General features: G+C 34.5%; 9 protein-coding genes and 1 pseudogene across 13 annotated transcripts; 3 read left to right on the top strand and 7 right to left on the bottom strand.

Annotated features, from left to right (window-relative positions):
- Positions 1–1,905: 1,905 nt before the first annotated feature.
- On the bottom strand, positions 1,906–5,367 carry LOC140841615 (floral homeotic protein APETALA 2-like). Of its 5 annotated transcripts, none has more exons than XM_073209164.1 (10): positions 4,580–5,367; positions 4,303–4,328; positions 4,129–4,159; positions 3,915–4,002; positions 3,380–3,525; positions 3,242–3,286; positions 2,978–3,069; positions 2,743–2,864; positions 2,430–2,513; positions 1,906–2,342 (listed from the first exon to the last, which is right to left on the bottom strand). In XM_073209164.1, exons 1-10 carry the CDS (start codon positions 5,092–5,094, stop codon positions 2,184–2,186), a joined length of 1,308 nt encoding a protein of 435 aa, XP_073065265.1. In that variant the 5' UTR covers positions 5,095–5,367; the 3' UTR covers positions 1,906–2,183. The 5 variants fall into 5 exon arrangements, with proteins under 5 accessions (XP_073065265.1, XP_073065264.1, XP_073065261.1 ...); XM_073209163.1 differs by having other exon boundaries at positions 2,430–2,507; positions 2,743–2,891; XM_073209160.1 differs by having other exon boundaries at positions 2,743–2,891.
- Positions 5,368–21,418: 16,051 nt separating this feature from the next.
- LOC140840887 (ethylene-responsive transcription factor ERF011-like) lies at positions 21,419–22,150 on the bottom strand. Its single transcript, XM_073208041.1, has 2 exons — positions 21,677–22,150; positions 21,419–21,454 (listed from the first exon to the last, which is right to left on the bottom strand). The coding sequence occupies exons 1-2, from the start codon at positions 22,148–22,150 to the stop codon at positions 21,419–21,421; spliced, it is 510 nt and encodes a 169-aa protein (XP_073064142.1).
- A 3,377-nt stretch (positions 22,151–25,527) lies between these two features.
- LOC140841616 (SUMO-conjugating enzyme SCE1) lies at positions 25,528–28,749 on the bottom strand. The gene is made up of 5 exons (XM_073209167.1): positions 28,508–28,749; positions 28,306–28,389; positions 26,513–26,665; positions 26,287–26,400; positions 25,528–25,784 (listed from the first exon to the last, which is right to left on the bottom strand). Exons 1-5 carry the CDS (start codon positions 28,574–28,576, stop codon positions 25,722–25,724), a joined length of 483 nt encoding a protein of 160 aa, XP_073065268.1. The 5' UTR covers positions 28,577–28,749; the 3' UTR covers positions 25,528–25,721.
- Positions 28,750–35,455: 6,706 nt separating this feature from the next.
- Positions 35,456–39,473, top strand: LOC140841617 (probable beta-1,4-xylosyltransferase IRX14H). The gene is made up of 3 exons (XM_073209168.1): positions 35,456–36,507; positions 36,654–37,211; positions 39,017–39,473. Exons 1-3 carry the CDS (start codon positions 35,810–35,812, stop codon positions 39,255–39,257), a joined length of 1,497 nt encoding a protein of 498 aa, XP_073065269.1. The 5' UTR covers positions 35,456–35,809; the 3' UTR covers positions 39,258–39,473.
- A 5,609-nt stretch (positions 39,474–45,082) lies between these two features.
- LOC140840540 (cysteine proteinase mucunain) lies at positions 45,083–46,928 on the top strand. The gene is made up of 4 exons (XM_073207720.1): positions 45,083–45,588; positions 45,893–46,128; positions 46,225–46,362; positions 46,501–46,928. Exons 1-4 carry the CDS (start codon positions 45,111–45,113, stop codon positions 46,753–46,755), a joined length of 1,107 nt encoding a protein of 368 aa, XP_073063821.1. The 5' UTR covers positions 45,083–45,110; the 3' UTR covers positions 46,756–46,928.
- Positions 46,929–52,026: 5,098 nt separating this feature from the next.
- On the bottom strand, positions 52,027–57,296 carry LOC140841618 (small RNA degrading nuclease 1-like). Its single transcript, XM_073209169.1, is given in 14 exon segments — positions 52,027–52,642; positions 52,716–52,811; positions 53,770–53,898; positions 53,974–54,099; positions 54,429–54,478; positions 54,481–54,528; positions 54,681–54,750; positions 54,835–54,951; positions 55,047–55,187; positions 55,532–55,600; positions 55,810–55,899; positions 56,004–56,186; positions 56,406–56,443; positions 57,179–57,296. Coding segments are annotated over 13 exon segments (1,476 nt in total). The 5' UTR covers positions 56,439–56,443; positions 57,179–57,296; the 3' UTR covers positions 52,027–52,318.
- A 2,055-nt stretch (positions 57,297–59,351) lies between these two features.
- Positions 59,352–70,023, bottom strand: LOC140841619 (small RNA degrading nuclease 1-like; annotated as a pseudogene).
- A 13,068-nt stretch (positions 70,024–83,091) lies between these two features.
- On the bottom strand, positions 83,092–85,158 carry LOC140840888 (uncharacterized). Its single transcript, XM_073208042.1, has one exon. It carries the CDS (start codon positions 85,156–85,158, stop codon positions 83,092–83,094), a length of 2,067 nt encoding a protein of 688 aa, XP_073064143.1.
- A 15,409-nt stretch (positions 85,159–100,567) lies between these two features.
- On the top strand, positions 100,568–101,943 carry LOC140841620 (transcription factor MYB44-like). Its single transcript, XM_073209171.1, has one exon. It carries the CDS (start codon positions 100,622–100,624, stop codon positions 101,651–101,653), a length of 1,032 nt encoding a protein of 343 aa, XP_073065272.1. The 5' UTR covers positions 100,568–100,621; the 3' UTR covers positions 101,654–101,943.
- An 8,855-nt stretch (positions 101,944–110,798) lies between these two features.
- LOC140841621 (aspartic proteinase oryzasin-1-like) lies at positions 110,799–113,074 on the bottom strand. Its single transcript, XM_073209172.1, has 9 exons — positions 112,768–113,074; positions 112,619–112,679; positions 112,435–112,529; positions 112,228–112,340; positions 111,987–112,155; positions 111,638–111,677; positions 111,491–111,555; positions 111,286–111,399; positions 110,799–111,081 (listed from the first exon to the last, which is right to left on the bottom strand). The coding sequence occupies exons 1-9, from the start codon at positions 113,068–113,070 to the stop codon at positions 111,070–111,072; spliced, it is 972 nt and encodes a 323-aa protein (XP_073065273.1). The 5' UTR covers positions 113,071–113,074; the 3' UTR covers positions 110,799–111,069.
- Positions 113,075–114,513: the final 1,439 nt, after the last annotated feature.

Here is a 114,513-nt window from a genome sequence, read left to right on the forward strand (position 1 = left end):
AGCCTTTTTCCGTCGGGTATTGCAGAGTTTTAGCGTCATGTTTTTAGACAACTAATACACCCCCTTCATTCCCCATGAGCATTTGAAACGAGAAGTTTACAAATGACTCAATTATGGGTAGAACGGATGACCCAACTATGGACAGTCCAGCACGTAACGGTGGAACCTGAGCTCTAATACCATGTTAAGATTGGATCTTGGACCTAACTCAACCCCAAAAGTTAATTCAAGGAGAGGATTGTCCAAGATCATATATACAACTCCCAGGTATTTTATACAACCGATGTGAAACAAGTAACATTAATGAACAAAAACCAATCAAATTGGCACAATTGGAAAGGATACTAAAGTTTTTGACCTGATTATTTTAATTTTAAGTGATGATTATAACATCAATAAAGTAAAACTAAAAGGCTTAGGTTCTTTAAAACGTGAATGAATAAATAAGAAAGCGATGTATTTCTAACGCTACCATTTTGGCCCAAATCCCTACCAAAAGGCAGCATTGAGTCGTGGTCGTACTAAATTTTAAAATTGTAATTTTCACAAACAAAAGAACACACATTTTTCCAAATTTGAAAGAGAATTAAAGGCACCATATACTTTTTAACCGTAGAAGAAATTCCAATCTGGGAAACCCACAATGACCCCTTCTTTTAAAGTTCATCAAAAAAATTTGTCCATTGTTTGATTCCTTTTTTATAAATATGGACCACTGGTCCACTAGATAGGGGTTGGATTAGGGTAACCATCTTTATTATGTGAAAATTTTAATTAATTAGTTATTATTGATGTAAAATAATTGTCTATGTTGGGTAGAGGGATCGAACCATGATGTTTGAGTTGCTATGTAATTTAAAATATTTGACTTGCATCACTATCATCAGCTATAACTTTTGGTAAAACGAAAAGCTCTTGGTCCTACAATTGATATCAGAGTCAAGGTCGTAAGTTCGATTCTCATGGATTGCAAAGAGTGTAATTATTGAGAGGGAGATTGTTGATATGCAATAATTGTCTCTCTTGTGTTGATTGATTGAAAAATTACGTTTGGGTTGCTATACAGTTTAAAAGATTTGAGTTGTAACATTACCATCGGCTATAACTTTTGGTAAAACGATTAACGTTCGGTCCTACAGTTATTTTAAAGATGTCTAAATTTGATTTTTTTTGTCAACGAGATGAGACTGGATTACATGTTGCACATTTAAATAATATTTTTCTACTAGCGGTCAAAGCATATGCGTTGCATATATAAAAATTAATTGCTAAATCTGATACATGGAGATTTGAGGCGGGTTTTTTTTTTTTTTTTTTGGGAAATGGAAATAATGTGTGATAGTTTACTTTTGCATGGAAATTATATTAAGAAATACTTTTCTCTTCATTGAAGTGTGATATATATAATTTTTATAAGTTTAATATTTATGAAAATGTAATTAATCTAAGATGATACTACATAATGCAACTCGGAGGCCATATATTTTAATTAAGGAAGAAAATATAGAGAAATCATTAAATAAAGTGGTGTACGATAGCAAGTAGGAATTTACATTTGAATATAGGTGGAGTCCTTGAAACTTTAGAAAAGTTAGGTCAAGTCCTCTCGCCATAATAGCCAACTCTGTCACATTTGCTTTTGCTCAAAAAAAATTGCATGTTTCGAAAGTCATACAAGATGGTGACGACTCCTGGACAAAAACCACACAAATTTAATTTTATCCCCTTTAATTAATTATAATTAATTTAGTTAATTACTAAATCGATTTCGGACTCGACGACCAAACTATAACCCACCATAGATTTTAAACCCCATAATCAATTTTTTTTGGACAAATTATGATATTGAAAGTCCATGAGATTGAATATTAGCATATTGAAAAAAAAAATTTATATACTCCAAACTGATTATTATTAAGCCCTGCATTAGTTACATGTACAAGTTACAAAATGCTTCCACCGAGTTAAATGTTCGAGGTGGATCTAGAAATTTAGTTGGCCTCATGACGTCCAAATAAATTTCGAATCGAAATTATTTTTTCAAGAAAATTACGTACACGAGTAAATTTTAGGATTTTTTTTTACTTCGGAAAGGGTTCCGGACCCGCCGGAAATCAAGAAAAATTTCGTCGTAGAAAACAAGAAAAATCGACTAATTAGGTCTCGTGAGAGGATGGATTCCACTATTCTGCATGCAGCCGGTTTTGTGCCTGTGGGAATCCTGATGATGCTGCAGCATTGGCAAATAATATTTGTGTTTGGCTATGATTTATTTGCTCTTGCCGATCAGTTCTTGGCCCTCCTCCAATATTTCTTCCGCTCACAAAAGGCAATTTATGCATCTGTCATATTATTTTAAGTTGAAAATTTAATTAGGTAATATGGGCTATGATTAATATTTTCATAAAATTGTGATTTGGAAGCTTTACATAATTTTGTGAGCTGATTAATGGCCATGGTTGATCAATTTGTTCCACTGAAATCATCGTCGGGGGATCGGAATTAAACTGTTTCTTTAAAGAATGTTTTTACTATGAAACATTATGGGATTTCGAAAAAAATTTAGTTGGAGATTACTAGCAAATACAGTTGAGTTCAATCTGGAGATAGTATTACTCTTAGGGTGGATCCAATGATCACCGTTGCCTTTTTTAAAAAAAGAATTATGTCAGATCAAAAGTGGACACGGTAGGTATGTACTGTAGCATCTCATGAACCAAAAGTACAAAGAGTTGGACAAACCTGGGACCATAATTCTTGGTGTCTCCAAGAAACCTCAGATTTCGTGGAAGAAGCACTGGAATCTCGACAGTTTTGCTTTGGAGCTGCGGATGAATTTCCCAAGGTCAAGTCCAAATTGTGGTCTGGTGCATCGTTGGAAGTACTCATGACTTTATACATTGTAAAAAATTTATATTAGAATTTTATATATTATGAATGGAATTAATTAAATGATATATTTTCATTTAATATTTACCTGCAACTTGAATTTCACCATCATAACTAGCTGGATCAAAATTAGTGACAGCGTCCTTTCCATTACTCCTGATTGCAGCTCTATCATAAGCCCTAAGATGCATATATCACAAGAAACAAACTCAGATTCCGGGCTCAAAAAATTTGATCTGAAAGAGTAAAATTGTACGTTTGCTTTCGCCGTAAACTGTAGAGATTTTTTTTGGTTTAGGATGTGCCATTTTCAAGAAAATTAATTCTGATCATTCAAGCAAATCAGACCCACCTAGCAGCTTCAGTTTCAGTGTCGAAGAGACCCAAATAAACGTACCTATCCCGATGAAATAAAGCCTGAATCAATGATTGAATAAATTAAAGCAGCTGCACTGATATGAGAAAATATAAAAATCCATGGGGGGTTTACTTTTTTCCCAAAAACTCGCCCATTCTAGCTTCCCATCTGCCACATTTATGCAAATTAACACCTCTATACTTGGAACTCCCTCTTGGATAACCACTACTCTGTCTCCTCAGTACGTGCACGAATTCTTCCTTTGTCAAATTCTTCATCTGCATTATGCACCAGACACTTGCATCATATATGTATATATTCGACAGCCCATGTTTAAGATAACATTGGTCATAGGATCCACGGAAGAAATGGTCGAGAATACAACTATTTCAGGTAAGGAAAAATGCTGTGCAAGATAACATGAAAACGGAATATTTTATGTTACTCCTTAATTTAAGATCACAAATTTATAATTAATCGACCGATTTTTCAAGTAGATTTGTAAGGATTTTGGATGGATGGATGGATAAATAAATATAATTTTGCCTAAGAATTAATAAATTTGATCATAAAGTACAACAAATTTTGACATGAAAACACAAAATATGAGGCATATTTACAATCAGCAACTTCTTGTCTCCCTTTCTCTGTCACAAAATAGACTTGCCTGTTTCGAGTCATCTGCATAATCATTTAAACTAAAGTTTATGTCTGCTTCCACTCCTCGGAACTTAATGGCTGCCCTATCATATGCACTGCAATATCACATTACTCATTATATATACCGAAAATCTTTGGACAATTTCATTTGATTTCGCCAAAAAAAATTAAATTAATATGTTCTAGCGAGAGAAAGCAGAAGGATCGGAGTTGTGCCATACCGCGCTGCCGTGTGAGCTGTATCGAAACCTCCTATACAGGTAAAAAAAACTCAAGTTTTCAGAATCATTGTTAACCGAGAATTCTCACGAGAATAACCCTCGGTTTGTTTGGGATCGAGAAAAAATATTATCAAGAAAATTTATTTATAGATAAATATACAGAACAAAACTTACCCAAGTAAACTTGCTTTCCACAGTCCCTATTAAGAGGATAAATAAATAATAAAAGAAACATAAATAATAAAAGAAACATACATCAAAACTTTTGATTAATGAAAAATTAATTTTATGAGACAGATATTATAAGCGACTCAAATAATTCATGAAAAACTATCGATTTTAATGTTGAAAACATAAATTTTTATTTTAAATATAAATATCTAATATATAATAATAGACATATAATATTACATTGATATACATTATGTCATGAATTTTCAGAAAAATATACCATATATGGGACTCCCAACGGCCAGTTCTCCGGTAAAACGTGACACCACGATATTGAGAACTCCGGGACCTGGGTCCACGGCGGCTTTTCTTGAAAGGCTGTTCCACCTCCTCCGTAGCTTTCCCGGAGGATTTTACTTCTCCGACAGACTCAGGTTGCCGGAAGCTAACTCCAACCCAGTGAGCCCTCGGAAAATCAGGTGGCGCCTCAGTACTCCTCTCCATTTTAGACTCATCCGTCGGGAAAAACTGCCGGGTCGCCGGAAGTTCACTTTCCGGCGAGAAAGGACCCGTTTCATCATCTACGTTATTAGCCACAGAAAACCCAAAGATTTTTCTGCTGCTTCTTTTGCTTGCATTCCTTTCTGCTGCATCTTCTTCATCCAAAACCTCCTCCATAACCACCGCCGAAGAAGTTGAATCCGAGACGGATCCGACCCGTTTGCCTTTCTCATCAGAACATCCCTCCGATTCATCTTCCCTACTTTCATCCGCTGAATCGTTGAGATCCCACATTTCACCCCTCGAAAATTGTTAAAATTACAACGAAAAATTAAAGTCTTGATCTAATTTCTCCACTCGAAGAGACTTCAAGAAAGAGAAATGACAGTATCGTACATATTACCCTTTGCTGATACAGCCTATATATATTGCATGATATACACTTTGCTTCTTTTAAACTGTAAGTTGAATCTTGGAACAACATTAAAAACCTATTATCATAGGGTTGCCCAAAAAAGGTACTTGTAGTAAAAGAGAAAAAAAATTGTCGAAATTCCCATTTCAACGGTTCCATTGTTAGGATTTTTCTTTTTCTGTCAATATATATATATATATATATATATATATATATATATATGTTATTTCACAGGACATCTCTTATTTGAGTACGTATTTTGTGAGACGGTCTCTCGAATATTTATCTATGAGACGAGTCAACTTACCGATATTCACAATAAAAATTAATATTCTTAGCATAAAAAGTAATATTTTTTCATGGATAACCTAAATAAGAGATATGTCTCACAAAATACGACCTGTGAGAACGTCTCACATAAATTTTTGTTATTTTATTATATAGAAAAGATTTCTTAGAAGTAATTCATAAACAATATGATTGATATATATCAAATAATTTGTAAATATATAAAAATAGTAGAGTAATTGTCTAAACCTAGAGGGGTGCCTTTTTTAATGGTCAATCAAGTCTTAAATACTTGAGGCATTGTTTTCTGAAACCTTTTTCCATTTATACATGCCTGCAGCGGTGTTCCATTTAACCATTCTTCTTCCCTTTAAAGTCTAGCCATGTGGTTTAAAATGTAATTCATGGATTTTGACCCATTTATTAATTATCACTTGCTATGCTTCAATAGTAGTGTGATTGACAACATATATCACCACAAACTAGAAATTGTATTAATTAACAAGAAAATAAAACAAAGTATTGCGTACAAAACCCATTGATTAATTGAGAATAAAATCAATCTTACCGATATTCACAGTAAAAAATAATACTGTTAGCATAAAAAATAATATTTTTTCATGAATGACGATCCAAATAAAAGATTCGTCTCACAAAATACAAGTTTTTACCATAAGATTTATGGATCTTTCAAAGTAAAAGAAATAATCGTATTATTCCAACAATTCAACCTAAGATGCGGGGCAGTTCTAGCTAGTAGTTAGTGTAGACCCAACCCATATATATTAAAATTATAATTTATTCCAATGAATCATATTATTATATATTTGAGCTTTATATTAATCCATTACGTAGTGTAGTGGGTAAACATTCGTACTTTTAAATATAAATGAAAGCTACAATTATGTATTTTGTGATAAATATAAATGAGAGTATTTAAGTGATAACATAACTACATATCATCAAGTTATTTTTTTTAAAAAAATTTATGATATAGATTGATTGCTATTTAAATCGATAACTGTTAAAATATAATTTAATATTTTTTTAACTTAAAAAAAAAACATAACTGTTAAAATATAATTTAATATATATTTTATTAATCTTCTATCAGACTGTCTCACATGTCAATTTTGTGAGATTAATCTCTTGCACGATCCAATCCGTGCAAAATTAATATTTTTTATGTCAAAATTATTTGTTTTCAATCTAAATATGGATCAGATCAACACATTTAAAAAAACACATAAAACCTACTTTTGTTGTATTTTCTTCAACAAAAACTAAAGATATCAAGAAGTCTTTGAACCGCCGCAAAAGATTTCCTAAACATAAGATATGTCGTATCAAATAATTTGAATTTTTGTGAACTCCATAGACCGATCACTTAATTGAGTTATTTGGTCTTATTCGAACACATGTGAACCCATGAAATATTCAAAATTACACGCTCAAACTTTTCGATCAACCTAAAATTCAAATTAATACGTACATCTTTCTAAAATAAGCCTAGCCTACAGTACTGCTGCTCTTCTGCTACAGTACTTCTGTGTGCTCTGCTTCTGCTCCGTTCACTGATAAAGTTCAGGTACTGATTTTGTTCGCTAGCATAGTGCTTTGTGCTGCAGCTCTGCTGGTTTGTCCGTTGTATCCTGGGAAACAGACGTCCGATGAATCCTCGGAACACATACAGGAGGGGGCGTGAATCTGTTTTAAGGAAACTGTACAAGCTACAGACCTCAGTTTGATTTACTTAAATATTGTATTATTGTTTTGATTAATTACACTGATTTGCTGGTTTTTACACATAGCTATCTGTTCTACTTTTCCATATATTTCGAAGAACAGTATTATGGGATACCTATAAATATACATAAAGTAATTACATATAAATAACAATACACGTTATTAGTTTTTTGTATTTGTACTATCGTTTTTTGGTGTAAATATTAATATATAATATATTTTGGAGTTAAATCGATGAATATATAAATTAATGAGAATTTATATTGATATTGATAATGATAAGTTACGGGATGTTTTCATTATAAACAGTATAAACTAGTTTATAATTAGTTATAATCATGACTTGGTGAAGTAGATGGCAGTTATAATCATGATTTTGGGAGTAGGTCTTTTACGAGACGATCTCACGAATTTTTATCTATGAGACGGGTCAATCATATCGATATTCACAATAAAAAGTAATATTCTTACCATGAAAATTAATAATTTTTCATGGATAACCCAAATAAGATATATATCCCACAAAATACGACCCGTGAAACCATCACACACAAGTTTTTGCCTGATTTTGGATAGTAAAAAAATACTGCTTTTGTTTTAAAAAAATACGGTTTTGATGTTTGGATAAAAAAAATATTTTGTTTTTATTTTTAAATAGATTTAGAAGCAAAAGTTTAAAAATCATAAATTCTGAGTAGGGGTGGACGTCGGTCGGTTCGGTCCGATTTTTCTCTATAATGGTTTGGTTTCTCGATTTTCGGTTTTGAATATATTAGGTCCAAAACCAAACCATTTTATTACGGTTCGGTCCAGTTTTTTTGTCATACGGTTCGGTTTATATGGTCGATTATATACGCTTTTATAATATTTTGTTAAGAAATAAAAATATACATCACTTGATGATTGATGTATGCGACACATATAAAAGAACAACATGACTAAGGCCCATTTATTATCCCATTATACAAATGGATGCAACACATATATCTTTCACACAAGGAACAACATGACTAAGACCCATTTATTAACCCATTATACAAAAAGCTCAATGGCTAAATATAATATGGTCGGTTCGGTTATTTCGGTTTTTTTGGTATCAAAACAGTAAACCGAAACAAAAAACCGAATTTTTTTAATTTGAAAGCCGTAATCGACCGAAAAACCGATAAAACCGAACTATTTAAATCGATTTTTTCGATCTGATCGGTTATTTCAGTTTTAATCAAATTATACCTGTAGTGACCCGTTCCAGAATCACCTACTAATCAAAAACTAAGCATGCAATTAACCTAATAAACAATAATCAGAGATAACAGCGGAAAAAGTCAACAACTATACCGATAAACTAAACCAACCAGCTACTCAACGTCCTCCTCCTGCTCCTCCTGAGCTGTCCAACCTGAGGCCTGCCCCGTGGGAATGGGGTGTCCAAGAATAAACAAAACCGAGGACGTGAGCGATAAGAACGCCCAGTACAAAAGTATGAGTATACAGACCTATATGAAATGCACATGCTATGATCATGATACCGGGGTAGTCAAGAAACAGGAATCACAAAAGGATCTCAACAATGCTCAGTCTAGAGGCGCCAAGTGGATAGTGCCGCGCGGTCCAACCTCTGGGTCACTGCATCCACTACAAGACAGACGTGGACCTAAAATGTCCCGGACCACCGAAGCCCTCCCGACCCGTCGGCCACTGTGTACTCTCGGTGTCCATGCGTCCACAAGACAGGGCTGAGCGGCCCCAAGATATAGCTTATCTCGAAAGAGATACAGCTCAACAGTAAAGGCTATCTCGAAGAAGATACGGCTCAACATGAAATGCAACGTGCAGTAATAACCGTGACATAATAGCATGCATCATATGACATATAACAATGCACCACATACTCATGCAACACATATATGAATGTATACTCAACCAGGATATCTCGGATAGTACTTTCGTACCTCTATCACAGCAATCCTAATCCACTGGAACCACCAGACAACAGGTCTAATCCAAGCCTATTCATCAAGTGAAAACCATCACTAAACTTATCTACCAGACTTAACTAGATAATCCTGAGATAAATACTGATAAAAATTCCAAACCTTCGTCCGTCGCTAGCCCGCTGATGCCGCTAGCTCCCAACTAGAGCACAGCTCTGCTACAAGACCAGCAGCTCCCCGCTAGTGCCCAAATCTCGGAACAAGACTAGAACCTGTCAGAAACGACTGAAATGCTATGGAATTCTCTGAATTGGCGAGTCAAAATGAGGAAATCCGACCACTATTTATAGGCCATGTTCGGATCCTCCGAACCCCACTTCGGAACGTCCGAACGCTACGTGTCCATTGGCTCTTGACAGCTCATGATCGGATCCTCCGATCATACACTTCGGACCGTCCGAACTTGCACGTGTCCAGCTGCTCTTGACACCTCATGATCGGATCCACCGAACCCACTTCGGACCTTCCGAACTCCCACGTGTCGATCAACACTTGACACCTAATGATCGGATCTACCGAACTCACTTCGGACCTTACGAACTCTTCGGTGCTTCCGAACCATCTTCGGTCCGTCCGATCATGACTCGGTCAAAATTACACCTTAAACCTTCTTAATCACCATTACTCCGTTAATTACCCAATTTGGAATTCGGGCTACTACATTCTCCCCCCCTTAAAACGATTTCGTCCTCGAAATCTAGGCAAGAGAATGAACAAAACGAAATAACAACATCGTTACCCTCAAAATCTAAAGGACAACCCATCACTAGACGCTTCGCTAACACCGAATGACCCATCGGAGTAGAAACAGAAAGAATGACGTCTACGATCGTCCTGGTCACCCCATCGACCTACACTCCCCTGACTACTCCCGTCATCAAAATGGTCAGCCATTGCTACAACAATAGAATAGGGAAACTAGTAAACGGAAATCCCAAAACAAAATCTATATCCCAAAATCATACGCATGCTCTGATACCATAAATGTAGTGACCCGTTCCAGAATCACCTACTAATCAAAAACTAAGCATGCAATTAACCTAATAAACAATAATCAGAGATAACAGCGGAAAAAGTCAACAACTATACCGATAAACTAAACCAACCAGCTACTCAACGTCCTCCTCCTGCTCCTCCTGAGCTGTCCAACCTGAGGCCTGCCCCGTGGGAATGGGGTGTCCAAGAATAAACAAAACCGAGGACGTGAGCGATAAGAACGCCCAGTACAAAAGTATGAGTATACAGACCTATATGAAATGCACATGCTATGATCATGATACCGGGGTAGTCAAGAAACAGGAATCACAAAAGGATCTCAACAATGCTCAGTCTAGAGGCGCCAAGTGGATAGTGCCGCGCGGTCCAACCTCTGGGTCACTGCATCCACTACAAGACAGACGTGGACCTAAAATGTCCCGGACCACCGAAGCCCTCCCGACCCGTCGGCCACTGTGTACTCTCGATGTCCATGCGTCCACAAGACAGGGCTGAGCGGCCCCAAGATATAGCTTATCTCGAAAGAGATACAGCTCAACAGTAAAGGCTATCTCGAAGAAGATACGGCTCAACATGAAATGCAACGTGCAGTAATAACCGTGACATAATAGCATGCATCATATGACATATAACAATGCACCACATACTCATGCAACACATATATGAATGTATACTCAACCAGGATATCTCGGATAGTACTTTCGTACCTCTATCACAGCAATCCTAATCCACTGGAACCACCAGACAACAGGTCTAATCCAAGCCTATTCATCAAGTGAAAACCATCACTAAACTTATCTACCAGACTTAACTAGATAATCCTGAGATAAATACTGATAAAAATTCCAAACCTTCGTCCGTCGCTAGCCCGCTGATGCCGCTAGCTCCCAACTAGAGCACAGCTCTGCTACAAGACCAGCAGCTCCCCGCTAGTGCCCAAATCTCGGAACAAGACTAGAACCTGTCAGAAACGACTGAAATGCTATGGAATTCTCTGAATTGGCGAGTCAAAATGAGGAAATCCGACCACTATTTATAGGCCATGTTCGGATCCTCCGAACCCCACTTCGGAACGTCCGAACGCTACGTGTCCATTGGCTCTTGACAGCTCATGATCGGATCCTCCGATCATACACTTCGGACCGTCCGAACTTGCACGTGTCCAGCTGCTCTTGACACCTCATGATCGGATCCACCGAACCCACTTCGGACCTTCCGAACTCCCACGTGTCGATCAACACTTGACACCTAATGATCGGATCTACCGAACTCACTTCGGACCTTACGAACTCTTCGGTGCTTCCGAACCATCTTCGGTCCGTCCGATCATGACTCGGTCAAAATTACACCTTAAACCTTCTTAATCACCATTACTCCGTTAATTACCCAATTTGGAATTCGAGCTACTACAATACCCATCCCTAATTCTGAGTGGTAGAAAAACACTTATTTAAGTTCTTTCTAAAATAATTTTCGTCACCAAACATTATATTTCCATTGACTTATTAAACCAAACGCGCTTTTAGTACATTTCCTTGTAATTTTTTATTTTAAAAAAAAAAGACAACATACACATACATAACCCATGTATAAAATCAAAAATATTTGTCTTATTTTATAATAGTTTTATTTCCTATTTTTAAACATACAATTTTTGTAAAAAAATCATTAGTGTGCAATTATATTATAAACTATCGTGAGTTAGATTATTATTATAAGGGTGAAATTTGACACATATTTTAAACATTAAGTAAAATATAAATAATACAATATGAAGTCTAAATATCAACTCTAGCATTTTTATAGATTACCATTAAGTAAAACAATTATTATAGTACAAGGAATATTTTGAATACTTAAAAATTAACGGATCATGGCATGCAGTAAAATTAGCTAGTTAACCGTAATTAATTATAATCAGTGTTTTCAAAATCAGATCGACTGGTTTGACCGATTTAAAGAGAACCGATAATAGGTCTCGAAACACCCTAAAAATTGTTTTAGCTCTTAAAATCGATCGAACTGGATAAGAACCAGAAAACCTGTTTTCTGAATTTATTTTATTTTTTTAAAAAAATTAATTTTTAAAAATCTTTGATTTAACATATAAATGATTATTTAGAATTTGAACTTCGTTAAAAATATTGTTTTAGTATTAACATAATTTATTGTTTTTGGTTTAAAAATATATAACTATGATTGCTATTTTGAATATATGTATGGCACAAACTTGTGTGAGACGGTCTCATGAGTCATATTTATGAGACGGATCTCTTATTTGAGTCATCCATGAATAAGTATTACTTTTTATGCTAAGAGTATTACTTTTTATTGTGAATATGAGTAGGGTTGACCCGTCTCACGGATTAAGATCAGTGAGACGGTCTCACATGAGACCTACTCTATATGTATATAGGTATTTAGGTTCTAATCTTTAGCAAATAATTTTTTTCGTATATTTATATACATCTTATAAGTATGCTTAGATTTTAAACTTTGATAACTATATCTTTTTTTATTATTTATATACATATTTTAAACATTTATAATTTTAAATATATTGTATTATTATTTTATATAACCGGTTAAATCGTTTTTCAAACTTTCCAGTTTGATCATCGGTCCGATTACGAAAACATTGATCACAATAAAATAATATATAATAACATATACTGATTAGACGTCTGAGTAACTATTTTTTTCATGAAAAGATTTATAAAAATTTATGTAAATTCCGAATCTATTTAACTATCTATTTTTTTTACGGCCGCGGAACCTAAAAAATTATAGTTAAATAGATTCGGAATAGAATTTAATATTTAAAAAAAAATACGTTAAACGACATGATGAATAATAATTTTTTTTAAAAAATACATGAGGAATAATTTTGCCAGTCATTCTAGCCATTCGGAGGAAGAGCAGTGGAGGGCATTCCAGGAATAAAAGTGGAAAACTATTGGTGTGTGTAGTCTGAAGATGGATTGAAAAGGAAATGGGAATAATGACAAAAAATGGATAAATTTACAGAAATGTCCAATCCAAGAGTGCCGTGGGCCACAGTCCGGAGATTTTTTTAAAGGTCAAAATTTGTGCGAGACGGTCTGACGGGTCGTATTTGTGAGACAGATCTATTATTTGAATCACCCATAAAAAAGTATTACTTTTTATGCTAAGAATATTACTTTTTATTGTGAATATGGATAGGGTTGACCCGTCTCACAGATTATGATCCGTGAGACGGTCTCACATGAGACTCACTCTTTTTCAAAAATCATAACGGTGCAATGGCTTATGTTTGTCTTTTTAATCGACGCAGTTTTAAAATTGAAAAAATAAAGAATTATATATTCTCTGCGGAAAAAAATTCAAAAATGTTTCTTTATCATTATTAGCATATAAACTATATAGTTTTCCAAACTAATATTGATATTTTTCCAAAAAATAAGTATCTCGTAATACCATCTTATGGATTTTTATTCGTGGACGGATCTACATGTTCATATTTACGATAAAAAGTAATATTTTTTTATGAGTGGTTTAAATAGAATATTTGTATAATAAAATTGACCCACGAATTAAATGATAAATGATATATATTTTTTTATAAAAACAATATAAAGAAATAAAGCATAGAAAGTAAGTCTATTAAGGCCCACGAGCTGTCGAGAAGACAAGGCAGGCTCCGATTTGATATCCGTAATATCCCTTTATTACCTTAGTCCAAATTTTCAGCCCAATAAATTTAACTTTATTTTCAATACTTTGATCGGTATGGTAAAACGGGCTATCAGGGTGGGCCGATTCTCATGAACCGTAACAAGCCATTAACCCGGTTCAGTCACTTTCCTGACTAGGAAAATTATGGATCTCTGACAGGATAGCGGAACAATCCAATTTCATCTGTATTGAGGACATCTAGGAAATTACGCTAAAATTTTAACTCGATATATTCTAACATATGTAGGATATAGCTATAAAATAAAGCAAAATACTAACCAAAATATAATGTAAATTCAATACCAAAAAGATTACGACCTATTTATAGGTATAAAAAATTATTAGATATGGTAAGTATGATATTACAAGTAAAAGATCTGTCAAATTTTGATCACGATTTTCCCGATCACCCAAGTATTTGATCATCTCGACATTTATAATATTATAACACTCGTCTTTTGACGTCCTTCGATAGATTTGTCTGGTTAAAACATTACCAAGAAAAACCTAATGGGAAAAAAACTTAGTTAAGGAAATGCTTCTTAATCGTTGTATTAAAAATCTAGTACCATGTGAGAAAAATCATGGACGAGAAAAAAAGTATAATTTGATTTACTTCCCATGTTGCAAATATCACTTGACCTCTCTAACTCGACGCATTCCGATCTTGTATACCAATGTCTCAAAACTTGACGTGGGCAATGATTTTGTGAACATATTAATGGCCGGATTATCACTCCGAGGAATTTTTTGAATTTCAATGTCACCTATCTTTTACAAATAATTTGGGAAAAATACTTACGGAATATGTGCGACCTCTCTCGAATAGCTTCATGGATTGCAATTATTTCCGAGTGGTTTGATGAGCGATAGCAGAATAGGAAATGCATTCGAATACAGCGCACAACAGTACAAATATCACGTTTCGATTGCTCTACCAAGAACAACCATGAACAAATTTAATGGATGAGCTTTATCAATCGTTTCAATATCTTTTTTTGTATAAGTTGATTGATGAATAAATATTCTATATGCAATATGCTCATTTTTAAGCCAAAACAAAAATTTGTTTTTGCTTAAATCTTGTCTCAAAATCCATTAAGACATCAATCGCCTTTCTGAGTTTTTCAAATTTTCAAATAATACTTAAACCATCAAACATATACAACAATGATGACAAATTTTGATTCATTTCTTTGAATAAAAACACGTTGGACATGTTCGATCATGTTTAGCTTTCTTGCAACAAATAGTCGCTTATACCGTATGCGCTGAGATTGTTTTAATATATATAAGATTCTTTTTTGAATCAAATGTTTTCGGTATCTTAAATCCTTCGGGAATTTTCATGTATATATCATTATAAAGTTTTGTGTACTAGTATGCAGTAACATCTACAAAAAATTATTTCAAATCTTTCTTGTATATCTATACAAATAAGATATCGAAACGTAATTGCATTCATTATGGGAGAGTATGTATATTCATAATCAAGATCAGATCTTTGAGAAAAATATTGTGCTAAACCAATCGAGCTTTATATCTAATCCTTTAATTTTTTCTCATTTTATTTTTGTACAAATACCAATTTGTAAACAACGAGAATCATTCTTTTTGGTGTTTGGAGCACGTCCCAAAATCTCATGTATTTCCGGTGTGTTTAACTCTTCTTTCATTGCACTTTTTCAACTTGGTCAATCATATCTATTGTGACATTCATCAACAGATTTGGGATCTAGATAATCATTTCATTAAAAACATCAAATGTCACATTATATGATAGATAATCATTTCATTAAAAACATCAAATGTCACATTATATGATAACTTATTTTCGACAATAATTATGTTTTATTTAAAATTTTCTCTGTTTTGGCATAAATTTATTGAAATATCTTCATTGTGAGGTACTTGAACCTCTCTAGGAGTTTGATCATCAATTTTTTCAGAGTTATCCATCAATGAATCAGAAATCTTGATATGAGCAATTGTATTATTTGCTCTTTTTTACTGTGCATTTTTGTCCCTGGACCCAATTAGTTTACCGTGCTTGAGTCGAGTAGTTGACTCGAAATTTGACGGTTCTATGAGAACATCAACATGTGCTAGAGTATTAGCATATGGTTTATATGACTTAGTTACTTTTTTCACATGATCAAATGCATAGGTAATTTATTTGCAATATTTTGCAAATTGACTATTCTTTGAACTTCAAGTTCACATTCATTTGTTCGATAATCAAATTGATGAAGTGATGCATTCCAAGTCAATTACCTTAAAGATTTTAAATTTCTCGTTCTAATGTTGGAAATTTAGTTTTTATCAAATTTCAATCGACAAATCTTGTTGTAAAAACATATCTGCAGCTGATTCTGATAACCAAATCTAACATGTATTCTCAACCTTCTTTGAGTGCCCATTTTACAACGTTGTGATAGACAAATTGGGCCATGAACTGCACATCCAAAATTATTATATGGGAAATACTAGGCTCTTTGCCAAAAGCTAACAGTAAAGGAGAGAATTTTTTGTATCAAGTTAGTCTAACACTTATTTATAAGTGTTGTTGCATGTAAATTATCATGTCCCCGAACAAATATGGAGAGTTTTGCTCTCATAATTAATGGTCTATCTATTAATTTAATATGTTTAATCAATGATTCGGCTAAATCATTTTTTGTATGAACATGAACAACATAACGTTCAACATTTGTCTCAGATGACATGTAATAATAATTAAAAATTTGGGATGTAAATTAATCAGTATTATCAAAACAAATCAATTTAATATGATACTCTGGAAATTGTGATCTTAATTTAATAATTTGAGTAAAAAATATTGCAAACACCAAGTTGTGATTGAGTAACAAAAATACATGTGACCATCTCGTAGATCCATCTCGTTGATAAATAAAATTAGTCTCTGCACGATTTTTATTTTTCTAAAAATGATGTTTGGTAAAGATCAACAAGATGTTTGGTGTACGACAAGTATGATACTAATGTTGGAAATTTAGTTTTATCAAAATTTCAATCGACAAATCGTGTTGTAACAACATATCTGCAGCTTCTAAATATTTGATAATCGAAGGATAACCAAATCCAACATATATTCTCAATCTTCTTTGAATGCGGCCATTTTACAACGTTGTGGAAGAAAAACTGGGACATAGACTGCACATCCAAAATTATTATATGGAAAATATTAGGCTCTTTGCCAAAATTCAATTGTGAACTAATGTGAAATAAAACATAATTATATTCATTTACAGACTTAAAATATTGTAATCGCAAGTACATCAAGTTGTTACGAGCTTTTGGGAGAATTATCGTCTTTTGATGGCTATCTATTTCTTTCAAGTTTTTCCAAAGATTGACTAGATCTTTTACCACCAAATGTTCATTTTTCAAACCATCATGAAAGTAGTGACGAAAGAATATCATACTCTTTGCACGAGCTTATAGTGATTCATTATTTTTATCTTTGATGATATTTCCAATGACCAAAACATCTATATTCATTTCACATGCAATAAACATATAATTTAAAACAAAATAATCACGTGAGTTGCATCATATTCGTGTGATGACCATGCTTCGATTTGAAAAGTTTCTAAGAAATATATTTTATGATACATACTACACGTTGATCATAATGTGCATATAATTAATTAATAAAAAGTGGATATGTATTGAATAAAAAACACGATCCGTAATGGTTGGCGCGGCGGCGTGAATCACAATGAATATGCATCGTAAGGCGGCTATGTGATTGATTTTTTCAAAGTAAAATAAAATAAAGTAAATTCTTTGATGATAATATCTTATAAAATAAAATACTAAAAATATGATGTAAAGATAATATCAAAAACATTACAACAAAAACTTGTGAAAGAATCTGTTATATGTAATAATTGTTTCTGATAGAGCGATCAAATCATGGTGCTTGAGCTGCTGTACGATTTAAAAAGATTTGAATTGCACAATTACCACCAGCTATAGCTTTTGGTAAAGCAGTAAGTGCTCGGTCCTACAATTTGTATCAGAGCCAAGGTCACGGGTCCGATTTCCATTGATTGCAATGAGTACAATTATTGGGAGGGAGATTGTTAGATGCAATAATTGTCACTGCTTGTTAGAGTGATCTAACCGTGGTACTTGAGCTGCTGTGCGGTTTAAAAAGATTTGAGTTAACACCATTACCACCAGCTATAGCTTTTGGTAAAGCGACAAGCGCTCGGTCTACACGGTCTTACGAGTGCGTATTTTGTGAGACGGATATCTTATTTGGGTCATTCATGAAAAATTATTACTTTTTATGCTTAAATGTATTACTTTTTATTGTGAATATCGATATGGTTGACTCGTCTCACAGATAAAGATTAGTGAAACCGTCTCACAAGAGACATACTCAAGATTATACGTGCGATCTATTTATAGGTACAATAATTTTTTAGATATAAATATGATATTACAAGTAAAATATGTATCAGATCTTGATCACGATTTTTTTTCATCACACAAATATTTGATTATTTTGACATCCACAATATCAAAAAATATCTTATATTCTTTACTTACCAAAAAATACACGTAACGTAATTTCTTTCTTTTGTCTAACCTTAACTTCGGTCTATTTATAATGTTATAACATTTTAGTGGATCAATTCAATTTTAATTCGTTCATAAATAAATTATCGAGTTTTTTTCTCTCTTTTCATCAATCAATAAATCATTTATTAATTCATACCTTTTTAACTAAAAAATAAATTTTTGATTAATTAATATATTTTAATAAATAAAATAACATCACTTTTAACTTATATAATTTAAATGTTTTAAGGCTATAGACCTGTAGTGCATCTAAAATTGAGAGTGTTTTTAAATTTTATAAATGATACAAAAAAATATCTCGTTTGAAGTTTTACATTATTAATCTATAGATAATTTATCATATCCAATCACATATTTAGTTGGTCATATTATTTTTTTTCTTAATAATTATTTATGTTACATCAGTCAAATCAAAGAATTTAAATTATAATGTTACCCTTAACAAATAATAATTTGAATATTTTTATTAATTATTAAAAAAATATTTTCTTATATCAAATTTAATTAACAATCAAACCAAATGTTATTTAACTATTATTTTATGAATATGTCTCTTGTGAGATGATATCACGAATGTTTATATATAAGACGGGTCAATCACATCGATATTCATAATAAAAAGTAATATGTTATACTCAAATAAGAGATATGTCTCACAAAATACGACTCGTGAGACCGTCTTACACAAATTTTTGCATTATTATATTATATTATATTATTGATCTCCACATTATAATCTCTATCTTTTAACTTCAAACTTAGCTAAAAATATCAAAGCATCACTTTCAGACAGGCGTGAGTTGGATACCGATTTATCTGATAGAAAATCAAGCTGCCAAAACCAAGTCTGAAATCTCTCTTCTTTTTTTTTTTTTAAACAAATAACAAGTCGGAAATAGTCGGTACGCCATGATGGGTGCGGATATTACTCGAGTAGCTCGATTTGATATAAAAAATAGGATGAGGTAACTTTTAAATTTAATTTGTTATATTTTGAAATTTATAATATACGTACGATTAAAGTAATCTTATATTTATATTTATTTAAAATATCCATAGAATAAATCACAAAGGGAATAGTGTAAACAAAGGGTAAGTGATTTGACATGAATTGGGGCCTTCTTTCTATTTTTTTTCGCCACTTCTGCCGTCACGGGGCCGCAACGGTCCTTTTTTTTTGTCTTTCAAAAAATATATTTTTTATTTTAATTATTTATAAAAAAATATTACTTTTTTTTTATATCAAAAATAGTATTTATTATCGTAAATATGAACATGATTGATCTGTTATATATTACGCGACAAAACATAAGGGTTAATTAAGACGTCGGGAACATAGGGTGAGCTAGCTGCTCATATAGTAATACGATTTTGTGGGTGTTGAAGGAAGGATGCAAATATTTCACATATGTATGAATTAAATTATGACAAAGAAGAAATACTTCATTATTAGTAGAAGTAACTTGGCCACACGTGACACCAACTCGAGCAATTGCTGACCCAGTCCCTAAGACCATCTCCAATCCACTGCACTATATTCTGCACTATATTCTGCACTACAATAGTGTAACACTAAATTCATCTTCAACCTATATACACTACATTTTACACTAAAAAAGAATATTCTCAGAATATTCTTATAATATTAATTTTAATTCAATAATAACTATTTATAATTTCATTACACAATTATACATAATAATTCCACTACACTAAATATCATCTAATAAATTTTATTGTTTGTATCGTAATTTTGTTGTTTGTTTGTTGTTGTTTTTAAAATTATTTCGTATTATGTTGTAAAATGTATCATTTTAATGTACTAGTAATATAATTTGGTTGTTTATTAATTTAATTTAATATCTATTTAATTTTTTAAAAAAATTTTAAAAAAATTTAAATTAATATTTAAGTTTCAAGAAAAAATTATTTTAAAAATTTAAAAAATAAAAATATTAATTATATAATTAATATATAATAAAATATTAAATATTTATAATTATTAAAAAACAAATAAAAAAATTTTTAAAAAAAAGAGATGTGGTGCATCACTCACATGTAGAGTGGTATATGGGGGAACTCCAATCCAGCACCATTTTTGGTGCTGGATTGGAGTGAAAAACCTTGCTCCACAATGGAGTAACTCCATTGTGGAGCAAGGATTGGAGTTGCTCTGACTCCACCACCCCAACTTGGCTCCAACATTTACCGCCTCCGTTCCATCATTAAATCCTCACACACAAATTTAAAATCATATATTAAGTTTTTTTAGTACTCAAACATATATAACAAATATGATTGGTATTTTTAGATGAAAATCGAGATAAAATATTAAAAATATAGTATTAATATATGATATTTGAGTACCAACTATTTCAAATTTGATAGTAATATATGATTTTTGACGAACTCAAACATATGAAACAGACGTGTATATTAATAAAGTTGTTCTAAATTTATATTCAAAATCTTATCTTTTATATACGATATAAAATATTCGATATTCAAATCTCATATACAAATACCAGATTTTCAATGTTTTGAACTGATTTTTATCCGAAAAGACAAACGCGTCATTAATAACAATATTTGTTATGTGTTGGGAGTACTCAAAAATCAAAAATTAGTATGAGATTTGAAACAATTAACAGTCAAATATTATATATTAATAATATATTTTTAATATTTCATACTGAATTTTGTCCAATGAAAAGACATGGATTCAAAGAGTTTAAACACAACACAAGAACTGGAAACAAATTTTTGTTTGGTTTTGGATATTTTTGAGCGAGACAAGTTTTCATCAGAAATAAATATTATATTTATGACGATAAATTTTTATAAAATCCTATTGATACAAAAACATATCCAACTCAGCTTTGCTCTTATCCAAAAAACAAGATAAATTTAACAGCAAGCGGCTGCAAACTATGTTGCGCATGTGAGTTGTGACATTGTGTACCAAGGACAAAATTTTATATTATTGGATCGAGAGGATAATTAATTAATTAATTAATTAAAAATAAAATATCAGTAGATGAAAATTTGAGATTTTACAAATGAAATTATATTATATTATATTATTATTTAATAAATGTGGTTTCACTTCGAAAGGCCATCCACCACCGTCAATGGTGGGGTCTTCCAGCTCCGGCCTCTTGTTCAGATCGATCTGTTCTTGAAACCAACACGGTTTCAGCGATTGATCTGCACGCTTCTCCTCATTGGCGGCGCTATCGGTCAATGTGTTGGTCCGGAGTGCGTCGAATCTGGCTCCCACCTCCGCCGCTTTCTTCCGTATGGAGTCGGCAGAGAGGTCTTTAAGCGCGCAGCAGATTATCTCATCCGGGAAATTGAATTTCGCCGTCGGGCCCCGGAGGTAGTACACGGCGGTGTCGTAGGCCCGCGCTGCCGCCTCGGCGGTGTTGTAAGAACCGAGCCAGATTCTTGATCGCTTGTTGGGCTCACGAATCTCCGCCACCCACTTGCCCCACTTCCGCCTCCTTACGCCCTTGTATGGCTTCTCGCTCCGCCTCCGGGTCACAGCTTTGACTGCACAGCCGGCGGCGGCGGCTTCCATCGCTCTTTGGAAACTAAAATCTCTCGAACGATAGCACCAAATTCGTTAGCAGCGCCTCTACAAGTAATAGAAATTGCCTCAAAAAAGTACAGAAAGAAGTGAGAGGCATGTGCGAGGCTTTACAGATCGCGGCTTTTTTTTTAGCGTTCTATTATTTCTTCCTCGTTGAAACCAAATTTCATAAGCAAAGTCGATATATACATACATATATATATACACACTTACATATTTATGTATATAATACATTTATGTGTACATTTATATTATATAGTTAATATTTAATTATATTTATTTCCACATCTCCCTTTGTTTTAAAAAACTTTATACGTGCATAACATAGTAATTAGAATTGTTTTAAAAAACTTTATATTTCCACATATTCTTATATTATAAATATAAACTAATTTATTAAACAATAATTTGAATAATCTTGTTTTTTTAAAAAGCTTAAGGTATATTTGAATTGAAAGATTTGATTATTTTGGATTAAATCGTTAATAAAAATCAACTCAAAACGTCTGACTTATTTTTAAATCAATCAATTGATTTTAAATTTTAAGATATTTTTCAACAAAATCAAGATATTTCAATTCCTCATTGTAAGAGTCATTAAAAATATGCTTAATAACGCTTGAGCGTGGCTTTTTTTCTAAAGACAAAAATTTGTGTGATACGGTCTTATGGGTCGTATTTGTGAGACATATCTCTTATTTGGACCACCCATGAAAAAGTATTACTTTTTATTGTGAATATGGGTAAAGTTGACCCGTCTCACAGATTATGATCCCTGAGACGGTCTCACATGAGACCCACTCTTTTCTAAAACGAGATTGATTAATAAGAAGAAGAGGAACATAAATTAGAAAGAGTGGGTCTCACGTGAGACCGTCTCACGGATCTTAATCTGTGAGACGGGTCAATCCTACCCATATTCACAATAAACAGTAATACTCTTGGCATAAAAAGTAATATTTTTTCATGGATGACTCAGATAAGAGATCCGTCTCACAAATACGATCCGTGAGATCGTCTCACATAAGTTTTTTACACCAACAAGTAATGTTAGCAATATACAAATTTATTTAGATAGTTAAATATAGTGACGATAAATATGCGACAAATATTGTCATATGGCAAAAACTTGTGTGACAAGATCTCATATGTTGTATTTTGTGAGATATATATCTTATTTGAGTCATTAATGAAAAATATTATTTTTTTTATGTTAATAGTATTACTTTTTATTGTAAATATCGATAGGGTTGAGCCGACTCACAGATAAAGATTCGTGAAACCGTCTTACAAGAGACCTATAACAACACGACCTACAAGGGATGTCAATGCTAATCTTTTAAATCAGTACAATGAAACAAAAAATGTAATACGTTACACTTAAATGTATCATATTTATGAACTATTAACTTTATTTATTTTTTTGAGATAATTAAAATTTTAAAAAACTTTCTTACCCTTAAACTTATACTAATATCGTTTAACTTTAAAAATTTTGAAACTTCATTACGCTTCCACGTGCTTCGTGGTTTTTGAACCTTGCCTCTTGCCTGTTTTATTCATATTACATCCCATTTTCTTTTATTTTTTTTAATTATATTAAATACTATATATGCTTCGTATTTTAATAATTTTACTATGCCTGCCGACCTTTTTCTATGTTTCACATATTTTCAAATTTTCACACTTGGTTAATTGTAAATAATCTTTCACATATTTCTAACTGTATATTTATAAATATAAAATTTTAATTATTTTTAATTTTGAGAACAACTTATTTAAAAATAATACTTAATTATTTTATTTTAATTTATTTCAGCAAATAGAAAATTGTTTCTCAAAAAATTTAAAAATCATTTTACAATCCTTATTTTTTGTTCCAAATTTTTTTCTTTTAAATACGTGCAAACAAGGGGAAAAAAGGAAAAATAAAACACGTATCTTTCCAAAAATACGTATTTGTTTGAGTTTTTTTTTTGTAATGAATAGAAACAGAATCACATTAATTATGAATTATTTTTAATCTCATAATGATGACTATTTTAATAGTATATTCCGTACCATCTTGACACATTTATTTTATATTCCAAATTTTATGTTTAATTTTAATTTATGATCATATATGCTTAAAACTAATTACGTGATCATCATAATCTTTATGTCAATCACTCAATCCAATTAAATGGATCGAATTCGGGGTAAAATTTAAATGACAGTTAATAACAAATGACGGGTTACAAATTATCCTACCATTTAGGTGGGTTGAGATATTTTCAACTCAATCTATATATTTGATAGAACGGGACGATGCGATGCGAGTTAATCCGTCAATTTTTAGTTATGTTTGACGACTTGATGCAGAATCTGTCGCAACTCATCATTTGGTTGAATGGATTGGTTGAATGGAGCGCAATCAACCCAATAGATACTATCTATTTTGACATTTCTGACAAGAAGAGCTAATTTGTATGTTAGAGTGATGATATTTTTTCAGTCATACACCAAAGAAACAACACATCTCTTCAACAAACGATATAGAAAAATAGTCGAATTTACTTTTTTAAGTTTTTCGTCGAATTTGTAAAAAAGATTTTGTTACGATAGTATTTTTCTTTAATTTATATTTAACATGAATGTTAAAGTGACATCGAACATAATAATATGCTATTACATTCCATCGATTTTTCGTTTCATGTTAACGACTTTTAGTGTTATGTCACTACTACGGAAAAAAAAAATGAAAGAAAAAAAAAATTGAATACATAGAATATCAGAACCTAAAATAGGTAACTAATTACAAAACAAATTTGGTCATTTTTTCCAAATATTAATATACATATTATATTAAAACTCATCACTTCCTATTTGAATGAGAAAGTGAAAGCACGAGGTCTCCATTGTTATCGATTTATTGAGAATAAATAGCTTGGCCCCTTTTTTTGTTGTTGGCTGGCTGAAAGCGATATTGGAAAGAAACGGATAAAAATATTCTATTAAAATCTTGGATATTTTGTATAAATAAATATGCCCTATTACTTATTATGTATTAAAAATAAAATTTTCATGTATTAAAAAAAATTTTCCCCACCCCTTAGTTTTATCCCTATAATTTACTATTTTTATAAGATAAAAAAGGCAAGGTTACACATTTTCTAAAAAAAAAATCTTATAAGTTGTCACATAACTTATCTGACAATTTATAAAACAAAATTTCAGAGCTTATAAGTTCTAAAATAATTTATAAGCTGTTCAAAAGAGATTATAAGCTCTGCCAAACACGCTCTTAAGTTAGAAATTAATCACCTCGACACACGCAAACGTGTATAAATATCACACAAAATATAAAACACAATAATAGAACATAATGAACAAAAGGAAACAAAAATCATCATCAATCATCCAACACCAAGACCATGGTTTACACAAAGTTTGGAGAAGCTTGTTAAAGAGTAAATCTGGACAAGTGAATATACCACTAACATGAATCGACCAGGTACATGACAAGTTCCAACACATAGTAACATTCCACAGTATTTTGTTAATTAAAACAAACTTGTATTTAGACGAGGGATGGGTACAGCTTCGCCTGCTGTCGAACCCTCTTCTTATATTCTGTTGTGTCCTGCATGCATGTTACAACGGAGAAATTTTTGATCACCAAATAATTCCAGAAATATACAATATGGTATCAATGAAACTGAATGAAGGGGGAACGGGAGCGGGCTTAGGAACGTTAAATTTTTTTTATTTTGGATGAATTGAATGCATGCATAATTTTTCTTCTGAACTTTCAAGACAATGCTATTTCATATGGAAGGTCTACGGAATCCGTCCACAAAATTTAATAAAAAAAACAAGTTGCATATTCATCAGGTGATAATAGAGATGATTCAAGAATGCTATGTGATATGGAAGAGGTATATCGAATCAGTTCACAAAATGGAAACAAACAAGTTTCACATTCAGTAAGTGATAACAATAACACAACAAAAAACAGAAGTTTTGCAATACTATTTCTTGAATTACCAGATCCAAGTAATTGTCAATGCAAATTTTTTTTTAAAAAAATTCAGTGAAAGAAATGCAAATGGAGACAAAAACAATTTTTTTATATTATCTATTACCTGAATAAACAGATGATAACCCTCAGTTTGTGCTGGATCAGATGGATTTGGTTGATCCAACAAATCTTGGATGCCAACCAAGATTTGCTTCACAGTGATGGCTGGTCGCCAGCCCTATAAATATATATGAGAATGAGGGGGGGAAACAAGTGTTTTTTTTTTAAATTGAAATGGGCATTAAACAATAACTGATACCACAACTAAAAAGCAATAAAAATATACTTACACTATCCTCATTGAGGATTGAAAGGCAGACAGTTCCAGAGGGATATATATTTGGATGGAAAAAACCTTGGGGAAATTTACATTTTGGTGGCTTACTAGGATAGTCTTCACTAAAGTGCATCGTGAGAGGGTAATAACCACCATCCCAGTCCGTCTGCAAAACCATTAATTATTAAATAGTTCTAGCCAACGTTTATCTCTCTCTTTATTAAGAACACGCATCTCTTAAGATTGGAGTTGAAACTCCAAAGTATATCGATAAAAATAATCCCAATCTCGACCACAAGGAAAATATGTGATTAAACTCGGAAATACAATAGAATCACATATTTATATATCTATTGTTATAAGCTAACTTGGATTGGGAAACAATATTTGCGTATACAAAATTTGTGCTACACAAATTACCCTCAAGTCATCCAACTCAAATAACTGATAAAGATATAAATAAAAAGAATAGTTAGGTAAATTATGTATTCTATACCAGCTTTAATACTTCTAATATGCATCTAAAATGTGTAACCTAATATATCAGCACCTATTCCGAGTAAATGGTAAATTTCTATTCCAAATAATACTGTTCAACAAAAAATGCAATAGTTCCATTGAAAATTTTTACCAAAAAATTTATTATGTGATTATATTTCTCTTTTCAAAAATTTAATCTAGAGTTATGAAATAACCCAGTGATTTTGTAATTAATAATTTATAAAATCTTTGCACATGCAAAACGTGGGTTTGAGTTCCAGTAAAAAATTAAACCATGCTACATGCATCTTTTATTCAAGCGTAGAGCAAAGATAGGATCCACAAACTGCACCCCAACTCTTTACTCCCTTATTAATTATCAATTAATACATAAAAGAGGCTAAAAATATCAAGCGAAGAGACACTACCAAGAACTATGGAGCTACCCAATGCACTAGATAGCAACTTAGACAATATCCTGAAAGATATTTCTGTTTTCAAACTTTTGAGTAAGAAATGAGAAAACACAGAGCCAAATTATGTCATATCCCACCCATAACGGGTGCACATATATATCATATTCATACAAAACAAGAACCAGACACAAATTCAAGTTCAATTGCTGAAACAACACACCCCAAAATTGGTTCTTCGATGTCTCTTTATAAGGTGGACAATTTTATATTTCAGACACTGGATTACCAAAAACACTAATTTAAGATCATTAACCATTAGCTCCAAGAACATCCTAGTCAGAACAAAAGTAACATCTAGCATTTCTGGCAAGCTGTCTATGAATTTTTTTTCCATCGTCATCACTGCAAGTATTTTCCATCACTAAGAATGAACCTAATTATGAAAGACCAAGAAATCCAAATCGTTCGCGGTTCCACCAACAAAATTTGATACACAAGTGCCACGAGAAAATGCAACAAAGCATTGTTGCATGCCACACCAACAATAAGGTAGTAATTTCTGTACTAAACTGAATTCACAAGACAGACTGTTGCCCTTCCGAATTCATCCAGAATATATTTCTTAATCGTAAGAGAATAAAATTTTTTGCACAAAAATACACTAATAGCCCAAATCAATTGAGATCCTAGTTTCAACAAAGACTATTAAACAATCAGCGGCTTTACATCATCAAGCGACTTATACATATGCTTCAAACACCGTTAAATTCCTCGATAGAACCTGAGATTCCCGGAAATTTCCACACTTGTATGCCATTAAAACAGCAGTAAATGCACCTCATAACAAAAAAGTAAAGACTATTAAAGTTAACCAGCAAGGAATGAAAAAATTGAAGTACGAAAGACTTACCCCGGCCTTACCAGGGATTGTGCAGTGCCAAATCATCATGTTCACAGTACCATCAGAAAGGGTCTCCGGTTTAGCAACAAAACCCTAAAAAAAAACAAGAAAACAAAATTTTACACAAACCCAAACAAAATAAACCACAATCAAAGAACCCAAATAAAAACAGAAGAGAAAATCCCAAAAAAGGAAAAAAAATAAAAATAACATGAGGGTGATTTTTGCGCCAGGCTTTGCGTTCCTCCATGAGCCGGCCGCGAGCTATACCTCCAGACATCCTTCTCCAAAAACTAAACTAAAATTATTCTTGTGCGTAAATTCTTCGGCAGAAAGTGAAAGTGTCTAAGATAAGCAGCAGCCCATCCTCCCTGCTCCAGTGCTCGCTTTATACCCAAGGGAGAATTTATTTTCCTGTGAAGAGACGGTTGAGATTGGATCTCATAGAATCGTGTGGATGAAAATCAATGTTGTAGCGTGACTTTTCTTATTTTTATTTCTAATTTTAATGCTTGCGTGAAAACCACGCCACTTTAAGTCACTCCGCGTGGAAAACCATGGATTTTAGTTTATTTCATAAATTAATAATAATTTACAAAATCATAGCGGGAATCCCAAAATATGTCGTTTTAACTGCGGACATCTTTAAAACGTCGAATCAATCTCAAATCTACGCGTTTGTTTTGTACTTCTTCTGTGACCTGTCTTAAATTTATTTCGTCTCAACAATTTAATTTAATTTTTTTTTTCATTTAAAATGTTTTTATCATTTTTAAAATTAAAAAAATTAGACGGACCAACCCGCCTAACCCGTGGCCCAATGTTGGTCGTTTTGTTTTACTATTTGGAGACTCCACCCCGCTCTGCCATGCCTAATGGTAGGTTGCAGTTGTCTCGTGTCTCATCAGTCTGTTTTGACATATCAAATTTATAAATATCTATGAAATATAGTCATATTTCTTATATGATTTTCTAATGAGTGGGTCTCATGTGAGATCGTCTCACAGATCCTAATTTGTGAGACAGATCAACCATACTTATATATCAACAATAAAAAAATAATACTTTTAACATAAAAAGTAATACTTTTTCATGCATGACTCAAATAAAGAATTACCGTCTCACACAAATTTTTGTCTTTCCTAATATACTTCTATTTAATTTGAAGTCTTGTGATTAACTGACTATTGGGAAAACAACAAATCATTTGTATAAACACACATTAAATAATGGTAATCAAATTATTTTCAATAAATTTTTAATGTGTGTGAAAAAATAGTAATAAATAAATTATGAAGGTTATATGTGTAATCTCAACTTAGATCGGGCCTGTCAAGACAGCCAGGATAAAATATGAAGATAAAAGGCCCGATAGTGTGAATAGTTGGCCCAATGTGAAAAGGGCCCACTGGAATCACCGAGGGAGAATCTAGCAAAATTTTACCATTCCGATTCGGTTGCTTCTGCAGAAGAAGAGCGAAGTAGAGAAAGCTTATAACTCTGAAGAGCTCCATGGCCAGAGACTTCAAATCCATCCCTTTGATCGATAATCATTTTTTTTCTTGAATTTGTAAAATGTCTTTGTTGTCCAATCCTCTCTCGATTTATGTTTCGGTTTTCCACTGATAATTTTTCCTCTTCTGAATTGAAGAAGATTCGATACTTTCAGCTAATTAAGTGGATAATGGCAGCTTAAAGAGAGTTAATTAATTAATTTGTTTTTTTTAAAAAAACAAATTATGGAACAAATGTCGGCACACTGGTGGAGAAATGGGATGATCCAAACATGTTTTAAGATGAAGGTGTAGCAAAGGTTGCTCAACAGTTATATCAGGGTTGTCGCAAACATCGGAAGTGTTATTCTTTTTGAAATAAGTACCCTTCCATATGTTCTTGGATGGCTCACACAATAATAGTGAATTACATGTTGTGTCATGATTATTGTAGCACAACACGCATGCTCCATGAATCGGGACATGGTGTCTTAGCAGGTTTAGATTTTTAGGTATAATATCATGAGAAATATGCCACAAAAAAATATGCACCTTCAGCGGAAGGGAGAGTCTCCAAAGAAATGCCCACCATGTTTGCAAAGTGATAACCGAACAGTTTTCTGGTTGTGTAAATAAACCTTGTTGAAAGCGATAACCATCGCGAAACTGAGTACTTCCCTTTTTTGTCAAATCTCCAGAATCTCGTATCGCAATAATTAATGACAATGGAATCTTGAGAATCTCCCAAGTTATCCATGTATTAAAGTTATTCATAATAAAATCAACATCTCAAACTCCACCCTTTATCAAGGTGTTCACCGTTGAAGCACTACGCCACAGACCCTCCAACACCCTTATATTCAAATCCATACTTGGTATGCATTTATTATCAAAGATTTTTATTGACTTGCCATCACCTATCCTCCAAAGAAGTCCCCTCTCTAGGATTCCTCTACTCCATAAAATTGATCGCCAAATATAATATGGGTTGCTCCCCAGGCTCACCTCCATCACACTCCCATGCTTAAACTACTGCTCCTTAAGACCTCGAGAAGCAAGAGAGTTTGGATATCTAATCAATCTCCAAAGTTGCTTCGCAAGAAGTGCTCGATTAAAATCCTCTATTCTTCGAAAACCCATCCCACCCTTCACTTTAGGCTTGCAAATAGGTCTCAAGTCTGTCAGTGAATTTTTCGCTTCCCATTTTTCATTCCCCACCAGAAGTTGGCACATTCCATCTAAATCTCATCACAGATAGCCTTGGATATTTTGAAACTGTTCATAGCTATGTTGGAATAGCCTATATAACAAATTTAATCAAAGTCTCTTTACCTTCAGTAGAGAAATTTTTGTGTTCCCATTCTTGGATCCTTCTCACTACTTATTCCATAAGGTATCTAAACTGAAGCCATTTACTATGCATAGATACGGTAGGAAGACATAAATAAATCCCATGCCTCTGAACAACTGGAATAGTGATATAGATTTGATCGTCTCCATCACTAACGGATTTGTATTTGGACTAAAAGAGAGTTTTGACTTTTTGTAGTTAATCATTTGACCCGAAGCTCGTTCATTGAGGTATAAGCATTCTATTACTCAAGCCCCGTCTTCCATTGTGGCCCTAAAGAAAACAAGGCTGTCATCGGCAAAAAAAAAGTGAGACACTACCGGACAAGTTGAAGCAATCCTCACCCCTCGGATCAGCCCTCTAGACTCATAATCGGTGAAAAGTCTAGACAGGCCATGGGCATATAATACGAACAAGTAAGACGACAGAGGATTACCCTGTCGTAGTCCATGGCTTGGAGTGATAGGCCCAACAACTTCTTGATTTATCCGGAAAAAATATCTCACTGTCCACACACACCCTATAATCTTATCAACCCATTCTGACGCAAAACCCAACTGAATCATCATAGCGTTCAAGAAATCTCATTCCACTCGATCATACGCTTTACTCATGTCTAGTTTAAGTTCCGCATACCAAACTCAGCCGGACTTTTTAGTACGCATTTGGTGTATTGTTTCATAACCCACAATGATATTATCTGTGATCATTCTGCCTGGTATAAAATCACTATGGAAGTCGTCAATCAATGTCGACATAACAGGTCTTAAACGATTAGTTAGCACCCGTGTCACTATCTTGTAATAAACGTTACAAAGACTTATTGGTCTAAATTCTTTCATGAGCACTGGATTAGGGGTTTTCGGTATCAAAGTGACAATGGTTTCATTCCATCGATCAATAGGGGCTCCATCATTAAGAATATGGAGGACAACAGTAGTAGCATCTTCACCTACAATATGCCAGAATTTTTGATAAAAGAGCGTAGACATTCCATCCAGACCTGGTGCTTTGTCTGGGTGCAGATTAAATAGGGCTCTCTGGACTTCCAATTCCGTGAACGGAGCACAAAGAATAGAGTTCATATGTTCATCCACGACTGGCATTACAGTGCCTAAGACAGGTATCATATTGGCATCAGTAGGATTACCCGAATTGAACAAGTTGCTGAAATAATCAAGAACAATATCTGCCATTCCATTGCTGTGCACCAATCTCCATGAGATGAGACTAGTCCATTAATAGTGTTTTGTACCCGTCGCTTGGACACAGAGGTATGGAAAAAATAGGAGTTACGATCCATATCCTTCAGCCATGATACTCGACTTTGCCTCCATTATAACTCATTTTGGGTGACAAGTTTTTCAACCTCATTCTGGAGATCCTGTATTTGCGCAATAGATGACCTCCAATTCTAACTTGTTCGTAGATTCTATAATTGCGTACGTAATTCCTTAAGCCGTTTGGGCATGCATTTAAATCGAGTATTAGACCAGTCCCGGAACGCATTATGCAATTTAGGAGGCGTTCTTGGACAGACCTAGAATCAGTTTGAGCACCTTATCTTACTTTAACTACCTCACCACAATCTTCCTCCAAGAGCCAATATTTCTCAAGCCGGAAAAAAACATTCTGCTTGTGGACCCATTCTTTATAATGAGATTGAACCCCATTCAATTGGAGACATAGTGGTCGGTGATCCTGAGTGGTAAAAGTGAAGAGATGTAGCTTGGGCAGCAGGGTAAAGTAGTCGCCAGTTAAGATTTCCCACGTATCTATCGAGTCGTTCAAATATAACGTTGTATGGTGCTCGTCTATTCACCCAAGTAAATAAATCCCCAAGACAATGCAGATTTTGGAGTTCACAAAGTTCAAGTGTATCACGAAAATCTTGCAATCTAGATGGAGCTCTTCTAAACCGAAAAAACCGAACACTAAACCAAATCGAAAACCGAATTTTATAATTCGGATATAAATGTTAAAACCGAAATTAATTTGGTTCGGTTTCGGATTATAAATGTCAAAATCGAACCGACCGAAAAAATCGAAATTTAATTAAATTAATAATGTTATTTTTATTTTATATTATTTATTGAGATGATATTAGTGAATGAAGAATTATTTTGAATAATACTTAGTTGATTGTTGTTTATGTAATTCATTTGTACTTTATATTTAAATATTTTACTAAGAAATCATTTAAAAAAATAACATATTATATTTTATAGTATATTTATATTATTAATTTAAATAATTGTATCAAAACCGAAATAACCGACCGAAATAACCGAACCATTTCGGTAGAAAACCGAACCGAAGAAAAATGGTTCGGATATCGGATTATATATTTGAAAAACCGAAAATCGAAAAAATCGAAATAAAAAACCGAAAACCGAATCGAACCGATCGATGAACACCCCTATACAAAAATAAGTACATTTATCTCTCAATAAATATTTATATGTTATACGTACAAAAATAATTACATTTATCTCTCAATAAATATTATATGTTATACATATTTAATATATATTTTATAATAAAATATTTAATTTTTTTATGATATTTATAAAATTTAATAACTAATCGTTATAAAACATTTAATTTTTTTTATAAATCCACTCGACAATCAACGACTTTCAAATCACAAATAGTTATATTTTGAGTAATTGTTTGATTTTTAAATCTAAATCCTTCCGTCCAAACGATATTTTTGGTATTAAATAAATACTCTATAATATTATGCAAGTATGCATGGTAGTTTTACATGGCCCACAGTTTTAATAATGTTGAAAATAACGATTATAATATATGATATGTATTTCACATTATACCATATAATCTTAACCCCGGATTTATACTGCATATAAGCATCTAAATTCGATTTTTTTTTTTAAAAAAAAAGACCTAATTTTGGGGCTAATTTTTTCCTCACCAGCCAATCAAAACAGTTCATTTCCAATTTTGTCATGAATTTGTTTATTCTTGAAAGTATAATTACGCACACAATAAATTCATCTATACATATCATACATTCATATCCTTGCTTATTTAAATATAAACAATAATTATCAAATTAAATTAATTAAAGGTTAATCACCTGACCAAACAACAAAAAACAAATAAGAGTTAGCTTGACCTTTTTAGGAAACTTTGCCCACACTTTTGTACTGCCTTTCGACATTCTCAAGGCAAGAATATTATTTTGGGATATGGCAGAGCGTAAATAAATCGATTCGATTCATGAGTTTTTCGAACCGATTTAAAAAATATCTGATTTATATTTATGTTCGAGTTTTTTTGTCCGAATTCGAGTCTAAATTATTTTGTTCAATAATCTGCAACCCACTCATGAACTTTAATATTTTATTAATATAATATTATTATATATTAATTAAATAAATTTCAGACCTTTCGAGTAATTATTTTCAAAAAATAGTTCGAATAATTCGCGATATGTTCGAATCTTTCGAGCCAAACTCGAGCTTTAATTCGAATTGAATCCAAACTATGAAATTGAAATTTTTTTAGTTTTGAATCGAGCTCGATCTGGAATATAACTAATTAAATTTACACCCCTAGGATATACTAAGCTAATAATTTACTGATTGATACACCAATTTATTATTATTATTGTTTTGTTGTTGTTGTAAAATGGTTCTGGATTTGTCAAAATATAGCACACAAAGGACTATTTATCTTTTTTCCAAAAGTATTTTTGGAAAAATTTTGGTTGAACTGTTTTTTCAAAATTAATCAGAACATTCTCAAACCAAGTCCGTGAATAATTAAGAATAAAAAAATGACCTCGATTTGATATGTTTATATAAACCGGGCCGGTTTTATAATAATTTAAAAATTAATTTTATAGTGAGATTTGACTTTAAAAAAATCATTTTTTTTTAATGTCAAATGAAGTTAATTTTTAACATTCTGACAATCTATTAAAAAATCCAATTTATTCACATTCCAATAAATATTAAGACAAAATATTAATAATAATTAATGTTAATTTGTTATTTAAAATGATATATTTTCTAAATCCGAAGTCTCGGCTCATTTGATAATTGACATCAACCGGGGAATCATTTTATGTCATTTTTCTTTTTGTAAAAATTTATGTGAGACGATGTCACATGTCGTATTTTATGCTGAAAGTATTAGTTTTTATTATTAAAATCGATAGAATTGACTGTCTCACAGATAAAGATCTATAAATCATCTAACAAACATTATTTTTTCTTTCTATTTCATGATTTGACATCCGATCTCAACCCGTTTGGAAATCCCAAAATTAACCCCCCCACGATTTGACACGTGTATTTCATGAACAAATTGACCCTAGATTTTCTCCTCCGATCTCCAATTCATGTCTGAAATTTCAAATCTTTTACCTGATTTTTACGTAATTATTGTGATCAATTATAGGAAAGCAGGCGATGATTTGTAAATGGAAGCTGACATTGAACTAACGACTGCATCGTAAACTGAAAGAAATCTCTTTAATTAATTTCCTTCACCAAACCCTTTTCAACCAATCTGTTTTCATTTCTTAAAATCTACTCTACTATTGGGTTCTTCTTTCTGCACCTGAATAGGTTTGTGGAAAATAGTTGTGGGAGTTGGTGGGTTTTTTACGGGGCTGAGAAGGGGGGAAATGAAGCAGTAGATGGCGTTGCAGCAGCAGAACCGCCGTAGCAACAGCTTCCGTGGCGGGCCTTCGCCGCTGGAAGGGGCGGTGGACGGCGGGAAGAAGTCTCCGATGACTATTTTCTGGTTGGTCCTGCACGGACTTTGCTGTTTGATAAGTTTAGTGCTGGGTTTTCGATTTTCGCGGCTTTTGTTTTTTCTCTTGTTTTCTATTTCCTCGTCCCCATTACCCCCTTCTGCAACCACATTCTCCGTTCTCCATACTTCCTCGGATACGGCCACGCTGCAGCCTATGGGGAATTTTTCCACGGGAGGAGGGAGTAAGGTGGTGGTTGGGAGGCATGGGATACTGATACGACCGTGGCCACATCCCGATCCGGCCGAGGTGATGAAGGCGCACAAGATAATTGAGAGGGTTCAGATCGAGCAAAGGTCTCTGTATGGTATCAAAACGCCTAAACCAGTTATTGTGATCACACCTACTTATGTTCGAACTTTTCAGACACTTCATCTCACTGGAGTGATGCATTCTTTGATGAATGTTCCCTATGATCTTGTGTGGATCGTGGTTGAAGCTGGCGGTGTTACCAATGAGACGGTCTCGCTAATTTCTAAATCGAGACTGAAGACTATTCACATTGGATTTGATGAAAAGATGCCAGTTCTGTGGGAGGATCGGCATAAGTTGGAGTCGAGGATGAGGCTCCATGCTTTAAGGTATATGTTGATAGTGTCCATGATTTTATTTTGATTAATTAATTTGATTTTGGTTGATTTAGAGCGTTAGTTTTGGTAAAAGGTTGGTGTCATAGTGATTAATTAGCAGGAAAGATTATGTAACTTAAGGTCTTTAAAATGCGCAGGATAGTTAGAGAGAAGATGTTAGATGGTATCATAATGTTTGCAGATGATAGTAACATGCATAGCATGGAGTTATTTGATGAGATCCAGAATGTAAAATGGGTAGGCTCTGTTTCAGTTGGCATTGTTACGCATTCTGGTGGTTCTGAGGAACGAGAATTCCCAGTGCTGCAGAACGATGATGACAAGACCTCTAAATTGCCTGTTCAAGGGCCGGCTTGCAATTCTTCAAACCATTTTGTTGGGTGGCATACCCTTGATATGTCGCAGTTTGCAGATAGAAGTGCTAGATATATTGGTGACAGGGCTGTTGTGCTACCAAGAAAGCTGGAATGGGCCGGGTTTATATTAAATGCAAGATTGGTGTGGGAGGACACAGCAGATAAGCCCGAATGGGTTAACAAATTAGACGAGGTTGGTAGGAATGAAGAAGATCTTGAGAGTCCATTATCCTTGTTAAAGGATACGTCAATGGTGGAGCCTCTTGGGAGTTGTGGGCGCAAAGTTATGCTATGGTGGTTGCGCGTTGAGGCTAGAGCAGATAGTAAATTCCCTGCAAGGTTAGTCTTTTGTGCTATATTTTAAAGTACGTGCTAGTGGTTCCTTGTGGCTCCATCCCTTTTAAATGGGTGTGATCTGCTTATCTTCTGCTTGTGTCATTGTTTAATATTGTGCGGATTGTGATTTGGCATTATTTCTCTTCAGTTTCTGTCATGATCTTAATGCATTATTTGTGGAATGGTTGACTAGTTTCTGATGTTTGATTGTTGTAGACCTCTTTATGAAAAGGGAATGAGATCACTATCTAATTGACTATTAGATATGGTGAAGGACAGGCTTCATTTGATATGTGTAGTTTCTGAGTGTGTTATTTTTTTCCGTGAAAAAATGAGTCATGTAATTAGGGTCATTTGTGATATGAATTTCCCTGTACAATCTGTGCTGAAAGTTGTCTTTTGGTGCAACTCCTTGTACCGAGCGGGTTAGCTTTCAGCTTGCCACCAATTTGCTGCTTGGATGACAGAACTATTTGTTTATGCATTTATCAACTTAATCGATTTATCCCCCTGCAATTAGAAATGTATGTGTCTTAGACTTAACTATGAGTTGTCTGGCATGGATATTAACTTTAGGATGGTGGAGCATGAAGATTTGACCTGATTTAATTGAACCCATAAAGAAGGAATACCATGAATGGCAGTTGTTGAATGCGAGGACGATCCACATATGTTTGACCCGATAATTCATTTTCAAGAATGACATGGATTAGTTTTTTTTATAAAAGAACGCCTGGCGATATGATTTAGGCAGATCATGTTTAAAAGATAATATAAAGAAGGGATCTGAGATAAACCTCTGGAAAAGGTACATTGCCAATCAAAGAGAGTAATACAAAATCCTGAAAAGTCTATATTAAAATAAATAAGACTCAAGGTACAAAGTCGAGCTATGCAATATATTTAGGAACAGCTCCCACAAAACCTCGAATAACTGAAGCCCGAGACTGGGACTCAAAATAAGGATCCAATTATACCATTTGAGGTACACTTCACATATGAAACAAAACTCGCAATACATAAATAACAAGTGGAGCCACCAAAAAGAGAGGTGAGATTCCTGTAGAGCCAAAAGCCAACCAAAGCAGCCACCAGAACAATTTGATATAGAATACATTCTTTTGTTCAACCTTGGAAGACCGTATTTATATTTTTTGTATACGCATTCTGCTACATTGTCTTTCCAACTGATTTCTTTCGTTCATTCCTCAGTGTTTTAGACTTAATTGACTTTGGACGAGGTTTGTATTATCATCCATTCATGTTTTCTTTTCTGCCTTTCTAGGAAAAACAGTATCATCGTCAATCATACTGCTTTATTTTCAGCGGCGTACTTAAGACTATATCTGCACTGCGAAACAATTTTTTTAACAGCTAGTTGAAATTTATAATAAGCTTTATTTGGGGAGTCGGTCTCAACGTGTACAAATTTGCCAGTCGTTCTCAATATTGGCTGAAAATTAGTGACAGGAATTGGCATATTTTTAATACCCATATTATCCTATAGTTTACTGCATATTACCAACAAACTGAGAGTGCTGCTACTTTGACTGCATTTGCGGCCTTAACGTGCATAAGTAGATTAGCTGTCTTTAACGCTTCGGATGTTGCATGCTTTCCATTACCATATCAATAGGCACCGAATTTTCTAACATTTAGAATCGTGCTCGTTTTATCATCGTTACATATAAAAACTAGCAGAGGGCACTAATTTCTTGCACCAAGTTGTGATCTCGAACTATATTTAATTCTTGTGAATATGTACGGCCATGTAACCAACTTGAAATAATTCCTTTTTCAAAATGTAGATGGATAATTGACCCACCATTAGAGATCACTGTCCCGGCAAAACGTAGTCCATGGCCCGACTCTCCTCCCGAACTTCCTACAGAAAAAGTTGTTGGTATCCCAGAGAGTATCCCAGAGAATACTGAAAGGCGTGCAGCCAAAGTTGGTTCAAGAAGAAAACGCACTCGGAGCAAGAAGAAAAACGCGGCAAAAGCATTGAATGAGCATGTTACTATTACAAGACAATCTGGGGATAGCTAGAAGCCTATATTCATCACATCTCAGGTACCGGGCAAATGTGATTTTCTGACCAATGCGACACGATAACCATGGATTCGAAATGTTTGATATCTTGTTTGGTAAATACATCGAGGCACATGTTACATATACAATGGCCGGCCGATTCATACATTTGATTCTTGGCTTGGTTTAGTTCTGAGATTGGTTTTCTGTGATCATTCTTTCTATTCTTCCTTATTCCATTCCTTCATTCGTGTGATATAACATTTAAGCTTGTTTTTGGCTGTACCGTGTATGTACTTTTCTCCCGAGCTTCATATTCCAAGAATCTCGAAATAGGTTCATTTCAACGGGTAAGATCTTACCATATATACAATTTTAAAAAAAACGTGGGTCCTACATATGCATGGGCAAATCTTCACCATCCATCTTATCACGAGAGCAATGTCTACATAGGTAGGATGAAATAAACCCTCGATCGAAATAGAAACAATTCGGTATACTTTTTTTATTTTTGACTTTTAGGTCGTCGGGATTAATTGATGGGAGAGCATATGTCCCACCTTTCAGATGAAACAAATTCAAATTTATATTAAGTTTAATTCTCTTCAAAACTACTAAATTTGCATCTCGACATAGGATGAATTAGTTAGAACATGCTGCAGACATTATGGGACCTCACAGATTTCTAGGCTTCATAAATTCCTACAACTTCCCATAAATTTACTGATTCGGTGGCTTTAAGTTACAGATAAAATTACATATATTCCCAAAAAGGAAAGTAAGCTAGTTAGTTGCCAATTCTGTCTGGAAAAAGTAAAATACGTAAAGTAATTCAGATTTCAGCATCATAATTATCCATTCTTTCAATAAAATAAAAAAAATTAAAAATCATCCATTAATAGTTTATTAGTTTTTAAAATTCATTTATTTTTAAGTATATAATTAATATAATATATCATTTTAAATTTAGTCCCTTTAAATATTTGTAAGTTGTCACCCTCCATACGCTGTCCTGGTGAGAATAGACATTTACAAGGGGTCAACTGAGGCCGACTAAATTCAAACATGGGTAAAACCGGGCTTTAGTCCAAGTGGTCTCACCGTCTTTCTTCTGTATAGTGGGTCGGGTTGAGCCCTCCCCATCCCATAGTTTAGGAATTATAAAATAAAAAAAATCAAACATTGGCACATATTAATCTCCATATCATTTTCAGGTCGGTTTTTGTAACTTTTTGAATAATTTAAATTTCGATTATTTAACAAAAAAACTACTGATTGAAGAAAAATTATTAAAAGAATTATAAAAAACTAATAATTTTCCAAATACCAACGATAATTACAGTTCGGTGTCGCTAATCCAACTAAATTATTTTGATATTTTGTTGAGATTGTTTATTCACTCTCTCTAAATCAATGTGCGGGATAATGCCCATTTTCGTCCTTTTCGTTAACCGCTTTTCCCATTTCCGTCCCTCATGATTTTTGACTGCTTAATTAATCCTTTATGTTTTCAAAATATTCCCGAATTGATCCCTACCGTTATCCTGACGTTAAGGTTAATGTTGACTTATGAAAAATGGTAGAAATTAGCGACGGTTTTTCAAAAGCAGTCGTTAATTAGCGTCGCTGCTATTTCCATAAAATAAATTTTAAGTTTTTTTTTTAAAAAATTATTAAAAGTAATTTTTTATTTTATGGAAATATTAAACCGTCGCTAATTAGCGACGGTTTTAGCGACGGCGTTTGGAGAAACCGTCGCTAATTAGCGACGGAGTTTTTAAACCGTCGCTAATTAGCGACAGCATTCAAACAACCGTCGCTAATTAGCGACAATGTTTTAACTCGTCACTCATTAGCGACGGTTTACTATTTCCATAAAATAAAAAAAATTAATTTTTTTATTTTTAAAAAAAAATTAGAATCGGACTATGATAACAATATTAATAATCTTAACTAACACTTAAAAATTTACAAAAAATTAAAGCGAAAAAGTTTATCTTAAGTCGAAACTAAAATCATGTGAGAGAAAAAAATTTTAAGTGTTGTAAAGTAGTGTGTATGAAAATAGAAAGAGAGTATATTTATAGACAGTTTGCTTTATGCTTTTGGTAAAATAGCGACGGTGATTGCAAAACCGTCTATACTTCAAGGTTAATAATATTACCGTCACTATTAGCGACGGTGTTACCAAAACCCGTCGCAAACTGTCTATAAATATACTCTCTTTCCATTTTCATACACACCACTTTACAACACTTAAATTTTTTTTCTCTCACACGATTTTAGTTCGACTTAAGTTAACTTTTTCGCTTTAATTTTTTGTAAATTTTTAAGTGTGTGTTAAGATTATTAATATTGTTAGCATAGTCCGATTCTAAGTTTTTTTTTTAAAATTATTAAAATTATTTTTTTTAATGAAAATATTAAACCGTCGCTAATATTTTGAAAATCCGTCGCTAATTAGCGACGGTTTAATAAAAACCGTCGCTAATGTCAAGTCAACGTTACCCCTAACGTCAGACTAACGGTAGGGATCAATTCGGGAATATTTTGAAAACATGAAGGATTAATTAAGCAGTCAAAAATCACAAGGGACTGAAATGGGAAAAGCGGTTAACGAGAAGGACGAAAATAGGTATTATCCCATCAATGTGCACATCCTAACATATCTAATTTTTTAAATGTGGAATTGGATTTTTCTTATAAAAAATAAGATTAAAGTTTAAAATATAAAAATACAACGTCGTATCAAAAGTATTTAGTCATTATCGAATTACATATTAACTTATTGCCACAATCCATCAATCAAAGTGCATAAATCTGAATGTTTAAGTTGTGATATTTGGCACAGTGTTTGATATTATTAAATTTTTTTTTAAATAATTTAACTCAGATATTACTAATCAATATAACAATAAAATACATACAGTTCACTTTAAATATACAAAAAATAGCCACTTAAGTCATGTATCTTATCATGTTTTCTATTTTAATTATCTAATTTGTCAACATTGTACTTTAATCATGTAACTTTTGTTTTTGTTGTTTTTAATCATATTTCATCTTGCCGTGACATCAGAATGATCATCAATTTTCAATTCTATATCGGTATTTTTTAGTGTGAGGCCAACATTTTCATACCACATCATCACTCCGGCAAAATAGAGTTAAAAACCAACAAAAACCAACAAAAAAATTACAAAACTAAAATGCAACTTTGATAAATTATTTGAAAAAAACAAAAACATGACAACTTAGATAACAAATTCATATTTTCCCTTAAATATATCATGATGATTATTGTAATGACATAATAATTCTAAAATATGAGTTTCATATCCTATTTTTGTTATGGATTTCATAAATTCATAATCCTTGTTCCCTTTTCTTAAATTCATATATATATATATATTATATGTATGTATATTACGCCCGAAAACCCGAACACACTAATCACATTCATGCATGAAAATTTATTTAAAAGTGGTTTAGAAACATGTTTAATTATTGACATGATTTAATGGTTATTTAACCTAATGTTATGAATATAAACTTTTTACAGTCGGTACGCGATGTACGACAGAAGGCGAGAGAACCAGGGACGATTTTGATAAAATTTCTACTTTTAGAATGTTATAAATAGAAACTCTAAATTTAGTAAGTCCAAAGTAGGAAAGCGGCAATCTATTTGTAGCAAGAGACGAACTTAATCAGTAAAAAATTTTTGCTAGAAAATGAGTAGTTTCGGGCGTGCGATACTAGAAACGAGTGACACCAAATATTTTTAAATACTGTTGGGACTTTTTAGTGGATTAAGTATGTATTTAATTAACACCTAAATGGGCTTAGTTTTTTTGGTGGTTAATTAATTAATTATAGGGCCTATTATGAAACTTAAGCCAAATTAAAAACTTAATGGCCTAATTAAATAAAACCTAATAACCCTAAACCATCATTCTCACACCTCTACATACAATTGTAGCGCACACAGACACACTAGGACTCTAGGTGGCCGGGACATAGAGGAAGGAATGAAGGGAGATTTCACGTACCGTTCGTCTCTCGTTGCGTTGTCGCTCGTGTATCATAAGAATAAAGGAACAAGGAATGTTTTCAAACCTTTCTTTAAATTTATGCACCATTCAATCCTTAATATTGAATGAATCTGATTTTGTGTGAAAAACTTGTAATGATTATGATTTTAAGTTTCCTACATGTGTATCTCATGTTTTCATAAAGAATTCTTAATGTTTTGGGATTGCTGAAGGACGGATGCAAATCAAGAGATTTAAGAGTCATACTAAATACCTAAGAGTAAGTTTGAAGGGACTATGGCCATAGGGGTCGCCTCCATGGCAGCACCACCTACACGTGAATACCATTAGGGTCGATAGGTGGGAAGTCGCATGGCCTTGGGTCCCTACCGCCAAGGGGGCTGCATAGGGCCCTAGCCACGGTTTAGAGGTTTTAGGTCTTAGAAAGGGCTAGGAGAGGTTTGGACAGTGCCTGGACCAGTGGGAAAAGCGCTGCGACCAAATTTCCAAAAATTGCCCTTGTTGTCTTATTTGGGGTGTGTGCGGTTATGTGGGCTAAGTGGTTGGTTTAATGGCTGGTACAGGGGCTAGGGACGTGCCTTAGGGTCCTGGTGAGAGTCTAGTGCTAGCCAAAATTCGAGTCAAGGGCAGCCACAGCCGCTGGAGCGTTTGTTCTCGGCTGCACACGAAGAGCCACTCGGCGGGCTGCTGTTGTGAGGGGTTTGGAGCCTTGAGCATCTGCTCTGTGTCTGAAAGGGCCTGACATGGTCTTATTTAGTGTCTAAGGAAGGGGTCTAGGGCCTAGTTCGGGGTCGTTTTGAGCCGTGGTCCATTTGGAGTGGTAATTTTTCCGAATGTGTCAAAAAAAGGGCGAAGTGAGCCTATAGTGAACTTGCAATGAAAAAGGGAGTGAACCGTCAAAAACGGGGGCGAGAATATCAATGATAATGGATCCGTTGAAAAAGTGAACAGTAAAGTCATTTTTATGATTGTCGGTGGGATCGTCAAAGAAGTGGACGTTGAACCAGGCGACCTAGTACTATGGTTTATAGATTGATCAATTGAATGAATGTTGTCACTTTCGAGGATCGTACTTCACCTAAAATGATGATTTTAAATAGGAAAATGTTCATATCTAAGCATGATCTCAAAAGTTGCATATTTTGAAAGTTCATGTTTGCATGAAAGAGACTATTTTTAGTAAAAGTAATTTTTATGCATGTGATTGTATATATATGTACTTGCTATATTAGGTTTGATCAAGTCATTAGACTCATTAGATTTGAATGTTTGTAGGTGATGATGATGTTAAGTCGTGAGATGCGGACTATCGAGTCATCCGGGAGGTGCATTGCTATACCCGAAACCTAGAAATTCCGCTATATGTTAAAGACTTTTGATGATTTTATGAATTATCGATTTTATTTATAGATTGTTAAGATGATACAATTTATTAAGTTGAATTTTAGATTTTAATTGCTTTATTTATTTATTCTGCGTAAAAGGTTTTGGATTTATGAAATTCATTTATTAGATTATTTATACTAGTTTATTTATGATGAATTATTATACATGATCTAGAAAAAAACTAGTGTAAATTAAATAAATTTAGAAGTAGGGACGTTTCAATATATAATTACTTCTTCAAAAAAATAAAATGTAACATATATATATAACTTTATTCTTTTTCATAAGACCAAACTAAATTTAAAAAATAATAGTAATTAATTAGCTTTTGGTGCCCTATATATAACCCAAGCATTCTTTGCTCCTTCCACCTTAAGCAAAGCAAACATAGCAAACTTTCCCTTTGCACAACTTCTGAAATTCTCCAACTATGCATAAGATTATTGCACACTCCATTCTTTTCTTCTGCTTCGCCATTTTGGCATATTCAACAGGCATAACCATCTTAAAATACGACGAAAATTACATAGCAAAGAATCCAAATCTTCGTAGCGAAAATCATGTAAGGACCTTATACGAATGGTGGCTGGCAAAGCATGGTAAAACGTACAATGGGTTGGGAGAAAAGGACAAAAGATTCGATATTTTTAAGGATAACCTGAAATTCATCGACGAGCATAACGCCGGGAATCGCACTTACGAGGTGGGCTTGAATCGGTTTGCCGATCTGAGTAACGAAGAGTACAGGTCTTTGTATTTGGGTACGAGGACTGATGCTAAGCGCCGGTTTGTGAAGTCGAGATATGGTAGTAATCGGTACCGTTTTGGGAATGGGGAGACTTTGCCGGAATCCGTTGATTGGAGGAAGAAGGGTGCTGTTGCTCCGATCAAAAACCAAGGCTCCTGTGGTGAGTTTTTGTATGTTTTTGGTGGAAAATTTCATTTTTGTTCGATTTTTGTCTTCGATCAAAAATGGTTTTGGTCTATTAACTTTGGTTCTTTTGTTTTTTTCGTGTTTTTAGCCATGTCAGCAGTATCAGTTATATCATACTCCAATAAAAATAAAGACTAGATGTGTAAAGCAGATCAAATTATTGTGTTAGGACATTTAATAACTCATAATTATAGGATCGAAATCAAATTTAGGTAATGTTTTACGGGATGGTTTTACTAAAGTTTTATGTAAATTTTTCGAAAAATTCATTTGGACAGGAAGTTGTTGGGCTTTTTCAACAGTTGCTGCAGTTGAAGGCATAAACCAGATAGCCACAGGGAAACTCATCACTCTATCAGAACAAGAACTCGTGGATTGCGACAAAAAAGAAAATTTAGGCTGCAATGGTGGCCTCATGGATTATGCTTTCCAATTCATCATGTCCAATGGTGGTATGGACACTGAGGATGATTATCCTTATAAGGGTGTCGATTCCGAATGTGACTTTACTCGGGTTTGTATTGAGTTCGAGCAGGTTCTTGATTCATCATTTCTACAAAAAGTCTAATGTTTGTGTTGCTTTCTCGCAATTTTTTTTGTCATGTTTCAGAAGAATGCGAAGATTGTAAGTATAGATGGTTATGAAGACGTGCCACAAGACGAGAAATCTTTGCGAAAGGCCGTGGCACATCAACCGGTTAGTGTTGCTATCGAAGCGTCGGGGAGATCCCTCCAACTCTATACTACGGTAATGAACTCTCTCTGCTATAAATGTATTGAATACTATTGCTATACATGAAACTGTTCATCTTTTATATGGATCAAATTCTTGGATCTGTCCTTTCAAAACTTCTTAAAAGTCTGATATTTATAATCCTATGATCAGGGGGTATTCACCGGCGAGTGCGGGACGGAACTAGACCATGGTGTGGTGGTGGTTGGCTACGGTACAGAAAAGGGGGTCGATTATTGGATTGTGAGGAACTCATGGGGGACTAATTGGGGTGAAGATGGATACTTTAGACTCGAACGCAGCGCGATTAATGCTCCATCCGGCAAGTGTGGGATCGTTATGGAAGCTTCTTACCCCATCAAGAATGCTGAAAATCCAACAAATTTTGGCTATGTTGCTGATGAATAAGATGAGGAGCAATACTTTATGCTTTTTCTTGATATTAACTTATCAATTTGATGGCTACATTTATTTGGGATCTTCAATTGAATGCTGTGTATGTATATATATATAATTTATCCTCTTGTATTGCATCTGGAAACATATGGTACGTATTGGTTAATGAAATTGGAGTTTCTTGAGTTTAAGTCAAACTTTTTTCCCATAATCTTGCGCCTGGTGAGATCATTCATTAGATTGATCAAGGTGTTGGTTTTAGTCTTATATTTATCCGGTATGCATTGAAAGATAGCGGCTGCGGATTTCATTTTCATAAAAAAATAATTACTCTCTTTTATTGTTAAATATCAATTAATAGTTAAATAAATGGTTACTCAACTTTTGCTACTAAATCGATTTTGATATCCATATTCCATACCAGTCAATTTTGATAACCACTGAAATTTCAATTCTTGATACTCTAAATATGTGAATTAATCAATTATATATGACCTCACATTTTTCTAACCAATAAATTTTGATACCTAGCGCATTTAAATCCATCAATTTTAGTTACCACAGCAATATTTTTTTTCTCGATCTATGCATTTTTTCAAGTCAAAAACTTGTGTGAGACAATCTCACGGGTCGTATTTGTGAGACGGATCTATTATTTGGATCATCTATGAAAAAATATTACTTTTTATGCTAGGAGTATTACTTTTTATTGTGAATATCAGTAGGGTTGACCCGTCTCACAAATTAAGATCCGTGAGACGGTCTCACATGAGACTCACTCTTTTTTCAAATATCAAACTAGAGATAAATTATTCTTAAAAAAACTCGACATAAATTAGTTGTCATGAAATTTAAGAAAAAATTAAATAGATTTTGAATCGAAGAGTTTACTTGCGAAAATTGTATCAAATGAACCTGTATGGCATAATAATTTAGTATAGATCAATGGAATTTTATTAATATGTTTGTTTTTATTCAATTTTTTCCCAGGTTATTACACAAATGTTTTTTCTTCTCGTAAATTCAACTTCTTTAGAAAATGAAATTATCCAAATTTATATATTTGAAAAATGGTTAAATAGAAAAAAAAAATATAATATTAAAGTCTAAAATTATGTCAGTTGGATATATTGAATGCATGACGAGCGATAGTGAAAAAATCTCTCTTAGTAGAAAAATATTAAAACTCTTATAAAATAGTCTCATGAAAACAGATCCCTACATTAACCGAACCATGAAAAGATATTATTTTTTATGTCAAAATTATTAGTTTTTACTCCAAATATGTAAAAAATATAACTATTCAGATCAACAGTGGTAGTATTTGACTGGGAATTAAATTTTTGCTCCGTTTTGTGCTTATCCCCAGCGACACAAATATAAGTGATACAACAAGTTTAACTTGCCAAAAACGAAAAATTAAGGAAATTTATATACTATATATAGTTTTTTTTAATGAAGTAAACATTCAGTGAAATGGTAAAAAAGTTGAGTTAAACTAGACATCCTAAGGATTAATAAAATTAGCACAAATCCTAATACAATCCAACCATAACAATAAATATTCTACCAAGTCACTAGACCGAGGAACACTTCTGATCAAAGTATGAATCTTGATCTTCTTTATGATACATTCCACGTTTGGTTCTTCATTATAAAACATAACTTTATTCCTCAAGTTCCAAATGTGATACATGGAAACTGCTAAGGCTGCACTGCGTGCGCATCCTAGCCAACGTTGAATTTCTTCCATACACAGTTCGAAATGCCTTCAATACTGCCGAAGGTTACCCCATGATTTTGTGCATTCCAAGCCATATTCGAACATCATTCCAAATACTCTTAAAGAGAGGGCAATAAAAAAAAAAGGTGTAATAAAGATTCATCTACCCTCTTACATAGCACACAAGGCAAACTGAAGTCTATCACACGTGAGTAGCTTTCCATGAACAATCAACCACAATATAAACCGGTGCTTCGGTAGTATGCTAGATTTCATCAACAAAATGTTTGGATGTATTAAATCAGTCGACAAACATTGTTGAAGTTAGTTTTTAATGTGCTATATTTAGAGTGTTTTAATGATATTAATAAAGTGTGATATGTGGTTTGCGGTTATAAAAAAACTTCTTGAAAATATGAATTTGAAATTCATGGATTTCGTTTAGTTTTATTGTTAAACATTATATTAAATCAACATCTTATTTATTTATACATTAGTATCACAAAATAGAATGAATTTCAAATGACATTATTATTAGATGAACTCGAAATTCATTCTTATTAACCTGAAATACTATATAAACATGTAAATGCGAATTTAAATTTTATGAACAACAAAAATATATTTGAATACATTTGAAATCCATTAATTTGAAATTCATCGGTCTAAGCACAACTCATAAATAATTGGCAATATCCTGACTTCCCTTTATTATGTGTAATGATTTTGAGGGTTAACCATGAAATTTGCCTCCTCCTTGGCAGGCACAGGCACACGTTGTATTCTATAAATAATAATAACTACAACATATATTTTTCCAAAAAAGGAAAGTCAGTTAGGGAGACAGTTTTGACCACCGAAGAAAACACCCAATGCCGCAGAAAACGTCCAGGTTCAGCGTTGGAAAATGAAATTGAAAAGAGTCCCCATACATCATTCATGACAATCAAGACTCTTGCGAGTCACCGTGCCAGCTCCAAGAAAAAATTTATTTGAAGTGTTGTGATTTTTTATTTAATTAATCCAAACTCCATAATTTCAAAAGTAAAACAAATTTATTTTTTTAACAATTATATTGACGTCTAAATATACAATTACATAAAGAAGATACATTGTTTATCAAATCAAAAGTAACCATATAATTAAGACAAAAATTTGTGTGAGACGGTCTCACGTGTCGTAATTTGTGAGACATATATCTTATTTGGGTCATTCATGAAAAATTATTACTTTTTATGCTAAGAGTGTTACTTTTTTATTGTGAATATCGGTAGAGTTGAACCGTCTCACAAATAAAGATTCGTGAAACCGTATGACAATGGACCTACTCTAGTTTCCATATCAAATTTTCAAGTTTTCAAAGAACGGTTCACAAATTGATTTTTTTTTTGTAGCGTCTCGACATTCTTTATTCATTTAATTTACAATGCGGAAAATATTTTCTCGTGACATCAAGGCTCAAGCAATAACCTGGACCATTTTTTTACTTGAGATGTTATAATCAACAAAATGACATGTATGTCATCTGCTTGAATTTTTTTTATGGTTAATGAATTACTTAAAACAATGAATCGGCTCGATAATATAATCATACATGTATTTAGCAAGTTGGAAATGCATAAAAGTCACCCAAAAGTCGAAAGTACGAAAATCCTCTATACTTGGACAGCACGCGCAACGATCCATCGCTAAAAATAGCGAGCCACCGTTATTGTCCGCCGTCGGCGAGAGCAAGCCAGTGTCCGAAAACGACGCCCCCTCGCTATATTTTATGTCAAACAACCTCAAAATTGTGAATTTCGACCAATTTCAACTATTTCAATGACACAGAAGAAAAACATGTATAGAGAACTCAAACATAAGGTATAACACTTCCTTAAACGACAAAACGCATGGAAACGACACCATTCAAACGCTAAAATCAACTAGCAGTACAAAGTGATCTTTCTTAGAAGTGCACATGCATGATTCAATATCAATAAATCTAAATAACTTTTATCCAACTAAAATAAAATGCATATTATTTAAAACTAGGGGATAGAGGTTTCTTGGACAACACATTGTGCATCTTTCTCGCTTCCTCACCCATTCCACTTCTTGTTCATCATCTATCCCATTTACTTATTCGTCCTTACATACACCAGTCCAAGCACAGTGAGTTTAAAGACTCGAAAAACCCACCCAAGTATTATAAAATACATAATAAAACTTGTAAGACATGTATAGAATGAGTGACTACATAAAACACATTTTACTTCATTTTTTGTAATGCCTTGAATTCGACGATTGTCTCTCACCAAGACGAGTCTTTCCGGTGTATTTATGTCTCATTCACATGCACTCTGGGAAACTTTTCAGGGGTTACCCATCCCGAAATTGTCTCAAGTCAAGCATGCTTAACTTTGGAGTTCTTATGTGATGAGCTTCCGAAAAGAAAATGCACATTCTTGATATGAGTGACACATAACTGGCTAGTTGAGCAGATGCGCACTGGCGCACGAGCCCTTCGCATATTGGCGCACACACACAAAACGAGTAAACACCGTGAAACAACTCCCAATACATCAAAACCCTTATTCCAGACCTCAAAGTAATCTTTTTGCAAACCTTTACTCTCAAACTTGGACTTCAGGCTCACAAGGAATGACATACGCTTCACTTTCATTTAACAAAATACGTCATTATTTGAAAATACAGTTTTATCTCGCAGTAACACATTATAATATCAGTACATGCGCGTGGATCTTTAATCTAAATAACACATAAACATGGATGATACGTCAAGAATGAAATTATGCTTGCCATGTTCTTGTCGGTAGGGGATAATCTGGACTCCGATAATAACGAATATAGCATTCAAACAGAAGAACAACTCCAAAATCTCATTGAATTTTAGGATGAAATTTTTAAAACTTAGGGGTGAGGGGAAGGAGGCGTGAACGCTGAATGAAGAAAAAGGCCGTCTTCTTTTTTTTTCTTGGAATTCTATTATTTGTTTAAATTAGGACTTTTGGCTAGAAAATGGCCCATGATTCTAATATTTTTCCTTTATTAAAATCCCCGAAAATTCAATAAAATGAAATAAAATTTGTATAATTATTTTAATAAATTTTCCCTTGCTAATAGCTTCTTTTTCCTTATCATGCCCCATACCTGAAAAACATCACAAACAAGTTCTGTGTGTAGCATATACATTCATAATTAAATATATTTAATCACCTATATTTATTTGATTAAATAAATAATCAATTTTAGTAGGCGCCGTGGAGCATATGGACACAAACAATTAAATTAATTATTTTGTTATGGTTTAATTTATGATGGACATATAAATTGATTTTACAACAAACCAGTTAATAAGTTTATATTAAGAATTTATTAAAATATATGAATGGTACCCTAGTCTCGTTTGGGCCTCCAAAAATACCTCAATCTCAACTTGAACTCTGTATATCTATCAACCTGCTAAAGAAGATAGTGATATAATTTCTAAGCAAGTACAGTTTCTGGACATGATTCCCTGTTGATTTTTATAAAACCAAAAACTACAAAACACAAGATACATCAATAAAGATGAATCAAACGAAAATGGGAATCAATGGCAACACACTGATTCTTGTTATAAATACAAATCTTGAGAAAAAAAAATTTATAATGTAGCCGCGGGTATCCCTTCATCTGCGGTGATTCTTACATTGATCCTTCAAATTTTGAGAAAACTTAAAATGGAAAGAGAGCCATAATGTAATCAGCAGAGGGCTTAGATATTAAGAAATCACTTCCAACTTGAACACCTCAAAACATCTATTTAGAGTTGCTCAAAACCCTTAGATGCACAGTTAATGGGAGGACTCAGAGACCCTGTTTCCTAGTAAGTGCAGCAATTATTCTGTTCAAATTCGAAATTTCTTGATCCCTGTGGCTTAGTTCTTCTTTCAATCTTTGGATCTCTTCTAAATGTACCTCGCATTGATTGGTGTCCTGAATTGGTTCACAAGTTTGGTCTGTTCTCAACTTCTTTAACATCCCCGAAATGTCCTCATCTCCATCCGATCTCTTCTTTGATTTCAACTGTTTAACAGAATCATCATGGCAAGTTTTACAAACATATAGACCGCCGGATAAACCTGAACCAAGCTTAAATTTAACGAGCCTTTGTGCCCGTCCACTCACGTCCTGGGAAAAGGTTCAATAATTAATGAAAATAGCATATACCAAGACAACTGTTGTGAATAAAAAAACTGCATACCTTCTCTAAGTCGCCTTCAAGGTTCTCAAATGCTTCATTTGCCTCTTCCATATTTTTGAATATCGCGAACGCAGAATACGTCTTCTTCCTACTTATCTACATAAACAAATAAAACGAAATCAACAATGCATATTTGTGCAAAGAAGTGAATGGCACACATTTTATAGAAGATGCGGAGCGACTATTTTCATTCAAAATTAGGGCATGAAAGTTGAGGTTCATTTTTACAAGCATAATGCAACCCCTTGACAAACTATCGTAACGAAGTTCGCTCCATCGAAATGTGTAGCGTAAAAAGAAGTTAACAAAGGTCATTGACTGTAAAACTAAAATGTTGCCTGAATATATACACTTTTTGGTAGGCTTGTGAATGTTATAGACAATAATCACATGCTAACTGCTATTTGCACAAATTGATAACAATGCAACACATTATCATGTAAAGCTTATTTGAGTTCAGAGTTGAAATTCTGCTATTTACACAAATCAACCGTGGGCACGCACTGTCAGAGGGATTTTACTATCAAGGGAAGGGAAAATTTGATGATAGCCATGAAAGCAGAATGAAATTTCCAACAAAGCAGAAGATAATGAAAGTGATTCTAATAAAATATTATCACACAAGAAATCTAAGAATAAGCAAGCCAAATACACATCCTATCATTAACTGCCTGAAAATCATGCAGCCAAAAACAATGCTTACAGGTGGAAAGTCGGGACTTATTTCCATACTCAACATGAATTGTTAACTAAGAGCTCTTTTTCAAGATTGTCACTAGTAGGAACGCAACCCCGTACTGGCTGGCTACTTAGAAATTAAAAAAATAAAATAAAATACATTTGGAATCATGTGGCCAAATTTTAAATGGACCACTGTTGAGGTTAGAGGATTCCCAGAAAGAAGTAACCAAGAAAATGAAGAATTGAGACAATTTCTGTTCGCCATTTTTTTGTACAACTATCACAAACTATTTACAAAAAAGAAACCATCTCATTTTAAGCAAAGGGCACTGCTGAAGTATCTCAAAAAATCAGCAGAAGGTGAAGTGAATACCTTCATTTGAAGGGTGAAGTTACCAGGAATAACTTCCTGCAAATCTTTGCCAAGGACATTGACAGGAATCCTGTGCACAAATAGCCTTCCTGCATCCAATTCTTTTCTTCTTGCATCCAGTTCTTTCATCTAATATAAGAAATTAGGTTACATATTCCGATTCAGTTAACTATAACAGAAAACTCGGTAAACAATTCAAGCTACCTCCTCTGAGATATCATCATCAACTCTGCTCTCTAATCTAGCCAAGACGAGCTTCATCGCAGCACATGCATCGTCCAGACAATTATGAGGATTTCCAGGTTTCCGAAGCTCATAACCTAATTTGGCCTACCACAAAAATAGGAATTATAAAACCAATCACGACTTCTCATCATCAGCCTGTATTTGGCAACGCAACACTATTAAAAGCTGCATACAATGAGAAAGATTATACATCCACAAAGTAAAAATTGAGAGCACCATCCTGTAGGCCACAGAGCCAAGAAGGGTTTAAAAAGGAAGAAGTTATGAATCTAAAGGATATATAGAGAGGGAGTGGGTAATAGTTGACAGATTATCCAGGAACCAAACAACAGTTTACACCTGAAATCACTCTTAAAGTTCATGATGAGTAAGAGTACAATGGTTTTAAAATACATTCTCAAGAAAACAATCACCTCGCACAACAAGCTCAACGACGGTTTCTTTCTAGTAGGTCCATTTGCATCTTGAAAATATAAGATGTGTCTATCACTCGTGCATGGTCTAGCTTCAATGCTGCACTTAAAATATAAAAAGGTATCAAATAAGAAACATATGTAAAATAAACAATAGGAAACGAGTAGATTATGTAATAATTCACCACAAGAAGTGTCAAGCAAGTAAAATAAGAACTAGAACAAAAAAACGATGTCATGTTTTTCACTAACCTTGAAGATCATTATTGAGACTGTGACCAACTAAAATGGTATCATGTGACAACAACTTCTTCATGGATTTCTGTTGCGTCTCAAAAAAATAAAAGATAACAAGTGATAGCATGTTACGCTAAAGCTTAGAGAACTAAAAATCAACAAAATATACCTGTACATCTGGCAAAGAACAAGTAACTCCATCCAAATCAGTTGCAGAGATTCCAGTTATATCAGTTCGGTAATCTGCAATTGCTTTCTTAGGGTTTACAACTGCGTCAAGTTTTACCTGAAAATTGAAAACTTAATTGTTGTTGACTTCAAATCAATAGAAGTTCCTAGAGGAAGCAATAGGTGTTTACAGAAGATTTGCCAGCAGCATACCTGCAAATTACGGTCTACGGCACACACCTTCACCAAAGCTTCAGTGCCATCTTCGCAAAGAACCATCTCACAGTCGACGGCAATCATTTTTGTCGATTTCATGATCCTGGATTTTTTACTACATTTTTTTACCATCCACTCCTGTTCCGCCAAAAGAAGTTCATTTAAGGACAAGTCAGATCACTATACATGTAATCAAACTTCAAAAGGAAAAACCATAATACTGACAGAAAGCATCTGTTTATTAATTAATAAAAAAAGTAAGAAATTTTCAAATGGTTTAAAATAATGTTTCATTGTCCATCGAGTAGCATGACACTGGTGCTTAAGGGCCCGTGTAATTCAAGGTCGAAGCATAATTAAAATATTTATTTTATTAGAAAATTAATGTGCCAGTCTTTAGAGAGATAAAAATTCTCTAACAATAACAGAATTTAAATTATATGATAGGATGTAAAGAGAAGACTGAATTTAAACAAGCAAACCTCCTCATATGATGGGAAGCAATAGTCGATGGGGTACTGAGGATGCATTAAAGTTAAACGGACGAGCTTCTGCAGTCACAAAAGCAGCTTAATTAACCGACACAATATAGTGGTAAAATAGAATTTACATGCATCAATTTCAATAACAATAAACTTTGAGCCAGCACAACCTACCACAAACCAAACACATAAAAATAAAAGAGATAAGACACATAAGGATGGTCACGCTCAAATAATTCGAAGACTTAAAGAGTTCGAAACAAATATCAGTTTGAAACCTGCTCAGTAGTTTCATCATCAGGAGAAGCTTTCTTGAATTGTTCCATCTTGTCACGATTGGAATGGCATTGCTGTATTTTTTTGAAGAACTGAAAATGCAGTATGAGATAATAACGATTTCATAACTTCCAAACTAATTTCTCACATATTCTTCTCACCAAGAAAACAAAATAATAAATCACCCTAACTTTACCTTCAAGTCATCAGCCTTGGTAAAAGTTTTCAAAAATGCATCCAAGGATTCAATATCCCTCCGTGATGGGTCACTCAGGCTTGTCCCATACTTCTTATCATAAACTTTCAAAAATTCTTTCCATGGACCTTTACTCCCAGCCATTTTTTTCTTTTGCGCCAATTTCACCATTTCAACTAACATCTAGCAACATCAATAAAACAAAAAGAAACTGCTTTCAATTGAGAAAACAATACGCAAATAACAACTGATGCATCAAAAAACCAATACCACACACACACACAGTGAGCGACCATAATTGAACAAAGTAAGACAATTCAGTGCTCAATGATCAAAATAATACAATAACATCAATCCAACATGTGATTCGTAGCAGACAATAAAGTAAGAACTAGGGGATACCTCCTTTTTTGCAGAAGCGAGAATCTCATCCATCGGAGCTGCGAGAAGGAAACCACTAAGTATTAGAAGTTTGGTTTTATTTCAGTTTTTAAACCCAATTGTCACGATCGTGTGATTCTCAAGTTCAAAATCCTATTAGGATATATACGGTTGGGACTTAGGGTTTTGGGGTAAAGAGGGTTTAGGGTTTTATTTCACCCATTTTGTGGACAAGGATTATGCCTAAAGAAAACATCTACTGGGCCGGATTTCCAAAATTAATTTGGTCCAAATCTAATATATATATATATATTGCATATAGTAAAACTTCCATTTTTAAAAATAGCCTTACTCACTTAGAATTTTATAATATAGCCTTTATAAATACTAAAATACCCATATTCTTCATTTTAATTTATTTTTGGTTTGACGTGTAATTTTTTTTAACAATCATCAAAATGATAAATTTATTAAAATTATTAAAGTCAAAAATATTTTTCATGAGATAATTTTTACAATTTGAATTTATTTTATAAGTTTTTATTTATATTAATAATAGTATGCACTTAATAAAAATGAATGGTTTGTTATTAATTAGTGTATCATTTGGTCAATTTAACGGTTTTGAACAATCCGTCGATATATTAATCGGCATTTTTTTTTTTACCTGCTTTTAAGAAACGATGACCGCCGATTATATAGCGACGGTTTGTAACCATAAAATTTATAAAAAAACTACCACGCAAAAATTAAAATTATGTAATAAATTTTCTGTAAAAAAAAAACATTAAAACCTGATTTGCGCAAAGATATGCAGTTCCACGTAACGCTGGAAGATCGCACCGACGAGCAAATCTACGAAATAAACATGAAAAAATGTTAGTACAAAATAAAAAAATCGAAATTTCGAAAAAATGGATAGAGTTTCGCTACTACCAAAGATAGGTGAAAAATCGTTTAAGAAAATGTTCGTGAACCTTGGTATATATAGAATTATAGCGACGATTTTTGAAAAAACCGTCGCTATATAGCGACCGTTGAAGTAAAACCGTCGCTATATAGCGACGGTTAAAATATAACCGTAGCTATACAGCGACGGTTAAATCGAAACCGTCGCTATAATAGCGACGGGTTTGGGAAAACTGTCGCCGATCGAGATCGGCGACTGTTTATACATAACCGTCGCTAAAAGGCTTAATAGTAGCGACGGTTTGTGATAACCTGTCGCTAATATTCGTCGCAATTTACCTCCAATTTCTTTTTTTTTTAAAAAATACTTCCTTAAATACTTACTGATATAAAAATATATTATGTTGTATAATTTAAAAAAAAATTATCATCAAAGTTTGACAGATGTAATCATATTACTAATATACAAATGTTTGATACAAATGTCATAAAAAAAAAAAAAAACATAGCCAAAGTGACTATGGCTCGTCATCGTCGCCGCCATCCCCGTACTCCTGCGTCTGAGAAATATAGCTATGTGATAATCTGTGAGTACGAGATGAAGAACCAACTATTATTAGTTGAAATGCATCGTTCGCATCAATTTGATTCTGTTCAGTGTTTGGCTCAACATTAGTGACATAAGTTCGCCTACGTAAACTACTCAAATTGCGAGGCTTGTGTAGGAAACACAAATGGTTTGTAGTATCTCAGATTCTTTTTTCGATTGACATCAACAATTTTGTACTTTTTGTGTATGCGTGTGTGCCCAAGTGAGGATGAGTATCAAACCAGCAACACTTGAAAAGTACAACTTGTTTCATTGGTAGACCTGGGTACTCAATTTCTACTATTTCTTCAATTTGCCCATAAAACTTGGTGACATTTCCAATATTCATATGACCACTGACTTGATGCCCCAAGTATTTTGTACCTTTGAACGAAGTGTCATGCACTGTGTGAAAGTTACATCCATTAATGCAATAACTTTGGTAAGTCTTGACTTTCATCGAAGGACCTCGTGCAATTTGTTTAATAATTGGATTTTCAATTTCAGCATCCGACAAGGTAGCACGATAAAAAAGTTTAAAACTTTAAATTACATTATTTAACAGTTTATTGAAATATGTAAATAAATTTATAATTTGTCATTTATACATATTGACTAAACCACTGAAACAAAATGGTTTGGATGTACGTCTCGACTGAAGAGTCGTCCATCTCTGGATATTCAATACGTATGTTGTTCTCGTACATGCTGCAATACATTGAATACAATTAAAAATCTGAAAAGAGTGTTTATAGTGACAGTGTGCGACAGTTGTTGCAAAACCCGTCGCTATTAGCGACAAGTGTTTTCAAAACTCGTCGCTAATTAGCGACGGTTATATATCGGCATCGGTTTAACTTTAACCATGGCTAAAATTAACGACGGTTTTTTTTTAAAACCTGTTGCTATTTAAAAATTTAACGACGGTTTAAATAAACCGTCGTTAACTATAGCGATGGTCATGTATTTCAACCGTCACTATTATGACGACGGTTTTTAGTAAACCGTCGCTTAATTTGATAAGCGACGGTTTTATAAAAAACCGTCGTTAATTTAGCGACGGTTTATGAGAAATCGTCGCTAATTTAGCGACGGTTGATCCTAAATCGTCACTATTATAACGACGGCCCGTCGCTTAATTTGGCCCTTTTTTTGTAGTGCGTGGAGTAGAAAATTTAGACTTCTTTACTGTGCATGCAGATGCATATGGACACAAACAATTAAATTAATTATTTTGTTATGGTTTAATTTATGATGGACATATAAATTGATTTTACAACAAACCAGTTAATAACTTTATATTAAGAATTTATTAAATATATGAATGGTACCCTAGTCTCGTTTGGGCCTCCAAAAATACCTCAATCTCAACTTAAATCATTGCGGACTCTGTGTATCTATCAACCTGCTAAAGAAGATAGTGATATAATTTCTAAGCAAGTACAGTTTCTGGACATGATTCCCTGTTGATTTTTATAAAACAAAAACTACAAAACACAAGATACATCAATAAAGATGAATCAAACGAAAATGGGAATCAATGGCAACACACTGATTCTTGTTATAAATACAAATCTTGAGAAAAAAAAATTTATAATGTAGCCGCGGGTATCCCTTCATCTGCGGTGATTCTTACATTGATCCTTCAAATTTTGAGAAAACTTAAAATGGAAAGAGAGACATAATGTAATCAGCAGAGGGCTTAGATATTAAGAAATCACTTCCAACTTGAACACCTCAAAACATCTATTTAGAGTTGCTCAAAACCCTTAGATGCACTAGTTAATGGGAGGACTCAGAGACCCTGTTTCCTAGTAAGTGCAGCAATTATTCTGTTCAAATTCGAAATTTCTTGATCCCTGTGGCTTAGTTCTTCTTTCAATCTTTGGATCTCTTCTAAATGTACCTCGCATTGATTGGTGTCCTGAATTGGTTCACAAGTTTGGTCTGTTCTCAACTTCTTTAACATCCCCGAAATGTCCTCAGTCTCCATCCGATCTCTTCTTTGATTTCAACTGTTTAACAGAATCATCATGGCAAGTTTTACAAACATATAGACCGCCGGATAAACCTGAACCAAGCTTAAATTTAACGAGCCTTTGTGCCCGTCCACTCACGTCCTGGGAAAAGGTTCAATAATTAATGAAAATAGCATATACCAAGACAACTGTTGTGAATAAAAAAACTGCATACCTTCTCTAAGTCGCCTTCAAGGTTCTCAAATGCTTCATTTGCCTCTTCCATATTTTTGAATATCGCGAACGCAGAATACGTCTTCTTCCTACTTATCTACATAAACAAATAAAACGAAATCAACAATGCATATTTGTGCAAAGAAGTGAATGGCACACATTTTATAGAAGATGCGGAGCGACTATTTTCATTCAAAATTAGGGCATGAAAGTTGAGGTTCATTTTTACAAGCATAATGCAACTGTAGTGCCCAAATTCAGTACACGTATAACCCATACATTTATTTAACTAGTAAATCATTTAATTAATTTTAAAATGAGTTTTAAGCCATGCATGATTTATTTGAATGTATTGTTTTAAATTATTTATGTTTATATGATGCACGTTAAAATATTTTTCGAGTTTCATGTTTCAGGCGATTATTCGAGGCGGGATTGAGGAAAAGAGACCGGTGACGATTGGTGGAAATTTTAAATGCGGTATTTTATTTTAAAGTTAAGGATGAGGCGTTTTAAATAATTTATTTAGTTTTAGCATTTTTAAAGCCTTATTTGGGTGTTTAGTAAATTAAGAGTTTGTAACTTTTAAAATTAGTGTGTAACCATTTTTAAATGGGGAGTTTGATTAAATTAGTGTGTGTTAAATTTTAATTAGTATTTAATTTAGTTAATTTAGCACAAATTTCTCCTAATTAAAAAACACACACACGTTACACACACTCACACACACTTACACGTTTTACACACACTAAAACACACAACACACACTACACATCTCATTTTTCAGATTTTAAAGAAAGAAAACCTAGGGTTCTAAGGTAGAAAGCAGCCGCCCCCAATCCCTTCAGCATTTCAACAAGTTTTCGTGAATTTTATTGCAAGACTTTAGCGCCACGTTCGTCCCGGACCGAGCCTCGCACCGTCTCCGCTTCGGTATCGTCGTATCGATATTTTTTTAAAATATCAAAAGGCACGTATATTCTGTTCTTGATGCATCGATCATGTCATATTATGCGTGCAGTTGTTATTTATGCGTAAAACCATGTGTATGTTGTGTAGAAGTTTGAGCAATCATGTTTAAATCGCTTTTGGAGCCCTTTAGATCTAAAAATCATGTTTTTACTGTTCTGGTTGAAACTGCGAATTTTCAGTCGAGATTTTGAGAAAAATTTCTACTGGAAAATTGTAGAACTTTTCGATGCCTTCGATTTGATATAAAATTCGAGATTTTTGGATGAAAATTGAGTGAGTTATGACGTGTTTTGTGGGACTGCTCAAACTGCGACTTTTGCGAAAATTTGTGTCTTGAAGTCTATATGTTGCAGGCTTCGTTGGGGATCGACGGGCGCTCGTTGCTGCGTTTAGGTATGGTTAGCATATTGTTAAGATGGTTATTGCGTTTTCGTTTCATGGCGTTAGGCACTCGAACTAGTGGGAAGACGTAGGAAATCGAATTGATGTCAATTGCCGTTTTTTTTTGTGTTGCATTGGGTAGTAGAGGGGACGTCGTGTTTTGGGGAGTTTGTACGGGCTTTGTTGCAATGTTATGGTGTCCTAAGAAGAGTCGTAAGGTGTTGAATTACATCATTTAAGTGTCAAATTTGGTGAATAGACATTGCATAAGTTTCCTCGCAGGTGCAAAAAAATCGAGGACACACGGACCCGTACACGGACCCTGACACGGGGTCCGTGCCTTTGTTTCCTCCTTAGTGCCAAGAAACCGAGAGTACACGGACCCTTACCCGGACCTCGACACGGGGTCCGTGCCTTTGTTCTTCCGGAGTGCCTTTCTCTAGAGTCTACACGGACCCCTACACGGACCTAAGCACGGGGTCCGTGTCTCCCCTTTTCTGCACACACATTTTACAGTACCTACACGGACCCGGGACCGGACCTGAGCACGGGGTCCGTGTCTTGCATATTTTGGGGAAAATATTTTAGCATACTTTGAGATTTGATGTCATGGTTTACTACAAGGATTATCAAGGTCGTGTCATGGGAAATTTTAGAATGTCCTAAGTAGTGGTCGAACTCGAGAGTAAGTATGATTTCTACGTTAAGTTATGCAAGTTAAGTATGCAAATTCATATTAGTATGTGCAGCAACGGCCCCAGTCGAAGTTCAACAAATCCCTCAACGCCAAGTAAGTATGTTGACGTGCAAAAGAAAATATTTTAAGTTTTTGAGATATGCTAAATGTCTTGTAACTAAACTATGTTTAGGATTGGAAAGCGTTAAATTATGAACGGGGACCAATCCGCCCGTTAAATTATGAACGGGTTAGATCGAGGTTGGAAAGCGTTAAATTATGAACGGGGACCAACCAGCCCGTTAAATTATGAACGGGGATCTCATGTATGTGGCAGTGGATACGTCCATGTCAGCCCAGTACTGTGGTTTGTCTGATCAGGCACTTATTATGTTACGGGTCAATTGCTTTGAAACATGCCTCTGCACAAAATGATGAAGTTATGTATGTTCAAGTATGCAGTATGTTTATGAAAGTTTATGTTGATGGCACGTCTAGTTATGTACCTACGTATGTCCAAGTTTATTATGCAAGTTCAAGCTTCAAGTTATGTATGTTCTATTTTAAAGTGCATGCGATTTTATTACGTAGTACTCGTTATTCCAGTTTATACGTGTTGAGTCTTTAGACTCACTAAACTTGATCGATGCAGGTGAGTATGTGGATGAGGAGACAGGAGGTGGCGACCAAGGGGCAGGCTTGGACTGAGCGGGAGGTTAACCCGAGGACCGCAATGTTTATGTTTTTATGCAAATGTTAATTTACTCTGATTTCATGTTTTGAGGGAAACACTTTGAGCAAACCATTTATGAGCAAATTTTTATTGTAGTTATTTTGTACAACCATATCTTATGGGGGACTTGGTTGAGATATTTTATGGCAAACTTTGAAGGTTATTTTATGTTTAAGAAAATTTTAATTTTTCCGCAAATTTTAAGTATGAAAAGTACGGTACGCTACAGTTGGTATCAGAGACGTGTTCTTGTAAAGGGTTATGCCTACTGCCAGTCGCAAGAAGCTCACGAAGTCACAACTCAAGTCTGTAAGTTTTAAAGTCCTTTTAAGTAGTAAGCATCAAGTTATGATTTCAGTATGTGCATGTTTTAAGTTTGATTTACGTGCACCATAAAATATTGATATATGTTCATGCATATTGGGTTTACGTGTTGGGTAATTTATTGGAACAGTATGCCTCCTAGACATGTGATCGACCGTGAAACAAGAGATGATGACAGAGAGCCTTGAGAGGAGAGAAGGGACGCTCCTCCACTCCACCGCCAAACATGCAGGCACAGATGCTTACAGGCATGACGCAGTTCTTCGCGCAGTTTGCGGGGAACCAGGCTACAGCAGCAGGTGCAGGGGCGAGACCCCAACCGGAAGCAGTGTACGAAAGGTTTAGGAGGATGAGTCCTAAGGAGTTTTAGGGTACCACTGACCCGATGGTAGCCGAGGGATGTATTAAGTCCATAGATGTAATTTTGACTTTATGGAACTGACCGATGCAGATAGGGTCAGATGTGCCACGTTCCTTATGACAGGAGACGCCATATTATGGTGGGAAAGCGCATCAGTGGCAGTTAACTTGCAGGTACTGCCATGGAATGGTTTCAAGGAGGTCTTTTACTCCAAGTACTTCACTGAGGAGGTACGATCCAGACTCACCAGCGAGTTTATGACGCTGCGACAGAGAGACAGTAGAGTGGAAGAATTTGTTAGGAAGTTTGAGAGAGGGTGTCACTTTGCGCCCCTCATTGCAAATGATGTACATGCAAAGTTGAGGCATTTTCTGAATAGGTTGCGACCGATCCTGCGCCGCGATGTGAGTAGCTGGCCCTACCAGCTATGCGGTCGCCGTATCTAGAGCATTGGCGGCAGAACAGGATCTGAGGGATATAGAGGCGGACAGACAGGGCAAGAGGCCCTATCAGGCACCACCGCAACACCAGCAACATCAGCATCAGAGGCCCCAGTTTAAGAAGCAGTATCAGGGGCCACCAGGGAAGAAGCCATATCAGGGACCCCCAAAGGTCAAGGGTCCAGTTCAGCAGCAGGGGGCGACTCAGAGGGATTTTACTATCAAGGGAAGGGAATATTTGATTATAGCCATGAAAGCAGAATGAAATTTCCAACAAAGCAGAAGATAGTGAGAGTGATTCTAATAAAATATTATCACACAAGAAATCTAAGAATAAGAACGTGAAATACACATCCTATCATTAACTGCCTGAAAATCATGCAGCCAAAAACAATGCTTACAGGTTAAAAGTCGGGCCTTATTTCCATACTCAACATGAATTGTTAACTGAGAGCTCTTTTTTAAGATTGTCACTAGTAGGAACGCAACCCAGTACTGGCTGGCTACTTAGAAATATAAAAAAAAATAAAATACATTTGGTATCACGTGGCCAAATTTTAAATAGACCACTGTCGAGGTTAGAGGATTCCCAGAAAGAAGCAACCATGATAATGAAGAATTGAAACAATTTCTGTTCGCCATTTTTGTACAACTATTACAAACCATTTACAAAAAAGAAACCATCTCATTTTAAGCTGAGGGCCCTGCTGAAGTATCTCAAAAAATCAGGATAAGACAAAGTGAATACCTTCTTTTGAAGGGTGAAGTTACCAGAAATAACTTTGTCACGCCCCGAGCCCGGGCCCGTGGCTGCGTGACTGCACACAATGAGCCCCTATAGCAACTACTTCGTATTCGTCCTCGCTTTACGAAAATGATTAACCCAAGTTGCTATAGAAGTCCATTGTAAGCCATTATAAACTCATTTTAAATATTTGATTTTTTTCGATGTGAGAAAAGGGTATCACAATCACCCCTCCTTCAGAACGCGACGTCCTCGTCGCGGTCTGACCCCTCGATTCACCAGCACCGAGAATCTAGAGGTGGCTCCTACAGGTTCAAGAGGTGGCTCCCGTCATGTAGCACTTTGCCCCGCAGGTTCAAGAGGTGGCTCCCATGCACGTAGCACTTTGCCCCGCATAGCACTTATTTCCCGGTGTTCTATGCCGGTGACCGGCTCTGATACCATTCTGTCACTGCCCCGAGCCCTGGCCCGCGGCTACGTGACTGCACACAATGAGCCCCTATAGCAACTACTTCGTATTCGTCCTCGCTTTACGAAAATGATTAATCCAAGTTGCTATAGAAGTCCATTGTAAGCCATTATAAACTCATTTTAAATGTTTGATTTTTTTTCGATGTGGGATAAGGGTATCACGAACTTCCTGCAAATCTTTGCCAAGAACATTGACAGGAATCTTGTGCACAAATAGCCTTCCTGCATCCAATTCTTTTCTTCTTGCATCCAATTCTTTCATCTAATATAAAAAATTAGGTTACATATTCAGTTAACCATAACAGAAAACTCGGTGAGCAATTGAAGCTACCTGCTCTGAGATATCATCATCAACTCTACTCTCTAATCGTAGCCAAGACGAGCTTCATCGCAGCACATGCATCGTCCAGACAATTATGAGGATTTCCAGGTTTCCGAAGCTCATAACCTAATTTTGCCTACCATAAAAATAAGGATCATAAAACCAATCATGACTGCTCATCATCAGCCTGTATTTGGCAATGCAACACTATTAAAAGCTGCATATGATGAGAAAGATTATACATCCACAAAGTAAAAATTGAGAGCGCCATCCTGTAGGCCACAGAGCCAAGAAAGGTTTAAAGAGGAAGAAGATATGAATCTAAAGGACATATAGAGAGGGAGAGGAGTATAGTTGACAGATTATCCAGGAACCAAACAACAGTTTACAGTGAAATCACTCACAAAGTTCATGATAAGTAAGAGTGCAATGGTTTTAAAATACATTCTCAAGAAAACAATCACCTCGCACAACAAGCTCAACGACGGTTTCTTTCTAGTAGGTCCATTTGCATCCTTGAAAATATAAGATGTGTCAATCACTCTTGCATGGTCTAGCTTCAATGCTGCACTTAAAATATAAAAGGGTATCAAATAAGAAACACATGTAAAATAAACAGTAGGAAACAAGTAAATTATGTAATAATTCACCACAAGAAGTGTCAAGCAAGAAAAATAAGAACTAGAACAAAAAACTGATGTCATGTTTTTCACTAACCTTGAAGATCATTATTGAGACTGTGACCAACTAAATTGTATCATGTGACAACAACTTCTTCATGGATTTCTGTTGCGTCTCAAAAAAATAAAAGATAACAAGTGATAGCATGTTACGCTAAAGCTTAGAGAACTAAAAATCAACAAAATATACCTGTACATCTGGCAAAGAACAAGTAACTCCATCCAAATCAGTTGCAGAGATTCCAGTTATATCAGTTCGGTAATCTGCAATTGCTTTCTTAGGGTTTACAACTGCGTCAAGTTTCACCTGAAAATTGAAAACTTAATTGTTGTTGACTTCAAATCGATAGAAGTTCCTAGAGGAAGCAATAGGTGTTTACAGAAGATTTGCCTGCAGCATACCTGCAAATTACGGTCTACGGCACACACCTTCACCAAAGCTTCGGTGCCATCTTCGCAAAGAACCATCTCACAGTCGACAGCAATCATTTTTGTCGATTTCATGATCCTGGATTTTTTACTACATTTTTTTACCATCCACTCCTGTTCCGCCAAAAGAAGTTCATTTAAGGACAAGCCAAATCACTATACATGTAATCAAACTTCAAAAGGAAAAACCATAATACCGACAGAAAGCATCTGTTTATTAATTAATAAAAAAAGTAAGAAATTTTCAAATGGTTTAAAATAATGTTACATTGTCCATCGAGTAGCATGACATTGGTGCTTAAGGGCCCATGTAATTCAAGGTCGAAGCATAATTAAAATATTTATTTTATTAGAAAAATAATGTGCCAGTCTTTAGAGAGAGAAAAATTCTCTCACAATAACAGAATTTAAATTACATGATAGGATGTAAAGAGAAGACTGAATTTAAACAAGCAAACCTCCTCATATGATGGGAAGCAATAGTCGATGGGGTACTAGGGATGCATTAAAGTTAAACGGACCAGCTTCTGCAGTCACAAAAGCAGCTTAATTAACCGACACAATATAGTGGTAAAATAGAATTTCCATGCATCAATTTCAATAACAATAAACTTTGAGCAACCTACCACAAACCAAACACATAAAAATAAAAGAGATAAGACACGTAAGGATGGTCACGATCAAATAAAGTGAAGATTTAAAGAGTTCGAAAAAAATATCAGGTTGAAACCTGCTCAGCTGTTTCATCACCAAGAGAAGCTTTCTTGAATTGTTCCAACTTGTCACGATTGGAATGGCATTGCCGTATTTTTTTGAAGAACTGAAAATGCAGTATGAGATAATAACGATTTATAACTTCCAAACTAATTTCTTACATATTCTTCTCATCAAGAAAACAAAATAATAAATCACCCTAACTTTACCTTCAAGTCATCAGACTTGGTGAAAGTTTTCAAAAATGCATCCAATGAATCAATATCCCTCCGTGATGGGTCACTCAGGCTTGTCCCATACTTCTTACACTACAAAAAAACAGATCGAATAGCGACGTTTTTCTCAATTGCGACGATTTTGTTAACTGTCGCTACATAGCGACGGTTCTTGGTAAACCCGTCGCTAAATATAATAAGTGACGGTTTACAACAACCCGTCGCTTTTCTAGCAACAGTATAAAGTTTACCGTCGCTATTTTAGCGACTGTTTTTAATAAACAGTCGCTAGTAGTGCGACAGTTTAATAAATCGTCGCAAATTATTGCGACGATTTTAAATATAACCGTCGCTATATAAAACAAGCGACGGTTTACTTAAACCTGTCTCTCACAGAGCGACGGTTTACTAAAAACCGTCGCTCCCAGAGCGACGGTTTAACGATAATCGTCGCTATTGTTCGCTAATATAGAACGGTTTATCCGCTAATCAAAATAAGCGCGGTACATCTAAAAACCACCGCTTTTGTAGCAACGGTTTATAGTCAATCGTTGCTACTGTAGCGACAGTTTTTTGGAGTATTGTCGATAATATTAGGCGACGGGTTTGTTCTGTCGCCATGGGCAACGGTACAATAAAAACCGTCGCAATATACGGCGACGATTTATGTTCTGTATCTGCGACGGTTGTGTAGAAACCTTCGCCGATCTAGATCGGCGACGGTTTTCGAAGAAGCCATCGCTATTAGCGACGGTCAATGATCTAACCGTCGGAAAAAGCGACGGATTTCTCGTAGCCCGTCGCTATTATTCTATATATATTGAGGTTCCCGAACATTTTTCTTAAGCGATTTTCGCCTATCTCTCTGGTAGTAACAAATATCTATAAATTTTTTGAAGTTTCGGTTTTTTATTTTGTACTAACTATTTCGTATTTATTTTGTAGATTTAATACTCGGTGCAATTTTTCAGCGTTACGTGGAAGCAGGCATATCTTCGCGCAACATCGGGTTTGAAAGTTTTTTTTTTTTTACAGAAAATTTAATACATGATTTTAATTTTTGCGTAGTAGTTTATTTGTGTAAATTTAATACATTAATTTTTGCTTAAATTTTATTTCTTCGCGGTGTGCATCATGTGCGACTTTATTACACACCGTCGCTATATCAAGCGGCGGTTTTTTTAAAAACCCGCCGATTAAGATAGCGACGATTTTTACATATTCCGTCGCTTAATATAGCGACGGTTTTGGTACAACCGTCGCTTATTATAGCGACGGGGTATACAAACCGTCGCTTAGTGTTAGGTGTTAATTGATTTTTCGATGCATCAGTTGTTATTTGTGTATCGTTTTCTAAATTGAAAGCAGTTTCTTTTTCTTTTATTAATTTTGCTAGATGTTGGTTGAAATAGTTAAATTGGCGCAAAAGAAACAAATGGCTGGGAGTAAAGGTCGATGGAAAGAATTTTTGAAAGTTTATGATAACACTACAAAAAAAAAAAATTAGCGACGGTTTTAACGACGGTTTGGCGGTCCGTAACAGAACCGAGCGTCGCGTTCTCAAAGCGACGATTTTTATCTTCCTTCGCTATATAGCGACGGTTTTCTTGAAGAAGACCGTCGCTCCGTAGCAACGGTATATATGACAACCGTCGCTTATTTTAGCGACGGTTGTCATATATACCGTTGCTACGGAGCGACGGTCTTCTTCAAGAAAACCGTCGCTATATAGCGAAGGAAGATAAAAATCGTCGCTTTGAGAACGCGACGCTCGGTTCTGTTACGGACCGCCAAACCGTCGTTAAAACCGTCGCTAATTTTTTTTTTGTAGTGTTATCATAAACTTTCAAAAATTCTTTCCATCGACCTTTACTCCCAGCCATTTGTTTCTTTTGCGCCAATTTAACTATTTCAACCAACATCTAGCAAAATTAATAAAAGAAAAAGAAACTGCTTTCAATTTAGAAAACGATACACAAATAACAACTGATGCATCGAAAAATCAATTAACACCTAACACCCAACCCCCCCCCCCCCCCCCAAACACACACACAGAGCGACCATCATGGAACAAAGTAAGACAATTTTGTGCTCCATGATCAAAATAATACAATAACATCAATCAAACATGTCATTCGTAGCAGACACTAAAGTAAGAACTATGATATACCTCTTTTTTTTGCAGAAGCGAGAATCTAATCCATCGGAGCTGCGAGAAGAAACCACAAGTATTACAAGTTTGGTTTATTTCAGTTTTTAAACCCAATTGTCACGATCGTGTGATTCTCAAGTTCAAAATCCTATTAGGATATATAGGATTTTGGGGTAAAGAGGGTTTAGGGTTTTATTTTACCCATTTTGTGGACAATGATTATGCACCCAAAATGAGCCAGCATAAAGTAAAAACATCTACTGGGCCGGTGTTTCCAAATTAATTTGGTCCAAATCTAATATATATATATTGTATATAGTAATTTTCTGTGCAAATAAATTTTATTAATTTGTAAATTTTTTTTGAGTATTTAATATTTAATTTGCCCTCGAAACTATTAGTTCGTATCGAATATAAATATTCTTGAAAAATCTTACATAAAAATATCGAGTTGTTAAATTCCAAATTGGAGTTCAAGTAGAATGAAATTATTTTATTTTTGAGTTTCACATTAAATTCCAATCGTATTATTTCAATTTAAAATCAAAATAATACATAAATCTATTAATTATATTTGATTTAATACGATTAATTTGCAACAAATTATCTAATAACTGAAGACATATTAGTTCTACTAATCATTTAAACTTCTATTTTTAAAAATAGCCTTACTCACTTAGAATTTTATGATGAGTAGGTCTCTTGTGAGACGGTCTTACGAATCTTTATATGTGAGACGGGTCAACCCTACCGATATTCACAATAAAAAGTAATACTCTTAGCATAAAAAATAATAATTTTTCATGGATTATCCAAATAAAATATATCACCACAAAAAAAAATTAGCGACGGTTTGAGTAAAGCGACGGTTTTAACGACGGTTTCACGGTCCGTAACTAGAACTAGTGTCGTCTTCCTGAAGCGACGGTTTCAGAACTCCCGTCGTTTGTAGCGACGGTTTTGCTGATGAATACCGTCGCCATTTTGCGACGGTTTATATGTTAACCGTCGCTAAATGAAGCGACAGAAATATATATATCGTCGCTATATTAAGCGACGGTTGTGTTAAGCGACGGTTGTAACACAAACGTCGCTTCTGAAGCGACATAAATATAAATCTCATCGCTATATTGAGCAACGGCTTTAACACAATCGTCGCTATATTACGCGACGGTTTTTATTAAAAATCGTCGCTATATTACGCGACGATATTTTCAAAACCGTCGCTATATTAATCGGCGGTTTTTTAAAAAAAACCGTCGTTTAATGAAGCGACGGTTTGTACATAAACACTGCCATAAAATTCACGAATAAACAACTACGCAAAAATTAAAATCATGTATTAAATTTTCTGTCAAAAAAAAAACCTTTAAAACCTGATTTGCGTGAAAATATGCAGTGCCACGTAACGCTAGTAGATCGTACCGACTAGCAAATCTACGACATAAATACGAAAAAAATGTTAGTACAAAATAAAAAACCGAAACTTCGAAAACTTTATAGAGTTTCGCAACTACCAAAGATAGGAGAATATCGGTGAAGAAAAATGTTCGGTATGTATAGAATTATAGCGACGATCTTTGAAAAAATAGTCGCCATTCGCGACGGAAAGAACGTTAACCGTCGCCAAAAGCGACAGTCTCTAAAACAACCGTCGCCGATCAAAATCGGCGACGGTTGATTTGTAACCGTTGCTTTTAGCGATGAGAAATGATAACCGTCGTTAAAGGCGACGGTTAAAGTCAAACCGTCGTCGATCTAGATCGGCGACGGTTGGTGGACAACTGCCGATATTGGCGACTCGCACAAAAACTGTCGCTGCAATAGCGACGGTTGACGATAAACCGTAGCTAAAAAAGCGACGATTTTTATTAAATCGTCGCTTCGTTTGATTAGCAACGGTTTTAATAAAAACCGTCGCACAAAAATGCGACGGTTAGTCACACCGTCGCAATATTAGCGACAATCAAATAAAAACAGTCGCTACAATAAAGACGATTGCAAATAAACCGTGGTTAAAAAAACGAAGGTATACATTAAACCGTCGCTTATTTTGGTAGCGACGTTTTTTTAGAAACCGTCGCACAAAATTGCGACGGTTTATTTACATTGTCGCAATATTAGGGACAGTTTATTAAAAACTGTCGCCATAGTAGCGACGGTCGATGATAAACCGTGGCTAAAAAAGCGACGGTTTTCATTAAACCGTCGTTTTGTTTTGATGACGACGGTTTTCATAAAAACCGTCGCTATAGAGAAAATCCGTCGCTATAAAGCGACGGATTGGACAGAACTGTCGCTAATCCATCCGTTTTTTGTAGTGTGTATCACAAAATACGACCCGTGAGACCGTCTCATAATAACCGTCGTTGGACAACTGCCGATATTGGCGACTCGCACAAAAACTGTCGCTGCAATAGCGACGGTTGACGATAAACCGTGGCTAAAAAAGCGACGATTTTTTTAGAAACCGTCACAGAAAATTGAGACGTTTTATTTACATTGTCGCAATATTAGCGACAGTTTATTAAAAATTGTCGCCACAGTAGCGACGATCGATGATAAACTGTGGTTAAAAAAGCGACGGTTTTCATTAAACCGTCGTTTTTGATGAGCGACGGTTTTTATGAAAACCGTCGCTATATAGTGACGGTTATAGAAAATTCGTCGCTATTATAGCGACGGATTGGACAACACCGTCGCTAATCCATCCATTTTTTTGTAGTGTATGTATCACAAAATACGACCCGTGAGACCGTCTCACATAAGTTTTTGTCTTTTATGATATAACCTTACATCATTTATAAATCCTAAAATACCCATATGCTACAATTTTATCACTCTTAATTTATTTTTAATTTGACGTGTAATTTTTTTAAACAATAATGAAAATGGTAATTTCATTGTAATTATTAGAGTCAAAAATATTTTTCATGAGATAATTTTTTACAATTTGAATTTATTTTATAAATACTTATTTATATTAATAATAGTATGCAACTTAATAAAGTATGAATGTTTAGTATGAATTAGTGTATCATTTGTTCAATTTAATATAAAAATAGTGAATTTATAATAATAATTATAAGCCCAAAAAAAAGTATACATGATAAACTTTGTATTACGATGTATATTTTAAAACAAAATAAAACAAAATTTCTTAAAAGGTAAATGACCATGCTCCGAACAAATCAATCCAATTTCATGATTTAAAGCCCATGAATTTAAAAATAATAACAAGGCTATTTTATTTCCCTTATACGGCATCTTTAGAAGACTGGATGGCTGATGCGATAGAAGCGGAGGCGTTCGTCAAGACGCCACCGCCACTGTTTGATTCGGAGGCGGCCGAAGGGTGTAGCTGATGAACGATTTGAACCGGCCTCGTTTCCTTGTCTTGCCCCGTCGATGATCGGATGTCTACCGTATGCACCTTCTTCTCCACCGTGTTTTTTTTTTTATTATTACAACTCACGCGAGGAGGGGAGATCGAATCCGAGGAACCGGCGTCATCTCGGGGAATATTTTCGTCTAAAACTCCAATTGATGTACCAATCAGATAGTCGATAGATGCGCGTGTTCATTTGCAATCGATTTGGTCTTTAAAAAATGGACAGCCTTTTGGTTCTTTGTATATATATAATGTATAATATAATTTCACAAATTATTGGAGCCATAGGGCCCAAAATTACAAAGTGACAGGAACCCATGATTCATCACAAGAGACAAAGGGAGTTTTATCTTTGATTTTATTCCACCAAAAATGGGTTAGGTACATTTTAAACAATGACTTTTGGCTCTATCCAATAATAAACATGCAAAATGAAACTCTTCTCAGTGCTTGCCAACCCGAGGAGTTAGAGTTAGTCGACTGATATTTAAATTTAATTCAATCTCAAAAGTTATTTTAAAAAGAATTGTCCAATCTATATATGTAATTTTTAGATATTTTTATCCAACCGATATAAGACAAATAATACACTTCTCACGACCAGAAATGAACATCTGAAACGTATGGTTTATTAATCTAAAAAACAAAATAAAACTTACAAGATGATATTTCTCCAAGGAAGAAATAAATTTAACAAGAAATGCCTTTAAATGGGCCTAGGATGGTGTACCTATTGACCAGTTGAGCCCACCATAAGGCAATAACTCACCGCCCCATCAGTGGCTTGACATATTTTAGCCAAGCAATCATCACAAGCAAACAATTTCGGACAGTAACCCATCAATTTTTTTTGTGTAGATCTCTTGTGAGACGGTCTCAATTTTTATCTGTGATACAGGGTCAATCTGCCGATATTCATAATAAAAAGTAATACTCTTAACATAATGACCCAAATAAGAGACATGTCTCAAAAAATACGACCCGTAAGATCGTTTCACACAAGTTCTTATCATATATATTCAGGGAATAACCACAAATTTTTTATTGAATGATTTGTCTATCCACTTAGATTGTTTCTACTTATAAGCATAGGAATATAGAAAATTTAGAAAGTTTATTATATATACATTCGGGCTAATTGGTATAAAAGGCCAACTACTCAATGTGACTTTAACATTGTGCTATACATAAATGGCAACCTTTTTTCCAGATAAATATTTCATATGTTCCTCTATAGAACGTGGCTCACTTTGTTTCTTTTTCCTCGTTTGCTGCCAAATTTTGTGGGGAAAGCAAATCGAACTTGTGTCGCCCCCTTTCACAAGTGTTTTTTGTGTGTACATTGTTTGTATCCTAAAATCACTTCCCGAGTGAGTGAGTGAATGTTAAACCCGAGTATTTTGTGGAAAATTCGAGAGTGGTACAAAACTACAAGAAGAATAGGATAATTCACTTAATAAATTGTACCACATACGTCACACTGCAAAATTGCAAGAAAGAAGATATTAGGAGAACTCAAATTGTACAAAAAAAACTCTTGTGAGACGGTTTCACGGATCAATTTTGTGGGTCGAATCTCTTATTTGGATCATCCATAAAAAAAATATTAAATTTTATGCTAAGGGTATTAATTTTTATTGTGAATATCAGTAGGATTGACTCGTTTCACAGATAAAGATTCGTGAAACCGTCTCACAAGAGACCTACTTCAAATTTTAACATTCATTCCTTGTCCTTAATGAAATATAACTAAATTAATGAGATATTTTTTTAAAAAAAAATATAACATCCAACCAACACAAACTACCATATCCCAAATATTAAAGCACATTCACTATCGTATCAGTTTTGGATTAGCTCGGACATTGGAAGACATAATAAATTAAGGATTCCCATTACCGGACAATTTTATTATTGCTTCTACTTTTAATGGAGATAGTGCATTCAATCATCAACCGAAACTCCCTCTATTAAGTTTTCATGTTAATCATATTTTCATACAATAATGAAACATAGATATCATAAATTAGATAAAAATTAAATTCACTATACAAAAGTACTGAAGTGACCTCATAATACCGATTATTTATTTAAATTTTAGTTTCGACGATATGTTCCACGGTTCTAATATAACTTAAAATCGTTTGTGCATCATGAATTATTTGGTAAGATTTGTATCAAGAATGTCTACCTTCTACCTTCTTGGTTGCAACCAAAATAACAGGAAACTTGAAATATTTTATGGGAAAGAGAATTAGTTATGTTTCCTACCCATGGTGCAATTTGGATTATAATTGCTAAACTAAAGCCTTTATTATATTCTCTTGTGGAATTGGCAATAAAATTTATAAAGCCACACACCAAACTAACTTGCACCTCTCAATTATTGTCGAGGAAAAAAGAGAACAAAACTGGGAAAAAGTAAAAGGAAAAAGAAGCCAGCTTGCCCTTTAAACATGCCTTTAAAACTTTGACAAAGTTTACTTTATAATACAAAACTAAAAAGGAGTGATTTCCAATCAATAAATCATTTGAAGTCAGAAATAATCAATCAATAAATAGTTAGAAAAATTAAAAAAAAATTATTTTTTGCTTTGGTATCTGAGAGTGGTATTGAATTAATTAATTTAGTGATGGACCGCGTGAATTTTTTATGTTATTAATTAATATTAATAATAATAAATGGCTACAAATTATTATACTTTCCCTATAATTGGGCTCAAATAAAGTAGAAAAAGAAAGGATCCAAAAATAAGCCTTTCATTGTTTGGACAACAACCATTAATTAACTTACTTCGCCACAAGGTTCGTAGTTTGAGTAAATATTTTTTGAGACAGTCTCACGATCACGAATCTTTATTTGTGAAACGGGTTAAATCTACTGATATTCACAAAAAAAACTAATATTTTTTTCATAGATGACCCAAATAACCGATATTCACAATAAAAAGTAATATTTTTGCATGGTTGATCCAAATAAAATATCTGTCTCACAAAATACGACATGTGAGACCGTCTCACACGAGTTTTTGACTCGTAGTTTAAGTTCAATCTATTAAATTATTTATCTCGAAAATTTTATAATCAAAGTCTAAAATTAAAAATCGAATAAATACATATTTATGCAAATCCATTGATTACTCAAAAACAAATACCGATCATGCGTTCCGATCTCGTATCACGTGATATTATTGTATAAAATCGAATGTTTGTAGTTGTACAAATCAAATCTTTTAAATCATAAATTGACCCGTTCAATCGTCAGCGGTTTTTATCAATATGAATGTAATTAATGTTCTATATTTTGAGAGTAGGGCAATTTATTATTGTTTGAAATGAATGGTCAATAATGTATATCTGATGAGTTAGTTGGAGGGTGCCCATTGTATTGTACGACATGATGCATACGGCTTACGTTAGCGGGAATCAAGGAGCGCGCATGCAATTGGGTACGTTGTGCAGTTTTATTTGTACAGTGGAATCGGTTTCAAATCTGAAAGACCAGTGGTGCGTCTTTTTCAAGGATTGTTGCCTCTTTTCGTAGAAACAAACAAATCTGCATATTAATAGATTTGTACTACCAAACCTATTTTTTTTTTTTTTTATATCTAGCTGTCACACATAACCTCCACCTTCTCTTTTCTGTCTCATTTATTAATAATTTTTTTCAATATCTGAGTTAATAATTTATTGATTTGTATAAGAAAAAATTAGGAATAATGATAATTTTTATTTTGAATTTTTTTTTACAATTTAAATCAGCTATATAGTGAAAATAGGGTTATAGTTTATGAAATGCAAAATCGTCAGTTGAATCTGAAAATAGATATAATATTTTATTACAGCACACACGGAGAATTCGAATTCGAGGAGCCGACTAATCTGACAGAAGGTGAGACCACTGAACTACAAGCTCGATATCCTGAAAATAGATATTTTAAATGCACGAAATCCATTTCTTTCATTTCAAGACATATTTTGTTATTTCAACGAGTACGCAAATTGGTTTGTGTGCCAAAGTTTATAATTTTATAATAATAATATTATAATTGTTTTGACATTTTTCATTTGGAAGATATATTGGTAGTCTCAATTGACGTACGGAAATTAAAATATTGCTTTTGAATTAGATTTCGCTAAAATTTGATAAATTTCCTTTTAAAAAAACAAACTTTTTTTAATAAATATTTATTTTTAAAAATCTAAATTAAAATTAAAGAGTTTAAAATTTTCTGATTTTCAATAAGTTTTTTAGATTTTGTAAAATAAATCTAATTTTTTTCGTGAAAAAAAAAAAGTCGCTCAAGTATTATATATATCATGTCATCATAAAAAAATAATGATATAATTTTGTATTTAATACAATACACAGAGATATATTTTTCTTCATACAGAAATTGAAAGATGAATCAAGATGATAAACAAATATTTCATAAAAGGCAAAAACTTGTGTGAGACGGTCTCACGGATCTTATTTGTGAGACGGATCTCTTATTTGGGTCACCCATGAAAAAGTATCACTTTTTATGCTAAGAGTATTATTTTTTATTGTGAATATGGGTAGGGTTGACCCGTCTCACAGATTATGATCCGTGAGACGGTCTCACATGAGACTCACTCTTCATAAAATTGAAGAGAAAAACATTTTCTCAAAAAATTTAAATTTACTGTTAATTTATTTATTTATTTTTATTTGAAAAAAAAAAACGAAAAAGAGAAAAGAAAAGGAAGAGCCCCTAATTATTGTAAGCTTTATTTAAAAAGCAATGACAAGATTGTGGGGTCCAGTAATAACTAATAATGCTGACTTGTCGTAGCGAGAGCTGGAGGGTTTTGTCTGAGGTGGTGAAACGTGGATTCTCCATTCATCGTTAAATTTTGTCTTCCTTCAAACAAACAAACTGTCCAATTAACCGCCGCCTTCATTGACTCCCTTTATTCTTTTTTTATTCTGTTAATTTATTTAATTTTTATGGTCGAAAATCCCTTGCTTCCTACGCCTTATTTTTCACGTGCCGTAAATGTTTTGTCCAATAATTCAACACCAACATTAATAATTAGATGATAAAAAAATAAAGCAAAAAACATTCTTGTCATTTAAGCTAAATTATCTTTGATTTTCAATAAATTAAAATTATATATTTGTTTCAAGATTTTTTAAATTTACATATTTAGCTTATTTCTCATGGGAGTGTCGAAAGAATCGAGATATTGTGCTCATATATGATCTCTTAAATTGTTAAAGAGAAATTGCTTTTCCCCCTTTCCTAAAAAGATTTATATTATTCTTTAATCAAATATATGAATAATTACAAGCAATACTAGCCACAAATTTGGCTAGTCCCAAAAAAAGATTGATATAAAAGTTGATTATCAGGAAAAAAAAGGATGAATGCTCAAAGATTTAATAAGTGAAATAAAAATATAATTCTTATAAAGTTTTAATTACTTGAAAAGTGAGATTATCTTCAGTTCATGGAACCAATTATTTAATTTTTATGAGCTCTTAAAATTTAAGTTGAGTGATCGTATAACGAAATATCAAGCATATTTATATATTTCTTGAATCATGTTAGGTTAAGCGAACATGATTGAGAATAGTACGAGTATGAGTGACTTCTTTGAAAGTTCTCGTACGTCAAAGTGCAAACATTGCGCTCCTTGATTTGGTTGGATATATGGACTGTGAAAAAGCGATATCAAATCTTAACGGGCAATATTGTTTTTGCTGAGTACATGACCAGCGATATAGAAAAAATAAGACTGATCTCTAAGAGATATGAGACAACACCAACAAATAAACATGCATCTCCCGAGACTCTTGTGCCTAATAGCTCGACCCATTAGCACAAATATAGGTGGACTTTGTGCTGTCACAAGTATAAAGATTATAAAAGTTACGTCTTAACTAACGTTTATAAATTTTGATTTAGTGCTAAGCATTTTATCCTCATAAATGATATATTTATTATCATTTAAAGAGTGGGAACACCAAATTCTAAAAGTCGGATTGTTTCAGACAATAAAATCAAAGCCAAACAATGTAGTGTGAAACTTCTAGTATTCTAAATTTTATAGTTAAACTAATAACTGTCGTGGGGATAATTCGACTTAATTTCCCAACATATATTGAAATTAATTGATCCATGTTTTTAAAATTTTCAAGATCCTTTTCAAACTAATTAGAACGTCCGATTTATGGCTAGGAATATTAGTTTCCGATAAATACACCTGTATTTTTATATTAAAAAAATTAAAATAAGATTTTAAGGGTGAAATATATATGTGTTTGATTTTCAAGATACTAAATGTTAAAGTGTCAAAATGTCATATTTTCTAACACGAAAACTTCTATTACACCATCCTACGGTTCAATTTTACGAGATAGATATATGACCCGACACGACTCATTAAAATATTGATTTTTTATACAAAAAGTATTATTTTTCATTACAAAGATGAATCAAATTGATATATCTCACTTATACAAATCCGTAAAACCATAAAGCTGTGCTGAATAATCAATGCGATAATATTTGATTAAATTTTTATTGCATCATAGTAAGATTTAAAATATTTTAATTAAGGGAAACACAAATATTCTGTAAATTCTGAATCTAGAGCCTGCAATGAGTTAGGGGACATGGGTTATTCGTAGGGATGTAAATGAACCAAATCGTTTGTGAGCTATTCGAAACTCAATTCGATAAAAGCTCGTTTGAGCTCGTTTGATGAGGCTCGTTAAGATAAACAAATCAAACTCAAGCTTTACAGTATCCGGCTTGTCAGCTCGTGAACATGTTTGTTGGTAAGTTCATGAATAATCTTTTAGATAAAAAAAATAATAGTTTTGATATTTGATTTATTGATTTTGCATATTATTTATGAAATATATAGAAAATTCTATTAAATTTAATTATTATAATAGTTTTACAAATTTTAATAAGAATAATATATTTTTTAGAATATATAATTTATTTTTTAATTAATTTAATGAAAATTTAAATGTATAACTCATATTTATTAAATTTGTTTAGGCTCGATAAAAGCTTGAATAAGCTCGTGAGCCATGCATATATTCGTTAAATAAAGCTCGAGTTCGGATCGATTTTAAACGAACGAATCTCAAACATTCAAGAATTCGACTCGACTCGACTCGACTCGATTCGATTCGATTAAATCCTTTATTCGTATTTATCGAATAGAAAGATATTGTTCCGATGTTATTATATATAACATACATTTTTATTACACTATAATTTATATTAAATTCTAAACTCTCCAATTTTAGGACACGCCTTTTGATAAGATTGGACATGCAGACACACGTTTTTTAAATTCGAATTAGAGTTAACTTCTAGCTAGGTGCGAAACAGCCTTAATTAGTGCTAATATTTAATTTGTTAATCTAAAAGATTCATCCACTCTTAAATTTTACTTATTCAATAAGAAAAATAGAGCTGTCACTCCAGGAACGGAGCCAGAAAAACAAGTTGAAGGATAAAAAATATATATTAAAAATTTTAAAGGCGAGAAAATTTTTTAGATATAGAAATAAAAAATATATAATTATTTATATGAGACGGGTGAACTCTACCGATATTTTTAGAATTTTTATTTAATTAGTTAATAAGAGTAAAATCTATTAAAAATAATTACAAGTGTATGTGCTGGTGAAAAATTATATATGATCATGTGAAAGTAAAACTAGGAATTTTAAAGCATATAACAATTTAAATACGATGTTTTGATTTCGATCTTTGTAAGAACTAAGAACAAATGTTGTTTTCTAAATTTTAACAATTTTTTTTCTAATAATTATACCAACTTGCAGGTTTTGATAATCAGACATACAACTAACCAAGATCGATCACTTGTTATTATTTTTAATAAACTTATAAAACGGTTGTAATTACTAATTATACAACTTCCACTTCTTTTCGTTCTTAATAATTGTCGCTACAGACAATAATAATTATAAAATAAGAAAATATAGCCTCCCCTGGATAGCTATAATTCGAAGCAACTTCCTCGACCCTTCACTATCACGTGAGAAGTTAGTCAATATTCAAACACTAATGGTATTTACAAATTGTACATACGTAGATGTATATTGTGAAACGATCTTATGAATTTTTATTTATAAGATGGTTCGATTCGGTTCATAAATATAATTTAATTAATTTTTCATGAATCGTATCAAATTAGAGAACGATATAACAAAATTAACTTATGAGATGATCGTTATTTAATATAACATTTGATCAAAAATAAATATTTAATTCGTGGGCCGTTATGTCTAATTTGAGTTCACACGTTGTTTCCTTTAAAATAAACAAATCAATATATATAGTTAAAATTACATTTATTGTATTTGTATCTTACTAAAGATTTGTTAGATGTTACATACGTGGGTGGTGTATTTATCCGCTCAATACATTATATGTGTGTGTTGAATGATGAATTACGGTCACTCATGTATACATCATAGTTGAATGAGTGATAGTGATTTATCTATTCAATACAAATATCATATATTGAGTGGATAAAGACATTACTCGTGTAAATAACATGAACAAAACTTTTATTAAGCTATTGAGAAAAAATAATTTGATAAAAAAATTTGCATGCATAATCCTTTCGAACTTGTTAAAGTGTTCGATGAATTTTATCTTGTTTTAATTTACAATATGAAAAGGCAAAAACTTGTGTGAGACGGTCTCACGGATCGTATTTGTAAGACGGAACTCTTATTTGGATCATCCATGAAAAAGTATTACTTTTTATGCTAAGAGTATTACTTTTTATTGTGAATATAGGTAGGGTTGACTCGTCTTACAGATTATGACCCGTGAGACGATCTCACATAATACACACTCATATGAAAATAGACCATATCATCAACACAGACATGAATACGAGCCTGATTGGTCCGTTAGTTGCTACCAGGTTTGAAGCACGTGAAATATAACAGGACTTAACGGGTTCGGTGTGAATGGTTCAAACTTCAACCGTTCGGGGGGAAGTTTGGTTACATATTCCTAGTTGAAATGTGTGCCCCTTTGCAACGGTTTAATCCAAAGTGCAACAGAAACTGCAATTAATTTTAAAAAAAATTGGTAAAGATGTTTTCTTTTGTTCCATTTTATTAATTATTAATATAATAATATAAATTATTAAATAATATGATATCATCTATTTTGGTGATATCTCGTTTATAGATATTAAAATTCCATTAAAGTTGAGATTTTTTTGTCAGCGTCTCAAGTTTAACACAATAGTCTATAAACTGTGTCGGTTGGATAACTAAATTGTGCTAGAAAAGTTCTGTGCGACGAGATCAACCCAAAAAATGCTAGTTGTAGAATCAAACTCGTGATCATTTTTGATGCAGTACAAAATTCAGGTGATCAGTCTATCCGGGTGGACACGCTGTTACGAGAGAATAACCCGCACTCCAGTGTCCGCAGCAGAAAATACTAGGGTCGCCACCTGTGTCACGAAACGAGATTAGAGGTATCGCGAGATACCCAACAAAAATCCTCCACTCTCGAATTAGCAAACACCCCCAAAATATGTACTCTCAAAAGTTAGATACTTATGGAGCATATGATGAGATAATGTCCTCCCAAAATGGTGAGATAGCTCATATTTATAAGCTCTTTTGATGTACCATGGGCTTTCTATTGGGCCTAATCCTCAATCAATGGCCCAATCCAATCTTTACAACACTAATCACTTAACTTATAAAAATAAACCAACTTATAGATTAATACCTATCATAAGCCCCCCACTCTGGAACACCTACATTCTAGTGAAGGTGATCGAGAGTAATAATTTACTAGAAGAAACTCTTCCCTCCACGCCCCTAAAAAATACAACAACTTAACAATACACTTACTTAATTTACTATTTTAACCCTGCAACTAGGTCAAATCCCTTTTCTCTATAAAAGGGGCCCCACACGCCTCACACCTCTCCAGCTAATCCGCCGCCATGTCAGGTATGCTCTCAGCTCTGTTTGCTTTTGGGTGATGAGTCCTTTGGGGCAGCTTGCCTTTTTCGGTGACTTTCTGTCCCCTGCAAGGTGATGGCATGACACTCTCTCGCCAATCGACTATCACCGGTGGCCTCCCCTATTCCTTCGGGTGTGGGGAACTTAAGTTTCATGTGATACGTAGAGCCTATCGCCTGAAACAAATTTAAGCTAGGACGCCCCAAAATAATGTTGTATGCTGACAGAGACTTCACGACGAGAAACTTCACCATCTTAGTGGTCCTTAGTGGGTAAGATCCCAAGGAAAGGGGAAGCACAACCTCTCCTAACGCCTCAACTACCTCCCCCGCAAATCCAACCAGAGGGGTGTTTACTGGGGCTATTTGGGCATTGTCGATTCCTAGTCTTACAAAAGCGCTATAAAAAATGATATCTGCAGAACTTCCTGAATCCACTAGTATCTTTCTCATCCAGAAATTGGAGATGGTGGCGGAGATGACTAGGGCGTCATTGTGTTCCCCACGAGGGAACTCCAGGTCACTTTCACTGAACACCATACCTTTCTTCGACTGGACTATCTCGAGTACGGTGTGTGATTTGGTACTAGTTGTGGATGGAAGTTCCTGCAGTGCTGCGCGAATCAAAGTTTTTCTCGCCCTATTCGAATCGCCACACGCCGGGCCTCCAGAAATTACTGCGATGATTCCTCCAGTAGGGAGGTTCTCCTCTATACTTTCGGGCCGTTTCCCTTGGTCATTGTTTCCTCTCAGAGGGCTGGACTTGCGCTGGAATTCCGGGCGCTTACTGCCCTGCTGATTTCGTGACTTATCCACGAAACCGCCCAGGTATCCTCGCTTGATGAGTTTCTCTATTTCTGCTCGCAGGACAAAACAATCTTCTGTGGTATGACCTTTGTCCTTGTGGAAACGACAATACTTGTCAGATTGTTGTCTTTTCGAGTTCTCTTTCATAGGGCGAGGGGGCTGCAAAAGACCTTGCTTTTCGGCTACCACTAGTATGTCTGTCAAGCGTGAGTTCAGCGGGATGTGCTGGAGATGAGGACTCTGAGTTACCTGCCTTTCTTCCTTCTTGACCCCGAATTTCTCATTTTCTCTCTTTCTTTTTACAAGATAACGAGGTTCTACTGCTTCTTCGATGCGTATGTACTTTTCTGCTCTTTCAAGTAATTCTTCCAAAGTGTTAGGGGGTTTTCCCGCTATTGACTCTTTGAATCTCCGGTGACGAAGGTTTTGCTGCATGATTCCTGCCAGTAAATCGTGATTGACGTACGGGACCTCATGAACGGCCTGAGTGAATCGCTGTACGAACTCTCTCAGGCTCTCTCCCTCTCTCTGGACTATGGTGAACAAATAAGACGCTGTCTTGGGATACTTCCTATTAATGGAGAATTGTTGAAGAAAACGTCTGGTGAGTTCATCCAGGCTGCCTACTGTCCCTGGGGGTAGCTTGTTGAACCAAGTAAGGGCCTGTCCTGATAGGGTAGTTCGAAAGATTTTACAGTAAGCAGCGTCGCTGATGTCATAAAGGTCTGCTTTTGCATAAAATTTGTCGAGGTGATCTTGCGGATCCCCTTCTCCTTTATACTCAGGTAGGTTTGATATCTTTAATCCAACCGACAGCATTTCCGCTAGTACAGCTGTGGTGAAAGGGCTTCGTCGTGCAGGTGAAAATGCCATTGCAACCTCTTCTCCTCTCTTGGCGCGGAGTTTCTGACAGGATGGAGGTGCCTGGCTATGAGCTTCGTCATCTTGGAGTGCAGTCCCCTTCTTTAGGTTTGTCGGTGGCACGTTGTTGGTCCCGACTACCTCTCTCTCTGGTAAGACTCTCTCTGAACGATGCGAATGGGCTCCTTCGCCGTGTGCTCCCCTGTTCTCGCTGTGCTGTTGCCGAGCTGCGAGGTACCGCTCCACGGCTTCGGCTGCAGCCCTAGAAGCTGCTTCCTCCATCAATGCCTTCAGAACCTCGGACGTGATCAGGAACTCCTCCTGCTGCGGTCGAGCTGGAGGAGGGCGTCCATGCTCTTCTTGGGCATCATGGGTCGTACGCGATCGTGTTTGCATTCTCAGTGATCAGGTGGCAGGTTCCCACAGACGGCGCCAAACTGATGCAGTACAAAATTCAGGTGATCAGTCTATCCGGGTGGACACGCTGTTATGAGAGAATAACCCGCACTCCAGTGTCCGCAGCAGAAAATACTAGGGTCGCCACCTGTGTCACGAAACGAGATTAGAGGTATCGCGAGATACCCAACAAAAATCCTCCACTCTCGAATTAGCAAACACCCCCAAAATATGTACTCTCAAAAGTTAGATACTTATGGAGCATATGATGAGATAATGTCCTCCCAAAATGGTGAGATAGCTCATATTTATAGGCTCTTTTGATGTACCATGGGCTTTCTATTGGGCCTAATCCTCAATCAATGGCCCAATCCAATCTTTACAACACTAATCACTTAACTTATAAAAATAAACCAACTTATAGATTAATACCTATCAATTTTGATAACGAGATCACCTACTCCAGTAACTCCGACATCCCGCCATAATGATTGGAAAAGTTTTTTTTTTTTTTTTAAATATAACAGGTATATGATTTCATTCAAATTTCTGCAAATTAGTAATAATCTTTTCCCTAAGATTGGATTTGTGGTTTTCACCGGGAAACATTGTGACTTAAAATCGTATTATTAATTACTATATCCACTAAAAGAAAATATATTCAATAGGACCAATATTTTAGGTCAAAATATTTAATTGTTTGATTATTTAAAATTCAAATATAGGAATTATCAATTTCGACGAGATAAAGAAAAGACAAGAAAAGTATAGCAACACAAAAAAAATACGCACATAATCCTAATAAAATTGAACCTGGTTTTATGTTTTGGAGAGGAAGAAAATGAAAGCACGCATCGCTTTAGCGGAGTGGACAACCAAGACTCGTCATTTTCACTTCGGAATGTAATTTCAAATGCCACATTCATGTGAAAGTTACATCCATAGTCTAAGATCCACTACTTCATTAGATTTCCAAAAGAAAGTTATCGATGCATCATAAAGAGCCATGCTAGCCTCTATTGTATCATATTTCTAACTAAACAATTAGCTTCTTTATTGATGTGATCGGGTGAAAATGGGTGTGAGATGCATGAGTAATTTCACCGGGTCGAGTTTGTGAAAATGATACGAAATAAGAGCCTAGTGACATGTGTCCAAACCAGATGTTTCTTCTTCCCAGAAAAATCAGTATTGATCTGTAAACACGAAGATAACCACGTGAATGAGCACCAGAGAGATGTCCGACGTGACCATTTTGGTGCTAAAGTCAGCAGGTGGGTGAGAAAAAAAGCTATGTAGCAAAGAGAAAAATGCTTTAGTAATGGTTTGGGCAAGATATATACATGAATGAATGTTTTAAATTTGATCAAACCTGATATTTATAGTAAGAAAGTCAATGCTTACCTTGTTTTTAGTGTCCACTTACTAATTATGGCAAGATGGTTGCTCATACCTTACTTTCCGATAACTTTTCTGACACGCCAAATCCATGTGATTCTGACAGTAATGATTACCAAAATAAGGAATCACATACTTGCGCACTCGAGTGCGGTGCTACTATCGAGTTAACCTGGGTAGATTGCCATTATCTGAGAACTTGTCTGAAATCCCGGGCTTCTCGTAGCTCGAGGTATATGCACAGTTGCTAATAGCCCTAGGAGATGATGTCTCTGGCATATTTTGCATGTTATCTGTCAGATTGGCTCAAAACTTCTCATAACATGATCAATGACCCGAGATCAACTGGTACCGATGACCCGGGCCTCTCCGGGGGTATCATCACTCAATCTTTAAATAGTCGAGCTAGAGTCATACTCGTTGTCCCGATTAGTCATGCTTAGACTCCACCAAAAAAAATAATTAATTCTTGCTATAAAAACGTCGGGGCCTCATGTCTCCCGGACTTAAGATAAGGTGCCATGGCTTCATGCCTCCCGGGATTAAAAATTTACTGGGGCCTCATGCCATGGACATGCCTGATATATGCCCTTAGAGTTTCTTCAGGGATCTGCTTTACCTCAAACAGGCTAAAAATTGTTTTCTTGTATTTCTTTCTGATGCTAAAATGGTGTGAGAATAATTTCTAAAAATCTTTGAAAGACTGAATACTCCGAGAGGACAGTCCTTCAAACCATATTTGTGCCAAGTCAACCAGAGTAGTCAAGAATACTTTACAGTTGATCCCGTCTTCATAACAGTGTAATATAGCCATATTTTCAATCCGGGAGAGGTGTTCTTCCAGGTCAGAACTCCCATCGTATTTTTTTTATCTTTGTAGATTTAAAATGCCCTCGTAGAGGCTCGCTAATGATGACATCAGAAAAAGGACATCCATTCGCCATCACCCGAGTACTGTCCCAATCACCAACTTGCCCCTTCAAAACCTTCACTTTCCTACTTAACTCTTCCAGTTCTTCCGCTACAGTAGGGGATTTAGAACCAGCACTTGACTTCTTTTCCTCCACCCCTCCATCCTCTCCTCTGCCCTCTTTCTCCCTCTCCTGCTCACGCTCTGGCTGCGTAGAATGATGGGAAGGAGCCCTCTTTGCCATGGATTTCTCGACGACATCGGATACAATATGGGCCAATTCTTCGAGTGATAAGGTAATTGTGGACTGAGGGCCAGTGAGTGGCGGGCCAACTTGACCAGAGAGAGGTGGGTCACCTCCAGGAACTTGAGATCTTTCTTGGTTTGTTCTTCTGGTAGGAGCCATATCCACGTCTTGAACCCAAACTCCCAAAGACGACACCAATGATGTGACCGGGTGAAACTGGGTGTGAGATGCGTGGGCAAAATCACCGGATCGGATTGTGAAAATTATAAGGAATAAGAGCCTAGTGAGATGTGTCCAAACCAGAGGTTTCTTCTTCCCCAAAAAACAATATTGACATGTAAGCACGAAGATAACCACGTGAATGGGCACCGGAGGGATGTCCGGAGTGAGTACTTCGGTGCTAAAGTCAGCAGTTTGGTGAGAAAAAGCTATGTAGCAAAGAGAAAATTGCTGTAGGAATTGTGTGGGCAAGATATATATGTGAATGAATGTTTTAAATTTGATCAAACCTGATATTTATAGCAAGAAAGTCAATGATGACCTTGTTTTTAGTGACCACTTACAAATTATGGCAAGATGGTTGTCCATGCCTTACTTTCTGATAACTTTTCTGACACGCCAAATCCCTATGATTTTGACAGTAATGATTACCAAAATAAGGTATCACATACTTGCGCACTCGAGTGTGGTGCTACTTTCGAGATAACTCGGGTAGAAAGCCATTATCTAAGAACTTGTCTGGAAGCCCGGGCTTCTGGTAGCTCGAGGTATATGTACGGCTACTAATAGCCTGAGAAGATGATGTCTCGGGCATATATTTGCCCGGTTATCTTTCAGATTGATCCAAAACTTCTCATAACCTGATCCATGACCCGAGATCATCTGATACCTATGACCTGAGTCTCACCGGGTATCACGACTTATTATGATCATCATCATCATCCATGAGAAAAAAATTTAAATTTCCAAATTCAAATAAAATTCATGTTATCCAATTTGAAACATGTCATATGTTAAATTAGAAAATCATGATTCCAAATACTTCAATCAATTTTTTAATAAATTTGAAACTGTAAGAAAAAAATACTAATCACGATCAAATTTCCCTTGAAATAATAAATCAATCCCTCGAAACAATAACATCAAATGTTCAATTCTACTTAAAATCAACATTAAGAATCATGATTTTTAAGCTCAATTTAACAGACAAAATTCTGAGACGCGAAATCATCACGTAAAAAGAACATTAAAAAGACCGATGAAAATTGACGTGACTGAATCCAATTATAACAAAATTCTAATAAAAGATGCTACACTTGAGGCATGAAGACAGGTTACTTTTAACATGGAACTTCACATATTATGTAAATCTTCTTTAATAATTAAATATCCCTCAGTACTTTTTGCAGGATAAATACAGCTAACAAATAGGGAGCAATAATTATTTAGTATAAAACAAGTAACTTAAATTGGATAAAAAAATCTAAAAAATCAGAGAATCTTAATAATGCCCCATCCATTAATTTTGTTTTATTTGGCGACTTTCCCACTTAACCAAGACTGAGATTAGGTCGTAGGGTACTACGTACGAGTAACGGAAATAGATACGATCTTTGAATGATATTTTATGAGGAAAATAATTTCATTCTATTTATTATATTTTAAAATAACTTTGAGATGTGAATTTATACAAGACAAAATTTATGTGAAACGGTTTTAGCATGTCGTTTTTTATGAGACAGGGTCTCTTATTTGAGTCATCTACGAAAAAATATTACTTTTTATGCTAAAAGTATTACTTTTTTATTGTGAATATCGGTAGGGTTGACCCGTCTCATAGATTAAGATCCATGAGACGGTCTCACATGAAACTCACTCTTTATATAATTAATTAGAATAATATTTTAGTAACACTATTAATAGAATAATTGTCATTATAAGTATTTTTATAATTTTAATGATCCATTTTATTCTTTTTCCACGTGTCAAACGAATTCTCGAACCCAATAGTTTGTGTCATTTTTCTCATTCAAAATCATCCGATGACAAAAAAATCTACCAAATATATAATTTTGTAAAACTTTATTGATTTTATTGTTATATTATAGGCAAAAACTTGTGTGAGACGGTATCACGGGTCGTATTTTATTAGACGTATCTCTTATTTGAGTCATCCATGATAAAATATTACTTTTTATACTAAGAATATTACTTTTTATTGTGAATACCTGGTAAGATTGACTCGTCTAACAGATAAAAATTCGTGAGACCTGTCTTATAAGATATCTACTCTATATATTATATGTACGCACATTGCATCCACGGTTGCTAGTTATAATAATAATAATAATAATAATAATAATAAAAATAATAATTGCATCGATATTCAAAATTTTAGTATCCAATTTGTGGATGTGAATCCAACTAAATATATTTAATTATTTAGAGGACAATAAAATAAATATGATTACTGACAATTTGTTCATGCATTGTGTGTGACCCTAGGTATGGCACCAGGTGCGTACAACCTAACCATAACCCAGTGGTTTAACAAACATTAAAACTCTGTAATAAAAATAATAATTGACGATTAATAATTTATTACTAAAATCGGATCCGCCCCGAAATGAATCGGGAGGCGTGCGCGTGGGCGTGGGACTTTGATTACCTGAATCCGTACAGGTAAGCTTTAACGTTAGAGGACGTTAAGGCGACCGGCTAAAACCGGTGAACCCGAATCGGCGTTAGGAAAAATAATGACCGTTTAAAAATATTACAGGCTGGACTGACCGTATTGAAGTAATGATTCGCCCTCCGATTCGGAGACAAATCTTGTCGTTTTGCGCCACGTCATCGTTCCGTGCGGCCGTTTATTTTCTATATTATATTATATAATGAAAAATAATTTTTTTTTTAAAGTTTAAAGAAAATTATAAAAATGTTGCTTTCGAAAGAAAAAGGAAATGCTGTCCAGGCTGGCTCCTTTTATCTTAAGCTCTAACGGTCAAAGCTGAGGGGCTATTTTATTAGCTTCTGGCTGTTTTAAAATTAGTCTGTCATTTAATATTTTAATTTATATTAACCATTGCTAATAAAATATCTTATCTTTTGATTTTGTGTGGCGTTAGTTAATGATTAGGATGATGGGATAATTCTAGTTGTATATTTATAACTACTAGAAAATAATAGTTTTTTCACTAAATTTGAAAAATAAAAATTCATAATTACTAATTTTTTAAAAGTTGCAAACAATGAATAAAAACAAAACATTGAAAATTTAGTATTAATATACGATATTTGAATATAATATTTCAAATTGGACATTAATATATAATTTTTGAATACGCTAACATATATAACGAATATTAGCATTAACGACACTTCTTTTCTCAAACGAAAATAGGTGTAAAAATTAAAAATATAGTGCTAATATATGATATTTGAATATGAAATATTTCATATTTGACTTTAATATATGATTTTTTAATACCAAATTATCTATAAAAAAATATTAATTTAATGACTCGTGTCTTTTTTTCGGATTAAAATCAGTACAAATTATAAAAAATTGTACTGATATATGATATTTGAGCACATAAACAATGTAACAATGGTTGTTGATATTGATATAAGTATTCCAATTATATACTCAAAAGCTTATCTTTTGTGTCAAATCTAAAATAATTAGTAATAAAAAATCATATATAGTTCATATTTTCAATGTGTGTACTCAATTTCATCCGAAAAGCATATGTGAGACCAGAGAGTGCAAAAATATTTGTGTGGCGGTGTTTGGAGAGAACAATTTTGGTCTAACAAAGACGGAACACAAATATAACTATGTTAATAGAGATTTAAAATCGAGTCTCCTAGGGTTGATCAACATATTCCAATAATGCAAAAACTTATGTAAGACGGTCTCACGGGTATTATTTGTGAGACGGATCTCTTATTTGGGTCACCCATAAAAGGGTATTACTTTTTATGCTAAGAATACTATTTTTTATTGTGAATATGAGTATTGTTGACCCGTCTCACAGATTATGATCCGTGAGAGGGTCTCACATGAGACTCACTCTTCCAATAATTTTCTATACCACGTCGCATCATATCGCTTTTTCTCATTTTTAAAAATAACCGCAGTTTGTTTAAAAAAATGAAACCGCCATCACCTCATCGTATTGTTTAGTTGTTTTGACTTAAAATTTATTAAGGATACTTTAACATTGAATATGTTATTTATTTCTAATTTGCAACTCTTCTTCAATATTTCCCCTTCTTTTTCTCTCAACATGAAATATAATCTTCCGAGTGGTTTTATAATCTTCGGTAAAAATGAAACTTCAAACATCCTATTGTATTTATTTTAATTTTGTTTTGATGCTTGAATGTTATTTTATCTAGTTTTATTTGGTATTATTTGTGGTTATATTATCTTTAAATACACTATTTATTATTGTTTTAAATAATTTGAATTTTTGCTTAATTTTTCCATTCTATTTTTCATTGGGAAAAAAAAACCGCAAACCGAACACAACCACTTAAAATCGCTCAAACCCGCAAAACCAATTTCATGAGTAAAACAACAATATAAAAGTATAATCGAATCACAAATGACTTTTTTTTTCTTTCAAGAATCGCAAAATTGCACGTGAATCGTGATCACCTCTAATGTCTCCCAATTTTTTTTTTTTTTTTTTGTAAAATATAACTTTTTTCGTGAAGTACCATTCTCACTGAATATAATATAACGATATAAAAAACTCAAACATACATTATATAAAAAAATTTATTCCAAACATAATTATTTATATAAAAATTATATACCTAACATATCAAAATTCAATGCATACACACGAATTATTTGCTAAAAAATTATTAAAGAAAAAGTCATTATATATTTGATAAATCAACACATCCCATGTATCAATAATAACTATTTTTGGATTCTTACTGTTGAACTTGCTGCGACTTGGTCGTAATAATTTGGTTGATAATGCCAAATGTAAAACTATTTTTAAAAATTCAGTACTTTGAATAAGTTTATGTTTCTGTGCAACTATTTTTTTTTTTTACGATCAAATCTTGTAATTTGTTGAGAAACTAAGATGTTATTCGTTGCAAGATGAATTAACCATAGAGAAAATCCTCCATCTCCCACATGAAATGAGATGAGGACGAAATAGTAAAAACAATCGAATATTCCACAACATTAGCCAATCGTCGAACATGACTAATGATAATGTTACTTTGAGAACCCAGGATAAGTTTGATATCCGAAGCTATGGACCCTATGTAACTGATATTCTCTTCGGACTTATGAATGCTTGCACTGCTAGAAGAGAATCTGATGTAACTTATGAATCAGTAAATTGCTCATTTGAGAAATCTTTAAACCATCATCCATAGCAAGAAGTTCGGCACACCTATTAGACCGAGGTTTATCAATATTCCTCCCAAATGCTAGAACTAGTTGTCCCTCTTGTTTTCTGACCACCCCTCTAATTGAGTAGCTATTGGAGTCCGCATTATAACATCATCGACATCCGATCTGAGTTTGTCTCTGGTGGAGCAACCCAAACCCCATGTAAAGTATACTGGTTTGTTTCCGTGGCAGAAGATAGAGCTAGTTGAGCATGTTGGAAGTCATACAATAGAATCACACTCCAATCAGCATTATATCCCCAGATCGTTCCTTTTTTTTTTCTTTTGGATCAGGCACAATCATTCATACCAGGTTGCCCAAGTTTGCATCGCAAACATCTCAAATTCTTTTTGATTGATTTTCCATCATCCACAGAAAATATTATATTCAATTTCATAACATGTTTCATTAAAGGCCAGAAACAAGTTCTTTTCCAATAGGTTTTGATCACGGGGCACGCAAATAATGTGTGGCATGTTGAATCACACATTGACTGATACATGAGAGGGCATGCACCAGAGGCTGGGACGCTGATGAGTTAATTCATTCTGTTATGTAGGTATGGCATGCACCAGAGGCTGAGACGTGATGAGTTAATTCATTCTGTTGTGTAGATATAATATCATGCACTATTCTTTAACAAAATATCCTGGACTTTTGGAGGGAATGAAGAAGTTCAAAGGTATTGCCAACAATTCTACAAACTGAGATCTCAAACTAGAAACCGCTGAGTCATAAAATCCTATGGCTACCTTGTCCCCATCTCGAACTTTGTATTTTCCATTCAGATCAAATATCTAGAATCGGTAGTCCTCATGGTGTGTCTGAGAGATATGAATGGCTAGGAGTTCTTCAACTAGGAGATGTGAGAAGTGTTGATGTACCAGAGTGAGCCTCATGTGAAACCGTCTCACAAATCATAATTTGTGAGACAGGTCAACCCAACTCATATTCACAATAAAAAGTAATACTCTTAGCATAAAAAGTAATATTTTTTCATGGATGACCCAAATAAGAGATCCGTCTCACAAATACGATCTGTGAGACCGTCTTACACAAGTTTTTGTTGATGTACCAATGATTCCTTCCATCTCCCATTTTATTTAAGGTCCTTAACCACCATATCGTTGTCCTACGTCCCTGGCGGAATGACACATCCCCTAGAGCTCGGTATCCATCTGTTCTTTTTCATGGCAATCTTTGCTCCATCTTCCACATGCCAACAAAGCCGAATTTTCATTAAGGGTATGCTCCACAACAAGGACAACCAAAGGTAAGAAGGATTATTATCCAGACCGGCCTCCATGATATCTTGGTGACAAAAGTACCATGCTTTAAGGACTCGAGCTACCAAAGAGTCGGATCCACTTTGATAGCCATATCTGCTTTGCCAATAGTGCTTTGTTGAAAGTTTCCTGATGGCGGAACCCTAGACTACCCATGCATTTTGGTTGTCCAAGGGATTTCCAAGGTTTCCTATGCAACCTTTTCTTTCCTTAATCAAAACCCCACCAAAAATTTGAGAATTCACGCTCTAATCTCTGCACAGACCGATTTTGGAATACGGAAGCAAGACATAGCATAAGTAGAGATTGACTGCAACACCTATTTTATCAAAGTCTTTGTTCCATATGCTGAAAGTTTTTGTTGCCCCATCCTTGTATTCTCTGCATGACCCATTCTACCAAATATCTAAATTGTAGCTTCTTGCTTCGATTGTAGAACACCATAAGGTCTAGATAAATATCATGACCTTGTACCATAGAAATGGCTAACCATGATTTAATATTCTCTGCTAATTGTATATCTGTGTTCGGGCCTGAAAGACAGTGAAGACTTCTCGAAGTTAATAAGCTGCCCAGAGGCCCTCTCATAAGATACAAGACAGCTCTTGATAGCCTGGCAGTCTGCCATTGTCGCTCTGGAGAAAAGTAGGCTATCATCTGCAAAGAAGAGATGAGTAGTAGCATGATATGACGACGCAATATGAACTCCAATTAATAAACGTCGCTCTTCAAGATATAGAAGAGCACAAGATCATCCAAGTGCACATAATACAAATAAGTAAGGAGAAAGAAGGTCTCTCTATATTAATCCTTTGCTCAGAATGACATTTCCAAAGATACCACCATTTAAAGAGAAAGAATACATGATAGTATGCACACACTGCAAAATCTTTTCCACCCAGATTGGTGAAAAACCCAGTCTTATCATCATACATTCGAGAAAACTCCACTCCACTCTATCATATGCTTTGTTCATATCAAGTTTTAATGTACTATATCATTTCTGGTTTTTCTTTATGCTTCTAATCCAAAGTAAAGCTTCGAAACCCAAAACAATATTATCATAAATCAGTCGACCTGGGATGAAAGCACTTTGAAATTCGTTCATTGTTTTTTTAGGATATGTCTCAACCTATTTGTCAAACTCCGAGCGACTATTTTATAGTAAAGAATGCAAAGACTGGTAGGCCGAAATCGTTCATAACCGTAAGAGTCTGAATTTTCGGCACCAGTGTAACTATTGTGGCATTCCAGTCATCAATAGTCACCCCATCATTGATTGTTTTTAAATTTTAATATAGCCTCTGATATCTTCTCCCCTATCACATCCCAAAATTTTTGAAAGAAGAAAACTGACATAATGTCTGGCCCTAGGGCTTTATCTGGGTGCATGTCAAACACAGCCTTCCGCACTTCAACAAATAATAATGGGGCAAAAACAACCAAGATTACTTGTTCATCATTGTTTCGGGTACATAATTCAGGATTCTATTCTTTTCATCCTCTGTTGGATTATTAGATCTAAACTGGTTTGTGAAGTAATGCTCGATAATCTCGGTCATTCCACTTGTTTCTATACACCCTTTGATATGGTTTCTGGTTTTTCTAGCCATCACACAAGCATGGAAATATTTAGAGTTCCTATCCTTGTGCGAAAGCTAGTTAACCCTGTTACGTTGTTTCCAGTATAATACATCCTTAGTTGCCAATTCCACAACTTCACATTCAAGAAGTCCTATTCGGCTTATTGATTTATGAAATTTGCCGTGAGTTCTCAGATGAGACAATTGTTTGAGCTTATTCAGAAGTTGCCGAGGGATTTTACTAAAACGAGTTCCACCCATGCCTTCAAATTTTCCTTGCAGTCCTTGAGAAGGTTTGGTAGTGAAGTTGCCCGATAATTTTTATCCCAACCCCTCTCCACTACATCACCAAATCTGCTTTAGTGATCCAATGTTGCTCAAATCAAAATATGGTAACATTTCGTATTATAAATTTTTGTGGTCCCCCAAGCTCAATGATGATGGGTATGTGATCCGAATGATAAAAGTCTAGAGACTGCATTTGTAACGGCGGGTATAACATTCTCCATTCAAAAAGTAGCCATATACTGGTCTAGTCTCTCGAAGATAAGATTATTTGAAGAATGTTGATTGACCCATGTAAAGAACTCACTATCTCCGTGAAGATATTTTAGTGAACACGCATCAAGAGCTTCTCGAAATGCTCTAGTTTAAGAAAGCGGCCGAGGGTAACCTCGCAGCTTTTCCCTGTCAAAGCAGATCTATTTAAAGTCGCCCCTACAAGCCACAAAACTTCTCAGAACTCTTGCAAACAACTTAAGCGACAAAGGAGAGTCCAGGACTATGAGAGATGTCTATTGCACGAGTTTGAATTCCCATAGAATCCAGCGAAACACCATTTATTTTCTCCAATGTAGAATTATACTATAAATATGCCCAGAAGAAAACAAATGAATAGTTACACTAATCGGTTCCTTCCACATAAACATCAAACCATCATTTTTCCCTCACAATTAACCACAAACAATCCATAAAAACCCAAAACCTCCTTCCAACAACTACACTTGAAGTCTCCTCATTTTCGTTTAACAGAGAAAAAGAAGGGGCATGCTCTTTTCAGTGACAAGTCGCTTCAGTTGACAAAATGCATGTTGGTTCCTAAGCCCTTGAGCATTCCAAGTAATGCAACTCATTGAGTAGGTTGGGTTGCTTTGCAACCACCACTGTTTTGATTATGTCATTGAGGGTAGAGAACTCCTCAAAAAGTACATTTCTTTAAAGGGCTGATTCCCACACCCATTTTCTCCTTAACTCTCCCAATTTCGACACTCTGTTGATTTCGTGGATGAGTTCCCTTATCACTAGCTCGTCGTTTCAACTCCTTCTTATGACTATCCAAAGGTAAGGATTTCAGTTCAGGAGCGACTAAGCTATCCATCTCACATATGACAAGTTGTTTTACCATTGCCACCTAATCAATCGGCTCTACCAAAATTTGATCCACTTTTTCCACTGTGGGCACAATGAACAAAGAGAGATTATGTTTTACCTTGTTAGATGAGAAGTATCAGGACTAATCGCTCGAGTTTGGATCCCTTCAGAACTATGCAGCTCCTCACGGCTTTGTAGAGTGTTCATTCTCAGGGAATGCTTTTCCGCTGCCAAAGCAAAGATACTCGCGCTATTTTCAGTTTTTTCCATCGATCCACTACTCGGTGTCTCATCTCCTTGGTTGTGGGTTTTGCCCAATGATGATCTTTGTGCCTTAGCCCCTCTCTTTTGAGATGGCGCTCTGAGCCATCCACCATACGCTAGCTTCCCCGCACTTGCAAGTTCTGGCACATAATCTCGGAATGAATGCGCGATACATCTGTAGTTGTAATATAAATCCGAGAGTCTTTCATACATCAATACTATTATGACATCGACTTTGGCCTCCAGGACTGAAACACAAATCGATTTCTTCAGCAGTTTGTTTAAATCAATAAATACCCGAATATGAGAAAAGCGCCCCATAACAAATCCATGTTCATTAGTATCAATCTCTTCCACCTCCCCTATGAGATTACCCACTTTCTGCAGTTCATCTCAGTGCATAAAGATCAACGTAAAATTATATCACTGTGCCCAAATTGACATTTATCGAAGTTCATGTCACGAGGGATCATATGTTGAAATAAAATCAAATATGAATACATTGTCACCCAAGGACCCAGTCTCTACATGCTTGACAGTCTGAGGTATCCTTGGCAGCCTTACCATTAAGCAACTTCGGTGATAGGGTTTTGGCTACCAAACAATTTTCTAAATGTTATTCTCCAAATTTTACATATACAATGTCTAAGATAAGGCAGTTTTACCTTGAACATGGGCGTAGAAATCTTCAGTTCTGTCACCAATTTTGCCATGCCGTCCGGAACCTACGGGTTGATATTAGCGAATGATCACAGACCTAATTCAGGAAGATGAATGAGCGGAACTCTGATGTTTATGAGCTGTACGGACGTTAAACTTTATTGTGTTAATGGGTTTGTGTTAGATGATTATAGTGTTTTGGCTATAATTATTGGTTATTATTATTTGAGGTGTTAGTTGTGTTGATGTTTCGTTTCGAATCGATTTTAATGTTATTGCCGTGAGTAGAGTGCACCCGCGCTCTTAGATGAGTGCCCCCGCGGTGTACTATTCATGATTTTGGTTTTGGAGGGCCGTGGCATCACCGCACCCGCGGCAGTGCAAGGACCGCACCCACGGTGAGACCGCACCCGCGGTAATTGCAGCACCGCACCCGCGGTGTTCGTGCATGGGATTTATTTTGGTTGCCGTGAGCTTAGCGCACCCGCGGTGCTTGTGTGACCGCACCCGCGGTGTAAGTATGGGCGAGTTTTTAAGTGACTTTTTGGGAGTTGTTGGCCATACCTACCTTATCTTCTTTCCTCCATTTCCGATTTTCTCTCTTTTGGCAAGGGTTTTCATCCATTTCAATTGCTTCCCACCTTTGATTCTTGGCTTTGTTTCGATTTCCGACTTGAGATCATCGTTCTCCGTGGTATAAGGAAGCTTAGGTAAGTTTTTGGTGCGATTCTAATGAGGTTTCGAGTTAAGGGTTATTTTGGATTTGATGTTTTGATGGTTCTATGGATTATTTAGCATGGACTCTTGGATTTAGTCTTGATATTGGTGTTATTTATGGATTATTGTTGTAGGTGGTGTACCAAGAGTATAGTTGGAGGTGTTCTATTGGTTTGTAAGTGGAATTTCATCCCTTGTGCTCACATGATATTATATGTATTGTGTTTTAAAGGTTTCAAAGTGTTATTCCCTTCCATTGATCCATTGTTATGTATTGGTTTCATTGATTATCTATTGGAGGCATTGATGTCTCACTATTGTTAAAAATGGAATACAAGAGATATTATGAGATTGCGAAACGACGGCCTTAAATGCTATTGAGAATTCAAATGTTTTATTGGATTGATTAATCATAGCCATAGCATTGCATGCAATTAGATGATCATCGACCATAGGCTTCTATCCCCTCACAGTTATCGATTTATATCGATGGGATATTGGCAACCACAGTCACAGATACTATTGATATCAATCCAACCATAGAAAAGAGAAATACCATCGTTTTGCTATCTATTGCCATTGCTATTGCTACAGTTATTGCTACGTTATTCATGATTCAGAGTCGATGGTATTTATGATTTAAAAGCCATGTTTTACAGTGTATACTATGTATCATTGCTATGTAAGAGTTCCACTTGCTGAGATTTATTCTCATTTCAGTTATTTTCATGTGATGCAGATAAGAGCGACGGACCGGGACGTTGACTGTGGATGGGGGTCATATGCATACGAAGATTGGAAGGATGATTATTTTGTACCATTTTGTAACATGATCACACTAATGATATTTTGTATTTTGTTATGTCATTAGAATGATCATGTTGTTATTTTGTAAACACTTTTATAAAATGTATTTTGAAACTCTTTCCATGTTTGAAAGAAAATTTTAAATTCCGCTGTATTTTAATTGTATCGGGTCAGGGTGTCACAGATGTCGATAGAGAAAAACCAAAATACGGTAGGAATTTTTTTCCAATTGGATGATTTTTTCTATGCAACTCTAACATTAGAAAGGCAAAGTTTAGGTAGAATGAGACAAAAGGTTGGGAGTGTGAAGGTTACGCCACTAAAAGAAAAGTAGGACTTGCTACAAAAGGCTAATTAAAACAGCCAGTTGTAAAATGCCATCTTGAAAGAAAAAATTATTAAATTATTATTTCAAAATAAGCAACATATTCATATTTATTTTAATATCCACAATTTGAGATGCATAGCAGTAGATAAATGATATTATTTAGCATAATAATATTACTTAATTATTATTTTATTATTATTATTATTATATAAACGTACTAAAAAGAAAATAAAATTGGTAAGAGCTGGGATGTGACGCGTGTCCGTTATCCAGCTGTATCCCACTGGATATATTTCAACCGCTTCATCCTTTTGTTTCCCCCATGCAAAGCCCATAACTTCCCCTCCAAAGCCACCGACTACTCCGGTCACCCGTTATTCACTTCTCTCATATAAATTATCTCAACTTCCCCAGTCGTCCCAATCCAAATTCAGATTTCTCTTTCTCCATTTCTAGGAGAATTAAAAATGGCAGCAAATATACACAAAACGGATATGGATCGGATCAAGGGTCCCTGGAGCCCCGAAGAAGACGACCTTCTACAGCATCTGGTGCAGAAGCACGGCCCCAGAAATTGGTCCCTTATTAGCAAATCCATCGTCGGGAGGTCGGGGAAGAGCTGCCGCCTCAGGTGGTGTAATCAGCTCTCTCCGCAGGTGGAGCATCGGGCTTTCAGCCCGGAGGAGGATCGGATCATCATTCGGGCCCATGCCAAGTTCGGGAACAAATGGGCCACCATAGCCCGGCTCCTCTCAGGTCGGACCGATAACGCCATCAAGAATCACTGGAACTCGACCCTCAAGCGCAAGTGCGATGAGGGCGGTGGGGATAACAGTTTTTCGGAGTTTGAGATTCACCAGGAGCAGCCACCGTTGAAGAGATCCGTCAGCGACGGGTCAGGTCTACCCGTTTACTTGAGCCCGGGAAGTCCGTCTTGCTCTGACGTCAGCGACTCGTCTGTGCCGGTGGTGTCCGGGTCGAATTTGTATAAACCTGTGTTGATACCCGTCGGCGTCTCGACGATGAAACTCGAAGAGAGATCCGCCGATCCGCCGACGAGTCTGAGCCTCTCCCTTCCAGGGTCTGATTCATCCGAGTCAACTAGTCACAAGATTGACTTGACTGAGGCGAAAAAGAACCAAACTCCACCGCCGGCGCCTCTGCTTTCGTTGGCAGCTTCGCCCGCGGCCTTTGCTGCATTCACTCCTGTGGCGGTTCAGATGCCGCTGCAGGAAAAGGTGTTCACGCCATTCAGCGGGGAATTGATGGCCGTGATGCAGGAGATGATAAAAAAGGAGGTGAGGAACTATATGATGGGATTGGAGCAGCATCAAAAGCAAATTTTCCAGCATCAACAACAGCACCAGCACCAGCATTACATCCAACAGCAGATTCAGCAGCAGGTTCAGCAGATGGGGATGTGCATGCAACAAGCCAATGTCAACGAGAGATTAAGGAATCCCTCCATAAATCGCGTTGGAATCAGCAGAATCGATTGAGTTCTTGGTTAAGGTCTTTTTGCGAGAAATGAAATTCAGAAATGGTCCAATGGTGAGAAAAAGAAAGAAAGAAAGAAAGAAACGATCTTTGTTTCTAGTTCGATGTGTACAGTTAGGAGAAAGAAGAACGTTTCGAGATGAGATCACTGAGGGAAAAATGCCACACAAAATGCAAAATCCAAGAAACAAATAGATTAAATTAAATTAAATTCCAATCAAATCCATGTTAATTTTGTGCTTCGCTCTCCTCTTTTTATAAATATAAACATAAATAATCTTGAATTTGTTTCCATTAATGTGTTCTTGAAATTCGTTTTGGTTTGAAAATGGCCAAGATCAATTCTAAATCCATCTGGGATATGGGGAAGTTAATGATTTGAAGGGGAACTGAAAGTAAGAACAAAAAAACAAAGGAAGTGGACTGAATTGTGTGACAAGACTCGCCTCTTATTCCCATTTGTTGTGTGATTATTCCCATCCCTCGGCTCTTGTTCGAATCTAGATCAAAGTGGGCACGCTTTTCTTGGCTTTAATTCACCCCTCGATATCTTTTGGAATTTAAATCATTTACATCATGTATATATGTTGAAGTTGTATCAATTTCATACAAGGTGATTTGTCTTATTTTACATTTAAAGGCGAATGAAATCCTTGCACAAATTTTCATTCATAATATCTAGATTAAAAAGGTATAAATCAGCAGAGTTTCTATATGCACTGCATTAAAAAAAGAATTGATGTAGAGGATGATTTTGACCTAAGGCAGTTGAAATTAAAGGGTCCAATTAAGATAGAGCATATTTTACTGAATTTGGGGTACATTTCCTGATAATGCTTCCACCCTACCACTGTAGGCTGCGCTGTTTAAATGAAAGGTGGTAGCAAACTATAAATATCTCTGCTTAGTGGGGACTTTTTTTTTATTATTAATAAAAAAAGAAATATATGGAAAAGAATTTAAATTGGGAATATTCTCTTTATGGAGGTTTTGAGATTATGATGACAAATTATTTATTAATCGAAGCCTTGCAATTGCAAATTTATAGTATATGATTCACGATTCTTATTATTTTTTCCACATTTTCTTGGGATTTATGCCCACAAATTTGAATCAGAAATATGGAAAAAGCCATGTAAAATGTATGTTTTTATATGTTAACAATCAGTGAATATTTATACATGTTCTTGACCAGAATTGAGTTGTCCTTGGCAACATATGGGCTTTAGTTCGCAACCCATAAATCATAAGAATGCTTTCTCTAAGTTATAGTAGTAATAGATTTTGAATCAAGTAGCTAGGTTTATTAATGGTCCATTAGCATCAGAAAAGAAAGTAATCTCATTCTTTTGCAGGAATCTACATCAAACATAAATCCAAATAACGTGGTCAAGCAATGCCCTCTAGAAATTTTTGTCGTTCCGTAAGCGCGGCATGAGTCAAACTCGAAAACTAAGATGCAAGATACAAATTGATCTACTGTTGGAATAAGTAGTTGACGGCAAACATAAAACGTTATTCCATTTCAATTGTTTTGCCAGGAAAATGAGATAAAATACAGTGATCTTGATCTAATTGAGCTATACTACCAGAACAAGAAAGTTGCGTGCTCTGCGTGCTCGGGCCAGAGCTCTTCCATGTGGTTCCTCAAACTCCAAAAGACCAACTCTGCCAACTTCATTTGCAGGTCATATTCCAAAGCTTGCCGAGAAAAATTTTCCTGTGATTCTCAAGTATTGGTTTAGCTCATCATAGCTTTTATTCACTGCCCGCATCAAATATTGGTTTAGTGGGACGGGTTAATTTTAGATGTCCAGGGATAAAGTATTCATCCAAGTTACAACCAAATGTTTGCTTTGGATTGATTTCATGTCCAGCTTTCACCTTGAGGACAAGGTGCTTGTCGACACAGAGCGTAATGATACAACTAAGGATATGTACCAGAACAGAAGGACCTAAAGATGTTAGAGTTTGACAGTTCGTGTGTTAGTTAGTTGAGTTAGTGTAGTTACTATAATTGATACAAATACAGCAACTAATCATACATGGATTCATTGAACAAACATCAATAAAAATCTCTTCTTATCTCCAATTCTCACCTTTTTCTTAGGAGTCCGGCTGACTCAAACTAGCACACACACCTTGGCTAAACCAAGGCCAAGTCGATCGGGTGTTGATAAGTCGAGCCGGGAATGCGGTAGCTAAAAGTAGCATCAAAATTTTCACAAAGAAAACTGCTGTTTTTGTTTTAGATGTCATTTTCAGATTAGTTGTTGAGGAAAAAATGAGGAAGAGATGAAATTTTAATTTCGAAGGATGCATTTGTTTGTTACATGTGTGGGGAATATATGTATTGAATGAGTGATGGAAAAGGTGATTTGTTTTAAGTTAGAATAGGATTTTGTGAGGAAAGAAAATGAAAAATGAGGATAAATAATATATCACGATAAATAATATGATGTTTGATATAATTTTAAAATTTTAGATTAATTTTGTAAATTATGTTGTAATGACCAAAATATCCTTATCATATATATTTAACATTATTTTTTTAAAATAATTTTTTTTATTATTACACAATAATTTTGTAATGTACTGATATCTTAGTCATTTTATAGAAATATACAAAATTAATGAAAATTTCGCTAATTGGAGTCAAGTGCTGAAACTTGTAAATGATATTAATATCAATAGTTTATTTCTTTGATGAGTATTTTTATTAACATTATTAAATATTAATATTAATAATAACGTTTTCATATTAATATTATATTTCATAACGTTTAGTATAATTTATATTTCACTATGCAATATTATCTCGTTGTTAACGATATTATTCCTATAATGAATAATTGAATTCAAATCGTATCTTATTATTCTTATATTCAATATTCTTATTATTATTTAAATCCTGTTATTTATTATTATTCTTATATTTAATACAAATATTATTATTATTCTTGTATTTATCGTTTCTTATTATTTTATTGTTTTAATTAATTATTAATTTGTTTCTTCTTATTTGATATTATTCATGTCATTAATATTATCCCATCGTTAAAATAGTTGAAAAAAATAAAAACAAGCCCACAACATAAATGAGCCCAAGCAATTAGATAAGTGGAGCAAGTCGAAAGCGTGTAACCCATAAAGGAATTCTCGAATCTAGGAAGTCTGTGTGTCGCTAGCAGATTTGGCTGCTACTAAGCACACATTTGCTCTCAATCATCTCTACTGCTTCATCCCCTTCTAGCTCTACTGCTTCATCCCCTCACGTTACTTTTCTCATTCACCTATTCATTTCCCTAGTGTTCCTTTTGTCCCTTCTTCACCAGTGGCAGACTTTCTCCTCCCATGTGGATCCCCACCCCATGATTACTCATGCTAAAGCAGCTGGGATATTTAAGACCAAGGTTCTCTTGGCTAACAAAACACTGGGTTTTGAACCTTTAAACTTCAAAGATACACAATTATATCCGGGGTGGTGCAATACTGACGTGAACTCAGAATACGACGCCTCGATGCATTAACACATGGTATATAGTCGAAGCTTCTTTGGACACACCTATAATCAGCTGCAAGTGGGCTTTCAAAAACAAAACCAATCCAGATGGTTCAATTGGTTGTCACAAGACCTGCTTAGTTGCTAATGGTTACTCTCGAACACCCGGGCTTGATTTTTCTGAAACTTTTAGTCCATTTGTTAAGCCCACTACCATTCGCATTGTGGTCACCATTGCCATTTCGATGGAGGGAATGTGAAGCAAGTTGATATTAAGAACTCCTTTCTAAATGGTAAATTATCTTAAACCTTGTACATGCAACAACCTGTGGGGTTTGAAATTATTGATTCCGCGACAAGCAACTTGTGTGCAAACTACACAGGGCTCTTTATTCTATCCACGGGGCCTGTTTCTCTTGTTGCTTCATACGAAGATGCATGATGCCAAACCTTTTCCTACTCCGATGGCTACTGGAGTTAAATTGTCCACTGATGATGGTGATCGTTTTTCTGATGTAACTTTTATAGGAGTGCAGTTGGTGCTCTTCAATATTTGACGATTACTCGTGCCGACATGGCCTACAGTGTAAAAAAAAGTGTGTCAGTTCATGCAATCACCATCTCTCTAATTTGAAGGAAGCTAAAGTGTTCTCAGATATGTGAATGGCACACTCGTCATTGGCATTTATCTTGCTGCATCCTCCGATCTTTCTCGACATGGTTATAGTTCTACTGATTGGGGCGTTACCCCGATGACCGCAATTCCATGTCCGGATTCTGTTGGCTTCTTGGCAACACCTCGATTTCCTAGAGCTTTAAGAAGCTATCGGTTGTTTCAAGATCAAGCACAAAGACTGAATACCGAAGCCTTGCAAATGCAACCGTTGAGCTACTCTGGATTAAAACTCTTGTGTCTGAATTTCACGTGCCTTTAAAGTGTACACCAGTGCTGTGGTGTGACAACATCAGCACGATTTTACTTAGTGCCAATCCCGTCCTTCATGCTCGAACTAAACATCTTGAACTTGATATTCACTTTGAGAAAATGAGCTGATCATATGTCCAGTATGGTCCATCCTCCGAGCAGATTGCTGATGTATTTACAAAGTCATTATCTGCACTTATTTTTCATCGCCTTAGATTTAAATTCAGAGTGGAAGATAATCTCTTGCTTAGGAAAGTTAAAAGGAAAATAATATAAAGCCCACAAAATAAATGAGCAAAATCAATTAGATGACAAGAGGAGCAAGTCCAAAGCGTGAAGTCCATACAGGAATTCTCGAACCTAGGAAGTTGTCTGTAGCAAACAGAAAAAATATATCTTGTTGTTTGTTACAACAAACATGCTAGGTGTCAAAAGGTTATTCGATGGATTAGGAAATTTTCACTCTTTTTGTGTTTCTCTAACTAAAATAACTGTCACAAAAATATATTTCTTTTAATAAAACTAGAGTGCGTGGGCAGTTTTATACTCATCATTTGGTTTTAAAACAGTAACCAAATGAAGATATATGATTCTCTCAAACAAACATTATTAGGCCGATTTGAACCTCCGGACATCACTGCCAGAGTGAACTTCCCGTGACCTCCTGCAGCCCTCATTCGGGCTCCAACGAATTTTCAACGAGCTTTCGCGTGCAGCCATTTGCGTGATCTACTAATTATGTGCTTCGACCGGCTTCTACTATTTTCAATTTTAAATATATATTAAGTGTCACTATTTGGATATTTTTTCCCATCCACTCGATTATGATTTCGATAATTCAAATATATTAGGACAAGTCACTATTATGGTTATCTGAATTATTTTCGTAGTAAAAAAATCAATCCATCATTGTTATTTTTTTTGGGTCAAAATTTAGGTGCATAATCACAACCACCATCGAAATAAGGCAAAACATTGCGATTGAGCAGCACAAGAGGAACTTGGATCAGAGCTATCAGTTTTCAATCATTTGCTTATGCCGAGAGAATTCTCTTATCCACGCTTGGAGCTTCTATGACTCTATGTCCATCTCCTGGAGGACTTGGACCAGCACTCTCAAGTTTTAGTCCTTTATCCATGCTCGGGGCCATAACGAGTCCATGTCCTTCTCCAGGGGGGACTTGGACCAGAGCTATCACTTTTTTGTCTTCTATCCACGCTTGGAGCTTCTATGACTTTATGTCCATCTCCTGGAGGGCTTGGACCAGCACTACAAAGTTTTAGTCCTTTATCAATGCTCGGGGCCATTACGAGTCCATATCCTTCTCCAGGGGGACTTGGACCAGAGCTATCACTTTTTTGTCTTTTACCCACGCTTGGAGCTTCTATGCCAGGAGGGCTTGGACCAAAGCTATCAATTTTTAGTTCTTTATCCATGCTTGAGGCCATTATGAGTCTATGTCCTTCTCCAGAAGGGCTTGGAATCGCAAATTCACTTGCCAAAACAATCGAGCTAAGCATCAACATTGGCACGAAGAAAGCGGTTGCTTTCATTTCTTTCATCATTGTTTAGATTCGTTGTAGTTATTGAAGGAAATAAGAACGATAAATAGTTGAAATCTCTATAGACTATAGAGGCGATGTATTTGTTGTGAAACAGAAAAGCGTATATATTTATATTGAAGGAGCACCATAGAATACAATGGTTTTCCATGGATATAGGATTTTAACTCTAACAATAATGCAAAGGACAACATATACGTGTAGGGGTGGTATATCGCACCGTATTAAAAAATTATAGGCAAAAATTTGTGTGAGACGGTCTTATGGGTCGAATTTGTGAGACAGATCTCTTATTTGGGTCATTAATGAAAAAGTATAATTTTTTATGCTAAAAATATTGTTTTTATTGTGAATATGAGTAGGGTTGACCCATCTCACATATTATTATCCGTGAAATGGTCTCACATGTGACTCACTTAAAATTATATACTATACATCGTTACGAAAATTACATTATAAGAAAATATATATTGATATCATCCTGAAACTTTCTATATACCAAAATTCTCGGTATGTATAATAACTAGCATACCGATTATACTGAAATTTTGCCGTATGTTGAGGTTTTGGTACTATATATCGTTTTACAACAAAAAAAAACCTTATATTTTTTTAATTTATATCTTTATTATTTTAAAAATTATATATATATTTTTAGTTTATATATGTTGTTTCAGTATTTGGTATATATCGAAAATTTTCAAATTTCATATCGTTATCGCACTGAAATTTTTTGTATCGTTACCAGACAGTATCAAAACATTAGGTATACAAATTTTTTGGTAAATTCGATAATTTTCGATAACGTAATATCGGTGTACCGAAAATTTTGGTATTTCTCTCCCACCATATATTGGGATAGAATGTTATGTTGAATACATATGATTTATTAAAATTTAGCATGTTTAATTAAAAATTTGTATAGATTATTTAAAATCGATATTTAGGATAATAGATTAATATATATAATCTTGCCAATAATGATATGAAAGCCTAAACTTTGTCATATTAGTATACTAATTTTATTATCTTGATATTTTGTAAACGTGAGTAGAAAACATTATATTATATTTTAATAATGAAATTTGTTACGGAAAACAATCACGTGAAATAGTCTACTTATTTATAATATTTTCTTCATATGGGATACGCATTTTGAAAATTGAAGGTTATGTTAATGTTTTTTATATCATAAAATTAAAGATTTGGTCTACTATTTAAATTATATGAATGTTGAATTATTTAACCGATTTAAATTCCTATAATTTATAGCATAAGGTAAATATTATTTTACTTGATTATATGTAGTTGTATTAGGATATTAAATAATATAATCTTTTTTCCTCATAAAACACATAATTATATATTTTATTTATATTTATAACGAGTTTCTATCGACCACACAACATAATGACTTAATCCATCTAAATTTTCATAGATTTATAATCAATCCGGTGTTGAAGACATGCGTCCCTCTCTGTTGGACAGCAATTGAATTTTTATGGTAATTGATAAGGAAAGATGCATTTGCGAGAAAGGGTTGTTTTCCCATACCTGCCTTTCCATGCTATCTTGCTGATGCATTTTTTCATATGATTTATACATCCCACTTCTACTTTAGGATCTGAGTCTCTCGATTGATGGCAATCTGTTTCTGTTAGTCAAATTGTTAATAACAAAAATATAAAAGTAGGAAACGAAAGCAATCTCGTAAAGACAAAACACTAAACGAAAATGAGCATATTATTGAAAGTATGAATATTGTGTATAAAATAACAAGAAAACAATAATTCAAACCGAGGTCTGTACGAAGTATAGTTTCCTTAAAACAGATTTGTCCTCTCCGACAGTGCTTTGAGGATCTGGACGGACAACTGTTTCCTAGGATACAACGGTAAAACGTTGCCGTAATTTAGCACGAAGTATATATAATGGCGAATTGAAAACACACATCCACTTTATCACTGAAATTTATCGGATGTCAGATGAAAAGCTAACGATATAAAATGCAAGAGAATGCTTGAGAAATATCTTAAGTGTTTGTATGATCATTTTTATGTGTAAGGAATGAGGAAATGAATACAAATTTATACAATGAGGAAACTAATACAAATTTATAAGCTCCAATATGCAAACCAAAAGTAATGTGAAATCTTTTCATTAATTCAAAAATATGAAGAGCCAAAAATCTTCAATTAACTCAAGAATATGAAAAGCCTCAAATGTTAACGATGTTAGCCATCACATAACTCATCACAAAAGAAACAAGCAACAGGAGTCTAGAGAAAAGAAATTGGATGAAGCCACCGTTGGAGCGACTGGCAGAGTTACTCATATGGAAGGTAAAGATAATACTAAAAAAAGCTAGGGATATAAAGGGGTAGAGAAAGTGAACGTAATGAAGTAGTCGCGGAGGATAATGATTAAAAATTGATGACTATCTTTGAACTTAGAAATCGACACAAAGGAAAAATGAGATGTTTTGGGTTAAATCTAACTTGGGTAACTCTGAAAGACGAGTTTTATTTAATTTATTTGTTTCTCTGATTCATACTTTAGAGATTGGAATCTGATGCCTTGCTTGATCTAGTTACAAAATGTGTTTGTTGCCTATGCAGAGAACGCTGTTGTACAAATGTTTGGTTAGAAGTCACTTTGGCTACCTGCATATAAGTCAGAGTCTAACATAATTACTCAAAACACTACAAGAAAACAGGCCTATAATGACGGGCAATTTCGTCATTACATGTCCAAAACCCGTCATTAAATACTTTTAATGATGGGAAATTATCCGTCATGGACCGTCATTACTGCCCTCTTAGGTAAAGGTAATTAATGACGGTAAAGACTTCCCGTCATTATTGTTGTATCCTATTTAGTGACGAGATTATACCGTCATTAAATCTAATTTAAATGATGAAAAATCCCGTCATTTTATTACCATTTTCCCCTCATTAAATAATATTTTAATGACAACAAATCTCCTCATTATATAATCATTTACCCCTCACTAAAAATCAATCTCATAATAAAATTACCCCTCATTAAATCATTAATTACCCTCATTAAAAACAATTTTAATTGTGATGAAATTTATAATAATTTTTTATATGAATTTGTAATTATATTAAATATGGCATTACTAATAGAATATGAATTCCGGAACAAGCAATTTTGTTGAACAAAATATTTTACAAAAGCAACTACATCCAAATCTATTCAAAATATACAGAATTGTCCAAAATATGAGTTCCATTTTAATGGATACTTGGAAATACTCCATGGAGTACAAAAATATTTGAGGACCAAAAAATAGGGATCAATTGATAGTTGTTTCAAAAATCAAGTTCTAATTTCCTAATCGATCAAATGCTTGAATTCTTCTTTGAAACACCATCCGATTAAGGCCACCTCTTAATTATCTCCCATCAGCATGTCATCTATAAAATATAAATAGAAAAAATCAATTATAAATATAGATGTACTCAAAATGATTAAATGCCCGATAATAAAATTACATTACGTTAGTTAATTTGGATAATAAAAGAAAAACTATTATAGAAAAACTGTGATAAAAAGAACTCCCAAGAGGGGCTCTAGCTAGTAATAAAATAAAGATAAAGATCGTAAAATCAAGAATATACCCCATCTACAAGAAGATTCCATATCATTTCCCCGTACTCAGAAACAAGCTGCTTACATTCCGTGCTCACAATCCCTTCAGCCCCAATGGCGTGGTTGATTTGCGTTATAACCGTCTGAAATTTTAGGCACACTACAATTAGAAATATGAACCTTCTTTCTGACTTGAGAAAACTAAACAAGAATAAACGCAGTAAACACACGTACAGTTGGACCGGTAAGAAGAGATGTCCCAGAATCCACAATAGCAGCACAACCGCCCTCACAGAAAGCTGGTGGGATAAGTGACAAGGACAGAGCTATACTTTAAATATTTGTAACATTATTCAGTGCTACGAATGGCGCTCAACTTACCAGTCGACAAGTTTCCAACGAGAACATCTCCCGAGTCAAACTGATAATAGATAGATACATGCACTCAGGAGTTAACAAGAAACATGTAAAACCAATTTTTGTTTCATGACACCCAAAAACAGTAGTGGAGCATGGAGAACAATGGAGGGGGGGAGGGAAACTCAAACTTGAAAGAATTAGCGGGGTATTTTAAAGTATATATAACAAACATCATACAAGCTAGCAGGAAAATTTAAAAGGGAGAGGAGCGACCGCCCTCACAAACCCCTTTTAACTCCACCACTGCCTACAAAATAAATGCAAACAAATGGAAAAAAGTGATGGTTCATCCGCCTTTATGTTTATATACCTGCCAGTAGCCTTTCTCTGTCACCGGTACATAAGTGTGGTTACCCTTGTAGTGTTCAGGGTCGACTCCTCCAAAGACTATCTCACCTCCAGAGTCTGCATCTGTGTCACGATTAAGGCAAAAAGAAAATACCTTCTCATCCACAAGATCTTGATCCACCATATTATACCTGCCATTTCGCAATCAAAATATTGGAGAACATCTTAAAAAAACCTTGATTCTGAAGATTCAGGATGCATACCAGACTGGTACGATATTGCCAACCGAAATTTCTTGGAAACCAAGCCCAAGTATCCCATCAAATTTACCCACCAAAAAGGTAAGGCCTGCTTCTCGCGTGGTCTCGATAAAAACCTGAATGTATAGCGAAGCAACTAGGTATAAGCACAATTTAGAAGGAACAAGAAGATCAGCAGTCGGACTTAAATTCAAGCCAAAAAGAACTAACTTGATCTTTCACCACCACATCACCAACTTCAACATTATCTTGGCTTAAAAATCCAGAAACTGACCCAGAACCGTAGCTAATCGAACAAGACTTTCCTGAATCACATGAGGAAAACATCAATACCAAGTTAAAAGCTCTAAATTTAACTATAATACTGATCCACAGTAAACAAACTACATATTACCATTCTTTTTATATGTCTTGGACAAGCCAGACTTGTATCTTGGATGCAAATAGCAGGCAATCTGAAAATAAAATTGCAATATTTAGTACCTATAGAGAAGACAAAATCCCAGAACCCGAATAAAGAAACTAAATTCTAAGTTAACTCACAGAGAAGTAGCATTTTGCCGAAGGAACCCAAAGATTGGAACTCCCAGTATCAAAAATAACAGTAAATTTCTGAGGTGGTGACCCAATATGAATCTCCCCATAGTATTGAGCATCCAAGTAATTCTTTAAAGACACTATATCTCCTTCTGAATCACCAAGATTTTGCTGCCTACCCTCTAAGCCTGTCCCCGATCTATTTTCCCCCTCGGATCTAGCTCGCTTCGCAGCGATGATTTTCGGAAGGTCCAAAGGCCTCTTGACCATTAAAACAAATATAAACGAAAAATTAGGTAAATTTAACATTTCAATTGAACACAAACCTTTGTTGTAGAAAAGCCGCCGCAGGGATTTTCTATCGCACCAAGAATGAGAGATCAGGACGCTAGCTGTACGTGGAGTGTGGTTAGGGAAATTTATTATTTTTCAATAATAATGAAAATAGGATTAATCCATTTGGTGGGAACGTGTGGTTAGGGATTTTTGTTATTCTTCAATAATAATAAAAAATATGATTAATCTATTTGGTGGGAAATCTGGCGCCTAAAATTAGTACTCAATTATGAGGGGAATTCTTTTGTACGAAAATAATGACGGGATTTGTCAGCTATAGCTATGAAATTAAGAATTCGTCACTAATAATTTAACTTTTTAACTATACCTTTTTTTACCCTCATAAAAACATCAAAAATTATGTTTTTAATGACCATTTTTTTATACCCTCATTAAATTTTGGTCATTATAGATCAACTTTCTTGTAGTGAAACATCATTACACATACACACACATACACATATATGTTTCATATATATATATATATATATGGATTAAACGCTAGCCACTAGATCAAAAATTGTAGTCGTTAGTCAAGACATAATTTTATTCCTTTATACTCGCGGCAGCACAGAACACAACTACTTGGGTGCTAAAGAGTCAGGATGTTAGGCACATCAGTCCGAAGATATGCGTTTCTATTTGCTGATGCTATACCATATCTCTTCGAGATTCTTACCATTTTCCTACCATCGGTTATGTCCTCAGCAGAGACAGTATTACCCGTTAAGCTCTGACATAATTCTTTTACGGCACATCTAGCCAACCAAAATAAGCGGCGGAACGTGAGCTATTTGACATACGAGAACTTCTCAGGAAGTCACTTATCTTAGTATTGCTCTCATTCATACATGTTTAACCCAACATTTCCTTTCCCAAGAAATATATAAATATACTTATTGGGAGACTTGAACTCATGACGTCGCTCTGATTCCAATAATTAGGATTAAGCGCTTATCATTAGGTCAAAATTATAATTGTTAATCAAGACGCAACTTTATTTACTTATACTCGTGTCAACGCAGAGTATACCTACTTGGGTGCTAATGAGTCGGGCTATTAGGCACATGAGTTTGGTGAGGTGTGTGTCTATCTGCTGGTATTGTCTCATATCCCTTTGGGTGAAGTTCAGTTTGAAATGTTCGAAAGCTCGAATTATATTATGTACATGTACATAATATATCTTAAGATTAATAAAATATTAAAAGATGTTAACTGTTCGTGAATTATCAAACAAAATAATTTTAACTCGATTCTGACCCAAAAGAAAAAAAAAGATCTAACCATGTTCTAGTGCAGCTCAAGTTCAATAACTTCAAATAATTATCGAACCAGCTCAAAAAATTGAGAAATCGTCTCAATTCGTTTACGGTCCTAATAGATTTGGAAATTACACAAACAGGTTGATTTGATTTG

This window comes from Primulina eburnea, chromosome 9 (assembly GCF_022965805.1).
Source record: "Primulina eburnea isolate SZY01 chromosome 9, ASM2296580v1, whole genome shotgun sequence".
Classification (NCBI taxonomy): Eukaryota; Viridiplantae; Streptophyta; class Magnoliopsida; order Lamiales; family Gesneriaceae; genus Primulina; species Primulina eburnea.

Bases quoted from the DNA above. Each gene is read 5' to 3' on its own strand.
- LOC140841615 (XM_073209160.1), bottom strand. From the start codon at position 5,094: ATGTGGGATCTCAACGATTCAGCGGATGAAAGTAGGGAAGATGAATCG. The intron at 4,003-4,128 runs GTATGGCACAAC...GTGATATTGCAG, and splicing joins ACAGCTCACACGGCAGCGCG to TGCATATGATAGGGCAGCCA. The intron at 2,892-2,977 runs GTAAATATTAAA...CAATGTATAAAG, and splicing joins TGGTGAAATTCAAGTTGCAG to TCATGAGTACTTCCAACGAT.
- LOC140840887 (XM_073208041.1), bottom strand. From the start codon at position 22,150: ATGGAAGCCGCCGCCGCCGGCTGTGCAGTCAAAGCTGTGACCCGGAGG. The intron at 21,455-21,676 runs GTGAAACCACAT...TTTTTGGATAAG, and splicing joins GTGGTGGATGGCCTTTCGAA to AGCAAAGCTGAGTTGGATAT.
- LOC140841616 (XM_073209167.1), bottom strand. From the start codon at position 28,576: ATGTCTGGAGGTATAGCTCGCGGCCGGCTCATGGAGGAACGCAAAGCC. The intron at 28,390-28,507 runs GTTATTTTTATT...GTTTTTTTTTAG, and splicing joins GGCGCAAAAATCACCCTCAT to GGTTTTGTTGCTAAACCGGA. The intron at 26,401-26,512 runs GTAAGTATATTT...ATATATTTATAG, and splicing joins CAATCCTCAATGAGGATAGT to GGCTGGCGACCAGCCATCAC.
- LOC140841617 (XM_073209168.1), top strand. From the start codon at position 35,810: ATGGCGTTGCAGCAGCAGAACCGCCGTAGCAACAGCTTCCGTGGCGGG. The intron at 36,508-36,653 runs GTATATGTTGAT...TAAAATGCGCAG, and splicing joins ATGAGGCTCCATGCTTTAAG to GATAGTTAGAGAGAAGATGT. The intron at 37,212-39,016 runs GTTAGTCTTTTG...TTCAAAATGTAG, and splicing joins GATAGTAAATTCCCTGCAAG to ATGGATAATTGACCCACCAT.
- LOC140840540 (XM_073207720.1), top strand. From the start codon at position 45,111: ATGCATAAGATTATTGCACACTCCATTCTTTTCTTCTGCTTCGCCATT. The intron at 45,589-45,892 runs GTGAGTTTTTGT...TCATTTGGACAG, and splicing joins CAAAAACCAAGGCTCCTGTG to GAAGTTGTTGGGCTTTTTCA. The intron at 46,363-46,500 runs GTAATGAACTCT...TCCTATGATCAG, and splicing joins CCCTCCAACTCTATACTACG to GGGGTATTCACCGGCGAGTG.
- LOC140840888 (XM_073208042.1), bottom strand. From the start codon at position 85,158: ATGCAAACACGATCGCGTACGACCCATGATGCCCAAGAAGAGCATGGA.
- LOC140841620 (XM_073209171.1), top strand. From the start codon at position 100,622: ATGGCAGCAAATATACACAAAACGGATATGGATCGGATCAAGGGTCCC.
- LOC140841621 (XM_073209172.1), bottom strand. From the start codon at position 113,070: ATGTTAAATTTACCTAATTTTTCGTTTATATTTGTTTTAATGGTCAAG. The intron at 112,530-112,618 runs GTAATATGTAGT...CATGTGATTCAG, and splicing joins CAAGACATATAAAAAGAATG to GAAAGTCTTGTTCGATTAGC. The intron at 111,400-111,490 runs GTACGTGTGTTT...CTAAAATTTCAG, and splicing joins CTCTTCTTACCGGTCCAACT to ACGGTTATAACGCAAATCAA.